General features: G+C 41.8%; 3 protein-coding genes across 3 annotated transcripts; 2 read left to right on the top strand and 1 right to left on the bottom strand.

Annotated features, from left to right (window-relative positions):
* Positions 1–20,178: 20,178 nt before the first annotated feature.
* Positions 20,179–57,446, top strand: LOC311061245 (immunoglobulin superfamily DCC subclass member 3-like; the record flags this gene model as incomplete). The annotated part of the gene is made up of 13 exons (XM_084079800.1): positions 20,179–20,428; positions 25,110–25,254; positions 28,247–28,377; positions 29,671–29,808; positions 31,605–31,763; positions 43,096–43,261; positions 44,481–44,731; positions 45,652–45,816; positions 46,500–46,688; positions 53,524–53,637; positions 54,649–54,775; positions 55,822–55,945; positions 57,351–57,446. The coding sequence occupies exons 1-13, from the start codon at positions 20,194–20,196 to the stop codon at positions 57,444–57,446; spliced, it is 2,040 nt and encodes a 679-aa protein (XP_083935926.1). The 5' UTR covers positions 20,179–20,193.
* A 13,846-nt stretch (positions 57,447–71,292) lies between these two features.
* LOC311061246 (importin subunit beta-1-like) lies at positions 71,293–73,920 on the bottom strand (the record flags this gene model as incomplete). The annotated part of the gene is made up of 1 exon (XM_084079801.1): positions 71,293–73,920. One exon carries the CDS (start codon positions 73,918–73,920, stop codon positions 71,293–71,295), a length of 2,628 nt encoding a protein of 875 aa, XP_083935927.1.
* Positions 73,921–89,964: 16,044 nt separating this feature from the next.
* Positions 89,965–101,600, top strand: LOC311061247 (gonadotropin-releasing hormone II receptor-like; the record flags this gene model as incomplete). Its single annotated transcript, XM_084079802.1, has 4 exons — positions 89,965–90,237; positions 93,483–93,740; positions 99,426–99,627; positions 101,173–101,600. 4 exons carry the CDS (start codon positions 89,965–89,967, stop codon positions 101,598–101,600), a joined length of 1,161 nt encoding a protein of 386 aa, XP_083935928.1.
* Between the last annotated feature and the right edge of the window lie 21,022 nt (positions 101,601–122,622).

The following is a 122,622-nucleotide window of genomic DNA, read 5'->3' on the forward strand; positions in this document are numbered from 1 at the left end:
AACAGGCCCATGTGAAATATTTGGGCCAGAGGTTCTGAATTGGCATCCAGGGAGTGTGTGTGCACAGTTTTGCTGCCATCATGCCAACAGTGCCGGAGATTAGCTGTTCACAGACGGACACACGGACACACACACACACACACACACACACACACACACACACACGGACGGACACGGACGGACGGACACGGACGGACGGACGGACGGACGGACGGACAGACGGACAGACAGGGTGCAAAACATTACTCTCTCGCCATGCCTTTCAGCCTGTCGGAGACAACAACATCGATATTTAGAATCAATTAAGGGCAATAATTCCAAGCATTCCACAAAGTCCACTAAGGCTTGGTTTCAGAGGAAGTCCTGGGAGATTCTAGACTGGCTGTAGAGTATCCTGACTTGACCCCCGTAGAAAATGTCTGGTGGCATTTTAAGAAGGTGGTTGCAGACAAACCCAAGAATATTAGTGTACTGGAGACCTCTACCCATTAGGAATGGGCTAAAATGCCACATGAATGCTGCCAGAAGCTAGTTCCTGGCTATGCATCACGTTTGCAGCAAATGGGTGATAATAGCAAATGGGTGCTTTACTATATTTAAACACATGTCATGAACATTTGAATAATGCTGAGCCTGCAATAGTCATTAACCCAAGTAAGACCTGAGGCAGTGAGGCTGATTCTACAAATGCCTTCTAAATCAGTAGATCTTTTTCATCACCCCCAAATTTATATATATATATATATATATATATTTATATATATATATATATATATATATATATATATATATATATATATTTATATATATATAGCCGCAGACCCCCCATCTGAAAATGTTCTGTGCCAGAGACCCCCAGAAGATAAGATTTGTGTTAAAACAAATCTTTTTTCTTTTCAAACACTTTCATGACTTTTCAAAAATGTTCAAAAATAGCAGATGTACAAGCTCACAGCCCGGCACGAAGTCACGCGCTTTGAGCTTGTATGTCTGCTATTTTGAGAAGCACTGTTCTAAACTACTGTTCCAAATCCTAAGAGTTTTCTGAAAAATGTATGATAGCTAAAGTCTAAAATGACACAGATGCTTTCCTGGTTTAATTTGGAGAAACCACTCATAATATTAGTTGTGTTGAGGTATTTACATTGTTCTTGTTTGATTTGTTTATTTCACACAGTTGCCAGTTTGTGAATGTTGCTATAAACCATATTTGCAATTGGGTTTTAATGATTTTGGGTGCAAACAATCATAATATCATATATGATCATATCATATCATATCATATCATATCATATCATATCATATCATATATCATATCATATCATATCATATCATATCATATCATATCATATATATCATATCATATCATATATATCATATCATATCATATATCATATCATATCATATCATATCATATCATATCATATCATATCATATCATATCATATATCATATCATATCATATATCATATCATATCATATCATATATCATATCATATATCATATCATATCATATCATATCATATCATATCATATCATATCATATCATATCATATATATCATATCATATATATCATATCATATATCATATCATATCATATATCATATCATATATCATATCATATATATCATATCATATCATATCATATCATATCATATCATATATCATATCATGTCATATCATATCATATCATATCATATCATATCATATCATATCATATCATATCATATCATATCATATCATATCATAATATATCATATCATATCATATCATATATCATATCATATCATATCATATATCATATATCATATATAATATTATATCATACCATATCAAATCATATAATATCATATCATAGACCATATATCCCACCCAATGGTATAACCCACCATACCATACACATAAACTGTCTTATGGATCAGGAGCAGTCACATATGAGTCATGAAAACATCACATAACACTGTGTGTGTGTGTGTGTGTGTGTGTGTGTGTGTGTGTGTGTGTGTGTGTGTGTGTGTGTGTGTGTGTGTGTGTGTGTGTGTGTGTGTGTGTGTGTGTGTGTGTGTGTGTGTGTGTGCATGCGCGAGCGCGCGCGTGCGTGAGTGTGTGTGTGTGTGTGTGTGTGTGTGTGTGTGTGTGTGTGTGTGTGTGTGTGTGTGTGTGTGTGTGTGTGTGTGTGTGTGTGTGAGAGTGAGTGAGTCAGGGTGTGAGTGTGTGTGCGTGTGTCCATGTTTGACCACACAGCTGTCCCTAGAGACCACTCCGTTCAAGTGAATGACCCCACCGGCCGAGCCAAACCCCCCCCCCCCCATCCCCCCCTCTGTGATTGGTTGAACGGGGCCCAACCTACCAGGAAGCAGTGTAATCATGTCCATGACACTGCTTCCTGGTAGGTTGGGATGGGGCCTATCCCTCCCACGGCAACGCTGCATAGCTAATGAGCCGCAACCCCTCCCACACCCCGCGCCAACGCTGCATAGCTAATGAGCCTAGCTGATCCGTGAGGTGTGATGGTGAGAGTATATGGTCAAAGTAGCTTTGGACGTGATGACCAGCACACTACCTGGACCAGCCAGCCAGCCGGGATAAAAAATGACACACAAAACAAAACAACAATAGACATGATTTGATGAACTAGAATCTCTCATTTTCCAGCTTTTATTACCAAAGAAAAAACAATAATTCGTTGGAATATACTTTTTTTCAAAGCTTTTTTTTGATCTTGGGAGTTTGGAGGGGGAGAAATAAGACGACGCTTGACACCAAAGATCCAAACAACCCAAAGATGATACCGAGGTTTCTACTCGCTTGTTTGGCGACGTGTGTCTGTTTGAGTGAGTATGATTACAATGTTTTTTTTAAACGTGACTATAGCAGTGGTGGAAGGTAATTTACTTATAAGCACAATTTTGGTGTACTTTTACTTTACTGTGTTTCCAATTTTCTATACTTTTACTTCTACGCCACTACATCTCAGAGGCAATTGTGAGCTTGTAGATCTGCTATTTTCAAAAGATTTCTATACATTTAGAAAACTTCAAATGGGACATTTTGATACCAATACTTTTGCACTTTTACTCAAGTAAATTCAGAAATGCCAGACTTTTCATCGTAACAGAGTATTTATTTCTGCACCCACAAATTTTACAAGCAACTTTACAGAAAAAGAAGCCCAAAGTCGCTTATAATAAGCGGACATGGCAACACTGCGACTGTCCCGTTGCTTTTTTATTGGGTTGTAACGGAAACCTCTCTTTAGGCTGTACGTTGTGAACTTGCACTTGAATGCATTGCTGCCATTTTAATGAGCTGTTATTGAGCTAATAATAACTGAATGAGATCGTTGAGATCTCCTTTGACCTGATGATGGCAAAGGAGGATTTGGCATTTGGAAACAGAAATGTTGTGGAAATGTGTTATTTAACCACTTAAACCCATATGGGTAACCGGTCAAGCTCAAGATTGCAATTACAATTTGGACATGGCACAGGACTTCAATCTTTAATTTTAGGAAATGTGACAAGGCTTTATTTATAAGAACTAAGATTGCTCCGTTCAGAATGTTGCATTTTTCATTATTTCTCAGGCTTCTGTGGGTTCCTTTGTGCCTTATTATGTGAGGGGTAGATCACTGTTTCCCAACTTGGGGTGTGGGGACCTCCAAGGGGACCAAATGGACCCCTATAGGTCTGTAACTCTGACAGTGCACAAATGGAACCAAATGGACCCTATATAGGTCTTTAACTCTGACAGTGCGCAAATGGAACCAAATGGACCCTTATAGGACTGTAACTCTTTTACTTTTGATTTGTTTATTTGGACAGGACAATGCACATTAATGGACGTCACATGGACGTAAATACACCGGATTTAGCAAAGATGCTAGTTTTCATCCGCAGTCCTCACAAGAAACAAAAAAAAATCAGAAAACAGACAGACAAACAGTGGAATACATTTACATAACATTACAACATTACAACTCTGACAGTGCACAATTGGAACCAAATGGACCCTTATAGGTCTGTAACTCTGACAGTGCACAATTGGAATTTGGTTCCATTTGCACACCGTCAGAGATAAATTAACACAACACATTTTACAGTGTATATCGGGGTGCCAGAGATTCATAAAATGGTATCAAATGGGGGTCCGTGGACTAATGCATTATCATACCAGGGGGTCCTTGAAGTAAGATAAATAAAATAAATACATGATAATAAGATATTCACCGGTCTCAGAGCAGCAGCCTTTGTCAGCGGTGTTCCCACCATCATCCAGCCGGGAGGGGTTAGGACCAGTGACCTTCAACCTTTTTAGGGGGTTGGCTGTGACTGTGACCAAGGAGGTGTGGGGGGGTAGGTAGGGATTGGGGGTCGTACGTAACGTTTTGGGGTCCGAGCAGAAGGGACCAGAGACAAGTCAGGGTAGACAATAGGGTGACCCCCCCCAACCCAACCCAACCCAACCCGACCCGACCTGACCCCTGCACCTCTCATCTCCATAACACTGGTCGACACCCTCAGATTGAGACCTTATTAAAGATGTGTGTGTGTGTGTGTGTGTGTGTGTGTGTGTGTGTGTGTGTGTGTGTGTGTGTGTGTGTGTGTGTGTGTGTGTGTGTGTGTGGGTTGGTGTGTGCGTGTGTGATGTGGGTGGGTGGGTGGGTGTGGGTGTGTGTGCGTGCGTGTGTGTGGACACGGTCATGGGCAGCTGAAGGGGGTATTACCCTGGACACCCCCCCCCCACACACACACACACACGTTTGTATTATTATACTTGTGAGTGAGGACGTCCACATGTTGGTACAGCATAGAAAATATCCAAAACATTGTGAAAAGTAGCAGAACACACACACACACACACACACACACACACACACACACACACACACACACACACACACACACACACACACACACACACACACACACAGTGTGTGTGCCTCTGGCGTGACTAGAGCTCATGGCTAACATCTCTATTGGCGGACAGAGGTGGCTTATGCTAATGTTGAGGGGACGTTGTGACAGCCGTGTCACGGCCTGATGGCCCCAATCCAAATCCATCTGACTTAATGGGGTTTTGTGCTGCTGTCCAACACAACACTGACCAGGAAGAAAGCAAGAATATGGTCACTGGCGGGTGGAAACCTTGTCACTCCAAAACTGTTACTTTTCAGGGATTGGTAAAAGGATTCAAATGAAAAAAGAAGATGTGTTCCAATGGATCCAGTGTAGTTGTTATTTAGTTACGAGCTCTCGTTGGTTCAATATTTATAAAAGACGCACGCACACGCACACGCACACGCACACACACACACACACACACACACACACACACACACACACACACACACACACACACACACACACACACACACACACACACACACACTTTAGATATTTTTTTGTAAAAACTGTCAAACAAACTACTGTCAAACAAACTACAAAATCAAAATCAACCTGCAATCACACATTAAACTCCTGTATAGTCAAATGTGCCAACAAAGAGGCTTAAAGGACGACTTCACCCATTTTCAAATCATTTTTCAAACAAATGTTTGATTTCGATTTGTATTAACGCCAGAACAATGGCTTCCATCATATCATCCTAACTTTCCAGGAATAGATAGCTTGGATTCCCCATCGATGATGTCATTGGTAGGCGGGTTTCTGAATTGTCCACAGCCCTCCTCTGACACACAGAGTGAGTAGGCAAAAATGGTGCCATGTTGTCATGAGCATTAGTGAGGAGCAATTATACAAAGATAGGTTGAAAATGTGTGAAGTCGTCCTTTAACCCCACCATCCATATTCTGAGGGGAACGTTATCCAAAAATAGCAGATCTACAAGCTCACAAAGCGTCGCAGTGGTCTTAGTACAGAGCAAACTCAGGTCTAGTTTACTAAGTGTAGAGGGTTTAAGTGGTCAATGGAAAGGTTATAGGCTTATACTAAAGCAGCAGTACTCACAGTATTCACATCAGCAAGACAAATCTGTAAGATACATATCTATATATGTCTGCTGTCGGGCAAAAACCAACTATGTCCAAAATATTAACTTTTCAGGGGAAAAAATATGTTTTTAAAACTACACAATACTGATCAAAGTTGGTATTGTGACTTTATACATTGTCAGATACTTGCATGTGCCCTTATATTATCATCATTTTACCCAAATCCAGCTCAAGTGTAGTTAGGAGGTTTTGGACCATTAATGTGGAGTCCAAAATCACCACATCACCACCACATCGCTAAATAAAAAGAGCTAAGCCATGCCAGGGCCTGTACAGTGTTGTGCCCAACAATTGCATTGATACACAGTGATATAAACTTAAGTGTTAATTAACGGGTCCATTTGGTTATTTGTTTTACATTCTCTGAGATACGAATGAATAAATTAACGCCAAGGATTTGACAAAAAAAAAACAGGAAAAAATGTTAATCTTCAGGAAATGTAAAAAAAAAAGGTAAACCCTGTGTTCCAATGGATCCAATGTAGCCTAGTCATTATTTAGTCACAAGTTCTTGTTAATACTTTTCATTGGTGCAATATTTATAAAACCCACAGACACGCTTGACCACCTTCGCTTTAAAACATTTTCGAAGGTTGCTGTAAGCTTGTAGATCTGCTATTTTTGCTGCTATTGTGTGACACTGTGTTATGACAAAAGTAGGGCATTCATTTACAAAAAGAAATTCTATTTGATTCTAAAAAATGTCCTACAAATCCTTACAGTTTTCTGAAAAATGTATGTCTCTATAACAGTAGTTCTCAAACTTTTTTTCATGTCAAGGAACCCCAAAAATGCCACCGACCCCCATCTCAAAATATTTTGTTCCAGGGACCCCCCCAGAAGCAAAGATTTGAGTTCAAATGTTTGCTTTGAAAATATACATTCAAAGATTTGCGCAAATGTTCACGATTTTTCCAAAAATAGCAGATCTACAAGTTCATAGCACTATGAGCTTGTATATCTGCTATTTTTGAATAGCCAAAGATATCTAAAAATTACTTCGCCGGTTTTTAATCTTCCAGGGGCCCCGCTGGCCCCCACAAGGCTTTCTGTTTTTAATGAGATTTCCCTAATAGAAAGTCAGTGCGGGCCCCTTCTGTTTGGCCCCTGTGCCTCTGTGATTGGAAGCTGGGGGGGTGGGGGGCTCACAGGGAGGTGGGCTTTCCCCATCACATTGGACATTATTGCTTATCGATCGGCAGAGGTATAGTGGGGGGAGGGTGGTGGAAGAGAAATACTTTTTGTTTTACCTGAGTAAAAGTATCAATACCACAATATAGAAACACTCTGTTACAAGTAAAAAGCCTGTATTCCGTATTTGACTTGAGTGAAAGTATAAGTGTTTGTAGTTCCTTGCGGTAAGAAAGTAATAGTGCTGACATCAATGTTTGTCAAACTTTTTTTTTTAAATAGCCAACATATAAAGTAGGGCTTAAGTGGTTAATGCATGTGTCTGTATTAATAATCAAAATCTAAAGTCACTTGTAAATCAAGTTGTCATATAACTGTATGGGAGTAAAAAAGTACAATATTTTTTCCTCTGAGACATAGTGGAGTAGAAGTATAAATATATATACAAAATTGAAATATGTAAAGTGAAAGTAAAAAATTGTACTAAGTGCAGCACTTGAGTAAATGTACTTAGTTACTCTCCACCCTTTGATGGTGGGGGGCCCCCCTCCCCTTTTAAAACCAGCGACCGGGGCGGCAACACAAATCAGAGAGCAGCCAATCTCCAAATGCAGATGGGGAACATCTTAGCAGGGTGTCCCATGTGTGCATGGCACCCATCATCAATCAATGGCCACAGCCCTGCTGTCGATAGGTTAAAAAATGGAGGATTGGCTTCTGTAAAGTGATTATTATGTTCTTTCTCCAAACAATAAGCCTGCATTTAACCACTTAAACCCATTAAGACCGGGAACACATCTGTGTAATTTTAAGATTTATTTGGGCTATTCAAAAATATCAGATATACAAGCTCATAGCGCGGCACCGAGTGCCGCGCTATGAGCTTGTAGATCTTCTATTTTTTTTTAAATCAAAAATGTGTGCAAATCTTTGAATATATATATATTTAAAGCAAACATTTTAACTGAAAACTTTGCTTCTGGGGATTCGACAAAATGTCTTCTAAATCCTAACAGTTTCTTGAAAAAAAAAAAACGTTGCTATAATATCAGTGGTCCTCAAACTTTTTTCATGTCAAGGACCCCCAAAATGATATGTGTTTGGCCCTCAAAATATGTTGTTCCAGGGACCCCCCAGAAGCAAAGATTTGAGTTAAAAATGTTCGCTTCAAAAACATATATCTATATATTCAAAGATTTGCACACATTTTCACGATTTTTCAAAAAATGGCAGATCTACAAGCTCATAGCTATGAGCTTGTAGATCTGCTATTTTTTAATAGCCCAAAGAAATCAAAATATGACACAGATGCGTTCCCGGTCTTAATGGGTTAAACCCTGGCCTATACTTAGTTGATCGGATTCTCAAGGGCTCAATACAAGGCCTCGTCCTGTTTTTGACCTACAGTATACCATATACACGCTAAATCTCTCATATAAATAAGAGAAAAGCCAAGCTTGTAGATTTGCTATTTGTGCCGAATGTTAGCCCAGCCAAACCGTGATTTCCATAGTGCACTGTAGAATTTAACCACTTCAGCCGTATCTAACTCGTTGTATGTCAATAGCAATGCTTGCGTTGTGAGCTTGTAGATCTGCTGTTTTTGCAGTTTATTTTGCCGAATGTGCATCTATTTCTTTGCTGAATGTATTTTTCGATAATTCTTAATCTATTTTTGCTGAATGTTAGTGTATGTTCACCTGTTATGACAGGCCTAGAATAGAGATGTTGTGGTCAGTTGGTGAAATCCATAAGTAATGCTCATCCACTTATTGTCAATATTAGCCTCTGGTTGTCAATGGAAAGGACCAGGGGGAGAGCTCCAGGGGGTCCCCAGCTAAATGATTTATTGATAGGAACCAAATAGACCCCTGTAACTCTGAGAGTGTACAAATGGAACCAAATGGACCCTTACAGGTCTGTAACTCTGATAGTGTACACATGGAACCAAATGGACGCTTACAGGTCTGTTACTCTGAGAGTGTACACATGGAACCAAATGGACCCTTACAGGTCTGTAACTGAGAGTGTACAGGTAAAGGGTCTGTACAATCTCAGAGTTAAATTATCATCACCGATTGTACAGTGTAGGATCCCAGTGATTACAAAAAGACACCTAGAATCCCACCGGGCTCTCCTCTCTCTTCGAAACGCAGTGGCTGTTTGTAGCTCGACTTTGAACTTGCCATTATGACTGACAATAGCAATCAATGGCTTTAAACAAAAGGCCCAGGCTAGTGCACCTAGCAGCCAGGGTACAATAGCATGTTTGCGTAGCGCGGCGAAAGGAACTTGGGGAGTTTAACCTCCTATTAGCCGGACAAAGGAGTCAGCCCCGAGGCTGAGGTTTGGGGGGGTCCTCTCCTCCGGCCTGTGTATTCACAGCTTTGTTTAAACTCAACCCCTCCCTGTGTAATGGATCCATGGCAGGAGGGACACGCTATAGCTGCTCATGCACAACCAAGTGGCTTTTCGTGCAGCGGTGCAAAAAGTACTCACATGTTTTACTCAAGTAAAAGTATCAATACTGCAATATAGACATACTCTGTTACAAGTGAAAGTCCGGAATTCAAAATGTACTTGAGTAAAAGTGCAAAAGTATTGGCATCCAAATGTACTTAAAGTACCAAAAGTAAAAGCACTCATTATGCAGAAGGTCCCATTTCACGTTTTCAAATGTATACAAATCTTTTGAAGATAGCAGGTCTACAAGCTCACAATGCGTCGCATCGACGCATTGTGAGCTTGTAGAGCTTGTAGAGCTTGTAGAGCTTGTGAGCTTGTAGAGCTTGTAGATCGGCTATAGTAAATGCACTTAGTTACTTTCCACCACTGGAAGTGTGTGTTGTGCGGTGGTGGAAGAAATAGAGCCTTGGATCAAGACTATCATAGATGTATTTTATCGAGTCTGACATTTGCTTTCGTACTGTATCTGTGATAGTCTTGGTCTCTACCTCCGTATAGTCACTAGACATCTGCTAGCAAAGCCTGTACTTCTCTGTATATTTGCAACAAGTGCTGACCCTGTAGCCACGGATGTTAACTCGCCATTCAGAACCTGTGTGCACTGTATTAGTCTGTGTTTTTAATGTGTTTTAATCCCGTCTGTGTCCGAAGTCCCGTATAAGCTCTGCACAGCAGCCATATTGTGAAGACATTCACAGGTGTTACCAATGATACTTATGAAGGCTCTGTTACATTCTGGTCAAACATAGTCAGGGTGCTGATGTTGTGCATGTTGGCCCACTGGAAACACTCTGCTACACCAGTGGGTCTAAAATTTGTGTCCAGGGACCCTCATGGTTCATTAAGGGGTTTCCAAATGGCCCCTTACGGGTGTGTAACAAATGGAACCAAATGGTTCCATTTGTACTGAGAGCCGGCAATCGGGCGAAGTGGGCGGGGGGGGGGCGATGAAAGATGGATTTTCTTTATCTTTTTGGACAATGTCGCCCAGTATCGCCCGCTGTTAAAACGCACCGTCAGAGTTATAGGGGTTGTGGAAATTGAAATATCTGAGAACCAACCACTGTGCTACACTAAATGGAACAGACCCTTCATTAGTATCATTGGTAACACCTGCGAAGGAAGTGAAGCTTCTGTTCAAAGTAACAGAAGTTTTCAAATAATTGTAGTGCATTGAAAAGTGCAATATAAGTATTGAAAGTATTGAATTGACATACTCAAGTAAAGTAAAAGCACTTCAAAATTGTACTTAAGTACAGTGATACATGTGCTAAGTTAGTTTCAACCACTCAGTGTATATTGTTCAAGCTTACAGTTTTGATTTAGCTGGAACAGAAAAGTAAACATTATCTGACCTTCATTTTACTTCCAGTCTCATGCTTACATTATCTTTTTGCGGCATTAATGACCTGGCATGTAATGGTGACAACCTGGTGATTTCTGTGTTAACCAGCACAGTTAGAGTTATACAAGTCTCCATCGAACGTCTGATCAATCATAGATAGATAGATAGATCATGGGTTCTCAAAGTGTGGTCCGGGGACCCCCAGGGGTCCTTGGGGGTCCCCAGCAAAAGTAGTTAATGTAGCGTCACAATCATTTTAACCACTTTAACCATTTATACTTTGGCTATTCAAAAATTAAAGATCTAGCTCATAGCGCAGCACTCTGTGCCGCGCTATGCTACATCTGCTTGTAGATCTGCTATTTTTCACAAATCTTGACCACTAGTGAATTTTTTTAACACAAGTCTTTGCTTCTGGGGGTCCCTGGCACAACATATTTTCAGATGGAGGTCCGTGGCCCTCAAACCTTACATGAAAAAAGTTTGAGAACCACTGAGATAGATACCATGTGGTTGCATTTGTACACCCTCGGAGTTAAACGATGACACTGATGATTTTACAGAGTAGGAAAGTACAAGCCAATAGGCTCTATTCACAGACAGCAGCCATATTATGAAGACATTCACAGGTGTTACCAATGATACTAATGAAGGCTCTGTTCCATTCTGGTCAAACAGAGTCAGGGTGCTGATATTGTGCATGTTGGCTCACTGGAAACACTCTGCTACACCAGTGGGTCTACAGTTGGGGTCCAGGGACCCTCATGGGCTTCCAAATGGCCCCTTACAGGTGTGTAACTCTGAGAGTGTACAAATGGACCCTTACGGGTCCATTTGGTTCCATGTGTACACTCTCAGAGTTGTGGGGGCCGTGGAAACCACTGTGCTAGACTAAATGGAACAGAGCCTTCATTAGTATCATTGGTAACACCTGTGAAATAAGTGATAACATGGCTGCTGTGCATAGAGCCTATATAGCGCAGTCAGTGACCAGTGAGTGACCGCATACATTCATGCTCTCCCTGTCTCTCAGAAACACTCTCCTTCTCATATCTCTCTCTCTCTCTCTCTCTCTCTCTCTCTTTCTCTCTCTCTCTCTCTCTCTGTCTTTGGCTCCTGGGTGTCAAGGCCACGGTGCACAATGGACGTGTGAAGTTCACATACAGCGCTCTAGTAAACAATGGGGCTGAGCGGGGCAACGGAGGGATTGGGGAGGGGTGGGGACACACAAGCTGTCCTTCCATCCATCTCCCACCCTCTGCCCCCCCCCCCCCCCCATGCATCCATTCCGCCTCCGCCACCTCTCTCATGACCCTCAAGGGGCTAGAGGGGTTACAACCATGCAGCCCTGCGGTAGTGGGGATGGGGGTCGCCGGGTCGCTCGCTCGCTGGACAGCCAGCCCCCCTACCTCCCTCCCTCCCTTCCTCCTTCCCTCCCCTAAAAAGAAATCTAAATTTATCGCACCCTCCGCCATCCCCTCATCAACATTTTGCTCATCCCCAATGCTGCACAGATTCAGTATCGTAGGGCACAATGTCGTCGGTGGACAGACATACTTTCTGCCCAGAGCCCAAGAAAGTTCACACGAGTGTGATTTTGTGCAGTCCACAAAGTCTAGAAAAAAGCATGTGTATATATGGGTGTAGAAGAGACACTTGCATGTACTATAGCAGTGGTCCTCAACCGTTTCAGGCTGTGACCCCCCAAAATAATCACATGTGAACTGGGGACCCCCCCCCCCACCCTGACAAGCACTTGGAATTGTAGAAGTTGAGGCATTACATTTAGTTTAACTTGGTTCCACAGATAAATATATTTGGCTAATGTTCGACCAGTTTTTTTGTTATAGTTTGTTGATTACTCTTGATGCAGTCACCCCCCCCTCCCCTTTTCTTGAGGTCCCGACCCACAATTTGAGAACCAGCAGCGATCGTAATACTACTGAGTCACATCAACATGAAAACATGTGCAAGCTACCTTCTATCTACATGTTTTATATCAGCTGTAACAACAGTTTTCCTGTGTTATGTGTATACAATATAGCAGCAACAGTACATTTGAGCAATGTTGGCTTGATCACACTATGATAAGACCACAGTGTCTAGTTTTTGGCTGCTGGAGTTGAAGTTTTTAAAGGGATAGTTCACCCACAAAACGACTTTTTGTTCTATCAATTAACTAACCCCATGAAGCAGTGGGGTTCGTTACTTTTTTAATTGGAATTGATGGAGAGTTGTTTTGTCGCATTCCGGATCCAATATTCCAATATCTTATGAATTGAAGTAAAATAGTATGCCAAGCTTAACAAGAGCCAATGGTGGAAAAAGTACTTTACTTAAGTAAAAGTATCAATACTGCAATATAGAAATACTCAGGTAAAAGTCCGGAATTCAAAATGTACTTGAGTAAGAGTACAAAAGTATTGGCAAAGTACCAAAAGTAAAAGTACTCATTATGAAGAAGTCCCATTTCAAGTTTTCAAATGTATAAACATATTTTGAAAATAGCTCAGCTATTTTGAAAATAGCTACAAGCTCACAATGCGTCGCATCGTGACGCATTGTGAGCTTGTAGATCTGCTATTTTCAAATGGCCGAAATGTATATAGGGCTGAAGTGGTTAATGTATGTTTTGTAATATTAATCAAAATCTACATACAGTAGTAACTAGTAACTAAAGTTTTCAAATAATTGTAGTGGAGTAAAAGTACAACATTCCCCTCTGAGATGTAATGGAGTACAAGTAAAAATATTGGAAATTGGAAATACTCAAGTAAAGTACAAATACCTCAAAATTGTACTTAAGTACAGTACTTGAGTAAATGTACTTAGTTACGTTCCACCACTGACAAGAGCAATACTATATTTAAAGCATTCACTGATAAACTGGACAGCAGTAGCCATCCCAGTGATTACACTGTGAGAGTTCTGTTGGAGTTACTGTTTTTCCTACGTAGTTTTGCATTGGCCTCCGATTGACTTCAATCATTCAAATATTGGAATATATTGGACCAAGAAAGCGACAAAAACAAAAACAAGAACAATCTGCATGAATTCAAGGCGTCACGGGGTGAGGAATTTGCGGGTGAACTATCCCTTCAATGGAAGGTTCTTTCCTGCCGTTTCGCCCTGGCTTTTCATCCATCATGCGTGGCTCTGCCTCAGAGGCGTGCATACGGACCGATTAGGAGTCTTAACGTCTGAACGCAGTCAAACCACAAAAGAAGGGAGCCCTCCATCGATCTCTTTGTCAATGCCAGTGTGTCACGGCCGGCGCACATTTCAGCCAGCTAATTCAGAGCAGCTATTGAGATGTATATTTTGGTATCGCCATTCAGAGGGGCTTTCTTTAAAACCTTAACACCAGCCAAAAAGGGAACCCTTAACGGACGGAACTCATGCTATGAATATGATAATAACTGATTGAAATGCAAAAACGGGCTTTGGCTGTGAGATTTGGGGGAAATTGTAAAAAACATTTTGTAAGCATGTTCTATCGAGGGTCCTCATAATTCCTAAAAACATCAGCTTCTTATTACTACACAGTAAAAACATAACTCCTAATTTAACTCCAAAGAGTGTAGAAATGGAACCAAATAAATGGTTCCATTTGAACACTCTATGGAGTTTGCCTCTCCAAAAGCAAATCAGGCTGTAGAGATCGTAGCCTACGTTGTCCTTTATCAAAGCAGCTTTGAGGGTCCATTTGGTTCCATTCCAGAGTTAAATGAACACTGAGGATTTCACAATGTAGATTAGGGGGTCCCGTATCAAATGGGGGTCTGTGGTCTAATGCATATCATCTACAGTGCGTTGCATAAACCAATAACCATTAAGTGTCCTTGTATGACATAACCCCGCTTATGTCCACTCCGCATATTAGAACTCACACACACGCACACGCGCGCACACACACACACACACACACACACACACACACACACACACACACACACACACACACACACACACACACACACACACACACACACACACACACACACACACACACACACACACACACACACACACACACACACACACACACACACGCACAAGCGTGCCTGCTTTGGAGGAGATTGACACTGGTGGGTCTCCAAAGGTCTCAGTGCCAGGCGTTCGATAAGCATTGCTCTAACCTGGGATGGAAGCCCCCCATCCCCATCCCCCTCCCCAATCCCTCCCCCCAGGGGTCTCTGAATCTCATCAGTGACCGTGTGGTGTGTGTGTGTGTGTGTGTGTGTGTGTGTGTGTGTGGGGGGGACGAGGGACAAGGGACAAGGGACAGCAGGCTAGTCAGGGTGGGGGGTGGTATCAGTTCACAGTGGTGTAAAGTAACTAAGTACATTTACTCAAGTACTGTACTTAAGTACAATTTTCAGATACTTTTACTTCACTGGAGTATTTCCAAGTGTCTATACTTTTACTTCTACTACACTACATCTCAGAGGCAAATATTTTACTTTAACTCCACTACAATATATTGCAGATATAAATTATGACATTATAAAACACACATTAACCACTGTAGCCCTATTTTATACCTAGGCTATTTGAAAATAGCCGATCTACAAGCTCACAACGTGTCACATCGCGACGTGTTGTGAGCTTGTAGATCTGCTATTTTCAAACATTTTAGTACTTTTACTTTTGGTACTTTAAGTACATTTTGATGCCAATACTTTTGTACTTTTACAGTAAATTTTGAATTTTGAACTTTTACAAGAGTAGCAGAGTAGCAGTATTGATACTTTTACTCAAGTAAAACATTTGAATACTTTTTCCACCACTGTCAGTTCATCCAGGACACAGTTGAGCTGGGCGGTGAACCCAGGGTCCCATCTAGAGGGTGGGGGGGTCTGTGTGTGTGTGTGTGTGTGTGTGTGTGTGTGTGTGTGTGTGTGTGTGTGTGTGTGTGTGTGTGTGTGTGTGTGTGTGTGTGTGTGTGTGTGTGTGTGTGTGTGTGTGTGTGTGTGTATAATAGCAATAAACATCTTCTACAAGCTCACATCTAGCTCCGATCTACAAGCTCACAGTGCGTTACATTGCGATGCGTTGTGAGCTTGTAGATTGTCTGTGTTTGCTACTGTTGAGAACACTTTGAAAGTGAAAGTGTTTAAGTGTGTGTGTGCCGGTTTTATAAATATTGAATGAAAAGGTATTAAGGAGAGCGTGTGACTAAACAATGACTACATTGGATCCATTGGAAAAATACCTACAAATTGTACTTAAGTACAGTACTTAAAATGTAAGTACTGTACTTCTGAAGAATCTGTAATGACACAGGATATTTTACCATCTTGGTGCATTCAAGCCCTAGTCAAAGTTGACTTTCTGAAAGTGAAGAATTTAGTTGTGTAATACCTTGCAAGTGTTCAAACATGGAAGGCTGTATTGCCATCAAGACATATAGCATGATTCTGACACAGCCTATAGAATCAGCTGCCATGCAGAATAGCAGCACTGCTGTGAAGGACTATGTTTTATGCATGTGTGTGCATTGATTTAGCTGCTTTGATATGGATGTGTATGTATGGAGGACGGCAGCAGAAAACTGGAGATGACCAATACCATTTTTCTTTCCAGATACCAATCCGTTACCAGTGTGTAATTAAAAAATAATAATCTAGGACAGTGGCTCTCAAAGAGGGGGGGTTCAAAATGGACCCTTGCAGATCTGTAACTCTGAGAGTGTACAAATGGAACCAAATGGACCCTTACAACGCGACGCATCGCGACACGTTGTGAGCTTGTAGATCTGCTATTTTCAAATAGCCCAGCTATAAAATAGGGCTAAAGTGGTTAATGTATATTTTATAATGTAATATATTTAATTTTTATCTGCAAAGTAACGAGTAACTAAAGTTTTCAAATAATTGTACTGGAGTAAAAGTACAATATTTGTCTCCGAGATGTAGTGGAGTAGAAATAAAAGTATTGAAAATTGCAAATACTTCAGTAAAGTGAAAGTTCCTCAAAATGGTACTTAAGTACAGTACTTGCCTAAATGTACTTAGTTGCTTTACACCACTGACTACTCCTTTAAGTAAAAAATGTAAGTACTTTTCCCTCAGAGGGCTTGAGCTTATAGCTAATTCGGCTAAGAGATTTGGGTTAGCGGAGAAAAAAGCAGACCAAGTACAGAGCCAACTCAGGTCAAGTTTACTAGAGGGTTTAAGTGGTCAATGAATTGGTCCTCACTAATGGTCATTATAAGATGCCACCATTTCTGTCTACTCACTCTATGTCTCATTGGTGGGGCTGTGGGCTGTTCAGAAACCTGCCTACCAGTGACATCATCGATGGGGTTTCCAGGCTAATTGAAACTATACAGTTAAGGACCTCCAAATGAATATGTATTTGGCTGTGGACCGCCATCTGAAAATATTGTATGTTGTGCCAGCGTGCCAGGGACCCCCAGAATAGAAGATTTGCGTTTCAAAAGTTAAAAAATAATCCCCAATTCTTTCCATTTTTTTCGACATTTGTCAAAAAGTTTAAAAAGTAGCCGATTTACAAGCTCACAAGGTGTCGTGTCGCGACGCCTTGTGAGCTTATCGATCTGCTATTTTAGAGTATAAAATGGGGTCAAAGTGGTTTTGATGCTACTACAATATATTAACACATTTTCCTGGGGGCCCACTGGAACCACCTCAATGACCCCTGGGGGTCCCCAGACCCCACTTTGAGAACCACTGGCCTACAACATGGACAGAGGTGGGGTTGCTACACCAGCAGATGCTGCAAAACCTCCTCATTTGAACTTGATCTCGCGCAAGTTCAAGACCAGCCCGTTGTCCCTGTGTATCGCACCTTTCAACAACAGCTGGGAGAGAGACAGCGGCTACTTGCGATGGGGTCACTCTGTGCGGGGTACTTCGAATTTGGGGACACGCTCGACCCTCCACAACCCCCCCCCCAAAAAACTAAAGAAAACGAGGGGAATACGATGCGATTGTCCCCCAAGGTCAAGGCTGGAGAAGGGCGAGCGACTGGGTGTCATGGGAAAGTCACCTTAGGAGGATGGGTGAAAGGGGACAAGGGGACGGGAGGGGTCGGAGGGGATGCATAACAAGGGGCAGATGGCGGTATTAGCGGGCGGCTGCACGATGGCTGATGGGACTTTTTTAAAGGGGTTTGGGGGGTTAGAATTAAGCATCATCGCAAAGCTATTGTTGTGCGTTATTTGCAGCTGGTTCAATAGCAGCTATCCTGACTTGACCCCGGCAAGGAAACCCATCACCACCCATCCTCCCCCTTCACGGCCTGCATTGTTCTCACCAGTGGTGGAAGAAATACTTTTAAATGTCTTCTGAATCCTAATAAAACTTTACCACGTTGCTATATATCAGTGGTTCTGTAACATTTTCATGTCAAGGATCCCCAAAATTATTTGTATTTGGCCGCCGAACCCACATCTCAAACTATTTTGTTCCAGTGACCCCCAGAAGCAAAGATTTGAGTTAAAATCAACGTAAAAAACGATATATATATATATATATATGTGTGTTTCCCGAGAATTAAATAAAGGTTGAAATGAAATGAAATATTCAAAGATATGCATATTCAAAAATAGCAGTCCTGTAAATTAAAAGCATTGGTATCGAAACATACTTAAAGTAAAAGTAATAGGACTCATTATGCAGAAAATCCCATTTCACAAATGTGTCTTCTTAAAGTTTTCGAAATGTGTCAAACTTTCGAAAATAGCAAATCTAATGTAAGCTTGTAGATCTGCTATTTTTGTATGGACGAAAATATCAAATCACTGACTTATATACAAGTACAAGCAGTGAAATGTTGTTGGGAATTGTTCCGCTAAAAGATTGTGCAACATGCACATAAGAGATGAAAAAAAATAAAATAATATACAGTGAGAAACAAATATAAGATATGGTCTCAGACAGGTACATTAGCTTACCTATATGCCGCAGATCCAGAAGTGTGCAGGTGATTGTACTTGAGTACTTCACTGTACTTGAGTAAATGTACTTAGTTACTTTCCACTACTTCTCCCCCAAGTTCCTGCATTGTTCTGGAGTCCCCTGGCTGGGTGGGTCTGCACCATTTGGCTGCTATTGAGGCCAGGGGTTTATTTTTTGGGGGTTGTGCGAAAGAACGTCAATCAAGTCTGATGGTTTTGCATGTGGAGTGAAAATGTCCCCCCATAATTTTTCTCCATCAATGTCTCCCCCTGTGCTGTTGTAGATCAGCCTTTATATCATTGGGTCTCAACACGGGGTCCTTTGACCCCCAGGGGTCCTAGACGGGGTTCCAGGCGGTCCCCAGCTAAATGATTGATAGTTAGGAACCAAATGGACCCTATCTTTGAGAGTGTATTGAACCAAATGGACCCTATCTTTGAGAAATATAGACCCAAATGGACCCTATCTCTGAGAGTGTATTGAGCCAAATGGACCCTATCTCTTAGAGTGTGTTGAACCAAATGGACCCGTACCGGCCTGTAACTCTGAGAGTGTACAAATGGAACCAAATGGACCCTTATCGTGCATTCACACTGGCAGCTGTACAAAAATCAGTGGTGTAAAGTAACAAAGTACATTTACTCAAGTACTGTACATAAGTACAGTTTTGAGGTATTTTTTACTTTACAGGAGCATTTCTCATTTTCAGTACTTTCACTTCTACTCCATTACATCTCAGAGGCAAATATTGTACTTTTACTCACTACAATTATTTGAAAACTTTAGTTATTAGTTACTTTGTAGATTTTGATTATTATTACAAAATATACACTAACCACTTCAGCCCTATAGCCCTATACATTTGAGAATAGCCGATACAACAATGCGTCGCGATTGTATCTGCTTGTAGATCTGCTATTTTCAAAAGATTATTCTTTTGAAAACTTGTGAAATGGGACATTCTGTATAATGAGTAATTTTGCTTTTGGTACTTTAAGTACATTTTTATGCCAATACTTTTGTACTTTCACACACAAGTACATTTTTAATTCCAGAATTGACTTGTAACGGAGTATTTCTACATTGCAGTAGTAATACTTTTACTTAAGTACAACATTTGTACTTTTTCCAGTAACCCTTTTGGACGCATAATGTTTCCACTCCTACAGCAACGCTTTTACACACAATTAACATCCTCACGTCCCCATCTCTCTCTCTCTCTCTCTCCTCCTGTCACAGATGTATGTCGATCGTCCGAGCTGGCCTTCCTGTTGGAGCCCAGCGATGTCATCGCCGTGAGAGAGCGCCCCCTGATGCTGGACTGTCGGGTGGAGGGCGGCGAGGGGCCCATCATGGTTACGTGGCGTCGGAACGGGGTCCCGGTGCCCACCAGCCAGCGGGTGCGCGTGCTGGCCAACGGCACGCTGCACATCCAGAGCTTCCAGAAGCGGCGGGACGGCGCGGACCCCGACTCCGGAGAGTACGACTGTGCCGCGCAGAACCGCTACGGCATGCTGGTCAGCCGCAAGGCCAAGGTCCAGGTGGCATGTAAGTATGGGCTTACTACTAGGGGGTTTCTCTAAAGTATAGGGTGCCGTGGTGGCACCCTAGGGTGCCCAACAGGCGCAAGTCCCAGGGGGTGCCGCCTGAATGCTTTGATGATTGTTTGGAATCAGTGGTGGAAAAGGTACTTAGATTCTTTACTTGAGTGAAAGTACTGCAATATAATTCAATTCAATTTCAATTCAATTTTATTAAAGTGTCAAATCACAACAAGTTGTCTCAAGACACTTTACATGTAGAGAAGAGACCCGACAATCCCATCCTGAACAAGCAATTTTTTGCGACAGTGGCAACGAAAAACTCCCTCTTAACTGGAAGAAACGTCAGGCAGACCCTAGGTTCTAGGGTGGCGGCCTTCTGCCTCGACCGTGATATAGAAAAACTCTGTTGCAAGTAAAAGTCCAGAATTGAAAATTTGCTTGAGTAAAAGTACAAAAGTATTAGCTACAAAATGTACTTAAAGTACCAAAAGCAAAAGTACTAAAATATATGTAGTGGAGTAGAAGCAAAAGTATTGGAAATGAGAAATACTCAAGTAAAGTGCAAATACCTCAAAATTGTAGTACAGTACAGTACTTAAGTAGTTACTTTCCACCACTGGTTGGAATTCATTCAATATCACTTCAGTTTAACCGTTTAAGACCTGAGGCCAATTCTACAATTACCTTCTAAATCAGTAGTTCTTATACACTGTTCAAAAATAGTAGATGTACAAGCTCGCAGCACAGCACAAAGTGACCCGCAGTGAGCTTGTATGTCTGCTATTCTGGAATAGCCAACGCAAAAATCAAAATTTACACAGAAGCTTTTCCTGTTTCAATGGGTTAACAAATTGTCTTAGACTCTATACTTAAAGGTAGGGTAAGTGATTTACTTTGGTTAAAATAAGTGTTAAATAGCTCTATATTGTGATAGTACTCATTGCTATAGAGTGTTTGTTCAGTAAAAGTAGTCTCCCATGTCTCTCCAAATTAATTTTCAGTGCCTTCTCCTGATTGGCTTAAATTGTGTCACCTACTGTACCTGAAAATGTACTATATTGTGTTTACTAAAGAGCTGGAGAGACCAATGTGACAATGATTACTATCAGAATATAGTACTTTAACCTTTTTAACAAGAACCCCCCCCCCCCCCCCCCCCCCAAAAACAAATATATCACTTACCATACCTTTAATAAAACAGACCTGAGTTGCACTGTACTTGGTGCATTCTTTTTCAATCTACACCAAATCTCTTCGCTAAGAATAGCAGATCTACAAGCTCACAACGCGTCACGTTGCGGCGCATTGAGAGCTTGTAGATATACTTAATGGCCTACCAGTGACATCATCGAAGGGGATTCCAAGCTAATAGAAACTACACACTTTCTCTTCCTGGAAAGTTAGCATGCTGAAATAGAAGCTAATGTTCTTGCATTACTAAAAAGTTAGATAGTAATAATACTACTACTACTACTACTACTAATAATAATAATAATGAAGTTTGATTTGAAAACTTTACTTACTTGTTACTTTGCAGTTATAAAGTATTACATTGTAAGAAATACATTAACCACTTTAGCCCTATTTTATACCTAGGCTATTTGAAAATAGCCTATAGGTAAAACACAACACGTCGCATCGCGACGCGTTGTGAGCTTGTATATCTGCTATTTTCAAACATTTTGGTACTTTTACTTTTGGTGCTTTAAGTACATTTTGATACCAATACTTTTGTACTTTTACTCAAGTACATTTTTAATTCCGGACTTTAACTTGCAACAGAGTACTTCTGCATTTCAGTATTGAGACTTTTACTTAAAGGACGACTTCACCGCTTTTCAACCTATCTTCATATAATTGGTCCTCACTAATACTCATGATAAAATGGTACCATTTTTTTCTACTCAGTCTGTGTCTCAGAGGAGGGCTGTGGACAGTTCAGAGTCCCGTCTACCAGTGAAATCATCAATGGGGAATCCAAGCTAATAGAAACTGCAGGCTTTCTATTCCTGGAAAGTTGCAATGCAATAAAAGAAGCCATTGTTCTCGTGTTAGTAAAAATCTAAATAAAAAATGTGAAATCTTGTTGGAAAAAAAAAATCATGCCTAACGATGATGTCACTGGTAGACGGTTTCTGGACTGTCCACAGTCCTCCTATGAGACACAGGCCGAGGAGAAAAAAATTGTACAATTTTATCATGAGTATTAGTGAGGACCAATTATATGAAGATAGGTTGCAAAGCGGTGAAGTCGTCCTTTAAGTCAAACATTTGAGTACTTTTTCCACCACTGAGTCCATTTATACGAAGACAAGGTTGAAAATGGCCAAAGTGGTCCTGTAAGATTTGAATGTGCATTTGCCATTGAGGGTTTAAAGGACGACTTCACCGCTTTTCAACCTATCTTCATATAATTGGTCCTCACTAATACTCATGATAAAATGGTACCATTTTTTTCTACTTGGTCTGTGTCTCATAGGAGGGCTGTGGACAGTTCAGAAACCCGTCTACCAGTGACATCATCGTTAGGCATGTTTTTTTTTTCCAACAAGATTTCACATTTTTTATTTAGATTTTTATTAACACGAGAACAATGGCTTATTTTTTTGCATTGCAACTTTCCAGGAATAGAAAGCCTGCAGTTTCTATTAGCTTGGATTCCCCATTGATGATGTCAGTGGTAGACGGGACTCTGAACTGTCCACAGCCCTCCTCTGAGACACAGACCGAGTAGAAAAAAATGGTACCATTTTATCATGAGTATTAGTGAGGACCTATTATATGAAGATAGGTTGAAAAGCGGTGAAGTCGTCCTTTAATGAAGAAAAAACGAGGTTGCAGAGCTGCAGTGAAAGCCATGAAGTAGCTAGGCCCATGTGAGCATTTGATTGAGTGCACTTTGAAGCAGTAGGGATTACACAATAAGGTTCGGTCATCAAACTGATTGAAACCAGGGATAACTCTCTCCCCTGTGTCACTCCAGGACAGCGTTGTACGGCCATTCCCCCAGGCCGAGACTTTATTTATAGTGACCTATACTGGCTTCATGCTACAAAGTCATAAAAAAAGAAAAAACGGCATGCGGGAGGCCTAAAGATCGGCTTTTGTTCTTCTTGTTGCTGTAAAACTTTTCGGTTTTTATACACATAAAACCCTCGCTAATGTTTTATTGTTTATATTATTTTACGTTACCTTATTTTGCCATTTGTGGCTCTCTGAGAGTGGACACACGTAACCAAATGGACCCTTTCCAGTTGTACACTCTCAGAGTTACATTACAAGTTAAATTAAACGTGATTTGGTTTGGTTTTTCGGTTAAAACCAAACATGTATTGTTAAAAAGTCTAGTCTTTGTTCAGTAATAAGAAAATAATACATTTTCAGGTGGGTTACAACATTTCCTCCAATCAGGAAGAGAGAATGAACACCTTCTGTTTCAGTTCCAAGTTTGCCTGCTCATTTCTTTGTGTCATCATTTCCAATTTCACTTGTTTATCCTGTATCCTGTACAAGTCCTCTCTCCTGACTGGCTGAAATTGGTATCCTGACCTGAAAATGTATTTTTTCTATTTGTTAAAGAGCTGGAAGGAAAGGGAGGGGGTGGGAGTCATAAAAAAACGGCAAGCGGGAGGCTAAGGAATGGCTTTTGTTGTGCGAGGTTCAACCTCTCGGCAGGTTGCCCTCCCCTGTCAAAACAAGCCATAGTTTGGGGTTATAAATGACGCGTCACACGGCGAACACCTTCGCCCCGTACCTGGCAACCCCAGACCCCCTCTGACACGCTCTTCTTGTGTCCCCTCCTCTAAAGCAGGGGTCTTCAACGTTTTTTCAGGCCAAGGACCCCCTTAGCTCAGAGAGAGATGAAGCAGGGAACCCCCCCAAACATATTGTATAACATTGTGTTGCAGATTAGACTCATTCATATTTCATAGATAGCTTCATAGACTTGTTTGACAGCACTATCATCATCAGTGTTGTGGAAATTAATGTTTGGAGCGCACGCACGCACGCACGCACCCTCCCATATAGCTCTCTGTAAAAGCAGTGGTTTATGGGTAATCCAGCAAATATAAATGATGTGGGACCTTGGGTGGTGTTTGGTCAGTGCAGAGCGTTACCATGGCGATGCTCTCTCATTTGCACATGCCAACCCTCAGTGTGTGTGTGTGTGTGTGTGTGTGTGTGTGTGTGTGTGTGTGTGTGTGTGTGTGTGTGTGTGTGTGTGTGTGTGTGTGTGTGTGTGTGTGTGTGTGTGTGTGTGTGTTTGAGAGGTGGGAGGGGGTGGTTATTGATTATGGCAATGACCAGGTTATTAAGAATCCTGTGTGTGTGTGTGTGTGTGTGTGTGTGTGTGTGTGTGTGTGTGTGTGTGTGTGTGTGTGTGTGTGTGTGTGTGTGTGTGTGTGTGTGTGACAGAGAAAGACAGAGAGAGAGAGAGAGAGAGAGAGAGAGAGAGAGAGAGAGAGAGAGAGAGAGAGAGAGAGAGAGGTAGAGAATGGTCCATGGATGTATACTCACAAATATGCGTTTGTGCAAGTCTGTGCATGGGACACGGACACGGACACACACACGGACACACATGTACGCCGAACATTGATGAGTTCCAATGTGATTATGGAAATAAACAGAACACACATTTGTATTTGTAATTTTAAATTCCTGGTCCTTTGTGTGTTTCTCCTCAGCTCTGCCTAAGTTCCACCGTCACCCAGAGTCCATGTGGGTGGATGAGGGGGGAGTGGCTCGATTCCAGTGTCTGGTCAACGGGGTCCCTGAGGCCCACATCACCTGGGAGAGAGACCATGTGCCTCTGAGCAACACCGATAACAGGTACACACACACACACACACACGCACGCACACACACACCACAGAATGTCCCGTTTCACAAGTAAAAAATCTTTTGAAAATATCAGATCTACAAGCTCACAATACGTACAATATTTGCCTCTGAGATGTAGTGGAGGAGAAGCCAAAGTACTGAAAATTGGAAATACTCCAGTAGAATAAAATACAGTACAGTACTTGATTAAATGTACTTAGATACTTTACAACATTGCAAAATGCGCATTGTGACTCTCCCCAAAATGCATATTGTGGCTTCTTGGGACAAATGTGACCAAACGTCAAACACTAACTGGAAGGGGGTACCGTTCCAATCACCTGACGCCGCCCCAAGCACTTCCGCCCCCCTTCCAGTCAAGGGGTGACTTCTTGGGATGTCCGCCAATCAGGATAGAGAACTCAGGCAGGATACAGGTTAAACAAGTGAAATTGGAAGTGACATAAAGAAATGAGCAGACAATGGCCGGGTTTCCCAAACAGCTTCGTAGAGATGCTGCGCAGGTCCGACGACGGGTCTAACGTGTGTCGTCACAGGCGTTAGCAGGCACGTAGATTTCAGGTCATGCCCTCAGCAGCCACGTAGATTTCAGGTCATGCGCAGCCTACTCAGCTTGCGTAAGAGCCTCCTACACAGCAAACCTACGATCCCTCATTAGAAGCAGGTGGTTGTAACCTGGCAACGTGCCATCTAAACTGGCTTCACGAGACACCATAGTCGTAGGTTCTCCATGCACGGAGTTACGTGTGTGCTAAAACTACATTCTGCCATCAGCATGCACGCAGCCTACTCCCCGCCCCTACTCCTGGGAGAGACGTAGCCTCGAGTGCTGTTAAACGCAGCAGTTTGTAACGAGCGCCCTGGGCCGCTTGTAACACCCATCGTAGCGAAATAGATCTATGAAAAGACCGACACACACACATACACACATACACATACACACACACACACACACACACACGCACGCACGCACACGCACACGCACACGCACACACACACACACACACACACACACACACACACACACACACACACACACACGTGTGTATGTATATATATATATATATATATATATATATATATATATATATATATATATATATATATATATATATATATATATATATATATATATATATATTACGGCCGGGCCGGTGCGTAACGTGCCCCAAAAAAAAACAGACATACAAGCTGTCAACGCACTGCGACATGCCGTGTCGATAGCTTGCAGATCTGTTCTTTTGGGTAGGGCGAGCGGCTGCAGTGCTTCGTTCTCTATGCATGAACCCGAAGTTTACAAATCGTACCCTCACGGATAATCCGATCATCTAATAAAAATATTAAGCATATGCCAAGTTAACTAAAGGTATATAAATGATGCTGAGCTAAATATGTTTCCTTAATTTTGAAGTTTTATAGTTAAACGTTATGATGAAAGTGCAGTTCCTCTCACAAAGTGACAGCTGTTGCGCTCGCCATGTTTATGAATGGTTAAAATATCTTTTGAAAATAGCAGATCTACAAGCTCACAACGTGTCACAAGCTTGTAGATCTGCTATTTTCAAAAGATTTTATGCATAGTAGACTTGGGAAATGGGACGTTCTGAGATCGAACCCGAGGCTCCCACTCGCCAGTCTAACGTGTTACCAGTCATGCCAATAAACCTGCCCGATAGCCAGGTCTATTGCACTCCACTTTTGGCTAATTTGACTGTGGGAGCTACACATAGAACCTAAACAAAGAAAAAGAGTCCGCACACCGTCTTAATGCTCCCGATGATTTAATGAACAGAGCGGTCAGATACAACGTTTCGGCCGATGTGGCCTTCGTCAGGTACACTGAGAAGTGTGAGGAGACTGGTATAAAAAGACAAAGGAGGGCAGGATACACTGATCACTGAGTGCAAGCACCCGGGGACAACACCCCAATTTGAGAGTCTACAGTATGACTCACAAGTTAACACATAGAACCAGCGCAGCACTTCCTCCTAACAGCCGCTCGCCCTACCCAAAAGAACAGATCTGCAAGCTATCAACACGGCATGTCGCAGTGTGTTGATAGCTTGTATGTCTTTTTTTTGGATAGGCTCGCACGTTACGCGCCGGCCCGGCCGTAATTTCCCCCCATTGGTGCTATAAGCTGTCAATCATGCAGGGAGACGCCCCTGAACTTTCTGAACTTTTCTTGAACAGCAGCCATGTTGCCTGTATGTTCATTTAAGATCATTGAAATGTCACCTTAAAATGCATTTTACGGAATTACAGAATGTACCTCAAAAATGTAAGTGTCCAATACATATAAAGGTCATTTAGATAAAGGTCCGAGTTTATTTTTGCAATTTTTTGGGGGTATATATATATATATATATATATATGTAGCCTATATATTCGCAAAGGTTTTTAAACTGCTGTGTGGCATTGGACAGCAATACGTAGTTTACGTAGGCTTTACGTAGGCTACGTCCAGGAACTCTTTACGTGCATGCTGCCTCCGGAGTGTAGTTTTAGCACAGACGTTAACACCGTGCGCTTGAGAACCTGCGACAATGCTGTCTCCAGAAGCCAGTTTAGACGGCACGTTGGGTACACACAGCTGATACTAATGAAGATAGGGCGCAGCGGGGTTGCTACTGCGCAGCTGCACGCAGCTTCTAGGCTACGCATGAGCTTTAAATTCGTTTGGGAAACCCGGCCAATATTGGAACATTTGTACATTTGAAAACTTGAAACGGGGCATTCTGCATAATGACTACTTTTACTTTTGGTACTTTAAGTATATTGTGACACCAATACTTCTGTACTTTTACACAAGCAAATTTTTGACTTTTACTTGCCCCTGGAGTAATGGAGTATTTCTACATTGTGGTATTGATACTTTTAGAATTTGAGTACTTTTCCCACCACTGTTTAAATGCTGTGTGACAGCCCTACTGACGTGGTGTATGAAAGACGCTCACTAACGTCTCCATTGTGTTGCCAGGTTCACTCTGCTGCCGATGGGGATCCTCCAGGTAACCGGAGTGAGGCGGGTGGATGCCGGCGTTTACCGCTGCGCGGCCGCCAACATCGCCAACACACGCTACAGCCACGAAGCCACGCTCAACGTCACCGGTACGGTCAAATCTCTTCCGGCTCCACCAGGGATGGGACGATTTGGAAATGATACGGTTATTGTGGCAAAAAGAATTAACGATATTATCGCGATAATCAAAATACACTTAAAGAGGTGGTGCCATGGTTTTGCACTTTTTCTGTTTTTCATGTGTCTATGAGGTTGATAGAACTTCATTAAGCCCCCTGGTGGTGTTTTATGGTGTTTTATGTCTTCTCTGACTATTTTGAGTTTCTACCTGGAGGCTGAAACCTTGAGGGTCAAACGTGCCAATAGAGAAACAGCGCTTTAGTGACATAGTAAAAACATACCCTCCCCCTCATTATCATAACACAACAGGTGTGGGCATGAGGAGGAGGAGGGACTAGGACAGGTGGGTGGTGCTAAGGTGGTGGAGGAGGTGCTAAGGTGAGAACCAGGTATACTGAACTGGAGGCATGTCCACATAAAAACATAATTTCAACAATTTCTGTACACTTTTTTGAAAAAAATCTTCCTCCTAGTATAACCATAATACCTGATGATTATGTTTTAGGGGGTGGGGGACTCACTGAAAATCACGGCACCCCGTCTTTAAAACCTAAAATGCCAGTTTTGTTAACCACTTGAACTCCCAGCATCCCACAGTATTATCGGGGGAACGTTGTGAGCTTTTAGATCTGCTATTTTTGGCGATTCGATTTGTGTAGAGTGAAGTAAGAGTGTACCAAATGCTCTCTTTACAGGTCCGTTTCATCAAGTATCGAGGGTTTAAGTGGTTCTTTTTTTTTATCACAATAAACGATAATAACGATTATCGTCCCATCCTTAAACTCACCCCCATAGATACATATATACACGTATATACTGTAGATGCCATAGATCAGTGAAAGTGCCATGAGGCCACTCCAGGGGGGCCCGAGAATACTTTGAGAATAATATTTGGAATTCATCAATAACACCTCAAAACCACTTATTAAAATGGATCTGAGTTGCACTGTACTGTACTTGGTGCGTTCTTTTTTCAATCTACACCAAATGCCGATCTAGCTTTAGTTTAACACCCATTGAGACCTGGAACGCATCTGTGTCACACTAAGATTTCTTTGGCTATTCAAAAATAGCAGATATACAAGCTCATAGCACGGCACCGAGTACCGCGCTACGAGCTTGTAGATCTGCTATTTTTGAAAGATCGTGGATTTTTATTTTTTATTTTTCAAAAAACTGTTGGGATTTAGAAAACATTTTTAGAATCGGCCTCAGGTCTTAAAGGGTTAACACGCTGTCTTCTCCTTGCTGTCCCCATCCAGGCGGGGCCCCCAAGACATACAGGGAGCCAGTCATTCTGTCAGGACCCCAGAACATCACCATCACCGTCCACCAGACCGCCATCTTGGAGTGCATCGCTACAGGCAACCCCCGGCCCATCGTCTCCTGGAGCAGGCTGGGTAAGGACCACCCGTCACCATCACCACAACCACTGGACATATGCGGGTTTAAAGGGGCATGAAAACCCCAGGCTGATTTTATAGTTTGTGTTCCGGTTGAGGTTAAAAACTACCAAAAACCAAATGCCTTTCTTAAACCTTTTTCATGCCAAGGACTCCCAAAACTACATGTATTTGGCCGCGGAACCCCCCATCTGATTTTTTTTGTGCCAGGAACCCCTGGAAGAGAAGATTTGTGTAAAAAATAAATCAAAATTATAAAAACTAAAATTCAAACAAACTTTTACGATTTAAAAAAAAAAACTAAAATAGCAGATGTACAAACTCGCAGCGCGACAATAACTGACGCGGTGTGAGCTTGTATATCTGCTATTTAATTTAAAAAAAAACACTAAATAGGAGTTCTAAATAAGAGTTCTCTGAAAAACTTGCTATAGCTAAAATGTAAAAGCACAGATGCTTTACCGGTTTTTAATGGGTTAAAAAACATGGCAGACTAGATTGCAGAAAAATATCGGCTCATAGCGTGCCACCGAGCTCGTGCTGCGCTAAGAGCTTGTAGATCTGCTTTTTTTTTAAAACAAATTCAAATGTGAAAATGTATGCAAATCTTTGAATTTATATATACATTTTTAACTCAATTTTTCAACATTTCGTAGAATCCCCCAGAAGCAAAGATTTGAGTTAAAATTTTCGCTTGAAAAATAAATATATTTAAAGATTTGCACAAATTCTCATGATTTTCAAAAAATAGCAGTGAGCTTGTAGATCTGCTATTTTTGAACAGCCAAAGTATAAGATAAAGGTTAAAGTGGTTCAAATCTAAAGTGACACAGGTGCTTTCCCGGTCTTAATGGAAAACTACAAAATCAGCCTATGAGTTCATGCCTCTTTATAATAAGCACGTTGCCCATTTTCAACCTTATCTTCATAGAACCTTTCCTCGCTAATGCTCATTATAAGATGGAACCGTTTCGGTGTGTCTCATTGGTGGAATGTTGACAGTTCAGAAACCTGCCTACCAGTGACATCATCGATGGGGATTCCAATAGAAACTACAGCCTTTTCTCTTCCTGGGAAGTTAGCATGCTGAAATGGAAGCCATTGTTCTTGCATTAATAATAAAACGTTTGAAACCGATGATGTCACTGGTAGGCAGGTTTCGGAGCTGTCAACAGCCCTCCTCTGAGACACAGAGTGAGTAGACTGACCTTGGTTCTCAAAGTGTACCTGGGGGTCCCCAGCAAAATTAGTTAATATAGCGTCACAATCACTTTAACCACTTTAACCATATTTTATACTTTACCTATTCAAAAATAGCAGATCTACAAGCTCATAGCACGAGTGCCACGCTATTTTTGAAAAATCGTGAAAACCTGTGTGAGGAAGCCTTCCTAACCAAAGTGCTAAAAAGGAGGGCCAAACAGGTAGCAAGGTACTGCTCAATATCAGCTATTATAGGAAGCCGCTCAATTTGGAGGAGGCGTTGTTCCTTTACCCATGTTTGTTGTCTGCTGTGTTTGACAAGTATGCAGACAGTTTACAGTTTACAGTTAAAGTTTGGAAGCCCATGAGGGTCCCTGGACCCCAACTTTAGACCCACTGGTGTGGCAGAGTGTCTCCAGTGAGCCAACATGCACACAATATCAGCAACCCTGACTCTGTTTGACCAGAATGTAACAGAGCCTTCGTTAGTATCATTGGTAACACCTGTGAATGTCTTCATAATATGGCTGCTGTGAATAGAGCCTATTGTACTTCTGTTTATGTGGACAATATTTCAAACGTGTGTGCAGACGGGCGCTCCATCGGCGTGGAGGGCATCCAGGTGTTGGGGACAGGGAACCTGATGATCTCAGACGTGTCCCTGCAGCACTCCGGCGTGTACGTGTGCGCCGCCAACCGGCCCGGTACCAGGATGAGACGCACGGCGCTGGGACGCCTGGTGGTCCAATGTGAGTCCCCCAACGCTCCTACGATTTATTCACTTACTTGTGTTGCTTTTTATGTCTTTATTGATAGTGACTCGAACCCGCGACACGCTGGTGCCCGGACCGCTAGGGCAGCGGTCCGGGCCTCACTTCACACTTCCCTCTTTCCCTGTAAAGTATTTTTTTCCCTCCCCATAGTCGTGCCTGATTTGGCAGGTGTGAAATGAGACCATGTCACACCTGGCACACACACACACACGCACACACGCACACACGCACACACGCACACACACACACACACACACACACACACACACACACACACACACACACACACACACACACACACACACACACACACTCGATGTATTTAAATTAAATACATCCAACGCTAGGTAAGGGTTAACATCTGATACCCTAAATCTATAAGCACACTTTATGAGTATGGGTCAATATAGTAACATTTAACACATAAGCTCACACTCAAAAAATGCGTATAATTCTCTTTCCTCAAAGAGCTGAGTGGACAGGTTTCATATTTGGTTTCCTATTGACATAAGATAGGTCAATAGGCCTACAGTGTTCCTTACATATCGTTGCTGTCGGGCTGAAACCTCTTATCTCCTAGGGGTTCTAACCCAGCGGTCTTCAACCTTTTCAGGCCAAGGACCCCCTAGCTGAGAGAGAGATGAAGCAGGGACCCCCTACTCTATATTGTATAAAATTGTGTTTCAGATGAGATTTAAAAAAAAAAACTTAGTCTGCTCTTTTTCCCCTATTATAGCCTATAGCCTCTTTGCCAAAAATAATGCTATTTTTGGCTAAAGTTCTCCTCAGAAAAGGGGATGCTAGGGTTCAAGTGGTTAAGGTAAAAAAAAGAAATATCACACAAAGATTTGGCGGACCCCCTGTAGTAGCTCTAAGGACCCCCTAGGGGTCCCGGACCCCCTGTTGAAGACCCCTGTTCTAACCTTTTGTGTTTTTTTTCGTAAATAAACGCCCTACTCGATCATACTGCAGCGTCACACAAAAGTATCAAAAGTAGCAGATTCGCAAGCTGTAAACGTGGGGCAAAGCAACGTGCTTAGAGCTTGTAAATATGCTACTTTTGATGCTTTTGAATTTGAATCCTGAAAAGTAACAGTTTTGGACACGTGAGGTTTCCACCCGACAGAGACGATAATATGTGATAAGACTGATAGTTTGTTATGAATATTGCCAAACAATATGATATATGTATAAGTGTGAGTGATTGGAATGACTGTGGGTCTCACTGTGTCCATCTGGATATTATTTTCTTTGTATTGATTTAGTTGAAATATGGAGATACATGGTTTCTGCCTGCCATGTGTGTGTGTGTGTGTGTGTGTGTGTGTGTGTGTGTGTGTGTGTGTGTGTGTGCGTGCGTGCGTGCGTGCGTGCGTGCGTGCGTGCGTGCGTGCGTGCGTGCGTGCGTGCGTGCGCGCGCGCGTGTGTGTGTGCGTGTGTGTGTGTGCGTGTGCATATGTGTTGACCGGTGATGGCTTTAAGTGGGGGAAGGAGAAGGAGGGGGCGGGCCCTGGAAGTAGTCGATATCCAGGCTCTGCCCTTCATGCTTACCTTTGACCCCATCGGACCTTAGGAGGGGGGGGGGCTGACAACACCCACCACCCCTTCTTTATAATTAACCATTGATGCTAGTGTCCACCTCTTTGTCTGTGTGTGTGTGTGTGTGTGTGTGTGTGTGTGTGTGTGTGTGTGTGTGTGTGTGTGTGTGTGTGTATTACTACACTTGTGAGGGCCCACAAGTGTAATTAGAATTTGAGAAACCGACATTGTGAGGACACTTTTTTGTTTGGCTCACAATTAGGAAAAAGATTCCGGTTTGGGGTTAGGATTAGGCATTCTTAGAGGGTTGGAGTTATGCCTGATTTATATGTGGTTGCACTCCAAAAAAATCAGATCTACAAGCTTAGAGATCTGCTCATGTTTGGAGTGTGACACCTTAGGGTTCGGGTTAAAAATGGTCTCATAAACAAAAGGGTAAAAATGGCATTCATAAATGTCCTCCCAATTATAGTAATACAAAAACGTGCGTGTGTGTGTGTGTGTGTGTGTGTGTGTGTGTGTGTGTGTGTGTGTGTGTGTGTGTGTGTGTGTGTGTGTGCGCGCTCCCTGTGACACGGACCCATCCATCAGCCAGCCATGTGTCCATACACTCCGTCCGGCTCGTATTTCAGGCTGTCATTATAGCCTCTGTTTTAATTGGCCGTCGGCAGTGTCCAGCTCATTAACCACGGACGGTGGCCTTGGAGGGTCATGTCACCCTCACGGCGTAAATGGGATGAGGCAGCGACACGTCTCCATGGACATAAATAAACAACCAGATGCATGATTCCATTATTATACCATATTGTCAGTGATGGAAGAAGTACTCACATTTTTTACTGAAGTAAAAGTATCAATACCCTGTTGTAGAAATAGTCTAAGTTCAAGTTCAATATTAAAGAATTACTTGAGTAAAAGTACAAAAGTATTGGCATCAAAATGTACTTAAAGTACCAAAAGTACAAGTACTACTCAAAAAGAAAAATGTCCCGTTTCACAAGTTTCCAAATGAATACAATTCATTCAAATCCAGCAGATTCAGCAGATCTATCTGCTATCTGCTGGATAGCTGTTTGAAAATGGCTGTTTGAAAATAGCAGATCTACAAGCTCAAAGCGCGTCGCAAAGCGACACGTGGTGAGATTGTAGAACTGCTATTTTCAAACAGCCAAAGTTTAAATAGGGCTGAAGTGGTAAATGTATGTTTTGTAATAGTAATCTACTAACAAGTAACTAAAGTTTTCAAATAATTGTAGTGGAGTAAAAGTACAGTGTTTGCCTCTGAGACGTAGTGGAGTAGAAGGAAAAGGATTGAAATGTACTGAAATTGCAGATCTATGCAACATGTTGTGAGCTTGCAGATCTGTGGCTAAGTCTGACTGTGACTAAATAATAGTGTGACTACATTAAATCCACTGGAACACTGGTTCTTATTTATACTTTTAAACATACATGGTTTCTGCTTGACAGTAACACATTTCACACTCAACTCATTAGGGAAACAGAACTGACCAACTGATCACCGTGTATTGTTGGAGACAATGTAGCATGTTGTAAATGCACGCTGACTGATGTTCAATGCTGATGTGCTGCTAATGTACACCCACACACATTAACCACTGTTGTTTATGTCAACACCATTACACACACACGCACACACGCACGCACGCACACACACACACACACACACACACACACACACACACACACACACACACACACACACACACACACACACACACACACACACACACACACACGCATTTCTTTGGGCTATTAAAAAAATAGCAGATCTACAAGCTCATAGTGCGGCACCGAGTGCCGCACTATGAGCTTGTAGATCTGCTATTTTTTGGAAAAAAATCGCAAACGTTTGTGTTTTAAAGCAAGATTTTGCAAAGATTTGAGTTACCAATGTTCACATTAAAATTATGTATATTCAAAGACTGGCACAAGCTCATGAGCTTGTGGATCTGCTATTTTTGAATAGCCAAAGAAATCTAAAAATGACACAGATGCGTTCCCGGTCTTAATGGGTTAAGTTACGTGTCATATCTTCCCTGTGCAACTTTTGATTACGATGACATTACATTTTGTATTCATTATGTTCCAATGTTCGATGCCCCCAAAAAAAACACATTTAAATCGTCAATCGCAATTATTTTGTAGGACAATTAATCGTCGACTTAAATTGTGTCATTGTGACAGCGCTGTCCTTCCATCCATGCAGTGTGGTGTCACACAGTGCGAGAGGATCAGTCAATGCTATCAGATTGATTAGTGGAGTGTGTGTGTGTGTGTGTGTGTGTGTGTGTGTGTGTGTGGGGAGGGGGGGGGGGGGGGAACGGACACACCATTAATAATATTCATTCACTTATTGATCCACTACTCCTCTCTTTTTGGCTGGAACGGAGAGGAACAAAGAGCGTGTTCACCCTGTATACTGACCTAGCCAATTAACCAAGCTATATCAGCGGTGCTCAAACCTTTTACATTTCTAGGACATACATAAGCGTATAAATGGAACCAAATGGTTGTACACTCTCAGAGTTACAGACCTGTAATTTGGTTCCATTTGTACACTCTCAGAGTTACAGACCTGTAAGGGTCCATTTGGTTCCATTTGTACACTCTCAGAGTTACAGACCTGTAAGGGTCCATTTGGTTCCATTTGTACACTCTCAGAGTTACAGACCTGTAAGGGTCCATTTGGAACCCCCTAAGAACATTGAGGGTCCCTGGTCACTTTGAGAAACACTGCCCTGTATTATACAAAATAAATGCCAAAAATACCAGATCTACAAGCTCAGAGATCTGGTATTGTTGCAGTTTATTTTATTTTATTTTACATGTTGGTAATTTTGGTTATTTTTTTACCTATAATGATATGCCCAAAAATAGTGGTTAAGGGTTAGAAGCAAGAAGTTAGATAATGTCAAAGGTGACTTTTGTTTTCCTTTTCTATGTTTTAAATAGCTCTATATTGTGATAGTAATTATTGCTATATAGTGTGTGTTCAGTAACAGGGGTCTCCATGTCTCTCCAGCTCTTCAGTAAACACAAAATACATGTTCAGGTTGGGATAACAATTTTGTGAAATTAAGTGAACAAAATTGAAACTGAGACACTATACAATGTAAGCTGATACAATATCTTTGTGGCATTCTCTCTCCTGATTAGACTAAATTGTTATCCCGTCCTTAAAATGTATTTTCTGTTTATTAAAGAGTTGTCGGGATATGGAGACCCCTGTTACTGAACAAACACTCAATGATTACTATCACAATATAGAGCTATTTAACACTGTTACTGAACAAACTCTCTATAGCAATGATTGCAGAGCTTTAACTAAACCCTAACCCTATAACAAAAGCATTTTCATACACGTTCTTGTATCATTCTCAACCAAATGAAGCATTGCAGTAGTACAGAGCAGGCAGGCTCGGTAAGCAATGACATAAGCCAGTGTATTGTTATAGTATTGATTTGTTGACAGTATATATAAGTCATGTTCAAAGTGGACACGATGGCCGGAGAGCTGAGGGCTTAAACCAGTGCTTCTGGTTGTGTACCCCCTAGGGGTACAAGGAGGTACTGCATGGTGTATGTGAGAGAAAGTGGAAAATCAAAGAATACATTTGACTGCTATGTTTAATAAAAAAAAAATAGCAGTGACTAACTGTGTTAGACCAAGTGTTAAAACAAGCACAACTACGCTTTGATTTGTGTTTTATTTTCAACATATTGAAATCAAAACTGGACTTAAACTGAAATATTAGAGCCAAATACATCTGCTCAGGGGGCACTAATTGCAACTCTTTCACTCCATAACTTGTTTGTAATACTGTTATCATTCATTTATAGCATCTTACACTATCTATGTTTTTTATCTTGCACTTTTCTAAGCAAACCATTATAGTCAGGTAAAGGGGGCACTTGGGTTAGGGTACCAGAGCCTAAACAGTTAACTAAATGATCGATAATTCAGAGAGTGTAATAGCAAATGGACCCTTACAGGTCTGTAACTCTGAGAGTGTACACATGGAACCAAATGGACTCTTACAGGTCTGTTACTCTGAGAGTGTACACATGGAACCAAATGGACCCTTAATGAGTCCGCAATTCATGAGAGTTGTGGGGGTCCGTGGCCTAATGCGTAGTAAACTGGTGGGGGTCCTTGAAATGAAGACATTTGATAATCACTGAACTAGAGAACACACCGTCTGTCTAGTCTTGTCTTGTCTTGTCTTGTCTTGTCTTGTCTTGTCTGTCTGTCTGTCTGTCTGTCTGTCTGTCTGTCTGTCTGTCTGTCTGTCTGTCTGTCTGCCTGTCTGCCTGTCTGTCTGTGTGTCTGTCTGTCTGTCTGTCTCTCTGGGTCCATGTTCATGGTCAGCTTGAAGGGACAAGGGCAGTGTTTGTTTGCGTGTGTGTGTGTGTGTGTGTGTGTGTGTGTGTGTGTGTGTGTGTGTGTGTGTGTGTGTGTGTGTGTGTGTGTGTGTGTGTGTGTGTGTGTGTGTGTGTGTGTGTGTGTGTGTGTGTGTGTGTGTGTGTGTGTGTGTGTGTGTCAGACAATAGAAGTGTGGGATGCGCCTTTAAAGGGGGGAGGAGTGAGGTCAAAGGATGACCCTTGACATCTCACCCCTGACCTCCAACCTTCCAGGACCCTGAGTGGGAGAATAGATGGACCAATAGGAGGAGGCGGGGTCTTTGGGGGGGAGGGGGGCGGAGCTCAACGTGATTGATGGGCTCCCGGAGGAAGGAAGCGGGCGAACGGTGCGTGACCCCTCCCCCGAGGGGGGGGCGTGGCCTCCGCACAGCTGGTGGTCAGCGCAGTGTATGTGTGTGTGTGTGTGTGTGTGTGTGTGTGTGTGTGTGTGTGTGTGTGATTAGTGAAAGAGATCTTATGAATATCAGCTCATATGCCTTTTGTTTTGGGGCAAAACAATCTTCTGAAAATTATCTATAAGCTCACAACATTTTCAATTAACCAACATATAAAATAGGGCTTAATTGGTCAACGTGTGTTTTGTAACTATAATCTCACTCTGCAAAGTAACTTGTAATTAAAGTTTTCAAATCATTGTAGGGGAGTACACAAGTACAATGTTTGCCTCTGGGATGTAGTGGAGTATAGAAGCATAAAGTATTGAAAAAAGGAAATACGCAAGTAAAATGTACCTAAACATTTTACAATAAAAAGTACAAACGTAAATTAATACACTTAGTTACTTTACACCATGGATAATAAACATACAAGCTCATAGTGCGGCACTCAGTGCCGCACTATGAGCTTGTATATCTGCTATTTTTGAATAGCAAAAGAAATCAAAAAAGTGACACACAGATGCTTTTCCTGGTCTTAATGGGTTAAAATAATATTAAAAAAGGAATGGTTTTGGACATAAAAGCTTTCCACCCGAAAAGCAACAATATATATTTTAGTTTTATTTGAATTTCAAAGCAGATGGTAAAGCAAAGACAGGAACACCGGGCTACAAAACAAAACCCAGTGATCTAATGAACAAATGACCTCTGGTGAAATTCAAGGTCAAGCCGCGTTTGGCTATAGCTGAAAGAATAGCTGATCAATAAATGGTATGGATCGGCGGACAAATGGACGGGCGGGGGGCGGGGGTGCTTGACAGCTTAAATCTTAACGCCGCGAGGACAGATGAAGGGGTGGACAGTCTCTCGCACACACACACACGCACACACACACACACACACACACACACACACACACACACACACACACACACACACACACACACACACACACACACACACACACACACACACACACACACACACACACACACACACACACACACACGGGGTGTGATTTAATTATCCATCTGGCTGTCTCCCAGTGTGTCCCAGTGACAGATAAAAGAAACCTTGAACTTGCGTTGTTCTGGATTGAGCTGTGTGGTCGTGGTCGACTTTTGCCGTCAATACTCCACCTAAGACACTCTCAGTGGTGGAAAAAGTAATCAAATGTCTTAGTTAGATAAAAGTACCAATACTGCAGTATAGAAGTACTCAGTTACAGGTAAAAGTCTGGAATAAAACATGTACTTGAGTAAAAGCACAAAAGTATTGGTATAAAAATGTACTTAAAGTACCAAAAGCAAAAGTACCTCTATGTTTGAAAATAGCAGATCGACTATTTTCAGATCGACTATTTTCAAATAGCCTAGGTATAAAATAGGGCTAAAGTGGTTAATGTATGTTTTATAATGTAATCATTTATATCTGCAAAATAACTAGTAACTAAAGTTTTCAAATAATTGTAGTGGAGTAAAAGTACAATATTTTCCACTGAGATTAGTGAGATGTAGTGGAGTAGAAGTAAAAATACCAATTTGTTTAGTACAGTAATTGAGTACATTTAGTTACTTTACACCACTGCTAGAGTTGAATTGTAAAATGAATAAAAGAAAAGATTTCGAAAAAAGCCAACATGAGCTGTGAGAGATGGTCTGAAGCAGTGCATAACAGTGACTTTTTACAATGTAGGTATTTGGCAGACACTCTTTATCCAGAGTGACTTACAAGTGTGAGATCAGAGGAAGCAGATAGTAAACAGGAATTCTAGTCAATAAACAACCAGGTAAATATTCATATAAATAGAGTGCAGAGAGAGCAATAGTGGCTCAAAGAAACTATAGTATATACCAGGTGCACACTGGGCCTAGCATCTATCTGAACAACATGCGTTCTAAATGACATTATGTACACTGAAACTATAGGATAACAGGTAAACACTTAGCCTAGCATCTGTCTAAACCATTGGTTCTCAAAGTGGGGTCCGGGGACCCCCAGGGGTACTTGAGGGGATACCAGGGGGTCCCCAGCTAAATGATTTATAGGAACCAAATGGACCCTTATCGGTCTGTAACTCTGAGAGTGTACAATTGGAACCAAACGGACCCTAACGGGTCCGTTTGGTTCCATTTGTACACTCTCAGAGTTAAACTAACATAGATTTTACAATATAAATTGGGGTCCCAGAGATAGAAATGCCATTAAATGGGGGTCCGTAGCCTAATGCATGTCAAACTGGGGGTCCCTGAAATTAAAATGGTTGAGAATCACTGCTAGAACTGTAAAAATCTTCTCTTATGGGGGTCCCTGGCATATCTTTTCAAATGGGGGTCTGTGGGCTAATAAGTGTCAATTTGGGGGTCCTTGACATGAAAAAGTTTGAGAAGCACTGGTCTAAACGGCATACTAATAACTAGTCATTTGGAATAAAAAACAAACAGACAAACATAGATACATCCTCTTCAAATCAGCATACTCAAAGGGTATGGTCAAGTCCAAGTGAATCACAGACACATGATTTATGACTCTCTAGTACCCCCCCCCCCCCGCCCCCAGACCCCCCTCTAATAGCACTGCTGTTCAGCTAGGCTGTGACTCTAATAACCTTCTGACCCGTTCTGTTCTGCCTAAACCCATTCAGACCGGGGAACACATCTGTGTGTCATTCTTAGATTCCTTGGGCTATTCAAAAATAGCAGATATACAAGCTCCGAGTGCCGCGCTACGAGCTTGTAGATCTGCTATTCTTTGAAAAGAATCGTGAAAATGTGTGCACATCTTTGAATATATATAAATTTTTAACTGAAATCTTTGCTTCTGGGGGTAAACCCCATGCATCCATTATTCTGGTGAGAACATTTGCCCCCAACAGAACTGGAACATTTACAAGCTTGCTTAGCACCCTCTAGTGGATGGACAGCGTTAAACATACAGGCAGACAGTGTGTCGTCTCAATAGTTTTGCATTGTGGCTCTATTTCTCCTTCCATTTGATCAAAATGTCTTTTTAAGCCGCAGGTAAAACGTTGACGTTATATACGTGGTCCTACAAATAAAACATTGCAGTTCATAACTTCAACTTTATGGCCACGTCACAGGTTTACACGTCTAAAAAAAGTGTGTTCCATTATTTTCATACCAGCTCCATCAGTTGCAGCTGTTTTCTTTTTGAAAAGGGAAGAAGTATAGAGATAAAAAAGAAAGAGCAAGGAAAACTGGTCACATGCGGTCAGATATTCAAGTATTCCTGATAGGATACAAGCCGGTATTCAGATAGCAATAATAAAAAGTCAATGGTACGAGGCAGTTAATACAGTAAAGCCAAAAGCAAGGACTCTCATCTCAACTGTTCTCCAGGAATAGATGAGTGGGATCTATAGATCTATATGGGAGGCTTTAGAGGAGTCAGTGCTCCTATGAGAGCAAAGCAGTTTGGGGAATACGGAAAGAGATCCATGAACACATTGATTTATGTCTCCCTATTGAAAGAGGCCTTCTCATTGACACTTTCACCCTCTGGCTTAGCCCCCAACCCAATGTAACCCCCTCTCCTCTCCTCTCCTCTCCTCTCCTCTCCTCTCCTCTCCTCTCCTCTCCTCTCCCCTCCCCTCCCCTCCCCTCCCCTCTCCTCTCCTCTCCTCCCCTCTCCCAAAATAGCAGACCTACAAGCTCACAACGTGTCGCGGACGCGACACGTTGTGAGCTTGTAGGTCTGCTATTTCCAGGCGCTTTGACACCCTTGCACTACCAAGTCTGAATGGGGGCTTAGCTTGGCCTCTCCTGGGCAGGGGGTGATGGTGGGTGAGGGGTCGAGGGATGGGGAGTGGGGAAGGGTTCGACATAGGGGTCAAATAGATCAATGAGATGCATGGGGGGTAGGGTTAGGGATTACAGCAGTGCTATATATACGGTATATATATGCATGTCCATTGTGTGAATTTCAAGCGTCGACCCCGCCAATCTGCCCCCCGTGACGGACGAACGGACGGCTGGCTGCCGTGCACGCGCGCATGTGTGTGTGTGTGTGTGTGTGTGTGTGTGTGTGTCTGTGTGTGTGTGTGTGTGTGTGTGTGTGTGTGTGTGTGTGTGTGTGTGTGTGTGTGTGTGTGTTAGTTGTTCACAGCAGTGTCCACAACATACATTTTCAGCTGGGTTGCCAATTTTATCCAATTAGGAGAAAGAACCCATTTATCAGCTTCAATTTTTATAGCTTTCCAGATCCAAAATGTCTCATTTATTTATTTCATCACTTCTCTCTCCTGATATGGATAAAGCTGGTATCCCAACCAGATTTCGTTTTTTCTTTCTGTTTACTAAAGAGCTGTAGTGTAATGGAAGAGACTCTTTCTTTGGCGTTTCACCCAAGTGGGTGTGGTTATATGACTATCTCTAAACCTAACCTTAACCCTAACATTATCCTCACAGAAACTATGTCTAAACCTAACTTTAACCCTAACCTTAACCTCACAAACACTATGCCTAAACCTAACCTCAAAACGAAGCTTTGGCGAATCACAAGAAAAAAGTAGTTTTTGCACAGTGTAACCCCTAATCCAGGGGTCTTCAACAGGGGGTCCGGGACCCCTAGGGGGTCCTCAGAGTTACTACAGGGGGTCCGCAAAATCTTTGGGTGATATGATTTTTTTTTTTTTACATTAACCACTTGAACCCTAGCATCCCTTTTCTGAGGAGAACTTTAGCCAAAAATAGCAGATCTACAAGCTCACAACGCCTCACAGTGCGAGGCGTTGTGAGCTTGTAGATCGGCTATTCTTGGCAAAGAGTTATAGGTGTAAAAAAAGAGCAGCAAACGTTTATCCGAAACACAATGTTATACAATATAGAGGGGGTCTCTGCTTCATCTCTCTCTCAGCTAGGGGGTCCTTGGCCTGAAAACGTTGAAGACCCCTGCCCTAATCCAATATCGCTGTTTCTATCCTCAGCGCCGCCGGAGTTCATCCAGTGGCCGCAGTCTGTCTCCAAGACAGCAGGGGGCAGTGCTGTGTTCACCTGTGTGGCCCAGGGCACGCCCGAACCCCACCTCATCTGGCTGAAGAACGGCAAGGTCCTAACGCCCGGAGACAACGTCAAACTGACCAACAATAACAGGTACAACACTACCGTCAAAGCATATTCAAAAGTACAAAGTACATTTTCTTTTTAATATCAATCCATTGCTGTAAGATTTTCCAGAAATTTCCCTACAAATAGCTATAATAATGAAACTAGCAGATCTAGCTCACAGTGCCTCACATTGCAATGTGTTGTGAGCTTGTAGATCTAGGCTATTTTCACTACAGTGTTTGAACTATAGCTTGGACATGTAGTGGAGTGAAATTCACAAGAATCCCCAAAATACAAATACTCAAGTAAAGTGCAGATACTCCAAAAATGTACTCAAGTCAATTTTACTTAGTTACTCTCCACCACTGCTAAGCCAGTATAGAATATCTACATATATATGTGTATAGAAACACCACAAGCATAATTTAACACACACTGCACAGAAAATCCAATTTCTGCACTTCATGCTTTGTGCCACAGGGTGGCAGTGCTGTGTCACTGTAGATGTTAAGTGGTGATCAGATGTAAAGGGCTGGTGGTGATATCCTGAACTTTGACAGCTTGTAGATCAGCTATTTTTGAAAAGATGTTAGGCAAATGTTGTCTAGACAGAAAGAAACAAAGAAAAGTGAAATGTGCCATTCATAATGAGTTGAGTACCATATTACACCCAGTCCTCCACGACCTTCACTGGCTTCTGGCAGTGGTGGAAAGTAATTAAGTACATTTATTTACTCAAATACTGTACTTAAGTATAATGTTTAGGTATTTGTTACTTCACTGGAGTATTTCCAGTTTTCAGTACTTTTACTTCTACTCCACTACATCTCAGAGGCAAATATTGTATTTTTACTCCACTACATGTATATGAAAACTTTACTAGTTACTTTGTAGATTTTGATTATTATTACAAAACATACATTACTCACTTCAGCCCTATATACATTTTGGACATTTGAAAATAGCCGATCTATACAAGTTTGTAGTCGTAGGTCGGCTATTTTCAAAAGATTTTAAGACATTTTATACATTTGAAAACTTGTGAAATGGGACATCCTGCATAATGAGTAGGCTACTTTTACTTTTGGTACTGTTAAGTACATTTTGATTCCGCACTTTTACTCAAGTACATTTTGAATTCCCGACTTTTACTTGTAACAGAGCATTTCTGCAATGCAGTATTGATACTTTTACTCATTAAGTAGAACATTGTAGTACTTTTTTCACCACTGCCGCTGACCTAATGCTCTTGTCTCTCGCGCAGCACGCTGGCGGTGACGCGCATCACCTCCGCGGACGAGGCCATCTACCAGTGCATCGCTGAGAACAGCGCCGGCACCAACCAGGCCAGCGCCCGGCTGGCGGTGGCTCAGGCCACAGACCTGCCCGGGCCCCCGCAGGGCCTGGCGGCCGGACCCCTGTCCACCAGCGCCCTGCAGGTCACCTGGACTCAGCCGCCCCCGGAGGTGACCGACGGCATCATCGGATACGTCCTGCACTTCCGCAAGATCGGAGGTGAGTCTGTGGCCCCTAAAGGGGGAAATGTGCATCCTGAATGCTGCCCCCTTTTGTTTATAATAGCCCTCCTAATTAAAGGGATATTTCACCTAAAAAAAAAACAGTTTCTAAGTTGCTTGATTCAGTATTTCGACTTTTGATATTGATTTTATCAGACACGCCCCCATACAAACCTGGGCGTGTCTGATAAAATTAATATCAATTGCCTAAATACTGAATCAAGCAACTTAAAAACTGTCTGGGTGTTCACAAAAGCCTGAGTAGACGATAAAATGACCAAATGTTTGTTTATGAAATATCCCTTTAAGCCCAATTAATCTGCTGTTAAAAGTGAGTGATATTCGTTTTTATTATTTGATATTTAATAAACAAAAATTAGTTTCATATAGTTTTTGTTTCAAATAGTTTTTTGTTTGTTTGTTTCATATCTCATGCTTGTAGATCTGCTATTTTTGAAAAAGAATCTTGAAAATGTGTGCAAATCTTTGAATATATATACATTTTTTACTCAAATCTTTGCTTCTGGGGGTCCCTGGAACGAAATATTTTGAGATGGTGGGTCTGCGGACAAATACATGGATGGGTGGTCCTTGACATGAAAAAAGTTTGAGAACCACTGATATATAGCAACATAAGTAAAAAAAAGAAAAAGAGAGAGATTTGAGTTAAAAATTAAAAAAAACATATTTTTCTAATCTAAGATTTGCATACATTTTCAAGATTAAAAAATAAATAAATGCAGATATACAAGCTCGTAGGGCGGCACCGAGCTTGTAGATCTGCTATTTTTGAATAGCCCAAAATATTAAATAATGGTTATAGCTAAAACAATCTAAAATGAATGATGAGATCCGTTCCCCGGTCTTAAAGAGTTAATGTCCTCACATGTATATAATAAGACAAACTTGTGTTTTCAGAGCCGGACAGTCGTGAGCTCCAGGAGGCGGTCAGTAAAAGCACGTTCCAGCATGACTTCAGCAGCCTGGACCCTGCCACCACCTACCAAGTCTACCTTAAGGCCTACAGCCCGGTGGGAGCCAGCCAAGAGAGCAGCACTGTGGTGGTCACCACACTAGGGGGAGGTATGGAGACCACCCGTATATACCACCCGCTCACTATAGGGCATAGCAGTGGCGGCCATTTTCTGGTTCCATCCAAAAATATTTATGTTAATTTATTGATTTAAGCCTAGAATCAAGCCATCTAGGATCCTGGTGAATCATGACCATAACACATTTGATTATGTGAAAAAAAAGATTTAATTATATGATATACTATATTTAACAAATACCCTTTGTTTTGCGTTTTTTTTTTATGTTATGGTCATGATTCACCAGGATCCTGGGTGGCTTGGTTCTAGGCTTAAAACAATTAATACACATTTGGAAATGGAATGGAAATCTCTATGGAAAAAATCTATGGGGTCTGGAACGATGGAACCATAAAATTGTCGCCACTACCATGCCCTATACCTTACTAGGGGTCCTGGAGGGGGGGGGGGGTTCCATGGGGTCCCCAGCTAAATTAGTTAATAAAGCGTCACAATAATTTTAATAATTTTACCCTTTTATCCATATTTTATACTTTTTTTGCTATTCAAAAATAGCAGATCTACAAGCTCATAGCGCGGCACTCGGTGCCGCGCTATGAGCTTGTAAATCTGCTATTTTTGAAAGATCGTGGAGATTGTGCAAACCTTTGAATATATATGTATATGTTTTAAAGCCAACATTTGTAACTCAAATCTTTGCTTCTGTGTGTGCAGTCCCCGGCGCGCCCACCTTCTTCACCAAGGTGCTGAACAGCAGCAGTGTGCAGGTGCTGTGGGAGCTCCCCGCCAAGGCAGGCCAGACCCAGGGCTTCAGGCTGTCCTACCGCAGGGTTCCCCACGCCGACTACCAGGGGCCCGTCCAGCTGGCCCGCCAGACCAACGCGCACACCCTCTCTCTGCTCGGTGAGTGTGTGTGTGTGCACGCGCGCGTATGTGTGTCTGTGTGTGTGTGTTAGTACCACTGTTGCCAGATTTTGCGAGAGAAATAAGCAACCAGGTCTATGAAATGAAAGCCCATAAGAAGCGACTATGGGCCACGTGATCACTTTAAACCTAAACATTGGCTATTTCAAAATAGCCGATCTACAAGCTCACGCGGCGCGTTGTGAGCTTGTAGATCTGCTATTTTCAAAATAATCTTGAAAAAAAAAAAAAAAAACATTTTGAATATTTTAAAAACATTTTAACAACACAAGTTTGGTACAGGGGTCTCTGGCACAAAATGTTTTCAGATGGGGGTCCGCAAAAATATTTGGGGGTCCTTGAAAACGTTTGAGAACCACCGGTTTAAACAACATTTAGGAAGCAAGCCCATATAAGTAACTGCACTTTAACAAGCCCAAAAAACAGCAACCCGCAACTGCCAATCTTATAAAATAAATACAGCACAAATCTTGTACAAACCCCAAAGCCCTGCCACAAAATATTTTCAGATGTACAAATACAGATGAATTTGGGGGTCTTTGATATTTTCAAAAGAAGGCCGATGCACACACAAAGGTTGGTAACAGGTCCTGCACACTGTCTGGAACTTGCAAAAAGGATGCTCTTTATTAAATCGACGTTTCAGTACTTAGACCTTCATCAGGACAAACATTGGATATGGGTCTTTGATATGAAAAAAACGAAATGTGAGAACCATTGGTTTAGACCGGATCAGTAAACTGTGGATCAAGTTGATCCCTGCAGTTGAGTTATTTTCACGCGTTGTGCGTCTTAATACACAGTGCCTGCCAGCTTGTAGATCTGCTATTTTTGGTTACTGTTCTGCTCGGAATTGGGACTCTAGGGTTCAAGTGGTTAGTGTAAAAAAAAAGCTCGTATCACGAAAAGATTTGCCGGCCCACCAGTTGTAACTCTGTGGACCGGGTGCATTTCGCCTTTCCGACATGTCGCCTTTCCGACATGTCGCCTTTCCGACGTTAACGTTACGAACCCTGTCCAATCTACAAAAACACAGCAATTGAAGCTAAGAGGATTATAAAACAAATGAAAGAGAAAAAATTAATAAGTAGCAAACAAGAGACCTACCTCTCGGGTCAAGACACACCGCGACCAAGGGTCTTCTATCTATTGCCAAAAATACATAAAGCACCCGACACATGGACCATACCATTCGAAATCCCACCAGGCAGACCAATAGTTTCTGACTGTGGCAGTGAAACCTATCAGACAGCAGAATTTATTGAATATTTTCTGAACCCCCTCTCAACCCAACATCCGAGCTACGTGAAAGACACTTATGACTTTGTTGAAAAAATCAAGAAAATAACAATGCCACAAGCGGCCTTTTTATTCTCAATTGATATTGACAGCTTATATACCAACATTGAGACAGCTGCAGGATTAAAAGCAGTGAAAGATATTTTCAACAAATATCCAGATAGGGGGCGGCCAGATGCTGAATTATTAGAATTATTAAGTCTTAATCTGACCAAGAACGACTTTGAATTTAACAATAAGTTTTATTTGCAAACAAAGGGCACAGCCATGGGAAAACGGTTTGCTCCATCCTACGCGAACATCTACATGGCAATGTGGGAAAACACAGCTTTAAAAAAATGTATTCTAAAACCAACCCACTATTTTAGATTCTTGGATGATATCTTTGGGATTTGGGAGCACTCCAAGGAGGATTTTGAAGACTTTATTAAAGTTCTAAACACACACCACCGATCCATCACTATAAAATTTGTCACAGACACAAACAAAATAGATTTCTTGGATGTAACCGTCTTCAAGGGCCCACTGTTTAACACCAGTGGAAAGTTAGATCTCAAAGTCTACTTTAAAGAAACAGACACTCACGCTCTCCTACATAAAACCTCATTCCACCCACCACACTGTTACACAGGGATTGTTAAATCACAGCTACTACGATTCCATAGAATCTGCACACAAGAACAGGATTTTAAGACAGCCTGCAAGATCTTATTCTGCGCCCTACGAAAAAGAGGTTACACAAGGACCTTCCTACGAAAAGCCCAAGACACCTTTCTGGAAGTAAAGGAAAAATACCAGGGCCCAAAACTGGCCTTGGTCACTACCTACTCCTCACAAAGCAAATTAGCCAACACCAGGATAAAAAGAAATTTCCAAAACAGAGGAAACACACTTTTAAATGGGTGTAAAATCATTTCAGCCTATAGGAAAAACAAGAACCTCAAAGATTACCTAGTCCACAGCACTCTTAAAGGAACGAATAGACCAACTAACAAGAGACCAGATTACTTTAAAACAGCCCAAATGGTAACCAACAGGCACAACAAAAGAGTGTTTGGCATTAAACAAAGAATGCAGGCTAACACTAAAAACTGTATTTACTTAATCACCTGCACCAAGTGTGGCCTTCAATATGTGGGTGAAACACAAAACACAATCGCCACCAGATTAAACCAACATAGATATAATATAAACAATGGCAAGAAGACCAATTTGATAATTGTTCAACACTTTATGACACATGGAATAAACTCCCTAAAAGTCACTGGCTTAGAGCATAACCCAAATTGGACAACAGGACAGAGACAATATAACGAAAGACAATGGATAAAAAGATTGGACACAATTTTTCCAGAAGGACTGAATATGACAAACACCAGAAACACACAAACCAACCCTTCTTAATTCACTCAAATTAACTCACAGAAACACACAAAGAGACCACCAGGTACTTAGAGAACTAAAAGAACAAAGACCCACCAGAGAAAGGAGGAATAACACCCGACCATTAAGGACAATCACAGACACGTCAACGACCCTAGGGGAAGGCAAGGGGCTTCTCCCTGACCCATAGCTTAAAGACCCAAATAGGTGTGAGGGTGATCAACCCAAATGCCCACTCAAGCCTTCAAAAGGACTAAGTGGGCCAAGACACACACAATCAAACAATGGACCTAGGAAGACTTAGATGAACAAATGTGAAATAATAAGGACCTTAAAATTAAAAGGGGTTAAGGCCCTCATTACTCTAACCCCAACCCCTGTAGCAGAAATGGAGAATTGTATCAGTCCCAACAAAGACACACTATTGACCAGTAGTCACAGGGAAGGTTAGTTGGGGTACACGCAGTCCCCACAAACATCATTTACGATTCTGTCCCTATCGGTACATAACTCGGACGGCGCTGAGTCGACTAGCAGCCCTTCGGCCGGTCGTTGCGGGCACTCGCGCCTGGAGGCGCTCGGGCGCAACTCCTCGGCCTCAAGGTCTGCTGAGTCGGCGCGCCTCCGTCATGGTCCATAACTGTATTTGTTCTCTTAAATCCTTTATTGAGTCCTAATCCTGTACCATTCTTATAATGACATTATGGATGATTTTTTGGTATGCGGTCCAGGTGGGACTCAGGATGACTGGACTTACCTGCCATGCACAGTCCCCAGTGAACATTTCTCACAAAGTTCACTGGCATTTCTATTTCATATTATAATTTGTAAACATGCCCAAAAACCTAAACCTTAAAGAAAGGTGAAATGGTTAACCCTAATTGGAAAAAAAATGTTTTTCCCCCCCTCCCTCCAGGAAAGGGGTAACAGCCAAAAAGGGCTTAGGGCAAAGATTTAGAATGTAGTCTAAAGGAATACTTAATTAAACAGAATGTGAAATTATATGGACCTTAAAATTAAAGAGTAGCAGGATCCCAAAAAGACTTTCTTTCAAAAATAAGATGGCGAGAGCAAAAATTCCTTGCTCTGCCTTTTTCTGAAAGGATGACCTTTCTAAAAAGGCTTAGCACTGAAGTCCGACCCTAACCATTCCCTAACCCTAACCCTAACCGCACGCGGAAGCCACTAGTCGGAGTGGCGAGATGTCGGAATGGAGAGCACCCCCCCTGTGGACCCCCTAGAGGTCCCGGACCACCTGTTGAAGGCCCATGCTCTAATCGGCATCTACCCAAAATGTGTCAATAGACTGAGCAGATTCTCTCATCTCAACATCACCCTTCCAATCGTTGATCATTGATTTTCACTCGAAAACACCTGCAACTGCCGGCGTGGTGATCACACGATCATCAGTCTGATTGGATGATCACGTTATGACCACATGATGTCATTGACTTCCCAGCATGCCCCCCATCTTAGCCTAGAATTGATCTCTGTTTAGAGACATGGAAATCAATACAGCCAATAGGATCAATAGAGAATCAAGGGGGATTTATACTGAAGTTGCGTGCCGCAGATCTACAAGCTCACACGCCGTAGATCTATAGTAGATCTAATAAAAGGGAAATCGGCTCAAAATCGGTACCGCGCAACTCAAAATGGTCAAAAGGCCCACCGATATTGTGCTATCAATATTAATAACGAATATTCGATTATTTGTTCTTGTGTAGCCACGCCTACCAGCCATGTACAATTAGGCTACATGGCATGACAATCTAATGCAGAACAGAAACATCATTGCACCCATAGGCATCCTCTAAAACTGTGTTACTATGGGCAGGGTTTGGATGCAAATTTTGCCCTGGCCAAAAAAAAATATATATGTACAAAAATACCCCAAAAATACAAAAAATATATAAATAATTATCCCATCCCTAATCAACACTTAATATCCAGCCTGCTATTGCATAAGTGTAACAAATAGGTGGTTAGAGTTAGAGATAAGACGAGCAGGTACCAGCTTTCAAGCAGAAACTGTGTTGTGCATGTCAGATAAACACAGCAGAATCCATCACTGGTTTAACTGTACATGATGAGGGATTTAACAAAACAGACACCTGCCTTCTAATCGTCTGATCAATGGCGTTCGATTAGAGGAGAGCTGAGTTTTTCTCTTTTTTTAAGCAAAGGTTGGATGGATATCTGTACCGGTAGCTCTGTACAAGCTGTGAGCCTCCTGTCAATCCAATAGGATCAATGTAAAGACTAATATAGTTTTCACTCCCTCAATAACAAGCACTGAATTACCTTCAACAAACCATTAACCCCCAGCTGTCCTTGTGAACAGTGGTGGGAAAGTACTACGTTTTACTGAAGTAAAAGTATCAATACTGCGATGTTGAAGTAGTCTGTTACAAGTGAAAGTCCAGAATTCTAAATGTAATTGAGCAGTACTAACATATTGGTATCAAAATGTACTTAAAGTACCAAAAGTAGAAATTACTCATTATGCAGACTGTCCCATTTCACAAATTCAAAATGTATACAGATCTTTTGAAAATAGCAGATCTTCAAGCTCACAATGTGTCGCATCACGACACATTGTGAGCTTGTAGATCAGCTATTTTCAAATGGCCGATCGAAATATACATAGGGCTGAAGTGGTTAATGTATGTTTGTACTGTAATAATAATCTACAAAGTAACTAGTAACTAAAGTTTTCAAATAATTGTAGTGGAGTAAAAGTACAATATTTGCCTCCCCAGGACAAGGACAACGGAAGGCCACAGGGCATTCATTGCTAGGGCTCCATTTTTGTGGAATGAACTTCCACTGAAAATTAAACCGGCTATACTTTAGTGTCCACCTTTTAAAAGTATGTTAAAAAACTAATTATTATACAATGGCTTTTAGCTAGAAGGAATGGACAGCTAGTTTCTGCTTGGACTCTATTTTTTCTGTTTTTTTTGTTTTGTTTTTAATTTCCGCCATTGAATTGCCTTTATATGTTTTTTTCATTTTTTTATGTCCACAGCTGTATGTGAAGCTCTTTGTAAACCTGTTTTTGAGAAGATCTATATAAATAAAGTTTATATTATATTAAACAATAATATTTAACAAAACAAAAAGCAGCTCTCATAATAAATGCATAAAATAAATACAATATTTTCATGTTCATAATTGAACATATTATCACCTGTGTTCAGTGTTAATTTTTCTTCCAGAGCTGCACAACTTGTGTATTATTATATCACAGTATTAGTGTCCACAGAATTATTATTCAATTTGCCAATACTTTAACCTCTTATACCCTAGTTAACCGGAGTCAACTATCTTGAAATATCTTCGCAGAAAATAGTCAATCTACAAGCTCTCAACGCTTCATGTTGTATTATTGACAAAAATATTGACAAAAAAACTTAAATATTCAAAGCAATTATATATATTTAATCATTTTTATTTTCAAATTGTGTAAATAGCCGATCTGCAAGCTCATAATGCTTCACATCGCGGTGCATTGTGAGCAAGTAGCTTTCTGCTATTTGTTTGTTTCAAGTTTCAATGCACATTTTTCAACATGGAAGCAATTATGATGATTCTAGAAAATAATCGTGATTATCTCAAATAATTGACGATCGGGGGCGAGTATGTATTATGGACAACCTAAGCATATAATCGTCACCTTCTTAACATAATGGCCTAAGTCACGTTTTGAGGAAAGCTCTATTTTTGCCTAAATCAGCTCTTCATGACACTGGCCACCTCATGATGAAATGGCTTATATCCTTATTGAAAAGACCATGCTGTTACCACCTCAGTAGTATTGTATAATGGCCTTTATGTCAAGAGTGTGCCATTTTATGTTGCCTTCGTCAAAGACAACGTGACTTAAGCCAATATTTTGGCTTAAGTCACATTATTTAAGTCACACAAATTATTTAAGTCAGACAAATAATTTGGCCTTAGTCAGGTTTACAATGGATTTGAACTGATATTTGTATGTCAATAGTCATACTATACATTGTTTTAAACTTTTTAATTTTTTTTAATTATTAAGAAATATAATTTTGCTCTGTTTCCTGAAAAACTTGAAAAAGAAGGTGACATAATTGTTATAATGTGTGTGTTTTTACAGAACCTGGGGCAGTGTATGAGGTGTGTCTGGTGGCTTATAACGGCAACGGTGAGAGTGAGTGTTCTAAGAGGCTGGTGTCACTGGCAGAAGATGGAACCAGTGCCCAGAACACTGGTGAGTTTACCCACTTATAGAGCTGTTCGTTGCTGTCGGGGCAGAAACCTCTCATCTCCATTATTCTTCTCTAACCTTTTGCGTTTTCTTCCTGTAAATTCATTTCCCGATCATACCACAGCGTCACAGAAAGGCAGATCCGCAAGCTCGAAACGCGACTTGTCAATCTGCTACTTTTGCTTTTAATCTGCTACTTTTTTTTTTATTTGAATCCTGAAAAGTAAGTTTTGGACATATGAATTTTTCATCCGAAAGAGACATGTAACTAACCTGTGTGTTGTCACACCTTTAAGACCGCGTGCACTTCTGTGTCTTTCTACCTTTAATGTTGGGAAGGTCATTTTAGATACTGCCATTTATGTCCCATGCAGCCTCTGGGAGCAGATTGAAAGCCTAAATCCTTGGCAATTACTGACAATTACTTCCATTTGCCATCATCCCATAATTTTACAAAGCTCTGTGTCTCTGTCTGTGCGTGCGTGCCCCACAAACTCTTCTGCCCGGTTCTCCTCAGTGGCTGAAGCAAATTGATCTGCATTTGCACACAGCCATTGACCATTACCATGTGCACGGAACGCCGAAGCCCGTTTTTTCCGCTTTCCCCAAATGTCAGCTGTTTATTAGCGTTTTTGTGTTCGCTGCAGAGCCATAAAGACAGTTCTGACACTAGCGTCAACTCCCATTGTAAGAATGGAATGCGGAAGTGCTCTGTCTATCTCAATGAGATAGTTCCAATGTTTGGAACTATAGCCCATAGGAGCCCGCTTTGCGGCGAGATCAAAGCGTGTCGTTACTCTCTTTTCTACACTCTGGTTCGCTGGCTCCCGGGTTGCCAAATCGTGTGCATCAAACAAGCGCCGGTGTTGCCACATCCGTGAAACAAGCGTGGGTGCTCATATCCCCGACGAGTATGGTTTAGTTGTTTATAACCAAACAAAATATCAAGGAATCCTTGTCTGTTTGGGTATTTGGTCCAGAAATCCTCCTAACTGCTCTTTTCCTCCGCTATAGGTGCCAAGGCGCCGTGCCAGTGTCGTGACGGAGAGGGTTCTCTGGGTGGCATCGTGGTGGGCATTCACATCGGCGTGGCCTGCATCATCTTCTGTGCTCTCTTCCTAATGCTGGGCTACCGACGCAGGTGAGAGGCTATGCCACTGTTCATTTTGAGTTTTAGTCATACTCTTTTAACCCTTTAAGACCGGGAAAGCATCTGTGTCATTTTAGATTTCTTTGGGCTATTCAAAAATAGCAGATATACACGCTGATATTTTTTTAAAGCGAACATTTTAACTCAAATCTTTGTTTCTGGGGGTCCCTGGAACAAAATATTTTGAGATGGGGGTCCGCGGCCAAATACATATAATTTTGGGGGTCCTTGACATGAAAAGGTTTTGAGAACCACTGATATTATAGTAACATTTTAAAAAATACTGTTAGAGATTTAGAAGTTATTTATAGAATCCCCAGAAGCAAAGATTTGTGTTGCAAATGTTCACTTAAAAAAAATGCATATATTCAAAGATGTGCACAAATGTTCACGATTTTTGAATAGCCCAAATAAATCTAAAGTGACACCAATGCGTTCCCAGTCTTAATGGGTAAAATAAAATTCTAAATCAATACTGGGCTACATCACAGCAAGTCTGCTGTTGTTCTCAAATGTTTTACTTAAGTAAAAGTAGCAATACCAGAATATAAAAATACTCTGTTACATATTAAAGGCCTGTGTTCAAAATGATACTTGAGTAAAAGTACAAAAGTATTGGCATCAAAATATACTTAAAGTACCAAAGTACTAAAATGTTTGAAAATAGCAGACAAGCTCACAACGCGTCATGCGACGCGTTGTGAGCTTGTAGATCGGCTATTTTCAAATAGCCTAGGTATAAAATAGGGCTAAAATGGTTAATGTATGTTTCATAATATCATAATTTATATTCGAAAAGTAACGAGTAACTAAAGTTTTCAAATAATTGTAGTGGAGTAAAAACACAACATTTGCTTCTGAGATGTAGAGGAGTAGAAGAAAAAGTACAGAAATTGGAAATACTCCAGTAAAGTAAAAATACCTCAAAATTGTACTTAAGTACAGTACTTGAGTCTCTGGGACTGATATGGTTGACTGGCATTATGCGGTTCTGGAGCTGTGTGGATGTCAACGTTTGTCCTGTGTGTCCCCTATAGTGTGTTTTGTAGCAAGGGGACTCAGGACAGCTGGTCTGTGCCAAGGGACAACGGGGGACATCTGGGACACAATGGAGTCCCCAAGGAGGCGGCGCTGCGCTCCCGAGTGGATCTGGTTCCCCAGGTTAGCCTTTCAGTCGAGCTCAAACACCATAGTTATTCTTAACAGTTATTAGGCAATGCTAATTATTTGAATAGGCTCTATGCACAGCAGCCATATTATCACTTCCTTCACAGGTGTTACCAATGATACTAATGAAGGCTCTGTTCCATTTAGTGTAGCACAGTGGTTTCCACAACCCCCATAACCCCCATAACTGAGAGTGTACAAATGGAACCAAATGGACCCTTACGGGTCCATTTGGTTCCATTTGTACACTCTCAGAGTTACACACCCATAAGGGGCCATTTGGAAGCCCATGAGGGTCCCTGGACCCCAACTTTAGACCCACTGGTGTAGCAGAGTGTTTCCAGTGAGCCAACATGCACACAATACCAGCCCCCTGACTCTGTTTGACCAGAATGGAACAGAGCCTTCATTAGTATCATTGGTAACACCTGTGAATGTCTTCATAATATGGCTACTGTGAATAGAGCCTATTGGAATCAGCAATCAGCAATGCCAACCTTGATCACTTAAGCCCTATTTTATTCTTTGTCGTAGGAAAATAGCACAAATGAAAATGATGTGACATATCGGTTCATGTTCACTACTCTTGTTGTCGTCATAGCTGCGTCTTAGAATGATTGTTTTAAGCCCTATTTTATTCTTTGTCGTAGGAAAATAGCACAAATGAAAATTATGTGACATGGTTGGTTCATGTTCACCACTCTTGTTGTCGTCATAGCTGTGTCTTAGAATGATTGTTTTAAAAACAACGTATCTACAGTATAGTTATCTTTGCAGGACTCATAGTGGGTTTTCTGTTGTTTACTCAGCCAGTTACGAGGTTTAGTCACTATTCGGGGGAGACAGAAACAAGTCTCTAAACCAGGGGTCTTCAACGTTTTCAGGCCAAGGACCCCTTGGCTGAGAGCGAGATAAAGCAGGGACCCCCATTATATATTGTATAAAATGTTTATTTATTCATAGATTTCATAGGCAGCTTCATAGACTTGTTTCACAGCACTATCACGTTGGATTCATGTTAATCTGTTTTTCCAGATATGTAATCATGCACTTAAACAATACTTAGTAAACCTGACCTTTCACTCTGTACTTAGTCTGCTCTTTTTTTCCACCTATACCAAACCACTTTGCCAAAAATAGCAGATCTACAGTACAAGCGCGCGTTGTGCGCTTGTAGGTCTGCTATTTTTGGCTAAAGTTCACCTCAGAATAGGGATGCTTGGGTGAAGTGGTCAATGTAAAAATCACACAAAGATTTGGCGGACCCCCTGTAGTAACTCCAAGGACCCCCTATGGGTCCCGGACCCCCTGTTGAAGACCTCTGCTCTAAACTTCTTCGTTCCTTTTCGTCCCCCATCTCTCTTCTCTCTCTCTCTCTGCATGTCCATCTATACCCCAGGACGGTGGTCCGGCAGCGTGCCCTCCCACCCAATGCCAGGTACTCATCGAGCAGCACTCCTCACCAGGTGGTCTGCCTGGCACAGGCACTGGCTAAGCACTGACCCCACGATAACGCCCCCCTGCTTCCCGCCCCCCCCTCCTCCACCGCAAGTGGTCTGCATTGGTTCCTCCACCTCACCCTACCCAAACAGAGACCCCCCTAAACCCACCCCACCCCACCCCACCCTCTGTCGCTCCCCCAGGTGAAACTGAGTTGTTCTGAACCTCGACCGGGTACAGAATAAACTCTAGAGTAATAGGCTCTATGCAAAGCAGCGATATTGGAAAGAAATTGGGCCTCTTCCTTACTTCACAGGTTTTACTAATGATACTAATTAAGTCTCGGTTCCATTTGGTGTAGCACAGTGGACCCTCATAACTCTGAGAGTGTACACATACACATTTGTACACTCTCAGAGTTACACACCCGCCAAGGGGCCATTTGAAACCCCCTCAAGGAACCATGAGGGTCCCTCGACCACACTTTGAGCCAACATGCTGCATGTTGGCTCAGAATGCATGTTACGTGCACACTATCAGCACCCTGACTCTGTTTGACCAGAATGGAACAGAGCCTTCATTAGTATCATTGGTAACACCTGTGCAGGAAATAGCTACTATATGGAAGAGGCCCAATTTCTTTCCAATATGGCTGTTGTGCATAGAGCCTATAACCTGACGTAGATGTTGCCACCTAGTACGAAGTAGACACGAGTCATTGCTAATTTCTGTTGTGTCGATGGTGTCGCGGACTGGGAAAAAAGCCGACCTATAAGCTCATCGTGAGCTTTAATCGTCTATTTCAGCGAGTGACGACGTTTACATCGGCGCTTAATTCTGGTCGCTTTGTCTCACACTCCCCTCCTACCCTCCTCCCCTCCCCCCTTACCCCCACCCACCTCAAAACCAAAGCTTTTTGCCTTTATTGCCTGTACATCATGTGTGTATGCAGAAAACACCCACGCCTTGGGAAAAGTATTCTCCCTCAAGAACGAATGCTGTCTTGTTGGAATTTTGACATCCCCCAAAAAATAATGGAACCTAATCGTGTTATGTCACCAGGGAGAGTTCCTCCCGTAACCAAAATGTCCTTTGGGTGTGGCCTCCTTCTGGTGACAACTGCATGATAACGTGAAGCCCCAAATGATGCCAAATATTTTAAACTAATGGGGACTTGTATGTTTAGACACAGAACCTTTACAGCACTGCCCGTAAGGTAGCAAAGATATCCCTGTACGAGTTCCAACTCACTGCTTGAGTCATGACTAGAGTTTGCCTTCAGTTTAACAAACAGAGCGGCCTTTGTGATATAACCTTATTGGAGGTGAAATGATTGTCTTTATCACCGTGCTAGCCTTGAGGAGGGTCGATCTGGAGGAACCGCTAAAGCAACCAATCCCTTTACGCACCACCCTGCCCCCTCCCCATTTCCCCCCCAGCCACTACAACCAAAAGCTGCATACCTCCAAAGATAGCTACCTCAGTCTTGACGAGAATGCGTGAGCCATAGGCGAGGCTAATGTTAGCCTGTTGATGCTGCTTGTGCTAGCTTACCTCAGCCAAAAAAAAAAAAAAAAAAAACACGAGATGATAAATATATAAAACCCTTACCCTTAAAATGACAACATCAACATCCCGGACTTGTGCCAATGCCAGTGTCCCTGTGCCAGAGCCACCAACGATGGCCATCGTCACGAGTGTCCACCTGGATGACTGCCCATGGAGAGTGGAACCTCGGCGTAACCTCAACAGTCACGCTCGCCCTGAGCCCCTGATCCTGCTCCCAGCCGTTATGCCATAAGTCCGCGGCCATGTCCGCGCTTAGCTCTGCCAAAGCTTCCGCCTCGCCTCTTCATGAATAGACTGTCTATTTTTTTTTGAAGGAGGAGCTTCAAATATTTCTTGGTGCACAAGAAAACACAGAGCAATGGTCTGGAATGACGTTTTCATGGTCATTCTGAAGCCTTAATTTGTCAAACGTTGTACAACCGACAGGAAGTGATCTTTTAAGCGTGGTTAATTTAAAGATCGGTTCTTGGTGGTAAGCGACAACCGTTGTGCGACGGAGTTTGAATTAAGCAGAAGTCATGAAGCGAGCTGAGGTCGACCAGAACGCGTTGCCTCTTCGCGTCGCTCCTGTGTTTCTTTAAACAAAAAAAAAACACACCTGGATCACCAATGTTGAAACGAAAAAAAGACGTGCTGCGTTGGTACCTCAAGGAAAACACGGACCTTAAGGAATGCCTCTCCCATCCAATGACCTGTCCCATGGGATGAGGTGTATTCTGGCTTTTTCTGCGCGGTCCAACAAACACAACAAGCCACATCTTTAAATATAGCGCTTGTTTTTTCTGCACAAGGCCAAATAGGTGGTTTGTTTTAGGCCACGCTGTCACGTGAAACTCTCCAGATGCCAAATCGGTCACCATGGGAAACTTGCCGATGCCAAGTTGGTGGCTATACGGATTTCCCTTGAAAGTTTGAAGGTGATTCTTTCTTGGAATTGACCTGGCATCAGTTTCCAATGTAAAAAGCCTTGTCAGCCTATCCAAAAAAAAAAGAATAGAAAAGTTTTTATATGAAAACCAAGCTTTATGGTACCCAAAGATGTAAGAGTTTTGATGGTTTTCTTTGTTTTTCCTTCATGCCATTGTTTTAAGAGAAACTGTGTTTGCTTCTCAGTTTATGTTCTTCCTGTTTTAAGGGGCGGTCACTATGAAAAGTGCTTTAACTGAACCTAATAAGCCAAAAAACTTCCATATGATTTCATTCCTAAAGATTATGTACAAGTCCTTTTTGCTTGTAAACCGTGGTCTGCCCCTTCGACAAGGAACGTTCACATTTTAGTTGGTTATAACATTTTACTTTTAAAGAGTATCCAAATGAAAATGGTATATATTTTCAAGATTTTCTATACAAAAAAAGGAATACTTACTCTTTTTTGAAAATAGCTGAAACTTTGCCAAATAACTAGCTATCTTTTTGATGAAAGAATTTTGTGACCAAATACCTCTTACAAGTTTTAACATTCATTGTCTTTAGCGTCTAACGACACTTTCTCATAACCAAAGCACAGCAACATGTGTATGTGAATGTAATAACATGTGTGTACGTGTGACAGAATGACAACCTTGAGGACAATAGTGGCACGAGGAACACCACGTTATAGCTTTAAAGTTATTATTCACTATTTTATTTTTGATAATAGGGCTACCCAATTGAGACCCAACATGGCTGCCTATAACCAAAGCAACCCCTTCCCAAAGTAAACACCTCAAAATGTGCAAAGGAGAATGCTTTTGACTTAAGATCCAGTAATCAGCCACTCAATGTTTATTTCTACAGTATATTTCATATCTAGGGGTTGTAAAAAAAAAAAAAAAAAAGTAAAAAAAGAACAGAGGGAGGATTTCCATAACCACTTTTTTTTAGATTTAAATGTAATTAATTTGTAATATTATTCAAACATATATACCAAGCATATCAGACAAAATAAATGCATGTATTTCATTCAGTCTGGCCAGAAGCTAAGATAAGACATATCCCTACCAGACATAAAAATTAATATCAAAAGCAGTGGCATATTTTTGTGTGGAAGGCCTCTATTGACCAAAGGACATAGCTACTGTGCCAAGGTGTGTTATCACACTCTCCACCATTTGAATTGTACTAGCAGATGAAACATTGGGATATATTTTGTATTGTTTTATTTCACAAACCAAAACAGTGGGTTGTCTTTTGAAGCCATATTGTCCTCAAGGTTGAAACTGAGCCATTAATGAGTGTTGAAAGGTTTATTCCAAAAACTTTGCAGTGCCAAAGCCTGACATGGGCTTTAACCAGTGGTGGACAGTAACTATGACTACATTTACTTGAGTATTTGTATTTTTGGATACTTATGACTTTCACTCCAGTACTTTTCAAAGACAAATATTGTACTTTCGACTCCAGTACATTTCTAGGAAAGGAGAAAAAATACATTATGAATGAACCACTTAAGCCATAGTTCCAAAATAGTGAAAATAGATCTGCTGTTTTCACTATTATTGAATTATTTTCTCCCTTTTCCCCCCCTGGAACATCTTCGGAAATGTCTACATTTCTATACAGCAATGCATTTTAAAAAGTAAATGTACTTTGTAATGTGTACTCTTAAATACCAAAGCAAGTACTCCAGTACAAATTTGACAGAGCAACTTTCACTTAGAGTTGAGTTGAGTATCTGTACTTTGTTTGACTCAAGTACTGGGGTTGAGTACGTTTGTCCACCACTGGTTTTAACTCCCAACTTTGTTTCTCACAGGAATGAAATATGATAACAAGAGGGGAACATTTATATACAGTATGTATGTGGGAGATTGTTGAAATACTTATTTCTTGGTAGCGTGAGTCGTGTAGAGGTTTGTCTAGATTTGTCTATTTCTGCTGTGCACAGGAGACATTGCCAAAACAAATGTTAATGTTCTTTTATTTTTGTTGATATTATATTATTGTTATTCATTTTTTAATTCCTGACCCATGTTTTCCGAGGTGTTTTTTGTATTATTTTCCAGTAGAATGTGTAAGGATGTGTGTTAGATTTGATGATGTTTTGAAGGTGTTTAGGCACAGCGGGTTTCACTGACATTCAAAAAGGCACTGAGTTCAGGTGACCACTTTAAACCCTATTTTATAGTTGATTGTACGACAGTGTCGAATGGCTAAAATAGATGATATACAAGCTCACGGCGTGTCGCATTGCAAGATGTTGTGAGCTTATAAATCATCTCTTTTCACTGTTTCAGAAAATGAATGGAAAAAAATGGATTATCATTAATAACACAAAAACAAAGTTGAAACCTTTTTGAAAGCACCTGCAGTATAATGACTTTAAGTGGTTAAAGGGATATTTCACTTTAAAACACTTAAGGTGCAAGTTTAACGTCTACTCTGGCGTTTGTGTGCACCCCAGACAGTTTTGAAGATGCTTGATTAATATTTAGATATTTGATATTAATTTTACATGACACTTCCTATACAAACCCCATTGTAAATTCATACTCAATTTTAACTATATCAAAAATATGTGTGCCTGGTTCTGGTGACTGATACCGTCCTTCTAAAACTGTCTGGGGTGCACGCACATGTCCGAGTAGATTGTTAAAATGACCCCGGAAGTGTTTTAAAGTGAAATACCCCTTTAAGTTGAGCTGCCAAGCGATTAAAAAAGCTATTGGGCATAGCAGTGGTGGCCATTTTGTGGTGCCACAGATATAAAAACCCATTCATTTTTCCCAGAGAGGTTTCCGAATATATTTATATAAATAATTTTACGTCTGGAACCAAGCCATCCAGGCTCCTGGGAAATCGTCACGCTAAAACATTTGATTTTGTGTCAATTACACTACTATATTTAATAAATACCCTTTTTGTTGCGGTTTTGACATTTGTTTGGGACACAGAATCAAATGCTTTATGGTCCTGATTCACCAGGAGCCTGAATGGCTTGGTTCCAGGCTTAAAATAATTACTATACATATTTTCAGAAATCTCTATGGGAAATATGAATGGGTTTTCTATCAGCGGAACCACAAAATGGCCACCACGGCTATACCCTATTGTAATGCTGCTGTAGAGTACTGTATGTGCTGTGCTGTGCGTATGTCACTCTCTCCACCAAAGCAGCTCAACTAATCATACTTCTAGGTTTGCCTGTTTTTTATGTGAAACTCGCTGGCTGTCCTGAAGGCCTGCTGAAGGAGAAAGAACAAAAAATAATAATTGTGTGTAGGGGATGCTAGAAACCAACCGCTAATAGAACCAATTCCATGACATATTATGATGCTTTAAACGATGCGTTCCACTGCTGTGTAATAGTCAGCCCGAAAACCTAAAGCTTTAAAACTGTTGACAGACAGATGAATTGAAAGGCTTTTTTTCTTTTCATCTCAGACCAAAATGTTTAGGAGGCAAAGGAACCTGGCAGAGATACAGACGCAGAGCAAACCAAACTGTTCCATTCACAACGCATTCATCTTATCCGTTTATTTGTATTTATTTATTTATTTAACCCCTTGGCTTGTACCAATTAACATAGTGTTTTTTTCCTTTCTTTCCCCCGCCTTTTCTACCAGAATCTATGCACAGGGTGATTTAAGCCAATAATAGCCATAATACTACCAGCAGTGCTGGTTGTTTAACTTTGGTTGTGGTTTGGGTTGTGCAGTTGTTGTCATGATGTGACGCTCAATATTGGTGACATGTCTCTCTCTCTCTGTTGCTCCACTGACTAGAAATGAATCCAAAAATGAGTCGCTCCTTTGACTTTCACTGATATTGCGCAGGTGAAAGAGTCTTTTAATTCAGTCTTTTATCGCAAACATGGCAGTTTTGCAGTGGTGTAAATGAACTAAGTACATTTACTCAAGTACTGTACTTAAGTACAATTTTGAGGTATTTTTTACTTTGGTGGAGTATGTTCAATTTTCAATACTTTTACTTCTACTCCACTACATTTCATTATTTGAAAACTTTAGTTGCTAGTTACTTTGCAGATATAGCCCTATTTTATACGTATGCTATTTGAAAATAGCCGATCTACAAGTTCGCATCGCGACGCGTTGTGAGCTTGTAGATCTGTTATTTACTTTTGGTACTTTAAGTATATCTTGATACCAATATTTTTGTACCATTACTCAAGTAACATTTTCAACCCAGGCCCTTTACTAGGCCTGGGAGTATTTTTATATTGTGGTATTGCTACTTTTACTTAAGTAAAATATCTGAGTACTTTTTCCACCACTGGGAGATTGTGCCAATGTGTAAACATCACAAATGATTTCGGGATCGGTTTCTAATCAACAAAGCAACTATTGGAGACAGACATCTCAATATTAGGAGTTACACCACGAGTAGGTAGGCTAACAGCCCAGACTTCTGACAAAGTGTCATTCTGGTTTAAGTCCTAGGAAACTATTGTTTAGTGTATAATATTATTATGCGTGTTCATATTCATATTCACACATATACACACACATCATAAAAATCTCTTTGACCTTAGCCTGGTCAGTAGGTGATGATGATGTGTCAATAGACATTCTGTAGGTTGGATTGAATGGGTTTAAGCATACAGTACTAACATGTTTAGTTACACCATAAAGTCGGGCTACATTTCTCAGGTCTGCTCACATGCTGTCTGTCATCTGCCAGGGTTCCATTGCTTCGTTGTCTACATTCTCCATGCGCCTAAAACCAAATAAAGACATTTGAATAGGATTGTGTTTCTGTTGCATTTTGAGTTGTCATCTTCTGGACTGTCCTGCGAATGTCTTTTTTTTTGTCTAGTAGAATAGGGCATTGGTTCTCCAAGTGGGGTCCGGGGACCCCCAGGGGTCCTTGGGGGGGTTCCAGGGGGTCCCCAGCAAAATGTGTGAATCATTTTAACTTTTATACTTTGGCTATTCAAAAATAGCAGATATACAAGCTCATAGCGCGGCACCGAGTGCCGCGCTATGAGCATTGTAGATCTGCTATTTTTTTTTAAATCGTGAACATTAGTGCAAACCTTTGAATATATATATATTTTTAAGCGAACATTGTAACTCTAATCTTTGCTTCTGGGGGGTCCCTGGAACTAAATATTTGAGATGGGGGTCTGCGGCCAAATGTATATCATTTTGGGGGGCCTTGACATGAAAAGGTTTGAGAACCACTGGAATAGGGTACCAAAGTCCTGACGCCACTCCTAGGGTCATAGAAGTATTTTTTTTCTGTTGAAAATACCATAGGGTAGAGGTCTTCGGTTAAGCCCGACCCCCGAAATACCGGGTCAGTGTCGGAACCGCGGTACTGTTTGGCTCGGGGCTCGGGCTCTGACAGTGATATGACCGGTCTAATAAAACCCAAGCTGACCCAACGATTGTAAACAAAGTGAAAAAAAGAATCTCGCCACAAGATGGCACTAAATGATTGGAGCATTGTCACATTCTGATGCTCAAACGTGACATTAAAGTTCAAGACAGAAGTTAGAAGTCGGCGCAGTTATATCAAAGATTGTTGATAATAACGTAACGTTTTTGGTTAATGGTTCAAAATGGTAAAACAATCGAGTTGTCATAGCGTGTTGTCACCGGTATGCTCTGCATAGCACGATGGAAACTCCAAATCCGAGTGTAATGATTAACAAGTAACATTATGGTTTGCTACAGAAAATGATGATAAGCATTAGCAACGGCTAAAGAAGAAGGATTACACATACATCTAAAGAAAACGTGGATTTATTTTTATTTACCAACTGTCCAACTGTCCGGACCTCAGATTTCTAATTATATTTTTATTTACCAACTGTCCAACTGTCCGGACCTCAGATTTCTAATTATAGCTCGGGTCCATTCGGCTCTGGATCCATTTTTTACGGGTTAACCTGACTCTGCCAGATGGAAGAAGCTTGCGTCACATTTGTTTCACAGGCTACTTCCATCTGGGACCTCGGTAGCACAATCGATGAAGGGTCGTCCCTTTTTTTTCAAGCTACTTGGCAATTGGATGATCCCGCCCCTAGCAGCCGCTGATTGGTTCAAACACGCAGCGGTGCGGGCAGCTCAACTATCTGAGCGAGTCCAGATGGAGGATGTACTGTGAAGTCAATACTGCCCCCATCTATAGGTTCATCTTAGATCGCGTCATATAAGAACTGTCCAAAAATAAACATATCATCACTGCGATTCTGTCAGGTACAGTATGTGACTCTCTGTCGTTTATGATATCGAGTAACAAGTTGATAACATCTATGTTTGGAGAACATTTATTTATTTACTTTGGATAAATTAGTACTTTTTCAACGTCGCTTGATGCTTCATATCCATATAGGTGAGTCAATATATGGTTCAACCCCCAAAAAATGGATACAAAAGGTTTTTCAATGGATTCTGGTAGTATTTGGCATGCTAAATTACATACTAAAAGTTTACCAAAATATAGGTCCCAGAAAGCCGTAATTTTCAAAACGGCGTCCCAGATGGCTGCGGGGAGCTTAAAATGGCTATAGCTCTAATGGAAAAAATGTTACAAAGGTTTTTTTCAACTGATTCTGGTACCTCTATGCATGCTTAAAGAGCTGGTGCCATGTTTTTGCACTTTTTCTGTTTTTCATGTGTCTATGAGGTTGATAGAACTTCATTAAGCCCCCCGGTGGTGGTTTTATGTTGTTTTATGTCTTCTCTGATTATTTGGAGTTTCTTCCTGGAGGCTGAAATCTTGAGGGTCAAACGTGCCAATAGAGAAACAGCCCTTTAGTGACATCACAGAGCCCCCAAAAAACATACCCTCCCCCTCATTATCATAACACAACAGGTGTGGGCATGAGGAGGAGGAGGGACTAGGACAGGTGGGTGGTGCTAAGGTGGTGGAGGAGGTGCTAAGGTGAGAACCAGGCATACTTAATGAACTGGAGGCGTGTCCACATAAAAACATTTTTTTTAACAATTTCTGTACACTTTTTTTTTTGTTGAAAAAAATCCTTACATAATAATAATACCTTATGATCAGGTTTTCGGGTTGAAAAATATCATGGCACTCCATCTTTAAGACCATACAACAAATTTAGGAAAATATGCCTTCCTCATATCTGAAAATGTGGTTACTACCTGCTTACTACCTAGAAAGGTGGTTTTGGTGTTGAACACAATAAATGCCACATTTATTGTGGTCTTCATTGATTCATCATCATCCTCAGGCTCCTCTGGATGTGGATTGTCACATTCTTGTTACAATGAATGATCTTCAAGAGACTGTCTGGAGCAACATTCATTGTTGACATGAGTGGGACAAATCTATTGTCCTGCAGGTTCCACCCCAGTTCAGGGCATCCATATCGTCTTCTGTTCCCATACAGACCATACACATACCATACATACACATACAGATGCATGCACGCATGCATCTGTATGTGCAGGGCCGGTGGAGGGCTGATCGCCGCTCTAGGCGAGATTCCTTTGATGCGCCCCCGTGCGCACGCGATTTCTTTTGCGGGTCTGGGCGGATTATGATACTTTTTGTTGGTGTATTTGGTTACTTTATTTCGGTTTTAGGGTTAGGGTTAGGGTTAGGTTAGGGCTGTGTTATTTAATTCTGATTTTACCGATTTATTATCATTATTATTATTTCTTCCCGACTTTTTTTGCCGCCTCGCAAACTGCCGCTCTAGGCGGCCGCCTAGGTCGCCTTAATGGGTGCGCCGGCCCTGTGTATGTGCATATGTGCAAGTGCATGTGAGCAGAGGTGGAAAAAGTACTCAAATGTTTTACTTAAGTAAAAGTATCAATACTGCAATGTAGAAGTACTCTGTTACAATAAAAGTACGGAATGAAAAACTTACTTGAGTAAAAGTACAAAAGTATTGGTATCAACGTGTACTTAAAGTACCAAAAGTAAAAGTAGTAAATATTTGAAAATAGCAGCACAACGTGTCACGATGCGACGCGTTGTGTGCTTGTAGATTGGCTATTTTCAATTTTCTCACGGACGCATCCTTGGTATTTTAGCAGTGACGTCACAGACTAATCCTTAGTATATTTATCCTTATACTGTATACGCGTTCGCTACACATGTGTTTTTTGTTTATTATTTTTCACGGCTCGTGCTGCTCAAACACTAGCGGGATTATTATTTCTTGTCAACATTCAAGTAGAACTATAAGAAGGTATAACCCAGCTAAAATAATGTGTCATTATAAAAATATATAAATGATATATGATTAGCAGTCCACTTCCTCCTGTTGGTACAGATGGATTCACATTGCATCGTTCCGTACTCGAATACGTATGATCCGGATCCAAGACTACCTCCGGAGGTGGTTTCGGGTACGGTACGGTGATCCGTTTCGGGGAACGATACGCAACGTTCACACTATCACAACATCAGCCAAGTGATCCCGGGTGCGCACCCGGGACCATAGTGTGAATCCGCCCTTAGTTTGAAAATAGCTCTATTGCTTGTAGAGTTGTGTACTCTACAAGCACACAACACGTCGCATCGCGACACGTTGTGAGCTTGTAGATTGGCTATTTTCAAATAGTCTAGGTATAAAATAAGTGGTTAATGTATGTTTTATAGTGTAATAATGTATATCTGCAAAGTAACTAGTAACTAAAGTTTTCAAATAATTGTAGTGGAGTAAAAGTACAATATATACTCCAGTAAAGTAAGTACCTCAAAATGTACTGCACTTGAGTAAATGTATTTAGTTACTTTACACCACTGTGTGTGTGTGTGTGTGTGTGTGTGTGTGTGTGTGTGTGTGTGTGTGTGTGTGTGTGTGTGTGTGTGCGTGTGCGTGTGCGTGTGCGTGTGTGTGTGCGCGCGTGCGTGTGCGTGTGCGTGTACAGTACATGCGTGCAGTGCCAAGCAGAGAGAGTAGTGGGATTAAGGAGCTAATGATGATTTACATGCATGCCACCTCCAGTCTGCAAGTCAGCACTACTACCCTCATTACACATCACTAGTCATTGTGCATGGAGATTAACAATGTACATTTATCAATTACTAACTTTGAGGTACTTTTACTTTACTTGAGTATTTCCATTTGGCGATTCTGCTCCATTCCATCTCACAGGAAAATATTATACTGGTTTTACTCCATTACAATTAATTGACAGCTTTACTTACACCCAGCACCCTGTGAATGACATTGTTACTTTATAGAACCTTACATTTATGTCTTGTATCGGTATGTAAATATGTAAGTCTTTGCCCCTAAGATACAGCATGTCACGAGGAAAACATGAGAGAATGTCCGTTTCCATTACAGGACAGATTGAAAATAACTTAACATCTTACCACTTGAACCCCAGGATCCCTATTCTGAGCGGAACATTCACCAAAAAATTGCAGATATACAAGCTCACAAGTCTTGTGCATATTTTAAGATGGGCATCAGCGGCCAAATGTATAAAATTACACAATAAAAAAAGAAATCTACAAGCTCATAGCGTGATATGAGCTTGTATATCTGCTATTCTTGAATAGCCCTAAGACATGTAAATGACACAGATGCTGAATGGGTTATTGTTATCTGTAGGTATCAATCACTCAATCTGAGGAATAATTAACAATCGCAAACAAAAGAAATCATGGTGAAGCGACAAGCAACTGACAGGTGTAATTTCCCCACGATCCCTTGAACATATAGGCTGGAAGACAGTGTTGTGTTTCTGTAAGCTTAGATTTCGTATCACACATGCGCCATATGCACTGCGGTAAATAGGCTCTATTCACAGCAGCCATATTATGAAGACACAGGTGTTACCATGATACTAATGAAGGCTCTGTTCCATTCTGGTCAAACAGAGTCAGGGTGCTGATATTGTGCATGTTGGCTCACTGGAAACACTCTGTTACAGTGGGTCTGCAGTTGGGGTCCAGGGGACCCTCATCATGGGCTTCCAAATGGCCCCTTACAGATGTGTAACTCTGAGAGTGTACAAATGGAACCAAATGGACCCGTAAGGGTCCATTTGGTTCCATTTGTACACTCTCAGAGTTACTCCCATTTGTACACTCTCAGAGTTATGGGGGTCGTGGAAACCACTGTGCTACACTAAATGGAACAGAGCCTTCATTAGTATCATTGGTATGGTAACACCTGTGAAGGAAGTGATAATATGGCTGCTGTGCATAGAGTCTATTCCACCAGTGTAAAAAAAAAGTAATAAAAAAAAAGTGTTTATGAGTTCAAACCATGCATCGCATAACCGCCATATTGCGGCAATGCGGCTATTGTCCCAGTCCTGCTTGTTGATGTACAGTTCAGTCCACAGGCCTTCACAGAGGATTTCACTGGGGTACAGTACCTACAAATGCTGTAGGGCAGGGGTCTTCAACAGGGGGTCCGGGACCCCTAGGGGGTCCTCAGAGCTACTATAGGGGGTCCGCCAAATCTTTGTGATAGGATTTCGTTTTTTTACTTTAAACACTTGAACCCTAGAATTCCTTTTTCCGAGCGGAACATTAGCCGAAAATAGCAGATCTACAAGCTCTCAACGCCTCGCGCTGCGAGGCGTTGAGAGCTTGTAGATTGGCTATTTTTGGCAAAGAGGTGTAGAGGGAAAAAATAGCAGACTAAGTAAAAAAAAACCTTTAATCTGGAACACAATTTTATACAATATAGAGTAGGGGGTCCCTGCTTCATCTCTCTCTCAGCTAAGGGGTCCTTGGCCCCAAAACGTTGAAGACCCCTGCTGTAGGGCAGTGGTTCTCAACCTTTTTTATTTTATTTCAAGGACCCCCCAGTTTGACATGCGTTAGGGCCATAGACCCCCATTTGATATAATTTTATGTATTTATTTATGTTTTAATCTCTGGGATCCCCGTTATACACTGCACAGTCCTCAGAGTTTATTTAACTCTGAGAGTAACAGGGGTTCCGTTTGGGTCCATTTCTGGCTCATGGGTCAACTCGACAGAGCATAGACCTTAAAGTGAGGAAAGCGCTCACTGGCACTGGGACAGAATGGCAATGACCAGTCCTGATTCTTGATTCTGAAAGTCTAACCTCCCCTGACATAAAGCTTAGCTTCTTACCTGCTATTCTCCTATATGGCTGTGAATAATGGACCCTGAAGCCAGTACCAGGAAGGGATGCTACACCAGAACGCTGTGTGCAGTACTAAACACCAGCGTGGATGAGGATGTTGCCAACAAGCATCTGTATGAGGAAAGTACTACTGGTGAGCTATCCAGTATGTATGGAGGTTCGAGATGACTGGAGACGCCGCTGGAAGGCTCGTCCGAGGACAACCTAGAGATTGGCTAATTTCATTTAAGACATTTGGTGTATAGGAAGGACAGGAGCAGGACCACGTCCAGAGCCCTGGGGGACCCCCTCATTGTTCCCTGACGTCAAACTATCTTGTCCGCGTGCCACTTCAGTCCTGGTTCCTCAGCTTGCGTAGCTCCTCGGAGGCCCAGGTTGCCAGCTTCTTGGTGGTGGAGGTCTTGGATTGCCGTCCTTCCGTCAACAGGTTGTTGATGAGAGGACGACCCTCCACGAGGTTCAGCACGTCCGTACCGAACGCGCTGCACAGGTCGCCTATGAGGCCCGCGGCTTTGGCCACGACTCCGTCCGAGTGGTCCTTGTCCTCGGCTATGTGGTGGACGAAGGATAGGATGAACTCCACCCACGGCTGCACCAGCATCACGTCGGGGTGCACCACGTGCTTCTGGTCTCCCTTGAGGCCCTGGACGATGCCTGTGTAGGCTTCCAGGCAGCCCTCCCTCAGGTCATTCAGGTAGTCGACCATGTCGTAGTCGGTCTTGTCCACCTGGGTGTGGGAGGCCTGCTGCAGGATGTCCAGGACGATCTTCAGGTACTTCTTGAACTCTCCGCCGATGGCCAGAGCGATGTCGCCGAACGCCGACAGAATCCGGGGCTTCACCGACCGGTCGACGTTCTCATTCCCCAGGTTCTCCAGCAGGAGCTGCATGATCTCGTCGCAGTGCGGCAGGATGTTGGCCATGAGAGCTCTGCAAAGGTCACACACCAGAACGACGGCTTGGAGACACACCTGGTACTCTGCGTAGTTCTTGAGTGCAACACACAAGAAAGGCTTTAAGGCGTCCATGTATTTCTGGAAGTCACTGCCCAGCACTTCCACCAGGGTGCACACGGCCATGAGAGCGTCTTCCTTGACCTCTCCCGAACCGGCGGTGCTCTGGAACATCCTCAGCAGGGAGTCCATCACCTCATCGGAGATATTCAGGGCGTCCGGGCGCCGCAGCTTGTGGATCACGGTCTGCAGAGTGGCGCACAACAACAACTGGAGGTCGTTGTATTGGATCCTGTCGGATGTGTTCATGATTTGAGACTCCATCAGCAGGACCTGCTGCAGTCTCTGCATGATGATCTGAGCGGTCTTGTGGATGGCAGCGTAGCAGTCCGTGGCGCTGTTCTCGACGATCTTCATCAGGGCGTCGTAGGCCGCCGAGCGCAGGTTGTTCTGGTGGCCGTCCATCCTGTCCGCCGTCTCGAGCAGTTTCTGCACGATGACCTCGAAAGAGGAGGACAGGCAGTACGTGCCGGGCTCCTCCTCGTCCGCGGCCGTGGCCACATAGGCGGCCTCCGCCAGACTGGAGAACGCAGAGCAGATGTTTGAGGCCACGCGAGGCTCGTCCTGGAGCCCTTCTATCAGACACTGCAGCAGGGGGGGCAGGTGGACATCAGTGACGGCCGCCTCGGGCAACAGCTCGCAGATCCTACCCACCGTCCAGGCCGAGGTGTCCCTCACCACCACACTGGGGTCCTTCATCAGCTCGATCAGGGTGGGCATGGCCTGGACGACCTGGGGTTTCAGCTGGTCCAGGTCCGGCCCTTCCAGGATGGAACCGAACGCCATGACGCAGGCATCGCGGTAACGCCAGTCGGGGTGCTTGATGTGCTCTTTGATGAAGGGCAGGACGTGAGGAACAACGTCGTCCTCGCAGCACGAGGAGAGGAGCATCAGACACACACTGGCCGCCTTGTACGGGTTCCAGTCGTCATCGTCGTCGTTCTCGTCCTGCTTGGTGAGGGTCTGGGTCAAGATGGGAACCAGGTACTGCAAGGCCCCCTTGGCATAGAATTTACTGGTGTTCTCCGGAGGACGGCCCTGCTCCTCGGCATCAGACAGGGCTTCAGACAGGTCCATCTCCTCCTCGCAGACGGAGGACCAGAACTCGATGCCCTGCAGGGCAACCTCGTCTATGTCACTCTTCATGGCTTCTATGGTGATCCCAAACAGAGCCTCGCACATGTACTTCTCCATGTGCCGGTAATACAGGTTCATGATCTTCACCAGGTTCTGCAAGGCCGCCACTCGCACCCGGGTGTCGGGACACTGCGTCGCTTCGCACAGCACCTGCATGATGAAGTGTCTCTCCGCCTCCTTGTCGAAGTTGGCTTTGGTGAACTCCAGGGAGTTGATGAGGGCGTTGGTCGCTGCCAGTTTGACGTTGTTGCTGGGCTCCTCCTTCCCCATTCCCCGGATGATGGCTGTCAGGATGTCGTTGGCGTGGTTCTGCAGGTGTTCCGCGTCCATGTCCTGGCAAATGTATCCGATGGCGTCCAACGTTGACTCCTTCATGTGTTCAGTGCTGGAGGGGTTGATCACGTTAGCCACCAGTTGGGGTATGAGCTCGGGCCACTGGCTGATCGGGATCTCGGCACAGGCGATCCCTGCCACGCACTGGGACGCAGAGCTGGGCCGGACTGTCTCCGTACCCAACGTCCGAAGGACAAAGGTCTTGATCTGGTGCCGTGTGTTGCCGTCGATGGCCAGCCATCTCTCTTGGTACTGCTTCTTGACACTTTCGTCCTTGGAGGTCAGGGAGTTCTTCACCTGCAGGCCGGCGGCCTGGCGAGCCACCTGGCTGTTCCCCGGATTGACTAGGACTTTGGACAGCTCCACCAAGAAGGTCGGCAGGTTCTCGACCGCTGCCTGCTCCAGAAACCTCTGCGCCATCTCCAGTTCATTACGAACCGGAGAGACCGTTTTCTCAAGGATTGTGATGAGCTCCATTTCGTTCCACCCGGCTGCTGCTGCTGCTTCTACCTTTGCTGAAGTGACGTCTAAAGCTCAAGCGTTTGATTGCCGCTCAGGAAGTCAAACATCTTATATGGGTGGTCCAGCGCTATTGTGTGATATCACACATAACACAAGCGGTTGCTGATTATGCCTAACTACGCTGATTTGTGCTAGCCTGGCTTGGCCAGAGTAATATCACTGCATAGATATTAGTCTGGAATCTCTGCATGGAACCTGCATTTTCAAGGGGCGAATACAAAATAATGCCTTTGGTGGTAAACCCCCCCCCACATTTGCATACTGGGCCCTGATTGGTGCACCACAACTTCGGGGCAGGGAAATCCAATCACAACTGAGTGGGGCCAGACCAAATCTGCAGAGGACTTAAAAAAACAAAATTGCACTGGCAGATTTGTCTAGATTTTAACTTTCCAGGGAAAGATCAGGGAAGTGAGAATAGGTCAGAAGAACAAGATCAGAATATGACTGACCATGCACGCAAATAATAATAGTAATAATAACTAGAAAAACAGCGGACCCGTGCTATTTTAACTCGCCATTAATCCTGTCAATATTACATATTGTCACGTGTCATTTGAACAATGTTAGCTTGGCTGATGGATAGGTGTGTCACTTCAAAAGATATAAATGATCTTTTGAAGTGACACACCTATTTATAGGTCTAGCCAATCAAAGCACACCCTTTCAACATATTGTCACGTGTCACGTGAAGCTTGACCAATGTTAGCTTGGTGGACACACGGAAGGACGAGAACGAAAACATAGTCTCCTGGCGGAGACAATAATAATAATAATAATAATAATAATAATAATAATAATAGAGGCCTTCCTTCCCTTCCTACAATTGTAGTGGAGTCAAAAGCACAATATTTTTCTTTGACATGTAGTGGGTGGCTGTGTTCATTTTGATTTAGTTTTTACTCATAGTCTTTTGAATACAATTACTTTTACGTTTCAGTCACATTTTGATTTTAATCATCTGAAATGTTTTAGTTTTAGTCTAACGAAATCTACAGTCGATTTAGTCAATAAAAATGTGTTGTTGGCGGGCCGTGATGGCGTCGTAATGCTTGATTTATACTTGCCGGAAATAGCCGATTAGACGACTAGAGCTGGCTATTTTCGAGCTGCGACAGTGCGACACGCGCACACTAACATGATGACATGTCTAATTTCTATTGGATCTCTTCTCCATTACTTTCTCCCTAACATTTTAGTCTAGTCTTTATATTTTGACAAAATTGTCAATATATTTAGTCATAGTTTTTTGTCCTCTTAGCTTAGTTTCTATTTAGTTTTTGTCAGTGAAAAAAAGGTAGTTTTTCATTTGTTTGTTAATTTTTTGGGGTACAATGAAAAACATAGTAATTATCTTTATTTTGTTTTATTATGAAATAAATTTAAAAAAAGTAATTGAAAAAACACGGCACACTCATGCATTAGAAGGACAACATCAGTCACCAGAACCAAGGTTGTTTTCGATGAATCTAAATTATCATGGTTAAAATGGAGTTTGAAGTTACAAATGGGTTTTAAGGTGGCGTGTCTGATAAAATGAATATCAAATATCTAAATACCGAATCAAGCAACTTAAAAACTGTCTGGGGTGCAACGCAAAAGCCAGAGTAGAATTTAAAATGACTCCAAACATGTTTGAAAGTGAAATATCCCTTTAACTCATTTTGCTGAGGACCTCACTTTGAGAACCACTGCTCAATTGCACTACTGTATTTCTCTATCTGTCCTACTCAGCCCATTAATTCCATGTATAGGCGGCTTCCCTGACACAACCTGGACATGTGTTGGCCTTCAGCTTGACGGATGGGAATGTGAGTAACAGAGGGAATGAAGCTGTAGTCGTTCCTCTGGATTCTGCTGCAACAACCATCACATAACACACTGCATAGTGCATAGCAGTGGCGGCCGGAAAAAGTACTCAAATAGTTTACTTAAGTAAAAGTATCAATACTGCAATATAGAAATACTCTTTTACAAGTAAAAGTCTAGAATTAAAAAAAAGACTTAAGTAAAAGTACAAAAGTATTGGTATCAAAATGTACTTAAAATACCAAAAGTAGAAAGTACTCATTGTGCAGAATGTCCCATTTCAAGTTCACAGAATTTATAACTAATCTTTTGAAAATAGTAGATCTACAAGCTCAAAACGTGTTGCATTGCGACGCGTTGTGAGCTTGTAGATCGGCTATTTTCAAATAGCCGAAATGTATATAGAGCTTAAGTGGTTAATTTATGTTTGGTAATAAAAATCTGAATCTAAAAAGTAACTAGTAACTAAAGTATTTAAATAATTGTAGTTGAGTAAAAGTATAATATTTGCCTCCGAGATGTAGTGGAGTAGAATTAAAAGTACTGAGAATTGGAGATACTCCAGTAAAGTAAAAATACCTCAACATTTTACTTAAAGTTATACAGTGCAGGTCCACAAATAACGATTTTTAGCAGCCTCTGCTGGTCATTACCGTCACTGCAGGCCGTTCGTTTATTCCTGTTACCCAAAATTCCATTTGTTTTCACCGGAAGACGGAAGCGTTTCAAAAAGCGTTCTTTTAATTGTTTTAAACGATCTGTGGATCGTTTCTCTTAGCCAGTGGAGCTTTAGTTACAGTGAGCTGTGTTTTCTTTTTCTGTTGTTTTTCGATCTTCAAATCATACAATCTCTTAAAAATATGATGATCTGAGCGGTCTTGTGGATGGCAGCGTAGCAGTCCGTGGCGCTGTTCTCGACGATCTTCATCAGGGCGTCGTAGGCCGCCGAGCGCAGGTTGTTCTGGTGGCCGTCCATCCTGTCCGCCGTCTCGAGCAGTTTCTGCACGATGACCTCGAAAGAGGAGGACAGGCAGTACGTGTCGGGCTCCTCCTGGTCCGTGGCCGTGGCCACGTAGGCGAACGCCATGCCGCAGGCGTCACGGTAACGCCAGTCGGGGTGCTTGATGTGCTCTTTGATGAAGGGCAGGACGTGAGGAATGACGTCGCCCTCGCAGCACGAGGAGAAGAGCATCAGACACACGCTGGCCGCCTTGTACGGGTTCCAGTCGTCATCGTCGTCGTTCTCGTCCTGCTTGGTGAGGGTCTGGGTCAGGATGGGAACCAAGTACTGCAAGATCCCCTTGGCATAGAATTTACTGGTGTTCTCCGGAGGACGGCCCTGCTCCTTGGCATCAGACAGGATTTCAGCCAAGTCTTTCTCCTCCTCGCAGACGGTGGACCAGAACTCGATGCCCTGCAGGGCAACCTCGTCTATGTCACTCTTCATGGCTTGATCGAGAAGAGGGCCTCGCACATGTACTTCTCCATGTGCCGGTAATACAGGTTCATGATCTTCACCAGGTTCTGCAAGGCCGCCACTCACACCCGGGTGTCGGGACACCGTGTCGCTTCGCACAGCACCTGCATGATGAAGTTTCTATCCGTCTCCTTGTTGAAGTTGGCTTTAGTGAACTCCAGGGAGTTGATGAGGGCGTTGGTCGCTGCCAGTTTGACGTTGTTGCTGGGCTCCTCCTTCCCCATTCCCTGGAGGATGGCTGTCAGGATGTGGGTAGCGTGGTTCTGCAGGTGGTCCGCGTCCATGTCCTGGCAAATATATCCGATGCCGTCCAACGTTGACTCCTTCATGTGTTCAGTGCTGGAGGGGTTGGTCACGTTGGCCACCAGCTGGGGTATGAGCTCGGGCCACTGGCTGATCGGGATCTCGGCACAGGCGATCCCTGCCATGCACTGGGACGCAGAACTGGGCCGGAGTGTCTCTGTACCCAGCGTCCGAAGGACAAAGGTCTTGATCTGGTGCCGTGTGTTACCGTCTTGCTTCTTGACGCTTTCGTCCTTGGAGGTCAGAGTTCTTCACCTGCAGGCCGGCGGCTTGGCGAGCCACCTGGCTGTTCCCCGGATTGACCAGGACTTTGGACAGCTCCACCAAGAAGGTCGGCAGGTTCTCGACCGCTGCCTGCTCCAGAAACCTCTGCGCCATCTCCAGTTCATTACGAACCGGAGAGACCGTTTTCTCGAGGATTGTGATGAGCTCCATTCTGTTCCACCAGCTGCTGCTGCTGCTTCTACCTTTGCTGAAGTGACTTCTAAAGCCTAACCGTTTGATTGCCGCTCAGGAAGTCAAACATAGTCCCTTTTATACCGTTGGCTGCGGCCCTAATAGCGCTACGGTAATGTCAGGTAGTGTCACAGTGTCATATATGGAGCGGCCTATGTCAGTTATGCCCAAATCGGGGACTATGATGAATTTAATATCAAATATCTAAATACCGAATCAAGCAACTTAAAAACTGTCTGGGGTGCAACACAAAAGCCAGAGTAGAATTTAAAATGACTCCAAACATGTTTGAAAGTGAAATATCCCTTTAACTCATTTTGCTGAGGACCCCAGGAACCCACTCAAGGATGCTATGCGGTTACCCTGACTCAGAGATTAGACGCCTCTGCCCTGCACAGTCTAATAGAAAGCACAAAGCTTTAAAAAATAAGTCTGCCTCATCCAGGCAGTTGGCCTGTAGCCACTTTGAGTGGTAGTTGGGACAAACGCAGTCAGTGGAGCAAACGCAGTCCGCACCAAAAATATTTACGATTCTGTCCCTATCGGTACATAACTCGGACGGCGCTGATTCGACTAGCAGACCATCGGCTGGTCGACGCGGGCACTCGCGCCTGGAGGCGCTCGGGCGCGTCTCCTCAGCCTCAAGGTCTGCTGAGTCGGCGCGCCTCCGTCATGGCCCAAAACTTATAATTATAAATTATAGTGAAAACACATCCTTAAATGGAATTAAGAAATGGTTTTACCTTTAATCTAGGTATACTTAATTAATTGCAAAACATGACACCCCTTATTCAAAACAGATGGCGAATGCATTCTTCTCTTTATAGGGCCTACACAGGTAATACAATTGCCTGTGAGACCTTTATGAATTGAACCTCACAGTCAGCAGTCAGTCAGTCAGTCAGTCAGTCAGGATTTTTCCAAAAAATATCAGATCTACAAGCTCATAGCGCGGCACTCGGTGCCGCGGTATGAGCTTGTAGATCTGATATTTTTGAATAACCAAAGAAATCTTAAAATGACTCAGATGCGTTTCCGGTCTTAATGGGTTAAAGGAATCTCCGTCCTTTTGATGGAAAACGCTTGCTTCCAAAGCCTTTACACATGCACAGCCATTATTGTGACCTTTTCTGGTCACGTCGTGATTATGGTTGTGAGCATGCTGGGAGCTGGATGTCAGTGTGTGGATGTGACACCTCCCACTGTGTGTCCTTCAGCATTTACTTCTACTCCACTACATCTCAGAGGGAAATATTATACTTTATACTCCACATCCAGTATTAAAAAACGTTTGTTACTAGTTACTTTGTAGATTTGTATTATTATTACAAAACCACTTCCGACTTATCTATATACTTTGGCAATTAGAACATAGCCGATCTACAAGCTTGCGACGTGTTGCGAGCTTGTAGATCTGCCATTTCCTAAGGCTTTTTACATTTCATATATTTGAAAACTTGTGAAATGGGACATTCTGCATAATGAGTAGCTTTTACACACACAAACACTGTGTGTGTGTGTGTGTGTGTGTGTGTGTGTGTGTGTGTGTGTGTGTGTGTGTGTGTGTGTGTGTGTGTGTGTGTGTGTGTGTGTGTGTGTGTGTGTGTCCAATGGCTGACCACCTGTCCCGCCCTGCCAATCACCTCCCTTACTGGGAAAGTGAAAGTGAAGTAAAAGTATCAGTACCTTATTGTAGAAGTTGTCTATTACAAGTACAAGTTCGGTATTCAAGATTTACTTGAGTAAAAGTACCAACGGTAAAAGTCTGCTTAAAGGAGATCATACAAGGATACAAATAGTAAAGGTAGAGTTAATTCACAAAATAGTGGCATATGTCTGTGACACACACACATGCACACGCGCACAAGCACAGCTTGTGTTTGTGTGTGTGCGCGTGTGCATGTGTGTGTGCCCCTCTAGGGGCGGAGCGTGCTGTCCAGGAGCAAAATGCAATCACATCTATCTAAACTGACAATTGTTGTGGGATTGCATTTGATTATGATAAGATACAGGGCAGGGGGGGGGGGGGGGGGGAGAGGGTTCTGGTTACAATGAAGTTGATATTACCTTGAGTGGACAGTGTACTTTGGATTGAACAGATGGCAGTGAGCTGTCACATTACTGTGCTTGTAAATCAGCACTGATTTGAACATTTTTAGCTTTAGTCACAGTATTTTGCATTACATTTTGTTTTAGTCATATTTTAGTTCTAGTCAACAAAATGTACAGTTGATTTAGAAGATTACAATGTATGTTGGAAGGCCTTGCTGATAAAGCAGTGGTTCCCAAACGTGTTTGGCTCAGGTCACCCCAGTAAATAACGTTTTCATCCACAGCACCCCTGAATTACATTGTTATTATTATAACACCTTACATTAATGTCATGTTATGGTACATAAATATGTAAGTCTTTCCCCCTAAGATATAGTATGTCATGAGGAAAACCTTAGAGAATATCAGTTTCCATTAGATTATCCATTAGAAAATAACTTTATACTTGACAGTCATATAACCACTTAAACCCGAGCATCCCTATTCTGGTAACATTAATTTTGCCAAAAATAGCTGATCTACAAGCTCACAGCGTGTCGCGTTGGGACGTGTTGTGAGCTTTGCGCTGTAACTCTGAGAGGGTACTAATGGAACCAAATGGACCCTTACAGGTCTGTAACTCTGAGAGTGTACTAATGGAACCAAATGGACCCTTACAGGTCTGTATCTCTAAGAGAGTGCAAATGGAACCAAATGGACCCTTACGGGTCTGTAACCCTGAGACTATACAAATGGAACCAAATGGACCAATGGACCCTTATGACTTACAGGTCTATAACTCTGAGACTATGCAAATAGAACCAAAGGGCACCGTCACCCTCAGCGTGTGTGTGCTCACAAGCTCACAACACTTGCTTGTAGATCTGCTATTTAAAAAAAAAAGATGTTACTGTGCCAGCATGGACAGCTTCTTCTGACACAATATAATACAGTGCATTAGACCACTGGCAATTGTATTTATTTATGTATTTATCTATGCAATTTCTGACACACACACACACACACACACACACACACACACACACACACACACACACACACACACACACACACACACACACACACACACACACACACACACACACACACACCTATCGATCGATCGATCGATCGATCTATCTATCTATCTATCTATCTATCTATCTATCTATCTATCTATCTATCTATCTATCTATCTATCTATCTATCTATCTATCTATCTATCTATCTATCTATCTATCTATATATATATATATATATATATATATATATATATATATATATATATATATATATATACACTACTACAATGCTGATGACCCAAGCCAAATCATTTCCACAATGAATGACCACAAGTCTGGTTGAGTGAGAATAAGCAATAGAATAGAATACAAACGTATAGTCCCATGTAGAAATGTACCTGAACAAGGTAGCATTAATACACACATCTCACATGACAAGACTAAAGACATCAGGACAACGTGACGAATAAAATTGATCTTTCATTTACTCACACAGACCAAACACTTGAAGATAAACACCCTCCGTGCCTGGTCCCGCATTGTGAAGTGTTACATTGTGTTTGCTTGACGTCACCCATCTATTGATAAGTTCCTCTCACACCTTATCTTATCTGTAGCTTAAAATGGAGTCTGTGAACCGTGACCGAACCGCACACAAACCTGGGAGAAGACACCACCGCGACAACCGCTGGATTAATGACTCACATTCAATGTATTCCTGAGACACCCCCCCCCCCCCCCCCCCACCCACCCCCTCTGTCAGATAGAAACCTTTAACGGCTTCCTAACGGCTTGTTTTTGACGGATAGAGACTCAATAGTCTCATTTCAACACCATGGAAAGCGCTCTGTCTTTCAGGACCCTGGACAGCGCTCTGTCTATCAGCACCTGGGACAGCGCTCTATCTTTCTCTTTCTATCTAGCTCTATGGGACTTTAACTACTGAAAGCGGTTCTCTCTCTCTCTCTCTCTCTCTCTCTCTCTCTCTCTCTCTCTTTCACACGGATCTACATTTTTGCTTTATGGATTATTCTGTAAACTCTCATCTTTAATACACACCTGCATTGAGGTAAGTGTGAGATCTCTCCAACCAACTCTCTCTGTCTGTCTCTCTCTCTCTCTCTCTCTCTCTTTTTTTGCCTCCCCTGCAGATGCTGCTGTTGCATAACACAGTGTTTTCCCTTCTTGTCTTGGGATCACTTTCAACTTTCACAGCATGGATAGACCACCTACAGTCACCGCCGTTTCGGACCGTTGATGCACTCACGCTATGAAACGAGATATTGTAGTCTTTATGAATCCATTGACTGGCTATTTATATGTGTATTGATGACGAGGGCTCTGTGTGTGGATTGGAAATGCAGTGGTCCAGCAGCATGTAATCTTTTGTTCTCATCTGATCAGCTTGTCCACACATCGAATTTGTGTCTTTTGTGATTTCTGTTATTATGGGGAAAGCTTTCACTGAAAATAGCAGATCGACAAGCTCACACTCAATCTACTACTATGGGGTTTAAGTGTTTTTTAATGTGGTGGGAGCAGGACGCTCTTGTTGAAAGCATTCAGCCAAAAAGCGTCGCCACGCCTTTCCTAAAGCTCAATTAACGCGTCGGTCGGCGCTTGCCGACAAGAGCAGACGTTGTCAGCCTGCAGATCTGTATGCCTACTGTGGGCAAGCGACAACACCGCACTATGATACGGGTAATCAATCAAGGCTTTTTGGGGGTCAGGGAGCTGTTTAGTACACGTTCACAATCATCATACAATGTCTTGAATTCCATAATGAATATAAACAGATATCCACATATTATACTGCATTATGATTAATGTTTAATGAGATACAACATAAAATAAAATAAAAACATATCACAGCTCCTGGCTTTAATGATTATATATCATACAGTTACCAAACAAACAAATGAAAAAAATATAATCATTTAAAAAAGTGATTATTCATGTACCTTACATTAACTCAGGTGTAGCCCAGGGGTCTTCAATGCTTTTTCAGGCAAATATGGCCCCTTAGCTGAGAGAGAGATGAAGCAGGGACCCCCACTACCCCCAAATAAATGTGTATCATCAGTGTTGTGTAAATTAATGTTTTTTTTGTGTTTTTTTTTTCTCAGACATATTTAAGCACTTAACCTTCAAAACTTAGTAAACCTGACCTTTAGCTCTGTACTTGGTCTACTCTTTTTTTCACTCTACACCAAACTCTTTGCAGAAAATAGCCGATCTACAAGCTCTCTACGCCTCGCAGTGCAAGGCGTTGTGAGCTTGTAGATCTGCTATTTTCGCCTAATGTTCTTCAGAATGGGGATGCCTATAGGGTTCAAGTGGTTAATGTAAAAAAGAAAGAAGAAAAAGAAAAAAAGGTCATATCACACAAAGATTTGGTCCCCCTGTAGTAACTCTGACGACCCATAAGGTGTCCCGGACCTCTTATTAAAGACCCCTGGTGTAGCATACTTAATTTATTCATAAACGTGACGTTGGTCTTCATGCTAGGATTGATACATTTTATGAGTTACAATTAGTACAACAAGTTAATTCATGCACCACAGAATATAATAGAAACAAAATCCACATTGGAAATACATCATTGAAATATATTCAGTGGGGTACATTTTGTGGTTCCTCACATAAAAAGCCCATTCTTTTTTCCTATAGATGTTTCCAAACATATTTATATTAATTGCAGGCCATCCAGGCTCCTGGTGAATCCATGACCATAACATATTTGGTTCTGTGTCAAAAACAAAAATGTATTATATTATATACCTACTATATTTAATAAATAACCTTTTTTATGCAGTTTTTAAATATGTTTTGACACAGAATCAAATGTTTTATGGCCATGATTCATAAATCACCTGAGCGATTTTACTCATATGGACAAAAAACTACTAATTTATCCAAAGAAACAATAGCAGATTTTTTTAATTTTTTTTATCCACACACACAGACGTTAAGATCAAAGATCAAATGTAACTCAAATATCATAAACATTCCTGACAGAATTGCCCGGCTGATTTGTTTATTTTTGGAATACAGTTCTTGACACAATCTAAGATTTCTCAATGGTATTCTCAATAGAAAAAAACGTCCATGACCCAGGGGTAGCGGGAGTCAGGACTTAGGTTCTGTATTTAAAAGCCCCGCCAGCAGCCCCTAGAGGCCATGCTGCTCCCAACTAGGCCGAAGGATGGCGCCAATGGACAAAGCCATGGGGGTCATCAGTGGGTTGTCAAAGTGGAGTCCGGGGACCCCCAGGGGTACTCGAGGGGGGTCGGTAAGGGATCCCCCGGCCAAATAAGGAGTATTGTAATATCACTAATCAGTAATGGAAGTACTCACAGCTCAGTAGCAATACCACAAATACTAAATACTCTCTCAAAATTCCTACAGTTCAAATGTTATTGCAGTGTTAATTTTGACAGCAAATTTGTATGTAGTTTTAGTGATAGTCTTTTAGATAAAATTCCGTTTCGTTTTTTTATTTTATTTTTATTTAGAGTAGCCAAAAATGTTTTACCCCCTTTTTTCCACAATTTAGTCGTTATGCCAATCAATTCCTTCCCACACACATTTATGTGTTGTTGTCACTACTGTCGTATCCAACTACTCACCTGCCAGTGAGGAGCCCCCACCGGGAGGACGTAGAGCCTTCGTCCTACTCCTCCCGGCCAACACTCCCCGCTGACAGGTGCCGCCGCAGCCTGTAGGAGTCAAGCCACCAGAGTTGCTTAGAAACATTGAAGCCGCCACCCCAGTGGCCAAAGATGGAACTGCAGGCGGGGAGATATACATGCACGAGCAAAACATACTGAGAGATATTAATATATATAAATATAAATATGTAAACATATTATACATAAATATATATGCATTTACATATAAATATGCGTCTCGAGTGTATTTAATAAATATCTCGCGTTCATTCCTTGACACACCGGGCTGCCATAGGACGCAAAAAGGACACTAGTGCGCATGCACTCTATGGTGTGTCCAAAAACGACTCAATAATTCTACTTCCGGCAGGCTTCCGGGTGCTTCAAAACACCACTGAGCACATTCATTGAAATGATAGCTGGTGTCGGGGCAATCCGCCCTCTAGTTATACTATACCTCTGGTAGGAGTACGTGCAATGACCAATATGACCCTCCCCGCCCGGCTTCTCTCCCCCGAACACAGGCCAATTGTGTTCGGGAAAACGCATGACAAAGCCGTATGCACTGCGATGGATTCGAACCATCAACCTCCGTGGTGATGGCAGGGACTTTACCACTGCACCAAAATCGGCAATCGGCAAAATTAGTACTGTACAATTTCACAATCACATTATTGGATTGCAATTAGTAATGCATGAACGTTTTCATCACTTGTTGCAGCTGATAGGGGTGGGGCTGATTTGAATTACTTTTTGTGCTGCTGGATAGATTAACCTATAACAATAAATCATCACTTATCAAAGATTTAGATTATTAATACAAAACATACAACACTTAATGCATGTTTTAATAAGAATCTAAATCTACAACACAACTTGTAACTAAAGCTGTCAATTAATTGTAGTGGAGTAAAAACTACAATATATTTACAATGATATAATAATAATGGTAATAATAATAATAATAATAATAATAATAATAATAATAATAATAATAATAATAATAAGGGTAATAATAATAATAACAATACTAATAATAATAATAATAATAATAATAATAATAATAATAATAATAATAATAAACTCTTTGTAACGCACTTTATATTTGACACAAATCTCAAAGTGCTACAATGCATACAAGTAAAAAAACAACAATAATACAAACAATGAAATTAATCAAATTTGATTTGATGATAAGAGACCCCCATCCCCAACTACACAGCTAAGAAAAAGTTAAAGTTTAAAAACACACAAGGCATCAACAAGTCCATCTAGTCAAATGCCTTGTTAATAACAGGTTTGCATAACAGGTTTACAAGTGAGTGTGAAAATATGTCCTCACTCCTTGCATCTATAGGCTAAACGGTAAGCAACACAGCATCTTGGCTTCAGTAGCCACTGCTGCCAGTATCCTATCTGCACGCAGCAATGCCTCAGCCACTAAAAAGACTAAAACTAAGCTAAACATCATTTCCTATACAAACATGTTAACTACTTTAAGGTAAAATAAAATGCGCGCGGTGTGCGCGTGCAGTGTGTGCGCATGCGCGTGACGTCATTAAAATACCGTTCGGCCGGGAAAAAAAATCACCAATACACAACTGTGGTGCTCACAGCCGAGGAGCAGCTGAGCAGAAGGCCAGGCCCCCCATAGTGCAGAGCTTCGGCATGGGGGGGGGGTTTCAGTTCCAATCTGAAGTGTTAATTACCTGTTAATTGTTGGCACATCTGATAACACCATGACACATCTGCTCTCATTAGCTCTCCAATCATTGTGATCATTGCCAATAGAGTGTTAGAGTGTTTGTCCAGTAACAGCGGTCTCCTTGTCTCTGCAAAGCAAAGCAAAGCAAAGTTTGTTGTTTACCCAGGGTGTCGGACTAAGCACGAAGCTTGTTTCCAGCCGGACCCTGCATGGAAGCCTTGCTCAAGGGCTATTCAGCGGTGATTCATGATTGATGTGATGAATTGGGGAATCGAACTAGGGACCTTCCGGTATCAAGGCCGCCCCTCTAACCACTAGGCCACCGCTGCCACAGCACTTTAATAAACAGAAAACTTTTTTTTTTGGTTGGGATACTGATTTCATCCAATCAGAGTACCCACTTATCAGCTTCAACTTTAGAGCTCCAGTTTTGTCTGCTCGTCTCTTTGTGTCACCACTTCAAATTTAACTTCTTTCACGTCTATCCTGTATCCTGTATCTCACTCCTGATTTTTTTTTATATCCACGATTTTGTAACCCATTTTTTCACCCAGTGCCAATTGCCTATGTAATCCTGGGCGCTACTCTTCCTCTGCCAGCCTAGGGAGAACCCAGAGCTGAGCTCATGCCTCCTTCAATACATGAGGTCGGAGCTAGCAAGCCGCTTCTTGGAGTTTCCACAGTAGGACGTAGCTTGTGGAAGGGGGTAACACGTTATTCCAACCAGTTCCGTTCCCCTCCATCAGGTGCCCCGGCTGACAAGCGGGAGGCAGTATAGATTTGCTATCCTGACCGGAAAATATATGTTCTGTTTATTAAAGAGCTGGAGAGACAGGGAGACTCCTGTTACTGAACAAACACTCTATAGCAGAGGTCGACAACCTTTTTGACATGAAGTGCCATGTTTTCTTGATAGTCAGTGTGCCATATCATAAGTGTAATTAAGTTTAAATTAAAATATTTCCAACAGATCTTGATTGTCCATATAACAACCTTTTATTTTTTGAAATATTTTCTTTCATATCAGGATGTAATGATCATTAACCCCACCTATCTCCCAGACTCCCTCCCCAGTTGGAATTCAGTGTTTGAATGAATGTAGAATTATGCATAGGTTGTAATTTGCACACTGATGTGAAGGGACTTAATTGAATTGAATTTAAATTATTTTATTTCAAAATAAATTAGATGAGATGAGATGAGATATACTTTATTAATCCTTGAAGGGAAATTGAGGCGTTACAGCAGCAGCATAATGTGACAAAATAAATAAATAATCTACCACACAAACAGAAACACATCAGACACAGATGGACATCATTTCACACTTTATGCCCCCTTACCAGCATACCACTGCAGAGAACAGAATGCTGGCTACAACAGACTGGTAAAACATTATAAATAGCCTGCTACACACATTAAAGGACTTGACCCTCCTCCGAGGTGCAGTCTGTCTCTTTTTGTAGACACTCTCACACTGCCAGTGATCCCCCTCCCCTGTGCCCATGTTGGCACCCGTGCCTAAGGTTGCCTACCCATGCTCCCTAGCAATGATTACTATCAGTATAGAGCTATTTAACAGTTACTGAACAAACACACTATAGCAATGATTATAATATCACAATATAGAGCTATTTAACACTTATTTAATAAAATAAATACAGTATCACTATAAAATATCAATATTACACTCCCTTTAAGTGTCATAAAGTCATAGGCTACTTCCTTTTTTAGATGTAATGTAAAAGGAGTAATCTGCTAATCAGGTCTTTGTGAAGCATCCAAAGATCCTACATGTTCATGTATGCTCTATCCTACAACACTGTGGCTGGACCAAACAAAACCATTGATCTGCAATCTATCTAAGTAATGAGCCATTCACCTGAGTGCATACTTGAAGCTGTCTGTGTGCGTGTGTGCGTGCGTGCAAGCATGCATGTGTGTATGTGTGCATGTACGCGTGCCGGCGTGTGATGTTATCTTCTTGTAACACTGCTATCCATCTCGCTGTGTGCCGCGCATGCATACTCATGTCCATGCACGGGTGTGTGTGTGTGTGTGTGTGTGTGTGTGTGTGTGTGTGTGTGTGTGTGTGTGTGTGTGTGTGTGTGTGTGTGTGTGTGTGTGTGTGTGTGTGTGTGTGCGCGCGTGCGAGTGTGTGATGTTATATCGTGTTAACACTGCTACAGCTCTCCTTTCGTTCAGTCTTGTTGATATAGATTGATGCAGCTCAACATATCACTGGTGTAACCTCCAAAAATGTTTTAAAAAAAATAATCTATGTTCCAATGTATCCAATGAAGTTATTATTTAGTCACAAGCTCTTTTTAATACTTTTCATTGGTTCAATAATATTTACAAAAGTACACACACTTAACCACTTTCATTGTCAATTAAAGAAATGCTAAAAAAAAATAAGTAATAATGACATTTAGGCAATGTCATTTAATTTAAACTAAAACTGCTTTTTATAACAGTGTCCTCAGGACATAATCATTTGACACAATGGAAGTCAGTTTGAGGGTCAATGATATAGAAATCTAAAACCAGGAATGCATGCATCTGTGTCATTGTAGTTTTTGTGTGAGTGAAATAATCACGTACAAATGCAATATCCCCTAACCTTCTTCCTTATATGCTGCTGAAGACTCCGGTGTGCAATATTTTCTGTCTCATTATGAACTGAATGTTTTTTTTATTAGTGGTGTCTCTTTGTAGTATTTTAGTTTTTAGTATTGTAGTTTTAGCATTCTTTTAAATAGGAGTAGTTTTTAGATCACATAGCCAGTGGAACGAAATCTATCTATCTATCTATCTATCTATCTATCTATCTATCTATCTATCTATCTATCTAGATTTTTTGTAGCATTTTAGTACTTTAACTTTTGGTACTTTAAGTACATTTTGATACCAATACTTTTGTACTTTTAAGCAAGTACATTTTGAATTCCGGACATTTACTTGCAACAGAGTACTTGCAGTATTAATAATTTTACTTAAGCAAAACATTTGAGTACTTCTTACACGAGTTTCTTCCTACTCATTGTTTAACACGTGTCCTCCTCGTCAGTGGTGGAAAGTAACTAAGTACATTTACTTAAGTACTGTACTTAAGTACGGTTTTGAGGTATTTGTACTTTACTTGAGTATTTCCAATTTCCAATACTTTTACTTCTACTCCACTACATCTCAGAGGCAAATATTGTACTTTTACTCCACTACAATTATTTGAAAACTTTAGTTACTAGTTACTCTTCAGATATAAATTATGATATAATGAAACACACATTAACCACTTTAGCCCTATTTTATACCTAGGCTATTTGAAAATAGCCGATCTACAAGCTCACAACGTGTCGCGATGCGACGCGTTGTGAGCTTGTAGATCTGCTATTTATAGTAGAAAAGTATATATGCCAATACTTTTCTACTTTTACTCAAGTACATTTTGAATTCTGGACTTTTACTTGTAACAGTAAGTAAAGAATTTGAGTACTTTTTCCCACCACTGTCCTCTGTTACAGAATGGCCGGAAACGAGTCCTTCTTCTGGGTCCCCGAGCTTCCTCCTCCGTGGGGGAACGGTTCCGTCCCCTCCCTGACGAACGGCTCTGGGTTGGACTGGGAGCCTCCAGCCTTCACGGTGGCGGCTCAGTGTCGCGTGGCCGCCACCGCGCTGCTGTTCGTGTTCGCCGCCGTCAGCAACCTGTCCGTGCTGCTCAGCGTGCTGTGGGGGCGAGGGCGGCGCCTCGCCAAGCACCTCCGCCCGCTCATCGCCGGCCTGGCCTCCACTGACCTGGTGAGCGACGCGTTGTATTCAGCACGTGTAAAGTAACTTAAGTACGTACTGTACTTTTGTGCTTGTGTATATTTTTTACTTTACTGCAGTGTTTCCAAATTGCAGTAGCCTTACTTCTACTCCACTACATCTCAGAGGACAATATTGTACTTTTACTCCACTACACTTATATTAAAACTTTACTAGTTACTTTGTAGATTATTACAAAACATACATTAACCACTTTAGGCCTATTTACATTTCGGGCCATTTGAAAATAGCAGATCTACAAGCTCACAATAGATATACTATTTTAGCTAGAGTAGTTTTTGTACTTTAAGTACATTTTGACACCTTTTGTACTTTTACTCAAGTAAATTTTGAATTCTGAACTTTTACTTGTAAGGGCGCGCTCCCACCAAAACATGGTCGGCTAGCGTTAAACGCAGGTTGTGCGCGGCCACAGTTTTTTGCAGCCAGCGGATTCTAAAAAACGGGAGTGACGCACCTGTCACTCACTTTCAGGACCCTCCCCGTAGCCCGCACCGCCTTCTGCCTTGAGCACCATGTTGCTTCCTGAGTCTTGGGACGGTCCGCCTTCGACTCACCCGATTGGACAGAGGGGGAAAATCAGCTCCTGCCTCCAGCAGTTTTATGTTTCAAATGGACAAGTCGTGTAGAGCAGATAAACGCAAGGTCTGCGCGACAGGCGGAAAGATCCGCTCTTGCGTGAATCCACGCATTTACATTGACAAAGCATTGGCAGATTCTGCCCCAGAGGTAAAATAAAAGTGCGGTGGGGCGCGCTCTCACCAAAAGTTGGCTGGCCGCTGTTAAACGCAGGTTGTGCGCGGGCACAGTTTTTTGCAGCCAGCGGATTCTAAAAAAACGCTGTGACGCACCTGTCACTCACATTCAAGACCATCCCCGTAGCCCGCACCGCCACTAGACACGAGCCACTAGACAAAAAATGTCTTTGCACTTTCACACTTGGGGTTCGTACATCTACGTAAACATTCAGATTTCAAATATAAAGTACTTACCCCATGGCCACGGATGTTACAATCATGTACGGGCCCTCATAAGTATCAGTATCTTCCGTATTGTTCAATAAAAAGCATTTTAATCCAATCAGTGGTAATTTTCTCCGTATGCTTTCAACTGCGCGACCCTAGCGGTTGAGAAGTGTATTGCACTGTTGGTACATTATAACTCTATGGGGAAATGGCCACCAATTGGATTAAAATGCTTTTTATTGAACAATACGGAAGATACGGGTACTTCTGAGGGCCCGTGCATGATTGTAAAATCCGTGGCCATGGGGTAAGCACTTTATATTTTAAATCTGAATGTGTATGTAGATGTACGAACCCCAAGTGCACAAATTATAAAGCACTGGGTGAGATGCAACAGCTACAACCAGTTGGTCCACTGAGAGCACCATGTTGCTTCCTGAGTTTTGGGACGGTCCGCCTTCGACTCACCCGATTGGACAGAGGGTGAAAATCAGCTCCTGCCTCCAGCAGTTTTATGCTTCTTCGTGTAGAGCGGATAAACGCAAGGTCTGCGCGACAAGCGGAAAAATCTGCTCTTGCGTGAATCCACGCATTTGCATTGACAAAGCATTGGCAGATTCTGCCCCAGAGGTAAAATAAAAGTGCGGTGGGAGCGCGCCCTAACGGAGTATTTCTATATTGCAGTTTTGATACTTTTACATAAGTAAAACATGTTAGTACTTTTTCCACCACTGCGTATGGACCATAAGGTATTTTAAATGTGTCATTAATAGACTCATTGTGATTTCTCACAATATAGTGTTATGGACATCGGTGTAAAGTAAAAAAAGTACATGTACTCAGGTACTGTACTTAAGTACAATTTTGAGGTATTTTTACTTTACTGGAGTATTTCGAATTTTCTGTACTTTTACTTCTACTCCATTACATCTCAGAGGCAAATATTGTACTTTAACTCCACTACAATTATTTGACAACTTTAGTTACTAGTTATTTATAGATTTTGATTATTATTACAAAACCACTTCAGCCCTATATACATTTCGGCCATTTGAAAATAGCAGATCTACAAGCTCACAATGCGTCGCGATGAGACTCATTGTAAGCTTGTAGATCTGCTATTTTTAAAAGATTTGTATACATTTGAAAACTTTGTGAAGTGGGACATTTAGCAAAATGAGCACTTTCTACTTTTGGTACTTTAAGTACATTTTGACACCAATACTTTTGTACTTTTACTCAAGTACATTTTGAATTCCGGACTTGTACTTGTAAGGGCGCGCTCCCACCGCACTTTTATTTTACCTCTGGGGCAGAATCTGCCAATGCTTTGTCAATGCAAATGCGTGGATTCACGCAAGAGCAGATTTTTCCGCTTGTCGCGCAGACCTTGCGTTTATCCGCTCTGCACGAAAAAGCATAAAACTGCTGGAGGCAGGAGCTGATTTTCCCCCTCTGTCCAATCGGGTGAGTCGAAGGCGGACCGTCCCAAGACTCAGGAAGCAACATGGTGCTCTCAGTGGACCAACTGGTTGTAGCTGTTGCATCTAACCCAGTACTTTATGATTTGTGCACTTGGAGACAGATTTAAAATATAAAGTGCTTACCCCATGACTAAGAATTTTACAATAATTTACGGGCCCTCAGAAGTACCTGTATCTTCCGTATTGTTCAATAAAAAGCATTTTAATCCGATTGGTGGCTATTTTCCCATAGAGTTATAATGTACCAACAGTGCAATACACCTTTCAACCGCTAGGGTCGCGCAGTTGAAAGCATACGGAGAAAATGATCACTGATTGGATTAAAATGCTTTTTATTGATGTTTATTTAATACGGAAGATACGGAAACTTATGAGGGCCCGTACATGATTGTAACATCCGTGGCCATGGGGTAAGTACTTTATATTTGAAATCTGAATGTGTATGTAGATGTACGAACCCCAAGTGTGAAAGTGCAAAGACATTTTTGTCTAGTGGCTAGTGTCTCGTGGTGGTGCGGGCTACGGGGACGGTCTTGAATGTGAGTGACAGGTGCGTCACAGCGTTTTTTTAGAATCAGCTGGCTGCAAAAAACTGTGGCCGCGCACAACCTGCGTTTAACAGCGGCCAGCCAACTTTTGGTGAGAGCGCGCCCTAACAGAGCATTTCCACATAGCACTATTGATACTTTTACTTAAGTAAAAACATTTGAGTACTTTTTCCACCACTGCCTATATATGGACCATGAAGTATATTTATCATTAATAGGTGATGACGTTCGTGGTGATGCCCCTGGACGCCGTCTGGAACGTCACGGTGCAGTGGTACGCGGGGGACGTGATGTGCAAGCTGCTGTGCTTCCTCAAGCTGTCGGCCATGCACTCGGCGGCATTCATCCTGGTCGTGGTCAGCCTGGACCGGCACCAGGCCATCTTACACCCGCTGGACTCGCTGGACGCCGGGCGCAGGAACAAGCGCCTACTGCTGCTGGCCTGGGTCCTCAGTCTGCTGCTGGCATCACCACAGGTGAGTCCTATGCAGTGGTGGAAAGTAACTAAGTACATTTACTTAAGTACTGTACTGTACTTAAGTCAACTTTTGAAGTATTTGTACTTTACTTGAGTATTTCCAATTTCCAATACTTTTACTTCTACTCCACTACATCTCAGAGGCAGATATTGTACTTTCACTCCACTACAGTTACTTGAGAACTTTAGTTAATAGTTACTTTTCAGATACAAATTATGATATAATGAAACATACATTAACCACTTTAAACCTATTTTATACCTATAGGCCATTTGAAAATAGCCGATCTACAAGCTCACAACGCGTCGCATCGCGACGCGTTGTGAGCTTGTAGATCTGCTATTTTCAAATATGTAGTACTTTTACTTTTGGTACTTTAAGTACATTTTGATGCCAATACTTTTGTACTCAAGTACATTTTTAATTCTGGACTTGTACTTGTAAGGGTACGCTCCCACCGCACTTTTATTTTACCTCTGGGGCAGAATCTGCCAATGCTTTGTCAATGCAAATGCGTGGATTCACGCAAGAGCAGATTGTTCCGCTTGTCGCGCAGACCTTGCCAGGGCCGGTGGAGGGCTGATCGCCGCTCTAGGCGAGATTCATTTGATGCGGGGGATCCTCGCGCGCGCGCGTGAATTTTTTACGCGGTTATGGGCGGATTATAATGCTTTTTTTGTGTCTTTGGTTACTTTATTTCGGTTTTAGGGTTAGGGTTAGGGTTAGGTTAGGGTTATGTTTTTTTTCCCGAGTTTTTTTTGCCGCCTCTCCAACTGCCGCTCTAGGCGGCCGCCTAGGTCGCCTCTATGGGTGCGCCGGCCCTGGACCTTGCGTTTATCCGCTCTACACGAAGAAGCATAAAACTGCTGGAGGCAGGAGCTGATTTCTCCCCTCTGTCCAATCGGGTGAGTCGAAGGCGGACCGTCGCAAGACTCAGGAAGCAACATGGTGCTCTCAGTGGACCAACTGGTTGTAGCTGTTGCATCTCACCCAGTACTTTACGATTTGACCATGAAAGAGTTCCATATGACTGACATTAAAGAACTGGCCTGGTTACAAGTCAGTGCGGTCGCAAAGGCTTCAGGTTAGTGTAATAATATATTTAGTGTAATAATATTACTCTAACTATATATTTAATAGTCTTGTCAGTTAAAAATAGTCTTCACTTTTGCACTTGGGGTTCGTACATCTACATACACATTCAGATTTAAAATATAAAGTGCTTACCCCATGGCCACGGATTTTTTGGCCATGAGTTATAATGTACCAACAGTGCAATACACCTCTCAACCGCTAAGGTCGCGCAGTTGAAAGCATACGGAGAAAATGACCACTGATTGGATTAAAATGCTTTTTATTGAACAATACGGAAGATACGGATACGTATGAGGGCCCGTACATGATTGTAACATCCGTGGCCATGGGGTAAGTACTTTATATTTTAAATCTGAATGTGTATGTAGATGTACGAACCCCAAGTGTGAAAGTGCAAAGACAGATGCTGATGTGCGTCAGTGGTTGCCTGGCAACGTCAAGGCAGAAGGCGGACAGGGACGGTCTTGAATGTGAGTGACAGGTGCGTCACAGCGTTTTTTTTAGAATCCGCTGGCTGCAAAAAACTGTGGCCGTGCACAACCTGCGTTTAACAGCGGCCAGCCAACTTTTGGTGAGAGCGCGCGCCCTAACAGAGCATTTCCACATAGCAGTATTGATACTTTTACTTAAGTAATATATACGTTATACATTTCGGCCATTTGAAAATAGCAGATCTACAAGCTCACAATGCGTCACATCGCGACACATTGTGAGCTTGTAGATCTGCTATCTTCAAAAGATTTGTTATGCATTTGAAAACTTGAAATGGGAAAAGAAAAGTACATTTACTTTTGTACTTTCACTCAAGTACATTTTGAATTCCTGATTTTACTTGTAACAGAGTATTTCTATATTGCAGTATTGATACATTTACTTAAGTAAAACATTTGAGTACTTTTTACACCAAAGCCCAGGACTCACCTGTGGTGATACTAGCAGCAGATTGAGGACCCAGGACTCACAGTGGTGGAAAAAGTACTCAAATTCTTTATTTAAGTAAAAGTACCAATACTGCAACATAAAAATACTCTGTTAGGGCGCGCTCCCACCGCACTTTTATTTTACCTCTGGGGCAGAATCTGCCAATGCTTTGTCAATGCAAATGCGTGGATTCACGCAAGAGCAGATTTTTCCGCTTGTCGCGCAGACCTTGCGTTTATCCGCTCTACACGAAGAAGCATAAAACTGCTGGAGACAGGAGCTGATTTTCCCCCTCTGTCCAATCGGGTGAGTCGAAGGCGGACCGTCCCAAGACTCAGGAAGCAACATGGTGCTCTCAGTGGACCAACTGGTTGTAGCTGTTGCATCTCACCCAGTACTTTATAATTTGTGCACTTGGGGTTCGTACATCTACATACACATTCAGATTTAAAATATAAAGTGCTTAGCCCATGGCCATGGATTTTACAATCATGTACGGGTCCTCAGAAGTACCCGTATCTTCCGTATTGTTCAATAAAAAGCATTTTAATCCGATTGGTGGCCATTTCCCCATAGAGTTATGTACCAATAGTGCAATACACCTCTCAATCGCTAGAGTCGCGCAGTTGAAAGAATACGGAGAAAATGACCACTGATTGGATTAAAATGCTTTTTATTGAACAATACGGAAGATACGGATACTTATGAGGACCCGTACATGATTGTAACATCCTTGGCCATGGGGTAAGTACTTTATATTTGAAATCTGAATGTTTATTTATGTAGATGTACGAACCCCAAGTGTGAAAGTGCAAAGACATGTTTTTGTCTAGTGGCTCGTGTCTAGTGGCGGTGCGGGCTACGGGCACGGTCTTGAATGTGATTGACAGGTGCGTCACAGCGTTTTTTTAGAACCCGCTGGCTGCAAAAAACTGTGGCCGCGCACAACCTGCGTTTAACAGCGGCCAGCCAACTTTTGGTGAGAGCGCGCCCTTAGGGTACGCTTTCACCAAAAGTTGGCTAAAAGCAGTTTTATGCTTCTTCGTTTAGAGCGGATAAACGCAAGGTCTGCGCGACAAGCGGAAAAATCTGCTCTTGCGTGAATCCACGCATTTGCATTGACAAAGCATTGGCAGATTCTGCCCCAGAGGTAAAATAAAAGTGCGGTGGGAGCGTGCCCTTACAAGTACAAGTCCGGAATTCAAAATGTACTTGAGTAAAAGTACAAAAGTATTGGTGTCAAAATGTACTTAAAGTACCAAAAGTAGAAAGTGCTCATTTTGCAAAATGTCCCATTTCACAAAGTTTTCAAATGTATACAAATATTTTGAAAATAGCAGATCTACAAGCTCACAATGAGTTTCATCGCGATGCATTGTGAGCTTGTAGATCTGCTATTTTCAAATGGCCGAAATGTATATAGGGCTGAAGTGGTTTTGTAATAATAATCAAAATCTACAAAGTAACTTGTAGCTAAAGTTTTCCAATAATTGTAGTGGAGTAAAAGTACAATATTTGCCTCTGAGATGTAGTGGAGTAGAAGTAAAAGTATTGGAAATTGGAAATACTCAAGTAAAGTATGAATACCTCAAAACTGTACTCAAGTACAGTACATGAGTACATGTACTTAGTTACTTTCCACCACTGGTCCTGGGTCTGCTGCTGGAGTCCTGGGAATGTTGTCAGAATGCAGTCGTCTGCAAGCAAGGAGTGGAAGAAGTACTCTGACGGAGTTAAAGGACCACTTCACCCATTTTCACCCTTATCGTCATACACAAGTGGTCCTCACTAATGCTCATTACAAGATGGCACCATTTATGTTTATTCGGTCTGTGTCTCTGAGACCTGCCTACCAGTGACATCATCAGTAGACACGTTTGGTTATTTCAAACAGAGATTTCAAACTTTTATTTTTGTTTTAATGCGAGAACAATGGCTTCTATCTCAGCATGGTAAATTTCCAGGAAGAGAAAGGCTGTAGTTCCTATTAGCTTGGAATCCCCATAGATGATATCACTGGTAGGCAGGTTTCTGAACTGTCCAGATCCCACCAATGAGACACAGAGTGAGTAGACAGAAACGGTTCCATCTTATAATGACCATTAGTGAGGACCAATTATATGAAGATAAGGTTGAAAAAGAGTGAAGTGCTCCTTTAAGTAAAACCACAATGTTACAAATAAAAGTCCTGTATTCAGAATTTGACTTGAGTAAAAGTACAGTACGCATTGTGAGCTTGTAGATCGGCCAAAATGTATATAGGGCTGAAGTGGTTAATGTATGTTTTGTAATAATAATCAAAATCTACAAAGTAATTAGTAACTAAAGTTTTCAAATAAATGTAGTGGAGTAAAAGTAAAATATTTGGATCTGAGATGTAATGGAGTAAAAGTAAAAGTATTGGAAATTGGAAATACTCACAAATACCTCAAAATTGTACTTCAGTTTAATGTACTTAGTTACTTACTCCACCACTGAAGGCACCTCTCTATTTTGTCCGTTCTAATACACAAGGTGAATGTGAAAAAGCATAGCACATGCTGCACTGCAACAGCAGACAGCACTATCCTTTATGACTTAAACAAGCCAAGGGCCTGGTGGTTTGGCAGTGGGCCCCAATAGGCATTAGAATGAATGAGACTGCAGCTCAGACAGGGAGGAAAGGACACCCTCTAAACCAGTGTTTTTCGACCTTTTTCATGCCAAGGACCCCTAAATTGATATACGTTTGGCCGTGGACCCCCATTTGAAAATGTTTTGTGCCAGGGACCCCCAGAAGCGAAGATATCAGTTCATTTTCGCTTTAAAAAATATAAATATTCAAAGACACGCACACCTTTTCAAGGTTTTTCAAAAATAGCAGATCTACAAGCTCTGCTATGAGCATATCTATATATATGAGTAATAGCCAAAACTAAGTGGTTAAAAATGATTGTGACGCTAATTTTGCTAATTTTGCTGGGGACCCCCTGGTACTCCCTCAAGGACCACTGGTGGTCCCCGGACCACTGGTTGAAAACCACTGCTCTAAACTAAAGCAATGGTTCTCAAACTTGTTCATGTCAAGGACCCCCAAATTGATCTGTATTTGGCCGCGGACCCCCCATCTGAAAAGTTTTTTTTTTTTTTTGCCCGGGACGGGAAGAGAGAGAGAATATTTATGTTAAAAAAAGAAATGTATGCAGGCCTATACATCTTTCAACAACTTTCAAAAATAGCAGAAGTATCAATACTGCAATGTAGAAGTAGCCTACTCTGTTACAAGTAAAAGTCTGGAATTCAAAATTGACTTGAGTAAAAGTACAAAAGTATTGGTAACAAAATGTAAAAGATTGGAAATAATCCAGTCAATTAAAAGTACCTCAAAATTGTACTTAAGTACAGTACTTGAGTAAATGTAGCCTACTTAGTTACTTTACACCACTGAAAATAGCAGATGTACAAGCTCACATTTCTTTGATTTTTATCTTTGTTTTGAAAATGTCTACATGCGTTTATTTCTTCTCCTCGTGGTGTCCACAGCTGCTGATCTAATATGAGAGTGAACGATGGAACCACAAAATGGCCGCCACTGTTATGCCCTATAAGCCCATAGCGGCCCGCTTTGCGCGCGAGATCAAAGCGTGTCATAACTCTCTCTCTCTCTCTATGGGTCTGGGTCCACAGCTGCTGATCTTCAGGGCCATCAAAGCGGAGGGCAGGGACTTCATTCAGTGCGTGACGCACGGCAGCTTCACACAGCGCTGGCAGGAGACGGCGTACAACATGTTCCACTTCGTCACCCTGTATGTCGTCCCCCTACTGGTCATCACCTGCTGCTACACCCGGATCCTTCTGCAGATCAGCAGGCAGATGACCAAGAGCAAAGGTGGGACTCACTGGAAACCCCACTGTTGTGCTCCATTAACTCTTCATCGTTTATTGTACTGTAATACTCTATTTCATATTTCACTTCAATATTTCATTTTTTTATTTATATGTTGTGTTAACGTGAGAACAATGTCTTCCATTATAGCATGCTAACTTTCCAGGAATAGAAAGCCTGTAGTTTCTATTAGCTTGGATTCCCCATCGATGATGTCACTGGTAGGCTGTAGGCAGGTTTCTGAACTGTCCACAGCCCTCCTCTGAGACACAGACTGACGAGACAAAAATGGTGCCATGTTATGATTAGTGAGGACTAATTATATGAAGACAGGTTGAAAATGGGTGAAGTCGTCCTTTAAGTACAATTTTGAGGTTGTTTTACTTTACTGGAGTATTTTCATTTTTTTTTTACAGTATTTTTACTTCTACTCCACTACATCTGAGAGGCAAATATTGTACTTTTACCCCACTACAATTATTTGAAAACTTTAGTTACTAGTTAGTAGTTACTTTGTACATTTCGATTATCCCTGCCACACAAGCAGAGAGGGGGCCCTTTTTTGCACCCAAACATTTAGGTCCAACTGACGGCCAAAGCAGTGCTCCAATTCTCTCCCAAATTGCTACAAAAATCGCTCATGGCTTTTCTGACAATAACATCTACTTTATTTTCCACCTTCACATATGTCTCCACTTCTAATAATCACAAAGTGTTTGCAATATTTTGGCACGCAGTTTACTTCCGGTGTGTGCAATGTCAAAATGATCACTACTTTGACAAGCCAATCATGTGCGAGAAACAAGCGTTGCCGAATCCGTGAAACGGGCGAGAAACAAGCGCTGCCGTGGTCCATGAAAAGGGGCCCAAAAGAAGCGCCCAAATAAGCCGAACATCGCTTACACAATAAGCACACCTGGCAACGCAGGCTAGGCCATATACAAGCTGGTAGCGCGGCACCGAGTGCCACGCTACCAGCTTGTAGATCTGCAATTTTTTTTTGTAGGTCTGCTATTAGAGCAAATCTTTTTTACTCAAATCTTTGCTTCTACAAATGTCTTCTAAATCTTAACAAAAATCCTAAGAATAAAACATATGTTTTGCTATAATATCAGTGGTTTTCAAACTTTTTTATGTCAAGAACCCTCAAAATTATATATTTGACCGCGGACCCCCATCTCAAAATATTTTGTTCCAGTGGGGTCCCAGAAGCAAAGATTTGAGTTACGAATGTATGCTTTTAAAAAAAAAATATATATATATATATATATATATATATATATATATATGTATTCAAAGATTAGCACACATTTTCACGATTTTTCGTGAGCTTGTAGATCTGCTATTTTTGAATAGCCAAAGTGTAAAATAATGCGTTTTACTTTAGCTCAAATCAAAAAGTGACACAGATGCGTTCCAGGTCTTAAAGGTTTAAACCACTTCCGGCATATACATTTGTTTTGTTTGTGACGCACGCACGCACGCACGCACGCACGCACGCACGCACAAATGTATTGTTTCTTGTCTTTCTCTTCCTGGTTTCTCCAGGCGGCGAGTCCTGTCTGAGGCGTAGCGGAGCGGACATGATCCCCAAGGCGCGCATGAAGACCCTGAAGATGACCGTGGTGATCGTGGCCTCCTTCGTGGTGTGCTGGACCCCCTACTACCTGCTGGGCATCTGGTACTGGTTCCAGCCGGACATGCTGCGCCGCACGCCCGAGTATGTGCACCACGTCCTGTTCGTGTTCGGGAACCTGCACACCTGCTGCGACCCGCTCATCTACGGCTTCTACACGCCTTCCTTCCGGGCCGACCTGGCCGACGCCACGGCGGCGTGCTGCTGTGGCCAGCGGCGCCGCTCTGACGCCCAGGCTTCGCCCGGGTCCCTGCATCGCTTCTCTGGAAGGAGAGCCGGAGCGGCTAGAGACGTGGAGTCTGACCCCAGCGCTGACCAGTCCAGTGTCAATCTGGGTTAGTCCTAGGAGGATGCAAGAGTGTCAATGGGTCTTCGTGACTGTAATGGTGCTTTCACACGGACAGATAAAAAGATACATGCTACCATTCATTTTCAATGGAAACCAGCAACATGAAGAGACAAAGATACATCCGACGTTTGTAGCTGTAACTAAGATACAAAGCTACAAATACAAGTTGAGCTAAATTCAACTTCCAGATACAAAGACACAAAACTACAACTGTAGCTCCGATGTCCGCACGTTTGATGACGTCAACGACCACGTTGAGCAACACAGATACAAATCGACAGGGCGACAAAGATACTGTGTATTTTTGTAGTTTGTATCTTTTAATCTGCTCGTGTGAACGCACCATGAAGGGTAAAACCTGGACCTTCCATAACCTGGAACTTTACACAACCCATGAAGTTCTGTGACGTTTTTTCCCCCCATTTTAACCACAACCACCCTTGAAGAGGGAGGTATGTCATGAGAAAAGGATTAGTTCACCCAAAAAATTACTTATTTTCTATCCATAACACAGCCCATGACGCCTTGAATTCATGGACAGTTTTTGTCGCATTCCTAAGCCATTAATTTGATGACCGGCGGAAAGATGCTAATGTCTCCGGTAGGCGGAGAGTCCGCCGGTAATCAAATTATTGAAAATAGCCAATCTATAAGCTCGGGGCGGCGCGGGGGGACGCGCGGGGGGGTTTGCAACTACTTTCGCCTGCGCACTTCACCGGGTATGGTCTAGTTAAGGTAATGGAAGAGAGCTCCAAAGGTAAATAAGGTCAGTTCAAACATAGGTTCTTCCCAATCAGGGTTTGTGCCATGCACTTTTCCATGCGTTTGTCCATGCACATTGTCACGCGTTCCATTCCATGCATATTTCCATTAGACTTCAGCAGGGTCTTATGTTGCCTACAACAGAAAATACTGGGTTAGTATAACGCTTAAACACCAAGAACATGGAGGAGAATAGGAGGAGGTTGGTCAATAGGTGGTCAACGTGGAGAGCCAGTGAATACTGAGGCAGAGACAGTGCTTTTCTTCATAGTGTGGGCTCCCAGCTGGCCAGCGCAGGTGCGCCCAAATCAGGTTGCTTGAGAAGGTAGATTGGCAGGTAGCGTCCCTCTATGACGCGTCACAGACTGGGGCATGGTCCTCTTGGCTGTGCTCTGCTTCTATCCCACTGTCTCTCCCCGCTGAGGTGCTTACCTGACAGGCGGTTGCCTAGCGACACTCCACAGCGCCTGGAGGTGTGGCCGATGGGCGTGTTGTTGCGCTATCTCTAAAATTGCTATCTTGCCCACACACGTATGGTAAAGCGCATAGCGGTTTCTCAGACTACCCTACACTATGTCAAATTTGTTTGGTAGAGCGTGCCTGCAATGGACATGTCGGGAGTCGGGCCAGGCGCACAACATTCAGAGGTCTCACTCACTCCTAATTCTCAACGAATCTCTGCAACTCTAATTGTCCTATAATCAGCAGAAGTGAGTGTCAATTCATTCTGTTACAAAGTTGTGTTTTTATCAGCAGTTGCCAGTTAAGCTTATCAAAGACAAATACAATGTGATAACCACACCAGACCATTCAAATTAATCCAGAACACAAGCAATTGCTGTAATTTAAAGTTCTCTATAACCAGCAATATGATAATTCTGTGTATCCGTTTTTTTCGCCCCAAGTCAATCAATGTCTGACAACTCGGACTGCCTCATCCATGGGCAGAGAGGGATAGAGTGTGAGATAGCCCTGGGCATAGCGCAGACAACTCTTAAAGGCAGTGGCACCTGGCATGCTTATTGGTTTTATTGATTAAACCACACCTATGCATAATGTATCGGGTAGCGCAGGTGTTAGGGATAAGGCTGGTGGCGCAAGATAGCAACTCGGCCACGGGAACGCCCCTTGCACAATGTTAAATCCCCAAATAGTGGATAGTGCGACTTGGCCGCAAAACAGGGCCCCTAGAGTTCAGGCCGCTCATGATGTCAAGCGTTTTTTTTTTTCTCTCTGATGTCATGACCACACGGTTTGTTTGGGTCTGACGTCATGCTGTCACAGTCAGCATGTAAGTCGGTCGGAAAGGCTTATGGTCGGTATCAGCCGAGAGCGCGGGAGTTACAATGCACTCAATCTGGGAATCCATCGGGGGAAAAAATAAGAAAAATCCTTTGAATTTGCCTCTGGGAGCACCATGTAGTGTAGAGACCGGATGCTGGCCCGTTCACTCTCCTTCAGTCCTCCGTAGGTGGCGTCTTTGTTTTCATTCCTATTAACAACGACCTCTGCACGTTGTAACAGGAGTTGCCGACAGATTTAGCTGCGGAGCTCTGAATCTGTCTTAGATATTACAATGGACTTGACCACTGGGAAGGATTGCTGAGGTGGAGCGCCACACTTACCATCAGCTCCCTGCACTTACCACACAACTTGCCGCACCCAAGCCATACTACTCATACGCTGAGTGGTTACATGTCGCCTTTCCGACATGTCGCCTTTCCGACGTTAACTAACCCTAACCCTAACCTCACGCGGAAGCCACTAGTCGGAGTAGTGAGATGTCGGAATGCAGACATTACCCCACGCTGAGTTGGTGGTACCCGGAATCGAACCCATGACCTTGTGGTCCAAAGGCGAGAGCTCTACCGACTGAGCTACCCGGACACAAACACCATATTTGGGTGGAGCTGCAGAGGGAACTCTATATATGATTATGTCTGAGTCATAGTGAACTCTATCGTTACGTCCGAGTCATTAGACAATTTTTATATAGGATTTAGAAAGTTAAGATCTGATCACAGATAGTACTACCTCCTGAGCAGGGTCCAAATTAGACTCTGGGAACCGGATATGAAACCCACATGTATCGTGTGGAAACAAACCTGTGAAATACGTTTTCATGGCACAGCGCGGTTCACTTTGTTATTGTAAATGAAAAGAGACGAGAGGGATGAAATGTTGGGATTCAATGATTTCCGATGAGAAGAATCCTTGTGCAACTGGTGCAAGACTTCTTTTTTTTTTTAACACTGTTTCAGCTGCCCCCGGAAAGTATTTCAGCACTGTTAGTTGAAGTGTAAAGTACATTTACTCAAGTACTGTACTTAAGTACAGTTTTGAGGTATTTTTACTTTATTGGAGTAGTTCCAAATTTCAGTACTTTTACTTTTTACTCCTCTACATCTCAGAGGAATATTGTACTTTTACTCCACTAAAACTTTAGTTACTAGTTACTTTATAGATCATTATTACAAAACATACACTAACCACTTCAGCCCTATATATATTGGCCATTTGAAAATAGCCGATCTACAAGCTCACAATGCGTCACGATGTGACGCATTGTGAGCTTGTGGATCTGCTATTTTTAACTTGTGAAATGGGACATTCTGCATAATTGAGTACTTTTACTTTTGGTACTTTAAGTACATTTTTATGCCAATACTTTTGTACTTTTACTCAAGTAAATTTTGAATTCCGGACTTTTACTTGTAATGGAGTATTTCTACATTGCAGTATTGATACTTTTACTTAAGTACAAAATGTTAGTACTTTTTCCACCACTGCAGTCATGTCTCCTTTTTTGGTCAGTCATTTGGTGACGAAGGCTCTGAGCCAATACTGCTACATGAACATGAGGAACAGTCTGACTTCTAAACCTTTGGACCCTACAGACTGTGGATGAGAACCTGAACACCCGTACAGCTACAGTATGTGCCATAATATGTCAATATTCTCTCAATCAAATGGGACTGACAGTTTGGTTGGCTTTTCACAACAACCCTTATGAATGTAACTTCTCTCTACAAACCTATCTGCCTTAAACCAGCAGGACACTTAGCTGCTGATATTCACGCAGTAAGTTGTCATTCAAGGCATTCCGGTCTTCTGGTGTTAAGATGTCACAGCCTGTGTGCCCATATTGCAATATACTCACACAATTCACCAAGGACGCAGGGAGCATTTTGGAACTGAAGGGGAAGGCATGTGCGCAGCGTGCGTGCATGCGTCCGTGCGTGTGCGCTCACACGCCAATGTTTTTTGGGGAGTTTTTGTTACTTGTTTGGGTGTTTTTGTTACATTAATTCGGTTAATTCGGTTAATTCTGTACTCCATGAAGTGTAGATTGTTGGAGGTTTCTTCTTTTTCTTCTTCTTTTTTTCTTTTGTCCCTGCAATTCACTACCTATGACACTCTTTAAATAGTGGCCTCTTTTTGAAAGACTAAACAATGTATTTTTGTCTGAGATATACACCAAAACACTATATTTGTTACACAAAAAAAAATGCAAACACGTCTCCCTTGCTCACAGGTATTGATTATGGATACGTCCACATAAATAATGCTATCAGTCATTCCTGCAGCTGGCCCGGGTTTGAAACTGACCCGAGACTCTTTGCTGCAGGTCATCCTTCTGAGCTCCTGCCTTTCCTGTCTGTATCACAAATAAAAGCAGAAATGAGAAATACCTACAGAGTTACGGACCTGTAAGGGTCCATTTTGGACACCTGTTGGTCTCTGGACCTTTAAATTATTAATTATTGGGTTTGGCCCATAGACAGCAAAAAGATATGGACAGCGGTACGCCCATAGACTCTAAAGACCGGTTTTGCTGTTGTGTAGCTTGTCAATCAAATCATCACAAGGTAGACACGCCCCTCCTACAGCATACCTTACTTTATCATCAATTTTAAAATAAATGGGACCATAATTTACCAAAATGCATATCATGGTGATTGAAAGAAGACTTTAAACTAATGACTGGAAGCATATAGTATTTATGACAATGTTTATTAATGGGTTAATGGCCTGACTCGTTACCACAGTCCACGTTCATATTATTTCAGCGAGGCTAGCTGTTTGTGCTAATGACGCAGATGATACGTTTGAGCAGAGCAATTGTTTGATGGGTCAATTACCCATTAAGACCTAAGGCTGATTCTACAAATGTCTTCTAAAAAATTGTTTTCTGAAAAATATATGTTGCTATATCAGTGGTGCTCAAACGTTTTCATGTCAAGGACCCCCAGAACGTATTTGGCCGTGGACCCCCAACTCAAAATATTCTGTTCCAGGGACCCCCAGAAGACTTGAGTTAAAAATGTTCGCTCTAAAAAAATATATGTATTCAATGAGATTTGCAAAAATGTTCAAGATTTTTTCAAAAATAGCAGATCTACAAGCTCGTAGCTTGTATATCTGCTATATTTGAATAGCCAAAGAATAAAATGATGGTTAAAGATGCACATATGCTTTCTCGGTTTTAATGGGATATCCAACGTGCTCCTCTGCTCACAAAACACTACACGGCCCTTAATAGGCTCAATGTAAAGCAGCCATATTGGAAAGCAATAGAGACTGACGGGGACGCCAAATTTCACACCCACGTTTGAGACAGTGCCGCTACTCGAGGTCCGTCCGAACGATGAACTGCAGCTCTCAATGCAATCTCTATGAGAGGCATTGTAAAATACCGTAATTTCACGGCTGTAGCGATTTCTTTGTGTTTCTTATAAACTGTCCCATTTGTTTAATGTATCTTTTTTAATGTCCCATATCTGTCATCTCGATATACTACCCACGATATACCATAATATACTCCATCAGTGTGTCAAAAGTTCTAGCATCTGAAATCTAAAGTTTAAGTGGTCGCATATACGTCACGGACGCATCCCTTGAGGTTTTCAATACCTAGATACGTTTGTGTCTCTCATGTATCATTTTTATAGGACAATTATTCAAACAGCATCTTAGTTGCAAGACTATTTGTATATTAATACTATCCTGGAGAAATCACTAAGTAGTTGAAAAAGTCGACGCTCAGCGCTTGTAAAGTGATGTCACTGAAATGCGACTACTTGTCTGCCTGCCGTCTACCCTCTGCTGTGTTAACATTATGGGTAACCCATTAAAGTGGCAAATTAAATGTGAAACACATCAACTATTAAGAAAACAAGAAGATATGTTGACAAAGACACTCCATACATTTGGAAACATATTTTCATTTAAATCAATATCGTCTCCAGTTAATGTAGGATCATTTTAAAAGTAGGATAACTCTCATATCCTCTCATAGGGAATGCATTGGCAGCAGCAGTTCATCGTTCTAACGGACCTCGAGTAGCGGCACTGTGTCAAATGTGGGCGTGAAATTTGTAGTTCCCGTGTGTCTCTATTGGGCCTCTTCCTTACTTCCTTCACTGGTGTTACCAATGACGCTAATGAAGGCTCTGTTCCATTCTGGTCAAACAGAGTCAGGGTGCTGATATTGTGCATGTTGGCTCACTGGAAACACTCTGCTACACCAGTGGTCTCAAAGTGTGGTCCGGGGACCCTCATGGTTCCTTGAGGGTGTTCCAAATGGACCCTTAAGGGTGTATAGGGCATAGCAGTGGCGGCCATTTTCTGATTCCACTTCAAAATACTCAATGCATTTTTCCCATTGACATTTCCAAAAATATTTATATCAATTAATTTAAGCCTAGAATCAAGCCATTCAGGGTCCTGGTGAATCATGACCATGAAACGTTTGATTCTGTGAAAAAAACTTTTTGAAAACGGCAAAACAAAGGGTATTTATTAAATATAGTATATCATATAATTAAATATAAAATAAAATAAAATCACAGAAAAAAATGTTTTATGGTCATGAGTCACCAGGACCCTGGATGGCTTGATTCTAGGCTTAAATGAATTTATATAAATATTTTTGGAAATGTCAATGGGAAAAATGCATTGAGTATTTTGAAGTGGAACCAGAAAATGGCTGCCACTGCTATGCCCTATAACTCTGAGAGTGTACAAATGTATTTGTACACTTTCAAAGTTATGGGGGTCCTTGAAATTAAAAGGTTTGAGAACTAATTGGAACAGAGCCTTCATTAACATCATTGCCCACTGAGCATTTTTTGGTCTATTAGACGTCTAAAATACGTCTAAGGGGTAGGCTAAAACGGGGTTATAATTGGTCTACTGGTGAAAGTTTTTTAGACGTCTAGGCTTAGCCTAGACGTTGATTAGCTGTTTTTTAAGCGTCTATTTATAGACGTCTATATTATAGACGTCATTTCAACGTCTATAATATAGACGGTCTATAAATAAACGTTTCTCACCAGTAGACCAATTATAACCCCGTTTTAGACGGCGGTCTAATAGACGACTATGGCTCAGTGGGTGGTAACACCTGTGAAGGAAGTAAGGAAGAGGCCCAATTTATTTCCAATATGGCTGCACATCGTTGCTGTCAGGTTGAAACCGTGTACTTATATGTCGAAAACGGTTCAGGATAAAAGAAAAAAAAGAAAATGGATCCAATGTAGCTGTAACTATTTTAGTCACAAGCTCTCAATACGTTTCATTTGTTCAATATTGATAAAAACCCACAGGCCCACTTTGACTTGTTTTGGAAAATGTGACATATCACTACATGTGTGTGACACTGTAGTCTGACGAAATAGGGCATTCATTTACAAAAACAAAACAAAAAACATGAACAATTTAAATATGGAGATACTTAAATTATATTACCCAGTGGTTCTCAACATGTGGGTCGGGACCCCCAGGGGGGTCCCCACATGATTTTGGGGGGGTCCCCAGATGACAGTGAAGTGACAATTTAAGGACTTGTCAGAACTTTTTTAATACCCCCCCAAAAAGTTCAAATATGATTATTTTGGCCGGTCCCCAGTTCAAATATGATTAAAAAAGAATAAAATGCAGGGTGGAGGTTTTTGTACTATACAGTGGTGATGCAGTGCATGTTTCTAATGGAATGGTACTGTACAGTCCTATTGTACACAGTATTATTTCACAGCAGTATTGCACAGTATGGTATGTTAAAGAGTATGCCCGCAGTGGTCTAGTTTGACTTGTGTTGCTTGATTGTACTCTACAGCCAGTATATCCTGTCTTATATCAATATACAACGTGACAGCCAATGAATGTATTTGTGAACAACATATAATAGTCATACATGACAACTGATGTGAATCTATGTATAACCTAATAGACCTCTGGCTCTCTATCAAATATATATTATATATAGTCGTTTGTCTTGTAAATATTTTGTTCTCTTATGTTTAACATTGTTGCACCTTGACCAAAACCACTTACGTATGTTTTACATACTGGCAATAAAGTGTTTGTGAGTTCTGTCGTCAGTTTTATATGCATGGTGTGCTAGTCTAAGTTTAACCACTAGAGGGAGCGCTCTACCACCGTGATCATGTTGGCCCTGGTTCGCTGGCATCGTGGCTCCATGAGCTTCGTACATCATCACACTGACTGTGTGTGTGTGTGTGTGTGTGTGTGTGTGTGTGTGTGTGTGTGTGTGTGTGTGTGTGTGTGTGTGTGTGTGTGTGTGTGTGTGTGTGTGTGTGTGTGTGTGTGTGTGTGTGTGTGTCTCTCACACAGGTAATTATCCCCTTTTTGTTTGTTTCTAATCTAACATTTTTCAAAATGTTTTTTAATACATTTCAACAAAAACCAACACATTCCATTATTTTATTTTTTATAAAACAAGAAGCAGTGAGAATAGCCGATCTGCGAGCTCACAAAACAATTCTTTGTGAGCTTGTAGATTGGCTATTTTCACTAGTTTGGGTCCCTGGGAGTCATCAAATGTCTCTTGTGGGTCTCGAGCTGCAATGTTTGGGAACAACTGTCTGCTCTAGTGAGTGCAACTGTCTAATTTACAGGTAACCTGAATAAGGCAGTCTGGAGTGATGTTCTCTTAAGTATGAAACGTAGTTCCATCATTCCTTTCCTGTTGTCCAGAGGTGGAAAATAACTAAGTATTTACTTAAGTACTGTACTTGAGTACAATTTTGAGGTTTTTGTACTTTACTTGAGTATTTCCAATTTTCTGTACTTTTACTTCTACACCTACGACCTTTGCTGTGTGTCACCCCCCAACCCATGCCCATTTTGCTAGGATTGGATGGCTTAGGGTTGAGGACAGAGTACAGCAACTTGCTATGGGCCTGGTCTTCAAGATACACCACAACATTGGGATCCCCCTGTATTTGTCAAAATACTTCCAAAATGTTAATCAAGTCCATGATCATAACACCAGAGGCAGCTCCACAAACCATGTTCAACCCAGATTTGGCACAACAAAGGGAATGAACTCTTTCTCATGCTATTCGTCAAAAATGTGGAATGCCCTACCAAAAGGAGTAAAGGAGTGTAAAACCCTACTCACTTTCAAAAATGCCCTAAAGATACACCTTCAGGAGGCTGCATTTCAAAAATGGCCCCTGTCCAAGTCCTAACCTACCCCATGTCCTAACCTAACCCACCCCCCCCCTCTCTCTTTCTTCTTTTGTACATATTTTTCACTCTTCATACCAGTAACCTGTAAACTGATTGTATGACATTCTGTATAGTAGTGTGTATATCTGTCTGTCTCTTATATGTCATCATGATTTGTGTATATGGGGATCTCATCTTAAACAAGCTAAGTGCTTAATGAGCTATCCAGTTTAGTAGACCTTGTATTGCGAATTTGTACTTCCATGTACTGTTATGTACTGTCATGTACTGTTCTCATGTCTTACTAAATAAAGTACATCAATCAATCAATCAATCAATCAATCAATCAATCAATCAATCAATCAATCAATCTATCTCCCCATTTCTTGTCAGCCCACTTTCCTATCAATAAAGACCCAAAAAAGTATGCTCCTCGGAGCATAGGTCTCCACCAGGTCAGGTAGGTTATTATGGCCTCCTGGTGGTGCTATAGGCCAATGTGAAAAGGGTGCCATTTCTTCCTCAGGCTATAGTGGGATAGCTTAACAAGATAATCAAAACGAAGCGGATAAAAGCACCACATTTTTTATGAGGCTTCTTTAGGACCTACTGATGGATTCTAGCCTTGGGTACCAAACTTTATTTTGAAAAGTATCCATACAATTATCCATATCAATATCCATAAAAAAAAACAGGCCGATTCATTTTTTGGCCTATAACTCTTCAACCGTAGGTCATAGCATCAAAAGTCTTTTTTTTCCTTAACTCCTTGGATCATGACGCAACTTCCCATATAGGTCCCGCCCCTTTTCCGATTTGAAGATTTTACGCCATTTTGCGCTATCTTCAAAACACATATTTTGCTATTACTCTTATAGTTTAAATCCCAAATTCACACAAATCGGCACACACTGTGTCTTTGGTCATGTGATGTAGATGTATCAGTCCGATTTCTCATATTCCCCTCAGATTGGCTACGATTGGCTTCAAAAATTTGTGGGAGGGTCCGTTTGGCAAAAAATTGCACAAATCGTGAACACGCCGTCCTATCTGCCCAAATTCGTATCATTGATGAATAAACTAATAAACACAGAGCCAATGCTATTTCACTTCCCCCCCTAGGGGGCGCAACAAATTCTACAAATATCACTGTTTTTGTACCAAATTAAGTACAAATTGTCTTGTGAGTCAAACATTTGCAATTGCGAAGTGGTGAACAGTCCAAATTTGATTTGCCACATTTACAGGTGGAACAGTCCCCTTTACAAGAGCATTTGATCAGCTCTCTGCATGCTCTGGAGACTTCTGGAATTGTCATCCAAACTGGCACCCATGCCTCCGATTCCTTGGTCCATCCATATTCGTGTGGGGAAGGAATAACTTGTTCTGTTTGTAGGCTGGTTGCCCAGATGCCTGCTTGATAAACTGCCCGCTTAACATGCTGAAGTAGTGCATCTTGGGTGGGTGGCAGTTTCTCCATCGACCTTTTACCATGACAGAAGAGATCTTTTCTAGTTTGGTTGATGGAGATCAAAGGACTGGATTTGTCATACAGGATACTTGTCAGTCTCTCAAGCTTCTGGAACTGCTGACTGTCAACATTCAGCAGCTGGAAGGGATGTTTGGCCAGACTGACAAGTATCTCTGTGACATCATCATAGGCTTGCCAGGCATGCCAAGCTGACCTTTTGCCCTTACTGTGGAAAGCAGATGTTGTGTCACAACCTGACAATGCATGGAACATAGGCAGAGCACGAGATTTTGGCTCCCCCAGAGATTTACACATGATGTTGATGTGGTAAAATCTGTACTTTTTGCCCATACCAAAAGCTACCCAGATGTCAGCCAAAGATTGATCGAAACTAAATCATGGAACAAGCCTGCAAGGATCACTATGACATCAGTGTCCACAGTACGCACTAGGATCGTTTTTGCTCCTTGCTCCAGTGCATGCCGTACATGAACTAGAATCCTGGTGTCTGCCTCTTCATGATTGCAATAGGTCATGGTACTACTGGAACCAAAAGTCGACACAGCTTGCCCTGATGTGACATACACAGCTTTTGATGGTGGCCAGTTGAACTTTTCAGTTCTGGAAGTCAAAAAGGCAAACAGCTCCCCTTATTTGCTGGGTCACAAAGAAAATCCATCCAATTGCCTGGTAGCTTTGTCTGACCTGACACTTTCCTGCAAACACCTTGTCCTCTGTTTTCGTGGGTGGACTCCTTCAAACTATCTGGGCTATATGTGTCCCATACAACATCCAACCGCTTGGTTTCCTGCAGCTGCTTCAGCAGATATAAGGGATGAAAACGTCATCTGCATACTCATCAAATGCTTTTTCTTTGAAGCCAATTACAGGAAAACAGTATGGAATATCAAAAGCCTGTTGCACGGTCATTGTCACATGACTCACAAGACCATTTGTACTTAAGTTGGTGCAAAAACAGTGACATTTATAGAATTTGTTGCGCCCCCTATGGGTGGAAGTGAAATCGCATTGGCTCTGCGTTTATTAATGGCCCCTCAATGATAAACATTTGGGACAGATAGGATGATGTGTTCATGATTTGTGCCATTTTTGCCAAACGGACACTCCCACAAATTGCAGAAGCCAATCGTAGCCAATCCGAAGGGAATATGAAAAATCTGACTGATAAATCTTGATCACATGACCAAAGACAAAGAGTGTGTGCCGATTTGTGTGAGTTTTGGACCAAATTTGTAGGAGTAATAGCAAAATATGTGTTTTGAAGATAGCGCAAAATGGCGGAAAATCTTGAAATCGGAAATGGGCGGGACCTATATGGGAAGTTGCGTCATGATCCAAGGAGTCCAGGGAAAAATACTTTTGATGCTATGACCTACGGTTCAAGAGTTATAGGCCAAAAAGTGAATCTGCCTGTTTTTTTTTAATGGATATTGATATGGATAATTGTATAGATACTTTTCAAAATAAAATTTGGTACCCAAGGCTAGAATCCATCAGTAGGTCCTAAAGAAGCCTCATAAAAAATTTGGCGCTTTTATCCGCTTCGTTTCAATAATGCAAAAAAATGGGGTAAAGCTTCTACACTATAGTCGGATTGTGCGTGCATTCATGATTTGAGGCATTTTGTTGCAAAAATGTGTTTTGCTAAATTAGACCTGCTGTTGGCGCTGTAACAGGGCAATGTGAAAAGGGTAGCATTTCTTCCTTGGCCTAGAGGGAATGTGAGTGCAAATTTTCAAGGAAATCGCACGCTGTGTGCATGATTTGAGACATTTTGTTCAAAACGGACCAATCCTGCAAATTTTGGAAGCGAACCTTAGCCAATCAGGATGGAATATGAAATATCGGACAGATCCGTCTTGATCACATGACTATAGAGATACTGTGTACCAATTTGCGTGACGTTTGGATAAAATATGTATAGGAGTAAATGGGTTTTGCACAAATCGGCCTCCTGGTGGCGCTATAACGGGCCCATGTGAAGAATTTGGGGCAGAGGTTCTGAATTGGCATCCAGGGAGTGTGTTTGCACAGTTTCGCAGCGATCGGGCCAACGGTGCCGAGATTAGCTGCTCGCAGACAGATGGACGGACGGACGGACACACGGACGGACGGACAGGGGGTAAAACGTATATACGACGAGGTTGAGACACAATGCATTTAACCTATTCAATGCTGTATACATAAACTAAGGATAATTCCTTTTAACAGGTCGTTCATGAAAGTCCTTACGGTCTTGTTTCCAATGAGAACCTGTGAGCAATTAGGGGTTAAGAGTCTTGCTCAGGGACAAATTTCATTTCATCGACACATATGCTGACCTGGCCTGGAATTGAACCTGGAGCAACAAGGGCCTCTGGCTCCCTAGGCGTGCTCACTAACCATTCAGCTATGGCCGCCCCATAGCTCTTTGAAAAAGAAAAATAGGAAATATTGTTAGCAGTAATCGGAAACAGCAAGATGAATGTATATTTTTTTGACCACTTTATATTTCTCACTAACCAGAGGGAGCTAGGCCACCTCCTTTTCCCCCCTCTACACCAAATCTCTTTGACAAAAATAGCCAATCTACAAGCTCACCACACGCCAAACTATACAATGCAACCCGTTGCGTTGTGAGCTTATAGTTCTGTCTTTTGTTTTACCCCAGAATAGAGTCACTGGAGTTCATGCTTGGAGCTTGTACTGTATGTGCTATCTTCACTGTTAGTGGTCTTTTTTAAATGTATTTAGGAAAATCTTTGGGGGGGGAATGACAAAATGTTAATACAGCAATGCAATGATATTAAAAATAAAATGTACTTTTGTATACTCATTACTCAAGTCATTTTTAACCTGTGCAAATGGTGCATTTACAGTATGAAAGCGCTTTACATTGTGCATTTCATACACCCATTCACACACAGATAGCAAAGGAAACCATGCAAGGCACCACCTGCTCATCGGGTGGAATTGGTGGTTCAGTGTCTGCAGGGATCGAACCGGCAGCCGCTCTACCTCTTGAGCCACTGCCGAGTCGTGCCGACCCTTATTGAAAGATTTTGATTGAAATGTTGTGTTTTGGGCTTAAAAGAATATAAACTAGTTTATCTGTCTCTAGTTAAGTTAAAAGTTATAAACAACGTAACCAGCATTCTAAACTCACTCATATTAACATGGGCTCTCCAGCAATGAGTTTTTGATTAAAGGGAGGGTAAGGGATATTTTTTTGGTTAAAACAAAAAGTGTTTTGTTAAAAATCAGTGGTGTAAAGTAACTAAGTACACTTTTGAGGAATTTTTACTTTACTGGAGTATTTCCCATTTTCAATACTTTTACTTCTACTCTACTACTTCTCAGTGGCAAATATTGTACTTTTACTCCACTACAATTATTTGACAGCTTTAGTTACTAGTTACTTTGCAGATTTAGAATATCATCGCAAAACACACATTAACCACTTCAGCCCTATATTTCGACCATTTGAAAATAGCCGATCTACAAGCTCACAATGCGTCGCAAGGTTCAGCGTCTTGCTCAAGCGTCTTGCTCAAGGACACTTCGACACTAACTCTGAGGGAGGCCGGGATCAAACTGGCAGCCTCACGGTCCCTATCCAGCCACTCTACCGGCAGTGGTGCATGGTAAAAGTACTCAAATGTTTTACTTAAGTAAAAGTAGCAATACTGCAATGTAGAAGTACTCCGTTACAAGTAAAAGTCCGGAATTCAAAATTTACTTGAGTAAAAGTACAAAAGTATTGGCATCAAAATGTACTTAAAGTATCAAAAGTACTAAATATTTGAAAATAGCAGATCTACAAGCTCACAACGCGTCGCAATGCGACACGTTGTGAGCTTGTAGATTGGCTATTTTCAAATAGCCTAGGTATACAATAGTGCTAAAGTGGTTAATGTGTGTTTTATAATATAATAATGTATATCTGCAAAGTAACTGAAGTTTTAAAATAATTGTAATGGAGTAAAAGTACACTATTTGCCTCTGAGATGTAGTGGAGTAGAAGTAAAAGTATTGGAAATTGGAAATACTCAAGTAAAGTACAAGTACCTCTAAATTGTACTTAGGTAGCCTACAGTACTTAAGTAAATGTACTTAGTTACTTTACACCACTGCCCGGCCCTGAGCCACTGAGCCACTGCCGCCCATTACGATGACACATCATGAATACGTTTTAACAACCGCTGTTCTGCTACATTTTATTACAACAGGGGTCTTAAACTAGGGGGTCCTCAGAGTTACTACAGGGGGGGACGCTATCTTTGTGTGTGTGTTTTTTTTGTTGTTTTTTTACAATAACCACTTGAACCCTAGCATCCCTATTCTGAGGGGAACATTCACAGAAAATAGCTTATCTACAAGCTCACAGCGCATCACGTATGGGAGCTTGTAGATCAGCTATTTTCGGCAAAGAGATTTGGTGTAGAGGGGAAAAAGGGCGAACCAAGTACAGAGCCAAAAGGCACAAAGTATTGTGCGTTTGAATGTCTGAAAATACACAATGACATGAATCCATGTAAATAGAAAAGATCATGTGTAAACAAGCAAAACACATTAATTTACCCTACACTGATAATAGTGCTGTTAAACAAATCTATGAAAACATTTAATCTGCAGCACAATTTTATACAATATATGTCGCACTGTGCACCTAGGTCCCTGTGTTACAGGTACCAGGATCTGGCACCTAGTAGCAGTATAGTTACCTGGAAAACAGGTTAAAGTGTTCTGGAAGAAATTGAGGCAGAGAAACATTCTTCTCTCAGTTATGATTTATTCACATCAACACAATTCACAATAATTCCCTTACTGACTACTGCTTGCATTTTTCCTTACTTTAGTATTACCCAGTATTTAATACTGCACATTTTACACAGCATAGCAATACTGCATATTTCCTGTCTATCTAGACATACATTCACATTCACTTGTTCATAATACTTCACACTTAAATCAAAATCCAACAAAATACAATAACCATTCTCTGTCATCATTCTTCATTCAATACATTCCAAATCACCACATCTTGTAACCTCTGTGTCACTCTTATCTGCATTCAACTCACACATACATTTTGGTCATTAATTAACTTGCATCTAAAGTGCATTTTTATATAAAGATGCTCTAAGCACCATTAGGACTTGCATATAGCATTAACAGTAACACTAAATAAACATATTTACATCTGCATTTTGCACAGCTACCTGGTTTGAAACCATTTCCCCCAAACCGTTTTTATACACTTGTTCAAAATATACATATGCTGTACACACATTAAATAGTAAATGGAGCCAGCCAGTATATGAATCAAAACACAAACCTAATAAAAAGAATGGAGATGTGATACCCAGACACACAATTAACGTGGCACACGACGGAGAAACGTGGTGGACGCCATTACAAATAATGAGACACTTTCCAATCACTCCTTTTACACTTAAATTCGACCCAAAACAAGCAAACTCAATAAACTACAGACGTTACATAAACAACAACAATAGGTTATGTGTGCTTTGTGAAGTATTACCCATGTGGAAGACAGGTTAAAGTGTTTTAGAAGAAATAGAGACAGAGAAACATGGTCTGTTTCCACCCAGTCTTCTCTCAGTTATGAGAAGAACCAGCAGCTCATGCGCACTAGACCATTGGTTCTCAAAGTGGGGTCTGGGGACCCCCAGGGGTACTTGAGGGGGTTCCAGGGGGTCCCCAGCTAAATGATGGATAGGAACCAAATGGACCCCTATGGGTCTGTAACTCTGAGAGTGTACAAATGGAACCAAACACTTCTCAAAACACCATGAAAAATAAAACAATCACACTAATGTGATCACACTTTAGTGGGCATCACACCTGCTTCATCTCTGTCTCAGCTTAGGGGTCCTGAAAAAAATGTTTAGGACCCCTGTTTTACAAAATACTTACAATTCACGTTTCAAGTTCAAGTTCATTTTGAAGGTAAATTTCAAAAGTTGACATCAAACAGAACAAGACATTCTCTGTTTCTAGAGTAGAACCTGTGGTTCTACTCTAGACACACACACACACACACACACACACACACACACACACACACACACACACACACACACACACACACACACACACACACACACACACACACACACACACACACACACACACACACACACACACACACACACACATACATACACACACACCTTGCCAGGCGACAGGGAGCAACACACGCGTGCACAAATACAACCGAAGTGCGTAAGTGACATTTTCTGCATATTTCAACCTTACAGTATATGTTTTCCTTTTGTAAATGTATTCAATATTTGTGTCACACAAGAGTAGTAAAAATGTAAAATAGCAGATCTGCATACCGTAGATTGGCTTGTAGATCGGCTATTTTTGCTACTTTTTGAATTTGGATACTGAACTGAAAAAAAAAAGTGACTGATCCCATTGTGACACGTTGTGAGCTTGTAGATCAGATATTTTCAGATAGCTCTACTACAAGCTCACAACGTGTCGACGAACAATGCGACATATTGTGAGCTTGTAGATCTGCGATTTTCGCCATCCTGTAATACAATTGCCAGGACGGAGGGCTCTTCAACAGAGGGTACGGGACCCCTACGGGTCCTCAGACTTACTTCAGGGGGGCCGCCAAATCTTAGATGGGATTTTTTAACCACTTTGAACCCTAGCATCCCTATTCTGGAGGGAAGATTTGCCGGAAAAAGCCGATCTACAAGCCCACAACTCGTGGGCAAGCTATTTTTGCAGAAGAGGTTTGGTGTAAAGGTAAAGAAAAAGAGCAGACTAAGGACAGAACCAACACTGATGTGCTGTTAAACAAGTTTATGAATCTATGAATAAGTTGAATCTGCAACACAATATACAATATGGGGGTCCCTGCTTCATCTTTGTCTCAGCTAATACTGTTCAGGGGGTCTGTCATGAGAATGGTCACACCAGGGGTCACGTGTGGCCCCCCAGGGGCCACATTAAGGGCAGTGGTGGAAAGTAACTACATTTAATTAATACTGTATTTAAGTAAAATTTGGAAGTATTTGTACTTTACTTGAGTATTTCCAATTTCCAATACTTTTACTTCTACTCCACTACATCTCAGAGGCAAATTTTGTACTTTTACTCCACTACAATTATTTGAAAGCTCACATTGTGACGCGTTGTGATCTTCTAGATCTGCACTAAAATATTTATATATAAATATTTTAGTACTTTTGGTACTTTAAGTATATTTTGATGCCAATACCTTTGTACTTTTACTCAAGTAAATTTTGAATTATGGACCTTTACTTGTAGCAGAGTATTTCTATATTGCAGTATTGGTATATTTACTTAAGTAAAGAATTTGAGTACTTTTTCCACCACTGGTTAAGGGCCACAGGCACAGTTACAGTGTTTAACATTTCCATAACGTATCATTCTTACAATATTTGAACATCACTATCTGCACATTTACTACTAACTGCTGAGAGGAACACAATGACACCTGTCATTACAATGACACATCAGCACATGTTGGTCATTTTACTACAATCTCATTACAATATGTATATTTTTATAACACAAAGGAGGACGTGTCCAAAGAAAGGCTTTTATGAGCGGAGAAACGCTTTGTATATTCATACAGAGAATATACAAAGACAGACAGACAGACAGACAGACAGACAGACAGACAGACAGACAGACAGACAGACAGTGGTGGAAAAAGTAATCAAATGTTGTAAAAGTATCAATACTGCAATGTATAAGTACTTTACTACAAGTAAAATTCCGGAATTAAAAGTACCAAAAGTAAAAGTATTAAAATGTTTGAAAATAGCCAAGGTATAAAATATGGCTAAAGTGGTTAATGTATGCTTTAGATTGTAATACTTTACATCTGCAAAGTAACTAGAAACTAAAGTTTTCAAATAATTGTAGTGGAGCAAAAGTACAATATTTGCCTCTGAGATGTAGTGGAGTAGAATAAAAAATACGGAAAACTGGAAATACTCAAGTAAAGTAAAAGTACCTCAAAATTGGACTTAAATACAGTACTTGAGTAAATGTACTTTGTTACTTTACACCACTGCAGACGAGGAAAATCCTCACTGTCATGTGGAAACCTCATAGGTTCAAAACTGTTACTTTTCAGTTCAGTATCCAAATTCAAAAAGTAGCAAAACTAGCCGATCTACAAACCAATCTACGGTTTGCAGATCTGCTATTTTACATTTTTACTACTCTAGTGTGACACAAATAATGAATACATTTACAAAAAGAAAACATATACTGTAAGGTTGAAATATGCAGAAAAGGTAACTTACGCTCTGCGGTTGTATTTGTGCACGCGTGTGTTGCTCCCAACGTTTCTACTGTCGCCTGGCAATGTGTGTGTGTGTGTGTGTGTGTGTGTGTGTGTGTGTGTGTGTGTGTGTGTGTGTGTGTGTGTGTGTGTGTGTGTGTGTGTGTGTGTGTGTGTGTGTCTGTGTGTGTGTGTGTGTGTGTGTGTGTGTGTGTGTGTGTGTGTGTGTGTGTGTGTGTGTGTGTGTGTGTGTGTGTGTGTGTGTGTGTGTGTGTGTGGCAGGGAGAGGGGGGGGGGGCAAACGGTTAAAGGGTTAATTATTAACTTACTCACTCTGAACAAAGTTTGACGGCAGCTTTTATGCAAATCTCTGAACTGACATTAACTCTTTGTTCACTAAAACATTTTCAACCAGGTCAAGGACCCCCTTAGCTGAGAGAAAGAGATGAAGCAGGGACCCCCACTACATATTGTATCGTATGTAAACACGACTGTTGGCTATGTACTTGGTCTGCTCTTTTGTCCCTCTACACCAAACCTCTTCGCCACGAAAAGGACGACGCGTTGTGAGCTTGTAGATCTGCTGTTGTTGGCGAATGTTCCATCTAGAAAAGGGAAGTAGTTAATATACCTATTAACTACTATATAACACAATGGCTATAACACAATGATTTGGCAGACCCCCTGTAGTAACTCTGACGACCCCTAGTTGTTGAGGACCCACACATGAAACTACCGTTCCAGACATGTCATAATAGATGAACACTCTGCAAAAATAGGTAAACATTTAGCCAAAATAGCAGATCTGCAAGCTCACAACGTGTCAACGCACAATGCGACATATTGTGAGCTTGTAGATCTGTGATTTTTTGCCATCCTGTAATACAATTGCCAGGACGCAGGGTTCTTCAACAGAGTTACTTCAGGGGGGCCGCCAAATCTTAGATGGGATTTTTTATTTTTTACATTAACCACTGTGAACCCTAGCATCCCTATTCTGGAGGGAAGATTTGCCGAAAAAAGCCGATCTACAAGCCCACAGATCGTGGGCGAACTATTCTTGCAGAAGAGGTTTGGTGTAAAGGTGAAGAAAAAGAGCGGACTAAGGACAGAACCAACACTGATGTGCTGTTAAACAAGTCTATGAATCTATGAATCTATGAATAAGTTGAATCTGCAACACAATATACAATATGGGGGTCCCTGCTTCATCTTTGTCTCAGCTAATACTGTTCAGGGGGTCTGTCATGAGAATGGTCACACCAGGGGTCACGTGTGGCCCCCCAGGGGCCACATTAAGGGCAGTGGTGGAAAGTAACTACATTTACTTAATACTGTACTTAAGTAGAATTTGGAGGTATTTGTACTTTACTTGAGTATTTCCAATTTCCAATACTTTTACTTCTACTCCACTACATCTCAGAGGCAAATATTGTACTATTACTCCACTACAATTATTTGAAAACTCACATCAAGCTCACATCGCGATGCGTTGTGATCTTGTAGATCTGTACTAAAATATTTATATATAAATATTTTTGTACTTTTGGTACATATTTTGATGCCAATACCTTTGTACTTTTACTCAAGTAAATTTTGAATTCTGAATCAGAGTATTTCTATATTGCAGTATTGGTACATTTACTTAAGTAAAGAATTTGAATACTTTTTCCACCACTGGTTAAGGGCCAAAGGCACAGTTACAGTTTTTAACATTTCCATAACGTATCATTCTTTCAATATTTGAATCATTATCTACACATTTATACTAACTGCTGAGAGGAACACAATGACACCTGTCATTACAATGACACATCAGCACATGTGACATTGATCATTTTACTACAATATGTATATTTTTATAACTCAATGGAGGACGTGTCCAAAGAAAGGCTTTGATGAGCGGAGAAACGCTTTGTATATTCATACAGAGAATAGTTAGTCTATAGGATAATAAATTAACAGTTAACTACTCACACTGTTGCAATAGGCTCTACGCTCGG

The sequence above is a fragment of the Gymnoscopelus microlampas genome (assembly GCF_963454915.1).
Source record: "Gymnoscopelus microlampas genome assembly, chromosome: 15".
Classification (NCBI taxonomy): Eukaryota; Metazoa; Chordata; class Actinopteri; order Myctophiformes; family Myctophidae; genus Gymnoscopelus; species Gymnoscopelus microlampas.